The sequence below is a fragment of the Aedes aegypti genome, chromosome 2 (genome assembly GCF_002204515.2).
Source record: "Aedes aegypti strain LVP_AGWG chromosome 2, AaegL5.0 Primary Assembly, whole genome shotgun sequence".
Lineage (NCBI taxonomy): Eukaryota > Metazoa > Arthropoda > Insecta > Diptera > Culicidae > Aedes > Aedes aegypti.
The window spans coordinates 226,471,786-226,615,964 of NC_035108.1; the positions used below are offsets into that span (position 1 = coordinate 226,471,786).

General features: G+C 39.9%; 2 protein-coding genes and 2 long non-coding RNA genes across 5 annotated transcripts; 3 read left to right on the forward strand and 1 right to left on the reverse strand.

Annotated features, from left to right (window-relative positions):
• Nucleotides 1-699: 699 nt before the first annotated feature.
• LOC5574641 (zinc finger Ran-binding domain-containing protein 2) lies at nt 700-37,031 on the forward strand. The gene is made up of 4 exons (XM_001661506.2): nt 700-896; nt 1,001-1,299; nt 20,487-20,856; nt 36,737-37,031. The coding sequence occupies exons 1-4, from the start codon at nt 817-819 to the stop codon at nt 36,840-36,842; spliced, it is 855 nt and encodes a 284-aa protein (XP_001661556.2). The 5' UTR covers nt 700-816; the 3' UTR covers nt 36,843-37,031.
• A 1,717-nt stretch (nt 37,032-38,748) lies between these two features.
• On the reverse strand, nt 38,749-104,803 carry LOC110676410. Of its 2 annotated transcripts, XM_021844203.1 has the most exons (9): nt 104,350-104,803; nt 104,208-104,277; nt 68,911-69,262; nt 53,446-53,516; nt 53,275-53,351; nt 49,737-49,779; nt 46,767-46,992; nt 46,006-46,701; nt 38,749-39,526 (listed from the first exon to the last, which is right to left on the reverse strand). In XM_021844203.1, exons 3-9 carry the CDS (start codon nt 69,135-69,137, stop codon nt 38,788-38,790), a joined length of 2,079 nt encoding a protein of 692 aa, XP_021699895.1. In that variant the 5' UTR covers nt 69,138-69,262; nt 104,208-104,277; nt 104,350-104,803; the 3' UTR covers nt 38,749-38,787. The 2 variants fall into 2 exon arrangements, with proteins under 2 accessions (XP_021699895.1, XP_021699896.1); XM_021844204.1 differs by lacking the exons at nt 53,275-53,351; nt 53,446-53,516; nt 68,911-69,262; nt 104,208-104,277; nt 104,350-104,803 and adding an exon at nt 49,951-51,321 and having other exon boundaries at nt 49,737-49,856.
• Nucleotides 63,638-64,530, forward strand: LOC110676411. Its single transcript, XR_002500355.1, has 2 exons — nt 63,638-63,974; nt 64,042-64,530. It is a non-coding gene; the product is annotated as an uncharacterized LOC110676411 (long non-coding RNA).
• LOC110676412 lies at nt 80,359-81,984 on the forward strand. The gene is made up of 2 exons (XR_002500356.1): nt 80,359-81,599; nt 81,658-81,984. It is a non-coding gene; the product is annotated as an uncharacterized LOC110676412 (long non-coding RNA).
• Nucleotides 104,804-144,179: the final 39,376 nt, after the last annotated feature.

Consider the following 144,179-nt stretch of genomic DNA (forward strand, 5'->3'; position numbering starts at 1 on the left):
TTTAGTAATTCTATGTCTTTTTTTATTTCTGAGTGTAAACCTCATTTTGACTCACATTCGCGTCTACGAAGGTAATTACTACAGTTGACCCTATGCGTGAAGCTCCGATTGTTTTACATGGCAGAGCATAGGAAGTCAATTTTCAAATGCTTCTAAAAAATTCAAAACACTTTTTAATTAAATTCTGTTAAGTGTACGGGGTGAGACTATCAACTATAGAATCAGCAGCATATTGAGAAAAAAACATAAAACTTATAATTATATGGGTCGCTGCACAAAACTTCTTCTCTCTTTCACTCATACATAAAATTTGTAAACAACAAGGCCAGTATACGTCAAAATCCCATACTAAATCAAAACAGTGCAGAGCCCTATAATGTAGCCCATCAAAAGTATATCAACATAAATAATACTGAAAAGATTTTAAATAACTATTGTAGTTAATTTTATATGAGCATTTGAAATTTCGCTTCCTATACCTTGCCGGGTAAAATTTTCAACGCTTCACGCATCGAGCAAACTTTACCAACCCCCCCCCCCCCCCCCGTACCTTCGTACACCGAATTAGGATTAAGTTCAAACTACCCAAAATGATTTTTGATCACAGAAAGAACATTGGTGGGTTTGTATTTTTATACGTGTACTGTTTAGCGAAATGTGTAAAAATAGTTATAAGTGTAATGTGCCTTTTCGGCCTTTTCAGTGCTTGACAGTGACAATAAAAAAATAGCAGTGTTTACATCGTATCATTACGAAAATTATTCGGAAAGTTTTCTACATTATTTCATTACATTTCTAAAAGCAATTTCTCGTTAAATGAGTACTAGCCATAAGGCTGAAGAAAGTCGCCGTCCGGGCGCGAATAAGGATGGCGATTGGATCTGTCCCGATTCTGAGTAAGAGTCAATGGTTTTGGCTTTCGAAAAACTGGCAACTACCTACTGATATGCCTTTTGTATATATTTTTCAACGTCGGAACATTTTACCGGAATCGCTCCAGATGTAAGAATATGAACTTTGCCCGACGCAGTCAATGCAACCGATGTGGCACTGAACGTCCTCCTGTCAGCTCGGAAAAGAGCACCGGCGGAGTCTCCAGCAATGACGCCTCTCATCACAGTTTTTCCCATAAGAAAAAGCTCGGAATTGAAATCGGGAAGGTTGCCGCGGAAAAATCTCGAGGACTCTTTAGCGCCGAAGACTGGCAGTGTAGCAAATGCGCCAATGTAAACTGGGCACGGCGTCACACATGCAACCTTTGCAATGCTCCGAGGTTTTGCGAGGTTGAGGAACGAACTGGTAAGTAAATTACTAACTTTCGAAAAGAGGCAAATGTTTGCTACCAGAAAACATGAAGCTAGGCATTGCTAAGTAAAATGTAGACCACCTTTGGAATCTATTTGGTAAATAGTATTTGCTTCCAAATGGGGTAAAGTGACCAGATGTGTTTTGCTCCAAAGCGAATCATTTTTAATTTAGGCTCATATTTGAACATAGGATTAAAAACTACTTGAGCACTTCCATCATTAACTGTGGTCTGAAACTTCACACCAAGAAGCACTTCATAGTTAAAAAAAAACTGCCAAAATTGTTCTACATTTGAAAATATGCCGTAAAGTGCAAAGTTCTGAGCAAAGTTACAAAACAAAATGATAACAACTTGTTAGAAATTAAAAACAAATCAATAAATCTATAAAATTACGGGTTTTACAGGTCGTAACAACCAAGCTCTAGAATTTATAACAAAATCTAAAAATATTTTGTACTGCCGATAATTTTTCACATGGTTTTTGCTTTTATATCTGTAATCCACAGTACCGTTTTTTTTTTTAAATTAAAAGCTAAAATTACTTTTGTAAAAGTTTTGAAGTTCACATGTACACAACGAAACACTTGTCATAAGGTACCGCGGGGCAAGTGGGTAAATGGGGTAAGTGAAAATAATTGGTATATTTTACTGAATATGTGAATTAACGTTTTAAACTCATGCGTAAACCTTTGAGGCCATTGAGAACATTACGATAGGTAAGAGATTTCTGAGATTTTTCGGCCATTATTGCATAATAGAGCGAAATATTGTTAACCTGTCAACTATCACTCCGTAACAAGTTGGCGGCGTGCAATCTTATTTTGATAATTTCAGTAGAAAAAAGTTGCGGAAAATAATTTTCTGTATCACTTCTAAGTTGTCCCTCCCCTCTGACAGTTTTAAACTGCAATAAAAAAAGTTTTAGAATTAATTTGACATAGACCAAAAATAACTAAATTGAAACATTGTTAATATTCTAATCACGTGGGGCAAGTGAAAAGTTTCTCATTAGAGATTGAATTTGTGTTTTCTCTTTAGGTAGCTATAAGTATAAAAGGTTCGCAATTATCATAGAACAACAGAACGTGCTGATAATTCAAGGAACACTATACTCAAAGCGTTAAAAGGTTGCCGAATATTACGATATTTATATGTTTACTTCAGACAGCCGATTAAAAGGAAGACGTTGATTGAAAAGTTCTAATATAAGAGAACGCACGGAAATCTCGTCGAATGTCTGTAAAGCTAGTTCAAAACATAAAAATGGGGTATAGGTGTATCCACATAAAAAAGTTTCTAAATACTTTATTGAAGGATTCCGTTTGATTTCTCTTGAAGAGTTATCCGACACCATATCCGAATTTCTTAAAAACAAATAATGAGTGGTGGAAATTCTACAGAGCAGAAATGCAATTGCTGTCCCATGATGTAAGAACTAACATTGGAAATGTTTTTTTTTTTTTTTTTTGTATGGTATTCAGTTGGAGCTGCCTGACAGCTTAACTTGTCAAGGCTGAACCCTCGGTCTGGCTTTTGCCAAGTTTCCCCTCTACCAGGACCAATACTCAGACGGACTAGGCAATGGCGCCCACATGAACACTGCTTTTTTTATTAGTATTGTCACGTGGTAGTTTTTGAAAAGTACCCATATTCCCTTGCTTCTGAGAAAAGGAAGCATTGTGAAAATCAGCAGCTCCATCAGAATTTGTTTGAAATAGTAGTGTTGTAGTATCATTACTAATACTGTCTAGTCGAAATGGTTTTGAACAATTTGTCATACAAGTGCTATTCTGATTACTCCTGTCTTTTACGTAAGATTAGAGTCTTAAATGTCAATTGTCGTCAAGTCTTAACAAAATTAGGCTGTTTAGTAAGAGTTCTAGTTAATTTCATTTTTTGTTGTTAAAAGTATTTATTGGTCATTACGTTCATATATCCTTAAAGAAAAAGTCGCTTTCCTTGTCTGTTCAACAATTTTTCGAAACTAGCAAGTGTACCCTAATGATCGATCTCAGCGTCTTACTTTCCATAGTCATTTTTATAGTGAATATTGAAGTGTAAAGTTACCTTAGGCTTCTATTACAGTCTCCTACAAGATTCACTTTTCGGTCACAAATGCAATGCTTCACAACGCCTACTTTCTACTTGTAAATTTTGCGAAAATGAAGCTGGAATTAGATTGTTTATACCGCTGTTACAAAAGAGGTATTTCTTATTATGGCATTGTAAAAACCATATTAAAATAAGATTGTCGCCACTTATTTCTACTCAGTGAATCTACTAGTCATTTTCCTAAGAGTTCCTAAGTATTCCCTACGTCGTATATGATAACGATGTTTCTAGCTAGCTAATAGTAAGAGTGGCTACGGATCATTCTGGTTAGCAAAAGGCAAACTGAACGTCACCAATAGTATTAATGTCCACTTCGAATGGATTAATTATTTGAAATGGGCATCAATTCTATCAATGACGCAGAATGTCCGTTGGATCACATCCGAGATATTATTGCGTCTATGCCATATTAATTATGACGCGGCTTTAAGCAAAAAATGCCAAAATGTGATACAACCACTACAGGTTACGCCTTTGGTTTCCATCATATGGGCTAATGGATTATGCCCTCCCATCGCGGCAAGGTCGCATAACCAAGGGGAGGGAAGAACTAACATTGGAAATGTTGCAGTTATAATGTTGTCGAATCAGTTCAACAAACATAACTGAACAGAAGAAAATTCAAGTAACAAGAATAAAATTTTCTTTGTTTACATGATTCTTATGTTATTGTTCATTGGGACGCCTTAACAAATGTTAAAGGTAATAGAAATCGTGAATGGAATTGTTAGTTTTTGAAATTATTGGTCAAAACGATAAACTTTTCACTTGCCCCACCTGAGGGGTATGTGAAAAGTAAGGAGACGTTTTTCAAAAATATTTTCTGTACTTTTTTCTTCAGTTTTACATAAAAATCAATTTCAGTATACTGCTTATATTTGGTGGGAGTCAAGCTAAAAAATATACACGACCTCATTTGTTTTAATTTAGGGTCACTAGAATTTGAAGAATCCCAACTATGCGAAATCCATTACCCACTTGCCCCACGGTACCTTATATATAAGTTGAAATTTTCGTTTCGTGGCCTTGCGGTTAGCGGCGTCAGTCGTCTAGGCGTATTGTGCCATGGAGTGTGGGTTCGATTCCCGCTCCAGTCGGTGGAAACTTTTCGTCTAACGAAAAAATCATCACTGGGCTACTGGGTGTTTCGTGTTGTCCGTTGCCTAATGTTAGTGATCGTTCAGTCTGTGCAGCCTATATGCTGAAGACGGTTTAAATTGTCTTTTAAATTGAAACTGCGAAAAAAAAACCGGTGGGGATCAAACCCACGACTCTCTATTCGCTAGATGAGCGCTTCAACCTACAAGCTGCGGAGATTTAGACTGCGAAATGATGATACCATGTGCTTTGGGGTAATCGAGTTCAGTTCGCCTCCGATCGTCGGGGTCTCTCAAGGAATTCCGCGGCTCCGAATAGTTTCGATCTCAACCGGAGCACGTTTTTTTTTCGCAGTTTCAATTTTTTTTTGTACATTTGGCACGTGTTTTGTCTGTAAACTTCAAAACTTCACAAAAGCAAAACTCCTCATCCCTTTCTTTCCCACGAGGTTTTTCGTAGTTTAAAAATAGAAAATGTGATATCTGGATAAATCACCAGAACAAAAGATGTAAAGTTTTACTCGAAAATATGAATAGAAATGAAAAAAATATTATTTTGTGGTGGATCACCTGTGATCCATTATCTTCCCAATGCAACTAGGGTAAGAAAGAAGTATCAATATTTTTTCTATTTCATTGTTTTTACTCATACAATTTATTTGAACAGTGTGTTCGGCACACCTCTCGTCAATTCTGGAATAAAATAAAAAGCTGGGAAATAGTTTTTGTCTTTTTTGAGACACAAGCAAACATCACACTTAATGCATTTAAATGAACTGAATGATTATTGATATTTGCACAGAACGGTATTGTTAGTTTTATTCACAACAAAACGCGCCGCCAACTTTCAAACAGACTGAAAAAATCGTCGCCAGCAAACCAATCAAAGGAGGTGCTTTTGTAGGCGGAATTTCTGAAGGGCGCTGACGTTCTGGTGACGTTTCAGAAACGGAAGCAAGACTAGCTGTCATTTGTCAAACAGCGGAAGAGGAAATATTGCCAACCTTTGTATTTCCTTCTGTATTTTAGAATAAAAAATCAATGCGTAAAGCGAGCACGATTTCTTCGCACGGGTCTTTTAAAATCCGAGTTTCGTGAGTTTTTCGCCACTAATCGCCTGAAGTTTCGTTCTATGGCCATTTCCTTCCGATAGGTTATGGGCCCAGGCGCGAATCGGTAAAATTCGGTCGGTGCGGAGTGGAAAATAGGACTTTTTCTCAAATTGCGTCGCGGCGTGAGTTTCGGCCGGTGTTCGGCGTGCGCAGTAGCGGACTCGTTCGACGTTTGCTCTTTGTTGAGGTGGTGGAGCCAATCACCGACAGTGGAATGGCGAATCCCGGAAGATTTTCGATCGTCAAGCTGGGAAACAACAACTATGCAGCGTGGAAATTCCAGATGCAGATGTTCCTTGTTCGTGAGGAACTCTGGAATGTTGTGTCCGAAGCTACACCAGCAGCCCCAATCCCGGACGCATGGCACAAGGCGGACAAGAAGGCCCTGGCAACTATTGCGTTGAGCATTGAACAGAGCCAATATCCCCTCAAAAAAGATTGCAGTACAGCTAAGGATATGTTGGAGGCACTGAAGCAGTACCATGAGAAAACTACTGCTGCGTCACAGCTGTCGCTCCTCATTCGGCTGTGCGATGCAAAGGTAGATGAAGAAGGAGATGTTGAAAAGCACCTACTTGACATGGATGTGCTTTTCGAACAACTGCAGAGTGCAGGGCTAGTGCTGGACGAGAAATAGCAAATTGCAATGGTTCTCCGTAGTATGCCAGAGTCCTATCATTTTCTGGCGTCGACTCTGGAAGCACGTCCGGATCAGGACGTAACTATGGGGCTAGTTCGATCGAAGCTACTCGACGAGTATCGCAAGCGAGCTGAGCGTAAAGGACCGCCGATGGGAGAGGAGCAGGTGCTGAAGGCAGAAGCAAATAAGCAGAAGGTATGCTTCTTCTGCAATAAGCCAGGTCACTACAAGAGGGACTGCCGGAAGTTTCTGGCACTGAAGGAAAAGCGCTACGATGGTGAATCTGCCGGTAGCAAAAATGCTGCAAGGAAGAAGAAACAAGCCAAGCAGGCCAAGGAAACAACTTGTGATGCTGTAAGTTTTTCGGCTCGCGAATTGGGCCGATCAGTTGTTGGCAAAGTGAAGGCTTCATCGTGGACGATTGATAGCGACGCATTCTGCCACATGACCAGCTGTGCAGAATTTTTCGGTAAGCTGGAAAAATCGCCGGTGACTACTGTGGTGATGGCTGATGGTAATCGAGCCAAATCTAGTGGCGTCGGATGTGGAACGATTAGAACCGTTGACGGAAGAGGTAAGCCCACGAATGTCCAGCTCAACAACGTTTTGTTTGTACCCGACTTGGACGGCGGATTGCTATCGGTTAGCAAGATAGTCGAAAACGGTTTTGACGTCAAGTTCAGCCAGAATGGCGTTAAAATTGTGGATTCTACTGGCAAGATTGTTGCACTTGGAAAGATGGACGGTGGATTGTACATTCTGAAGGAGGCTGGTCACAAAGCACTTGCTGCGGGTCAGTGCCATACCGTCAATTGCCAACACACCTGGCATCGTCGGTTGGGGCACCGTGACCCCGCCGTCCTGGACAGAATCCGAAAGGAAGATTTAGTCGCTGGTGTAAAGGTCATCGATTGCGGATCAAGGGCTGTATGTGAATGCTGTCTAGAGGGGAAGATGGCACGTCAGCCGTTTCCCCATCAAGCGGAAATACAGACTACGCGGCCATTGCAGCTGGTTCATACAGACTTGTGTGGACCGATGCAGAATGTCACCCCGGGCGGCAATAAGTACTTCATGGCGATTATCGACGATTTCAGTAGGTACATCGTCTTGTATCTCCTGAAAGATAAATCCGAGGCAACAGCGTGCATCAAGAATTACGTTAGGTTTACTGAGAACCAGTTCGGCAGGAAACCAGCAATCATTCGTTCTGACCGTGGCGGCGAATTCGTGAATAAGGAACTGGAGCAGTTCTACCGTTCAGAGGGAATCCAGTCGCAGCTGACCGCCGGGTATTCTCCTCAGCAGAACGGAGTGGCGGAGCGGCGCAATCGATATTTGAAAGAAATGTCGGTTTGCATGCTACTCGACGCTGGATTGGAGAAGTGCTTCTGGGGCGAAGCAATAGCAGGCAGCCTTCATTTAAAATCGTCTCCCGTCACGATCCGTAAGTAAAACCCCTTATGAATTGTGGACAGGACGTAAACCGGATCTTGGTAACCTTAAGGTTTTCGGCTGTGAGGCTTACGTCCACGTGCCGGACGTAAAGCGCAGTAAGCTCGACAGTAAAGCTAAAAAACTAGTTTTTGTTGGCTATGACTGCAAGGCGAAGGCGTATCGCTCGACACGTCAGGCCAAACGGTGCGCTACAAAGCACGATTTGTAGCCCAAGGCTTTTCCCAGCAATATGAAGTGGATTTCAGCGACGTTTTCGCTCCTGTCGCGATGCAGTCGACGCTTAGGGTACTGTTGGCCATCGCCGGACAACGGAAACTCGAGGTAAGACACGTTGACGTTAAAAGTGCCTACTTAAACGGAAAGCTGGAGGAAGACGTTTATGTACGACAGCCTATTGGATTCGAAGAACCGGGAAAGGAGGAGTATGTTTGCAAGCTCCATAAGAGTCTTTATGGCTTGAAACAAAGCGCGAGAGTGTGGAATACTACAGTGAAAGCTGTGCTGTCGAAGCTGGGTTTCCATCAATCGTTGTCTGACCCATGTCTCTTCATGAAACGATTGGCAAGTGGTGAATGGATTTACTTGCTAATCTATGTTGATGATATGATCCTCGTTTGCAAAGAAGCAGAGCAGATTACGATTGTCGAAAAGGAGTTACAGCGTGAGCTCGACATCTCAATACTCGGCAGCGTCAGCCAATGGATTACCTGCTTTGCTCTTGCCCACAGTTGATCAGCAGAAGTTTTCTCGTTTCATTTTGTATGGGGAAAGGCATCTAACTTCAAATATCTCGTAAATGAAGGCATTAATCGAAAAAATATTTGGTAGGCGTGATAGTCATTATCATTACGTACAACCGGTACCAAATATTTTTTCGAAAAAAGTTCCCAATTTTGAGAAATAAATCGTTAGATGCATTTCGCCATACAAATATTTTTCGCGTTACCTTTTAGCGATTTTTCGTGCATAGACACTAGCGCATGTGCGTTACGGTGTGGCGAGTAGCGAATCAGGGCATGCATGTAACCCATTCCTTGGGATGAGAGTCAGAAGAGCGGCGGATGGCTTCTACTGCTTGAGCCAAAAAGCGTTTATTCGTGAGATAGCAGCTCGTTTCGGCTTGGATGGAGCAAAGAAGTCAAGCATACTGTTGGATGTTGGATATTTCAAGCAGATTGAAAGTGACGTGCTACCAGATAACAAGCAGTTCCACAGTTCGGTTGGCGCGTTGCTGTTCATTGCTTCCAATACGCGACCGGATATCGCAGCCGCTATTTCAATTTTGAGTCGGAGGACCAGTGCTCCAACGCAGCGTGACTGGACAGAGCTCAAGCGAGTAGTTCGGTACTTGATCGGCACAGAGGACTATGAGCTGAAGCTAGGCGTTCAACAAACCGGTGATATGGTCCTTGCCGGCTACAGTGATGCTGATTGGGCCGGTGATCGGTCCGACAGAAAATCAACGAGCGGTTTTGTGTTTTTCTTCGGTGGAGCTCCTGTAGTGTGGGCCAGCAGGAAACAAGGATGCGTTACAACATTTATTTATTTATTTATTTTCCTAATTCATCTGACATAAGTCTCAATGAATGTTACTGTACTAATTTAAACAAATCTAGCTCTCATCGAATCTAAAATTTTTCGTCTGAACACTGTTGACGACATTCCAAAATCAAATAGGTACGCTACATCGTTGAATGCTCTCATTACGGAAGACAATGGTTCGTTGTACCCGAAAAGCGAACGGTGGAACTGTGGAGCAAGCATCCTTTCCAGACTCCTGCGTTGAATCCTGTTTGGAGCGTTCAGAGCTAGCTTTGCTAGGAGATTCGGACAGTCTATCTCTCCGTTCAATACCTTGGCGGCTGTAACAGCTTGTTGGGTGATTCGACGTTGTTCAAGGGTTTCCAACCCAAGCAAGCAACACCGGTCAGCGTATGGTGGAAGATTTGAACGGTCCCTCCACGGAAGCAACCGTAGAGCATAGCGCACGAACCGTTTTTGAATACGTTCAATCCTGTCAATCCAGTTCGCCTGATACGGACACCATACAATGGAAGAGGATTCCAAAATTGAACGAACAAGCGAGGTGTAGAGTGCTTTCAAACAATGGACATTAGTAAAATTTTTGGTCGTCCGCATAACAAACCCCAGCTGTCGATTTGCTCGATCAATGATTTCCGAACGATGATCGTTGAAGGTGAGTCTAGAGTCGAGTAATACACCCAAATCTCTTATGTGGCTAACACGCTGAATTGTTGTATCGCCAATTGTGTAGTCCATACGAAGTGGTACTGCGGAGCGGTGGAAGGTGATCACGGAACACTTATTGATGCTGAGCGTCATGCGATTTAGTTCACACCAACGGACGAAAGTGTTCAGTAACGACTGCAGCCGTTCGCAGTCTGCTAGGCTTTCAACGACGACATATATTTTCAGGTCATCGGCATATATCAACTTACACCCGACACCCAGTAGAGCCGCAACATCGTTGAAGTAGAGTGCGAAGAGAAGCGGTCCAAGATTACTCCCTTGCGGTACGCCAGATAAGTTTTTAAACCAAGCGGAAGTATACGATCCAATCTTGACACAGAGCTTCCTGTCGCAGAGGTACGATTCCAACCACTCTACCATAGCGGTCGACGCACCCATCCTAGCTAATTTGTGCAATAGGATACGATGATCGATTTTGTCAAAGGCGGCCTTCAAATCGGTGTAAACGGCATCTACTTGTTTCCCATCCTCTAGCTGGTTGATGCAACTTGAGGTAAAACGAAGAAGATTTGTTGTTACTGACCTGCCAGGGTAAAAACCATGCTGGTCGCTGGAGATGAACGCTTTTGTTTTGGCAAAAAGGTAATCATTGATGACTGTCTCAAACAGTTTGGAGCCAGCGCATAATGAAGTTATTCCTCGGTAGTTCCGAACATCGCTTTTGTCACCGGTTTTGTAGACTGGGAACATGAAGGATTTTTTCCACTTAGCAGGAAATTGCTTTTGCTGTAGCGAGAGGTTGAAGATGTAACACAACGGAACGGTTAGGACGTCGATGCATTTCTTGAAGACGATAACAGGAATCCCATCGGGCCCAGGAGTGATAGACGATTTCATTTTCTTCGCAGCTTTTCGTAGGACTTGATCAGTAACGAGTGGCAAACCAATGTCGCATACGTTTTCTGGCACTGTGGAGCTAGCACGCATCGCATCATTAACAGTTGCACAATCAGCATTAAAAACACTTGAAAAATGCTTAGCGTAGAGTTCGCATTTTTCCGGTGCAGTCGATGCTACTTCGTCGACAAAAGATACCGAGGCAGGGACACCATCGGTTTGCTTGCGCTTAGAGTTAACGAAATTCCAAAAACGTTTTGGATATCGACGGAGGCCGTCTTGCATTCTATCAACATACTGCGCGTAAAGATGTTCGTTGAGCGATTTGTATGCATCACTTGCATCTTGAAAACGCCGCTTATGAAGTGGCGTCCGCTGCTTGCGGTAGTGGCGTTGACATGAGTTTTTCGCGCGCTTTAGCAAACGGAGTCGAGCATTCCCCCATGGTGGCTTTGCAGGTGTACGCATCTTTGGAACGTTTGACGAAAGCCAATTCATCACAATATCGGAAAAAATTCTTACAGCATCGTTCACATCAGAGCAGGTGAGAATTTCGGTCCAGTCTAGACGCGCTAAAAAGCCGTGTAGCAATGTAAAGTCGATGCGCTTGAAGTCCAATTGAGGAACATCTTCGTGATTGAATAAGGGCTCGCTATCAGTAGAAAAAAGCGCAATTTCTAATGGAGGATGCGGGCGATCAATTTTGACCAGAGCGACAGCGGCTTCAGTTACAACGCATGAGTCGTCGTTGGCGAAAACTAAATCCAGGGTATGATTCCAGGGATTTGATACTCGGCAATACTGCTGCAAGTTTAACATTGCCATGTTGTCAAGTAAACCTGCACTCGCCGGTCCAACACTGCTGGGTTCAACAGTAACATAGAACGGCTCACTTTGTTCCCACACCAGGTTAGCTTGATTAAAATCGCCACAAACAATAATTGAATCATCATCGCATGCGCAGTCAAGGCTGTCCCTGATAGCATCGGAGAAGTATTTTACAAACACAATGTTTGAACGCATTTCTGGAGGAATGTATCCAGCGCAGATGAACAGAGACGATTCTGCTGTTCGGATACGGGCCAGTACGAGCTCAAGATCATCCACGACACACTGAACTGAAGAAGAGTGAAGTTTGCGATGAATAGCGATAAGGACACCTCCTCCGGACTTCTTGTGGCTGCTATTTGTATTGCGATCATTCCTGTAGACAGCATAGTTTTCACCAAACAGTTGGGCAGACGTCACAGTTGCATCGAGATTGGTCTCCACAAGAACAATGACGTCGTAGTCGCATCCATTAACTGCTACAAACAGCTCGTCGATCTTTGTGCGCAAACCTCTGACGTTTTGGAAATACACGTGCATTTGACGAATGTGCTGCGAGGGCTGAAACGGTTGCACAGACGATGACCCATTACCGAAACTATTGATAGACAAGTACTCGCCTCTGACGGAGGTGCTCGCACCTCCGCCGTCCTCCAAATGACGCGTTGTGTGGATATCTCTCCCACCGTCGGCTATTGCATGTGGGCCTCGATCAACGTGGTTGCGTTCGTCAAGTGGCGGATTATTAAAAGCTACCCCGTCACCGTCAGTAAACTGCAACGGGTAGAAATTAGGTGCGGGATCGTCAGAAGTTAAAATAAGATACTCGCCTCTGGTGGGGACCGGTTGGTCCCCACCGTCCTCAAAATAACGTCCTATGGTTGATTCGCATTCATAACGCTGTCGAAAGGGGACTCAACAGGAACCCTTCCAGGACGGCGCTTATTAGATTGATCATCGAATTCCCTGAACAGAAGTCCGTCCGGCCAGGTTGAAGCGCTTAGAGCCAGTTCACGGTGGTCAGGATTCAATCCGATTTTGAATGAGACGAAAGTCAGCTTTGCGATATCTGCATCCTTGGCAACCAGACGAACAACATCGAAGGGGTCGAAAACATTCAAGCAGCGAGCAACAATTTTCTGCACATCTTCTACCTTAATCAACGGTTGGAATCCCGATAGGTAGAGCCAGAATTTCGGGGGTTGCGGAGGGGGCACGATGAATGGAACCGACAAGTCCGACAAGTCAATTGTGCTCGTTCCGCGCTCGACGGTGGCCTGTACTGTCTGGCCATTATTCCCGCGACGTCGTTTAACACCGGTTTTTGGCCAGCTGGGTGTACTAACCGCTATAGCTGCCTGGCGCTCGTTAACGATGTTCTCGACTTGCTTACTCAAAGATTCAACCAGACTAGAGAGCTTCTGCACTTGATTTGAAAGCAAATTTAGATCCATAGGTGACGATGATTGAGGGCCAAGTGACTCTTTGAGAAACGAGCAAACACTACGTCCGTTCAATATATCCCGGCATTTGGGACAGATAAACATTGCCTTCCCATTCGAAAACAGGTCTCTGTTTGCGCGATTGTTGAAACCGCAACATTGCTGGCTTATGTGGAAGTATGTATCACAGAAGCCACATCGTATCGGCTCGAGCTCATTGATTTCCAGGCTGCATTCCCCGCAATGTTTTTTATCCATTCTGCTTTGTACACTTTCAGTTGGTGATAGTATCAAACGAAGTGGTCTATAGGGGTTTGTAGCTGGTGCTGACGGTCGTTGAAAAGCAATGTAGTGAACCGAAGAACTACGATGAAAACCAGGTTCCGGAATCTCTCAGGATTGCAATAATCGGGGTACTCCAAGATCCTAACGTTCTCCAGGATGTAACACTTACAGATCACAAACGCGAACGGAGATTTAACACGAAAAAAACAGTAAAAATCAATAAAAAATATCAGTATAAAAAACACAATCAACAATATACAGCAGTGATGCCAGAACATCAACAATGGAAGCTGAATACTTGGCTCTATCGGATGCAGCACAAGAGGTGATATGGCTACGTCGTTTGCTGGGTGAGCTGGGCGAGCAGCAACGGCGGCCGACTACAATCAACGAAGACAATCGTAGTTGCATAGACTTCGTGGCCTTAGATCGTCTGAATAAACGAAGCAAACATATAGACACCAAGTATCATTATGCCAAGGATTTATGCGCCAAGGGAGTAATACAGCTACGCTACTGTTCGACCAGTGAGATGATCGCCGACATCTTTACGAAGCCTTTGGGGCCGAATAAGATCAAATATTTCACGAAGGCTCTAGGACTTGTCGGACTTAACTGATGCCGGAAATGCAGTTCGTCAGCGAGGAGGAGTGTAGGCGGAATTTCTGAAGGGCGCTGACGTTCTGGTGACGTTTCAGAAACGGAAGCAAGACTAGCTGTCATTTGTCAAACAGCGGAAGAGGAAATATTGCCAACCTTTGTTTTTCCTTCTGTATTTTTAAATAAAAAGTCAATGCGTAATAAGCGAGCACGATTTCTTCGCACGGGTCTTTTAAAATCCGAGTTTCGTGAGTTTTTCGCCACTAATCGCCTGAAGTTTCGTTCTATGGCCATTTCCTTCCGATAGCTTTGCCTTCGTGTTGGCAAGACTGGTGAAACGTCAAATGCCAGAAAATAAATCAAAGAAGGTGATTTGCCATTTTGTTGGTAAGACTGGTGAAACGTCAAATTCACAGCGGTTGCTTGGCTGGCGACGATTTTGGCGACGGTTTCACTGGCGACGATTACAAATCGTCGCGTCCGATAGGGTGCAAAATTTACAATATTCAACGGGCCAATGTTCTACTTCGTCATACCGTGCTTATAGCTACTGCTGAGTATTTTGGTTTGTTGATCGCCCACAGCGTCTTACAATTTTCTGTCCAACTTAAAATCACTTTCCAAGACATGATGATAGTTTTGTTTTCGAAAAAAGAGGTTAGAACAGAATTGACGAAAATGTCGTTTTATTCCCAATGGATCACCAGTGATCCACCTAATTTTCCGCAAAATCAATAGTTTTGTGTAAAGAATATTCTAAAAACTCAACTGAATCTTGGAAAAGTTATTCAATTTAGCTTGTTTTTATTTTTGTTTGGTGAAAATCATGTTTATATTTCTAAATATAGCAGTTTGAAAATCCACTGTATTTAAATTAGAAAAAATGCTGACTTTATTTCGGTTATTATGCTTTAACTAAAAATCCAAGTGATTATTTTTTATGAAACTTTGTACATTATTTCATGAAACATATGTAAAAATGGATATGATCTAACTTGTACAGTTTATATACGACATACGCAAAGTGGTGGATCACCTGTGCTACCATGGGAAGGAAAGGGTCAAGCTAGAATTACCTAGAACGTGTTAATTTGCCACTAAATTTACTGATTCATGAGTTTTGAAATTGTTTTTAATTCCTTTTAAGTAACTTGTGAAGAATAGGTATTTAGCAATCATCAACAGAATATAGGGAATCTAAGGAAATATTCTGGGACATAATTATTACATAATTCAGAGAAGCATTCATACGTAAATCTTAATAAGTATAGGTCAGATTTGTGAGGTGTTTTTTATAAACAAAGTGACGGTATTCAAAGGATTAGATTTTGATGGAATTCTGGGCCTAATCTTACTGGATCCTGAGTAAGATTATCACAAAATCTGGATTACATGAAATTTTACAACTGTAGTGAGAATATAAGTAAACGCATTAGGACTATTGTTCAAAATATCAGTAATAATCAGTAAAGAATTGTGTTCATTGATTGACAACCGTTGATTTTTATGAAAATTTTGGTTTTAGTTAATTTCATTAAATATCATGAACTACCAGAGAAGATAGTGTCTTTTGAGGGTACATAATCTTCATCATTGGTACCATCAGTGCACCATATTCTGCTTATTTAAGACAATTTATGTGTTCATTTGTTTATTAAAAGCTGAGTCGATTCATCGACGGTAGGATGGGGGTGACAATGGGTCTAGGGGGTGAGATTGGGTCAAAACGGAAAAATATGATTTATGAAATATTTCAGCTAATAATGCTGATATTACCAAAATTAATGATTCATATGTTAGGGAACATATTATTACACGTAATTCATCACAATATATTTGTTTTAGAAATAATAGTTTTTGTTTACTATATCAATAACTTGTATGTTGAAACTAGATAAAAATTACAACATTAAATATCTCCTGTGCAAAGTATCACGCATGTACTTTAACATCTATCGTTATATTAATAGAATGTTGATAGTCTTTTCATTACACTTCACACGTATTTTCCGTAATCTATTTGATTTTTCCACAAAAATTTCATTTTTTTCGGCATGGTGTCTAAAACATCAAAAATGGGGGTGAATTGGGTCAAGTAAGAACGATAGTAGAGTAAAGTGGGGCAAAAGTTCGAGTGGGGCAAGAGTTTCTTTTTATGATTTCTAGCTCAGTTCGAAACAAAACATATAAATGTCATGGTGGTTCGAATGCTCTTCAAGTAAGAGACTTTCACTCCAAATATCATAAAAATCGATTGAGATTTGGAAAAGTTATGGCTATTTGTTGTTTTTTGACGTAAATATTGTAATTTTTGGTCAAACTTTCGTAGCATGGAACCAATTGAAGATAAAATCTTTTTCAATATTTTATGTACGGGCGTTTCTAGGCCTATCATAAGGTTGCTTTGAGGTGTATTAGTTTTTGCATAAATGCTTCAAAACAATTTTTGGCCCATAGTGGGGCAAAAGTTCGAATCAGCGGGGCAAAAGTTCGACCCATGTATAAAATCACGGAAATATTTGCAAATTGCCTAAAATCCACATATTATCTTAAATTTAGTTAAATTTGTCTGATCGTGTGAAAACTGTCACCAAAATTTTACATTTCCACTTAGTTTTGCTAAAAACTGCTATTTTTGAGTATATTACAATCAACCCGGTTTTGATCAATTTTTTGATGAAAATTTAGTGTGTATTTTTCAACAAACTTACGTTTACGGCTGGTGTAAAGTATGCCTGTCATAAAAGGATCGATATTTTGTGTTTTAGCCAGCGAACTTTTGCCCCACACTAGATTCGAACTCTTGCCCCACCGATGGGGCAAAAGTTCGAATAAGACAATCAATTTTGAAACTGTTATAACTAAAAATGAATAAATATTTTGACACAAGTTTGTTCAGCAAAATTATAGCCAATATGTTGAAGGTTCACTGTATGGTATTTGTTTTGTTTTAACTGCTATTGTTTTCCTGGAAACTTTGATTATACCACTAAGGTCGAACTTTTGCCCCACCTTACTCTAAGTGAAATTGCAAGTCCACTTTTTTGACATTTTACGGTGTCGGGTGTTCTCTTTTTTCATTAACATGTGTTTATTCTTTCTATATACAGAATCTCTGTAACATCAAACAAATCTACTTGAGTATTCCGTGCATTGAATAACAATGCAACGCAATTTGACAACTTCTCAAACCAGCAACTGTGTTTCGTGCGCAGCAACATCGTAAAATTTTATCAAATGGATTTTTTTAATTTAATTATTTATCAGTGTTTTCATCATGTTTATAGAAACATCTCACGGAAGTACAAATGAGTTGGATCGCTGAAATACCAAGATTATGAGGTCAATAACTGCCTGAAATGTATTGATCGTGGAATGTCGTACCGAAATTTAACTATTTGCAAAGGTTTAAAATAATCACTGTTTCAGTACACCTTTGGGGAAACTGAATAAGCTTTATGTCGATGAATTAAGACTTTGAAGACAATTTTAGGAGAAAAAACGTAAACTTGACGATAAATGCTGAATTTACATATTTATTTATTATAGATCTTCATTTTTTGCTATAATCGTTCTTGGGTTTATCACACTTGTGAAACATCTTAGATGTCTATTTGGCTTGTTTGCACCGTATTTCATTAATATTTTTCAGCTGTGAATGGTTTTGCAATCATATTTTCAAAAACAAGTTATTTCAATAACAGTGACCCAATGTCACCCCCTCTATGGGGTGAGATTGGGTCATTTTTCATTCACTTGTAGTGCCGCAGTGAATAAATATTTTTCTTTAATTTTTTTGAACATTTGTTAATGTACCATCAAAGTACATTCACACCAAATTTGAAGTTTATTGGATCAATAAATAAATCGTACATATCCCTTTTTGACCCATTCTTACCCCCAAAGACGGTATGTTTATGTCCCAAAGTAGCTTACAGTATAAACAATCAGCAGAAAATTAAGGTTAATTTGAAAAACTTTCGAAAACAATATTGAATTGCGTTTGTTACTGCATCGTTGAACAATAACTGGGAGAATAAATATCAACTGTGCACAGAATACAAATCCGTTGAAAAACACAATAACTAGTGACGAATAGCAGTTACTTTAAGAGATTACTAAGCTATATTAACGAAATAAAACACAAAAAATCGGAAAAATAATTCGGGTATAAATTTGTCAACAACTATTGCGATAGTAATTCAAGTGAAAAACAAAATTGCAATGCGAAAAACCAGAAAATCGCTGCGCACGTGGTGGTCGATCATTGTCATATTCTGTTCAAGTGGTGATAAACTGTTGTTGCGGAATAAACTTGTGGCAATAAGAATAGAAGATGACAATGTCTTTGTTGCTGCGGGTTGAGTGACAATTGATTCACTGGAAAAATCTTTTTTTTTTTTGTTGTTTACAGTTCAAATTCGGTGATTTATTTAACAGTATACTTCGATCCGGTTTTTTCTTGATTTTTCCAGCATTTAATGCATTAGGTAATTACTTTTGCAGTTGCAAATAATACCACAATTATTGTAGTTTTTTTTTTTCATTTTTTATTAGTATCATTCCAAACATTACATTCATTTCTTATATCTAGGTGTTCTGTGATAGACAAAACTATCATCCTAATTTGGTATAACAAAATTAAGCTTTTATTAACATTTTAGTAGATTTCACCTGCTTATAAGAGAAAAAAAAACGCTTTCAATTAACTTAACCTTATATAAAACGCATTAATCGTGGTAATAGAAGATTGCAACGATTTTTGTTTAAAATTATTATTTATTTTATTTGACACTAGTGGTCCTGGCAAACTTCGTCTTGCCATCAAGTAGGCTGTTGAAAAACGCCATGGAACGCCCCGTGCAAAATGGAAGTTCCGTTCACTCCTGTTTTTTCAACTTTCCCGTTAAATATCCTTTGCTTTTTATATACACAAACACGTCGGAACACTTCAGGAACATAACTATTGAAGAATTTTCAAAATCCGTTAGCCCGTTCTCAAGCCATTTCGTGACATACAAACACCATTATATTTTTATTTATATAGATTTATTCCAATGTTTCAAAATTGGATATTCTATGTGACTCATTAGTATTATACCAAGGAGGAAGCTTTATAATCATTTTCAAAATTGTATTTTGAATCCTCTGCAGAGCTTTCTTCCTGGTATTACAACATCTAGTCCATATTGGTACAGCATACAACATGGCTGACCTGAAAATTTCAAGATCAAAAGCTTGTTCTTAACCCTTTCTCTCCCACGAGGGTTTTCGTTGTTTAAAAATAGAAAATGTGATATCTAGATAAATCACCAGAACAAAATATGTAAAGTTTTACTCGAAAATATGAATAGAACTGAAAAAAATATTTGAATTGGACCTGTAAGTCCTAAATTAAAATTGTGCGCGCTTTTAAACTGCATAGCATTGTAATAATTTGTTTTCCTCTTTCATTGCCGGTATTGGCTTCTGAGGTTTTTTAAACTTTTAGATAATTTCCGAAAGGGCTTAGAGCCAGGGTACAATTGAAAAATTTATTTTATTTTCATTTTTTTTGTTTCTTAATTAGAAATTTTTTTTTTTGTTTCTGCAGATTATATGGCAGTAATTATCATATCTGGATCGCGACTGCGTTGAAATTGCCTTCTCCTCACGTTTTTAAGACGGATCAAGAGTTTACGATCGTCGCCTATAATCACGGATTCAAATTTTGGTATTGCAATGCCCCTGGCTTCAACAATGGAATTTGTTAAGAGCATTGTCAATATCAAGTTTTGTTTGTTAAGAAATGTTAACATCATAATGACTGTCGATACGTGGTTCATATATATTCCAGTCGGCTCGAAAATAATTGAAAATGGAGCTGATAGCATTGAGAATCGCTTCATGGGATATTTTAAATGTAACAGGGACATGATCTGAATCAAAATCAGCATGAGTGACCAGTTGGCTACAAAGGTGACTAGAGTCAGTTAAGACCAAATCCAGAAGGGTTTCTAGAAGAGGAATTGAGTAATATCCTGAAGAGCACTCATCAAATGAAATTCTGCCGTTGCAAATACTTTGCGAATTATTCCATGACCGATGTTTGGCATTAAAGTCACCAATGACAAAAAATTGGCTTATTGCGAGTCAATTTTTGCAAGTCAGTTTGGAGCAAATTAACTGCATTGAAATGGCATATATGCAGCTATGAAAGTATATCTACCAAGCTGTGTTTCAAACGAAACACCTAAATTTAAAAAAAACTACAGTTTCAAATGACGAAAACAGTCGATGTTTTATACGCTTATGAATGATGATTGCACTCCCCCACATGCCCCATCAAGTCGATTATTACGATAAACAATAAAAGTTAGGATCCAAACTTTTGAGTTTGGATCCAGGTTTTAAACAATTATTGTAGTAACTCCTCCGATCATTCAGGCATTGGGATCCTTATAGTAAATAGTCCTACAGTTGAACAGAAATAAAAAAGTTTCCATCTCTTTGCAGGATACGGCGGAGGCTATAATGATCGCGGTGTTGTGGAGTACAAAGACCGCTCTGATTCAGATGACGAATATGATGAATTCGGTCGTAGAAAAAAGAGAAAATCCAGCTCCTCTTCGCGAGCGCGATCGACTAGAGATAGTCCACCTAGAAGCAAAAAAACACGACATGCCGAAGATGACGATGAAGATGATGAAGACGATGAGGATGATGACAATGGAGATCTCTCGAAATATGATCTATGGGGCTCTGATACAGAAGATGTAAGCAAAAGTGAGAAACCAGCCGAACACAAAGATAGGAAGGAAGATTATTCTTCAAGCTCAAGTTCTGAATCTAGTTCATACTCTCGATCAAGATCAAGAAGCCCACGGTAGGTATATTTACAACTCCTAAAAAACGTTTTATCAGTAGTGTTCTAGGGAGTTAATATTAAACTTCGAATATATTCAAAGTTGATTATGTTGTTTAGAAGGGTGTTGGGTCATTAGGCCAAAGTACGTTAGGCCGAATGAGTTAAAAACAAAGAAAGAAGAATATGAGTTAAAAAAGAAGAAAAAATGTCTGATTTCTGCTAAGTTTTGAAAGTATCGGCCTGATAACCTGTTCCGCGAATCGAACTGCGGCCTAATAACCCATTCGGCCTAACAAACTTCGGTCTAATGATCTATATGTCTTGATAACAATGTTTTACAATTTGAAGAAAGGGGAGGGCTGCGTCTAGCGGACTTTGGGGCAAGCGTGCCATAGGGGCAAGTGTGCCACCCCTGTTTTTTATAAAAACTACAATATATATTTTCTCTTTGAGCTTAACAATATGTTCCCTTATAGTTGGGGCTACCCCGTTTGGCATGAAGTCATTTGGCATAAAGCCATTTGGCATAAAGTCGTTTGGCATAATGGTCATTTCGCATAATGTTTTTTTTTTTTTTTTTTTTTTTTAAATCTTTATTTGAGTGTATTTTAACGCACGAGGGCTAGTTCTACACTTATTTCGCATAATGGTCATTTGGCTTAATGGACGTTTGGCATAAAAGAAAAGAAATTGTAAAATTTTAATAGTGCAAACCACTAGTTTAACAACGTAATGAGAAAGAATAGCCTATGACCAAAAGAAGGGAAAATCATATATGAGAATGTTAGCAATGGTAACGCCAAAAACATAGCATTTCAGTTTTCAATGATTATGCCAAATGTCCAATATGCCAAATGACTATTATGCCAAACGACCGTTATGCCAAATTATGTTATGCCAAATGACTTTATGCCAAATGGCGTTCCCCCCTTATAGTTCACAATACAATGAACGAAATATGATAAAAATTGCTCTATTTTTCACGTATTTACCCCGACTTGTGCAAAGACAACCAAATTTGAGTGGATTTTTATAAGATTTCGTTGTTTCTAAATAGCATGGTGAAAGGTAAATTATTAGCGGATTTTTCTAACGTACTGTACATATTTGTATATTTGTATATTTGTATATTTGCTAATTCATCTGACTATGTGTCTTAATGAACAATTAAAGTAAAAAAAAACAATCAACTATTTAAAACGCATATTGAAGACATATACAACGAATAACTTAATTCTAACACTTTAAAAATACGTCAAACAAATATCAAATATCTTCCCGTTCTTCCTCGCGTAACACTCGTTCAATCCGTTGTCGAAATGTAGAAGTTGTCAAGCCGAAATTTAAGAGGTGATAGTGCTCGTTGAAGCGTGCTGCCATGTATCGAATAGGGTCATGTAATCCGTAATTAACTGTCCGAGCAGGGAGATGTAGGAAACTTCTTGTACGGAGTGGCCGTTCTGGTGCATAAACTGACAGATTGGCAAGAATTTCAGGTGAATCAATTTCGCCTACCAAAACTTTAGCTACAAACACTGATTGAGCTGTAAACCTTCTGCTCTCAAGAGTGTCAATACCCAACAGTTGACACCGATGTTCATATGGTGGCAGACTTGTGGGGTCTCTCCACGGCAGATGCCGAAGGGCATAGCGCACAAATTTTCTTTGTACATCGTGAAACTATTCAAATGTGTAAGTTATTGTGGCATTTTAACGAAAAAAGTATTTAGTTTTACATACGAAATCAAGTTTGGTTGAAATGTATACTTATTGGGGCAAGTGTGCCACCTATTTGGTAAACTAAAATTGTTGGAGTGAAATTTATAAAAATGTAAACATCATCAACAAAATCATAATAATAAACCAAAATGAGGCACCAGTAGCAGTTTCTGAAGCATAGTAGGGGAATAACTGACATTTTTGCCCCTTAAAGTGAATTTTTCTCAAAATATTCAATATTTCTCGATTACTTTTTCAAATCGCCGTAAGTAACTATCATACGGTTTTGAGAAAGTTAAATAAGAAGAATCACAACCTTTCTTCTAAAACTGTTTTAAAATGAATCCCCTTTTTAACATTTTTTTTACCGTGTATATCGCTTAAATTTTGCATGCAATCAGCTCGCATTAAAACACTAGGTAGTTCCCATCATTTCCCACAAAAAATGTATGACAAAATGATAAGCCGTTTCAATCAGTTACTTACGACGTTTTTGTACCAGTGTAAAATCGACTCAAGTAGTGTTTTGTTTTGATTCGTGGTTAAGTCACTTTGTCTCCCATACAACGGAGCGGCGAAAGTAGCGGTTAGGTTGCGAAAGTGGAGAATCTTACTTTCGTCGTTTTGTAAATCCGGAAATTAAACGTTCTAAAAGTGAAAAATCAAGTTGGTTTAAAGCGGAACGTGTAGAATTTAGTCTACGAAACACGTAGGATTGATAAAGCAAGTTGGTACACTTTTCTGACTTGAGTCTGTTTGAATAAGTCTTCGAGATTTAATATGTTTTTCGGCTTATTAAGTACCGTTTTACATATCTACATCAATATTTTACCGTTATTTAGTGCTGATCTAGTTTAATATTATACATATTCGCCGTAATATAAGAATAATACATATATTGTATTGAATGGAGACAAAAATCACTATTTTAGTTATTCGAATTGAGTAATAGGGAGTTACGCATGTTTTGAACCTTGTTATAAAGCATCCCCTTATTACGGTAAACTTAATTTTTGTTTTAAATTATCGATTACCGTCTGCTTTGTAAGTAATATTGATAGCAAACAAAGAAAATTTCATTACAAGTAGAATTACATGCGATGTTCATTCAGTGGCCGTCTTGCCCCATATGGGTGGCACACTTGCCCCATAGTGTCGAAAAATACGTTATTTTGGATGATATTTGAGAAGCTCCAAAACTAATACTTTTTGCAATTATTTTCTTTTTAAAACGAACAGTGGTTATGAAAAGATGTAAAATTAACATAATGAGGCTAAATTGGTTGATTTTATAAGCTTTAGGCAAAGTTAGAGAACAATTTGCTTAAGGTGGCACACTTGCCCCAAATTCCGCTATGTTTGTGAGGTTCGTATTGAATTGAAAAACAAACATTCGATTGCAAACATGGTAAAAAAATCGATTCGAGCGAAGGGCCTTCTTTGCTGCCACAAACCTCTTTTGTGTCCCAGAAAACTACCACACCTTCTTCAACGGTAGGTCACTTGAGCTCGTCCACCTTTTCACTATGGCCGGACCGAGACAAACGGCACAGAAAACAGATATGTAGTAACCGGACACTTAGCAAAAGTCACATGCGATCTATATCACTATCGCACAACATCGAAAACGGCAAAGTCCCTTGGTAACGGGGGACTAGTGATTTTATCCCTTGATCGTAGAATAAAGATTAAAGCGACGCAGGTCGACCGCACGTTATACTCGTTTGACTTATTGTTTAAGGCGAAGTAAGCCGTCATTGAAATTTGTACTGAGCATCGATGATTGTGGCTAATTCATGACACGATTGCGAGTTAAAGAAAATCACTTGGTTTTGCACTGACATAGCTAAAAAAGTATCAGCATACTTTATGCATGTAAGCGCAAGTAGTGATACTTTTCTGAATCAATATTACTTATGTTGACTGAGTTTTATCATTTTGAAATTACGAGCTGCAAAATCAACATGGCTGCCAAAACGAATGTCGAGCTACTTAGCCTTAATACTGATTCACTATGTATATACACGATTGATGGTTTGCTACCTATAGTCCACATACGGTAAACAATGGCGAATGTGAGAATGTTTGCGCTCTCCTCTCACAGTCTCTTATAATACTGCTGAGTGGTATTAGTGTTTTTTAGGGGTATAAAACAATAGCAAAAAAATGAATTCAAATAATTGTATCTAATTCTTCGGGATGAACGTTGTATTCGCCGACTTGACAGCAGTTTCCGACACACCTCCGAAAAGTGGTGCTCGTAGTGGGATGAATTTCCACCGAATCTCGTTAGCGGGGCACCAACTGAAGATCTTGTCTCGATCACTGTTATCCACCTTCAGCATTTGGTAGACACGGTTGAGTGCGTGCGACGCACCTTTGAAGGATATGGCATTGTCCGAAAGCAGCTTGACGATTCTTCCTCTGCGGGCGACGAACCGGCGAAGTGCTGTCAAAAAGGACGCCGTGGTAGGGTCGCTCACAAACTCGATGTATACAGCCTACGTAGCGAAGGCATGATTACGAACGGATGACTTGATGGAGAACGGTCCACAATAGTCGACGCCGCAAATGGAAAACGGGCGAGTTGGTGAGACTCGGGATGCCGGTAGATCTGCTGTGCTTTGCTGGACTAGTGTAGGCTTGCTACGAAAGCAAATGTGGCAATGGTGAAAAACGGATTTTGAGTGAAAATCCAATATTTCTGGCACAGTGTGGATAGCAGGAGTTGAGGGCCTGTGTGCAGTAGCTTTAAAGGAAATAAACTAGCCAGCTGAGTCGAAAGCGGGTGTTTGACAGAAAGCACGATGGGGTGTTTCACGAAGTCGGAGAAAACGTTGTTCCGTAGCTGGCAATCGATACGAATAATGCCGTCTTGATCGATTTTGTGGCAAATCCTCTGTTTGCCAAATCTGAAAGCTCTTCTGCGAACGAATGCCATTGCTCCTGACGACACAGCTCTATCTCGGGGCATTGCAATTCTCTGGTGTTGGGTGGAGTAATTGACTGATTGCGGAAGGTAAGTTGGCTATACTTGTCCGGATCCGTACGGCGTAACATGGCACGATCTTCCAAGGTTTGGAAATAACGCATTCAGAACGCAGTAACACGACGAAGCTTGGAAAAGCAGGAGTAGTGAGCGAACAAATTGTCGTGGAAATTGTTCTGTATCGCGCCCATGGAAATTGACAGCGCCATGTACGGTCACTACCGAAACTCGACGAACCTGTGGAACACTGAGACACACCGTTGGTAAACATTCTTGTGTACAAGTTGGACCAATCCACTTTGCGAGCCTGGGAGAAGAAAACCAGTATGAACGATGATGTGGAGTACGACGAACTGGTAGAGTTCCTCTCCAGCGTGTAGGAGTGCTAAATTCTGTCGGCAACGAGCACCGGCAACCAGCACCTTCGCCTAAGGTGCAGGGAAACATTCCAAAATCAACGAAGTTCAATTTCGCAGCCAATGCCTCCTCCAGTTTATTGGCGGAACGTGGAAGTCAATCGGACTGGACTTGAAAAGATAAACTTGACTACAATTAAAATACGTCTTTATTAGTTGGTAGTATAATTCAAACTAAGAATTCAAATTGAAAATTCAAATTTCAAGGGTTGCTTCGATTGTCGATGGCATGCTGCGTTGCATACACTCGACACTCCTCCTCAACGCTGCTGCTGTAGACCGCACTGCTGCCGAAGTACCTCCAAACGCAACCTTGATAAAGGTTTCGTGAGAAGATCCGCTGTCATCCTTTCAGTAGGACAGTATTCGTACTGAACAAGTCCTTTCGTCTTCAAGTCCTTGGCATAATGGAATTTGGTTGAAATGTGCTTCGTACGGTTACTGAACTTTTCGGAGTCCAGCATCTTCAAACAACTTTGGTTGTCTTCAAATAACAATACTTTCGTTCTCTCACCTAGGTCCTCCAAGAGTTTCTGCAGCCAAACCGCTTCTTGAGACGCTTCGGAAAGAGCCACGAATTCTGCCTCTGCTGTGGACAAAGACACGCAAGATTGCTTCCGGCATGCCCACGAAATTGTGCCTCCACAGTAATGGAACACATATCCGCTGTTTGATTTCCGATCGGTCCGACATTCTGCCCAATCGGCATCGGCGTATCCAACCAGACCAGAAGAATCACCTGTGCTGCTTAGCCGAAGTCGCAGATTTGCTGTCCCCTTCAGGTAGCGAACCATTCGTTTCAGTTCGTTCCAGTCGCGTTGGGTTGGACAACTTACCTTACGACTCAAGATCGAAATTGCCGCTGCAATATCCGGTCTGCTGTTGACCGCTATGTACAGCAACTGCCCAACTACCTTTTGGTACTCCAGATTGGTTGGGAGCAGCTCGTCTTCATCATCCGTCTTACCGTACCCAGGATCGATTGGCACAGTTGACACTTTTGCGTCTTGTAAACCAACGGAACGCACAATGTTTTCAATGTAGTTCCGCTGATTGATGAAGAAATCTCCATTATGGTCCCGATCGACTTCGATTCCCAAGTAAATCTTGACGTCACCGAGACTGGTAATCCGGAAATTTTTCGAGAGTTTCGTCTTCAAGGCACCGATGATGCGCTCATCTTCACTCGCCACGATGAGATCGTCAACGTAGACGAGAACATAGCACCACTTGCTACCGGCTTGCTTCTTGTACAGGCAGGGATCTGCCTCGGAGCGCTCGAATCCATCTGCTATCAACACCTCGTGTAGTCGCTGATTCCAAGCACGAGCTGCTTGCTTGAGCCCGTACAAGGATTTCTTCAAACGGCATACCTTGCTTTCCATTCCGCTGACGACAAACCCGGGAGGCTGCTTCATGAAGATCTCCTCCTCAAGGTTGCCGTTTAGAAACGCCGTTTTGACGTCAAATTGCTTGACGGACATCTTCTTCCTCGCTGCGACGGACATTAACGTCCGAAACGTTGCATGGCGAACAACAGGTGCAAAAACTTCTCCATAGTCGATTCCTAATCGCTGGTTGAATCCCTGAGCCACCAACCTGGCTTTGTATCGAGCTATTTTACCGCTTTCGTCCCGCTTTTGCGTAAACACCCATTTGCATCCAATGGCGCGGCGGCCGGCCGGCAGGTCGACCAAATCCCAGGCATCGTTCGCTTGCATTGATGAAATCTCTTCCGCCATCGCTTGGCGCCATTCGGTGTTGTTTGGACTGGCTAACGCTTGCTTCAAAGATTTCGGCTCCTCCTGAACTAAATTTTGCGCACTACACGCATACCGCTTTGGAATTGTACCCAGGTTGCATCTCGTTGACCTTCGAGGTGTACCAGCATCAACACAAGGTACGTTCTCCAGTCCAGCTTCGCCGCTACTTAAATCATTCAATCCATCGTTTGGAACATCCCAGACATCCTCATCATCAGACTCGATCGGCTCATTTGGTGGTTCCGGTGGTTGAAAGCTGATAGATGGAACAACCAGACTTTCTTCCACTCGGCTTGAATCGGATCCACATGTGCTCAGGAACCTAACATCACGGCTAATAGTTACCTTTCCGTTTCTTTCATCAATTAGGCGGTATGCCTTCGACGCCTCACTATATCCAACGAATCTCAACTTAATAGCTTTTCTATCTAGCTTACCTCGCTTTGCATTTGGCAGGAGACAATATGCATCCACACCAAACCGCTGGACGTGACCAAGATCGGGTTTCTTTCCGTACCATCGTTCATGTGGTGTGCCACTGATGGACCGCGACGGCAGCCTATTCTGCATGTAGTTGGCCGTCATAACCGCTTCTCCCCAGAAACAGTTGTCCAGATTTCCGTCGATAAGCATGCACCTGGCCATTTCGACGAGGTACCTGTTCTTCCGTTCAGCTACCCCATTCTGCTGTGGGGTGTACGGTGCCGTCAACTGTCCGACGATACCATTTTTCTTCAGGAACGCTTTGAACTTCTTGCCGGTGTATTCACCACCTCGATCGGATCGCAAAATTTTGGGCTTCCTTCCAAACTGCGTCTTAGCCATTTCGACGTACTCAGCTAGTTTCTCGAGCGCTTCGGATTTCTCACGCATCAAATAGACCACCGTGTACTTACTGTAGTCATCGATGAACGTGATAAAGTACCGTCTTCCGCCCAGAGTAGTTGATCGCATTTGTCCACATACGTCGGTATGAACCAAATCCATCACCGCAGATGATACACTTTCTGATGCCTTCGGAAATGGTGCTCTGTGCATCTTGCCTTCAATGCACACGTTGCAAGCACCGCTGCAGTTGCAATTCTTCACTTTCACTCCGTTAGCCACGGTTTGTAGCTTCAGCACCGCTTCACAATCTCTGTGCCCCAAACGTCGATGCCACGTGCCACGGTGGGCTGACGCAGTACGTACAAATTTCCAACGGATTCCGCCATAGCGCACATTTTCTCACCTCTCATGATCCTAGCTCCACTCGTATCGAATGTGACGACGAATCCCCGTTGCACCAGTCGCTTCACGGACAGCAAATTCGATTTCATCTCTGGAACATACAGCGCGCATTCTATTGGCACTTCACGCCGTTGACCAGCACCATCTATCACGGTAATCCGTCCTGAACCACGGCCTTTCGAGCAAGATTTCGTTCCGTTTGCGACCCAAACGTCCTCAATAGCTGCATCGTCCAGATTCTCGAAGAAGTTCCGGTAATTTGCTATGTGGCAAGTCGCACCAGAATCCAAAATCCACTGCTTTTCCGTCCCGTTTGCGCATCCAGTGAGAAACGCGTAGTGATCGTCGTCATCGTCGTCGTTGCGTTGTGACACGTGGTTAGCTTTTGATGTGTAGTAACCCGCGACTTATGTTAGCTACGCAATCAGATCCTTAGCAACGCCATTAACCTTAGAAACCTAAGTTTGTTATTTGAAATACATATTCATTAGTCTTCCAACCTTCAAACCAGAAGCACCTATTTTATTCAAGCTCTGCTAGAGGTTATTGGCCCAGCCGGTAACCGGAAGAAGATTACAAAAACTCAAGATGGAACCACCAACAGGAGCAAGTTCCGGATCTCAAGCTGGCGGCGGAAACGGCAGTCGACCCGAAGCAGGAAGCGTTCGAGTTACGACGGGGTCCGTGGCGATGCCGGCCATAGAGAAGTTGAAAGGACGTGAAAATTACTCCACCTGGGCATTCGCGATGCGGATGATATTGATTCGAGAGGGAAGCTGGTGTGCCATCGAACCGGCGGAAGATGAAGTTGTAGCTGCTGATGTCAAGATGCGTGCGCTGGCGACAATCTGTCTCAGTCTGGAGAGCTATAATTATAGCCTTGTCCAGGACGCGGCGGATGCAGCGGAAGCATGGAGGAAACTCGGTACAGCATTTCAAGACACCGGGTTGACACGGAAAATCGGCCTACTCCGGAAGTTGACGTCCATCCGGTTGGTGAGTAGCTCAAGCGTGGAGGAATACGTCAACGAGCTGATGAGCACCACCCACAAGCTTGCTTCGATTGGGTTCAAGGTGGACGACTCGTGGCTGGTGGCGTTGCTGCTGATGGGGCTACCAGAACATTACGAGCCCATGATTATGGGACTGGAGGCCTCCGGAGTAAATCTGACCTCGGATGCGGTGAAAGCGAAAATTCTTCAAGATGTGAAGTTCGAGAGGGGACCAACGAACAGCAACGATGAAGGTGCACTGTACACGCGAGGCATGAATTCGACCAAATTCAAGGGGCAAGCCAAGAAGAAACCCGAGAAGACGTGCTTCAACTGTGGCAAGTCAGGCCATTTTGCGTCGAAATGTCCGGACAAGTTGGTCAGCAAGACGAAATCGAAGTCGAGCGGGCTCTGCAGTATTTTTGCGATCGGCGATGTTCAAGCAGACGCCTGGTACTTTGATTCAGGAGCGACGTGTCACATGGCCAGACCGAACCAGGTTTTCATGGACGAAACAGCACTGCAGCACGCGGTGGGGACCGCGAACAATGGCAGCATGGAGGCCATGTCTAGAGGAACGGTTGCGTTGCAGATTCCGGATGGCACGATCGATGTTCACGGAGTGCTGAAAATTCCCAATTTGGCAACTAACCTGTTGTCGGTAAGTTCGATCTGCAAGAGAGGCCATACCATTAAATTCACTGCGGACAAATGTGAGGTGCTGAATGAGGACGGTGAACTGGTCGTTTCCGGCAAGGAAGAAGGCGGCCTGTACCGTTTGAATCAGTCGGAGCGAACGTTTCTGGCGAATGGAATTCAGTTGTGGCATCGTAGGATGGGCCACCTGAACGATTCAAGTCTGAAGCAGCTCAAGAATGTGTCCGATGGCGTGGATTTTCAAGGCGAGAAGGTGAAGGATTGCACGGTGTGTCTGGAAGGGAAACAATCACGAAGACCATTTCCCAAGAGCGAAACCAGCGCATCAGAACTGCTAGAGCTGGTGCATTCCGATCTCTGCGGACCAGTGGAGATTCCTTCCATGGGTGGCAGTCGATATTTTGTGACGTTTCTCGATGACGCAAGCAAGAGAGTGGCCGTTTACTTCCTGAAGGCAAAAAGTGAAGCCCTGGCGGCGTTCAAGTTGTTTCGAGCGAAGGCGGAGCGGCAAACAGGTAAAAAGCTGAAAATCCTCAGGACAGACAATGGGCGTGAGTACATGAACAACGAATTCCGGGAGACACTGGAGAAAGATGGCATCCGTCATCAGAGGTCGTGTCCATACACTCCGGAACAGAACGGCACGGCAGAGAGGATGAATAGAACCCTTGTGGAGAAGGCTAGATGTCTGCTGAACGATGCGCGCATGCAGAAAGAATTCTGGGCGGAGGCAATTTCGACAGCAGCATACCTGGTGAACCGATCACCGGCCAGGTCCATTGGGAACAAGACACCGGAAGAACTGTGGACTGGCAAGAGGCCCAATTTGCGGCACCTGAAGGTTTTCGGTACGAGTGTGATGGTCCATGTTCCCAAGGTAAAGCGTAGGAAGTTCGATCCGAAGGCGGTGAAGAGCGTTTTCGTAGGCTATTGCGAGGACACGAAGGGATTCCGGGTTTACCTCCCGGAGAGCCACAAGTTCGAGATCAGTCGTGACGTGGAAGCGGTTAACGAGGACGGGCAGGTTTCCCGAACCGAGAGTCCTCAAGAGGTTCGACCGGTGCAATTCATGGAGCTGTATACTGAAGAGACCATTGTGCCCGTTGAATGTCCAGATGTGAACGCCAACAATTCCGATGATGAGGAGGAAGGTGCAGCAATCAACAACACGCTGGAGACGTCTGGCGATGATTTTGAAGACGCCTGCAGCGACCACGCGCTCCCACCGCAACAATTAAGACCAGTTGAAGAAAGTCAACAAGGGTTGAGGCGCAGCGGTCGGGAGCGCATTTGTCCAGGCAAGTATGATGATTTTGTAACTTACGGTACGTTTTCTGGCGAAGTTATTCCCCCCCAGCCATCTGCTCCATCGTTGCTTGTGGAGGACGTTCCACAGAGCTACGACGAGGTCATGCGGCGACCTGATCGTGATTGCTGGATCGCGGCGATGAAGCAAGAGATGGCGTCATTGAGCGAAAACCAGACCTGGACGTTATCGAATCTACCAGAGGGACGCAAAGCCATCCGAAACAAATGGGTTTTTGCTATCAAGCGAGGACCTGATGGAAGCCTGGAGCGATATAAAGCGCGGCTTGTCGTGAAGGGGTGTTCCCAGAAGCCTGTAGTGGACTACGAGGAAGTCTACGCCCCCGTAGTACGCTATTCGACCATTCGGTACCTGATGGCGGTGGCAACGAAGTTCGACTTGGATGTGGACCAGATGGACGTGGTTACCGCATTCCTGCAAGGCAAGCTGGGTGACGAGCAGATTTTTATGGTCCAGCCCGAAGGATTCGCGGTTCCAAATGGCAAGGTCTGCAAGCTGAACAAGGCTTTATACGGTCTGAAGCAATCGAGCCGAGTATGGAATGCGAAGCTGGACGAGGTGCTGCGAGAATTCGGCCTGCAAAGATCGCGGGTAGACACCTGCCTGTACTGGATGCTGGATGGAGAGAAAATGCTTTTCGTGACGATATACGTAGACGACCTGTTGATATTCACAAACGACCGACGATTGAAGAAGAGGCTGAAGGATTTTTTAATGCTGCGATTTAAAATGAAGGACCTGGGTGAGGCCACACACTGCCTTGGCATTCGGATCCAGCGGGATCGACGTGAAGGCAAGCTTTCGTTGGACCAACAGGCGTATATTGAGGAGATCGTTCGTCGTTTTGGAATGACGAATGCGAATCCGGTAGCAGCTCCGGCGGATCCGAGCGGTAGACTGGAAAAGTCGATGGCCCCGAAGATTGAAACAGAGAAAATGGAGATGAGAGATGTGCCGTACAAAGAAGCAGTAGGATGTTTGTCGTTCGTGGCCCAGACAACTCGACCCGACATTGCGTTTGCTGTGAATGCGGTAAGCCAATTTTCATCGAACCCTGGCAGGCAGCATTGGGAAGCTGTTAAGCGTATCATCCGATACCTGAAGGGCACGGCTACGAAGAAATTACAGTACAAGAGGGACGAGAATGGACAACTGGTCGGATATAGCGATGCCGATTGGGGAGGAGATCCAGATAGCCGCAGATCGACAACCGGCTACGTCTTTACGATGCAGGGTGCTGCCATAGCCTGGAATGTGAAGAAACAGCCGACTGTAGCACTTTCGTCATGCGAGGCGGAGTATATGGCGCTCTCCCGGAGCATTCAAGAAGCCATGTGGTGGAGCAATCTTCGGTCGGAATTCACCAACGTTGGACCGGTTCCGATGTTCTGCGACAACCAGTCAGCAATCAGCATCGCAGGCAACGGATCCTATAATCCCAGGACGAAGCATGTTAGCATCCGCTATCATTTCGTGCACGAGAGTTTGGAGAACGGCGTGGTCAAACTTGGCTACACGCCCACTTCGAGCCAACCGGCAGATGGATTCACCAAACCGCTGGCTACACCAAACCAGCAGAAGTTTTGCCATTTTATAGGCGTCGCAGATTAGGGAGGAGTGATGTGTAGTAACCCGCGACTTATGTTAGCTACGCAATCAGATCCTTAGCAACGCCATTAACCTTAGAAACCTAAGTTTGTTATTTGAAATACATATTCATTAGTCTTCCAACCTTCAAACCAGAAGCACCTATTTTATTCAAGCTCTGCTAGAGCTTTATGTTGCTTGGTTACCACCTTCGGTTGCTTGGATACCGCACCGTTCGCTTTCGCTGCCTTCCATGCTCGAAATTTTTCACAGCTTGCCTTCTGGTGCCCCAACTTCTTGCAGAAAAAACACCGATCTTTCTCGGTTCTCGAATCCGCATACAGAACGGTCTCGGACCCGTCATCATCACCGTTGCGCTGCTTCTTTTTCTGCCACTCGTCTATGAGCTTGCCTTTCACCATGTCCAGGGTCAAATCTTGTTCCGGTCGGGCTTCGAGAGCGGTCACCAACGTCTCATATTCCTCCGGCAGACTGCTGAACAGAATGGCAACCAGCCACTGGTCGTCCAGGATTTTTTCAGGCTGCAAATTGTTGAGCTTCTCGAACAACTCCGCCAGCTTCGACACGTGCGCTTCCATATCTCCATGCTTCTCCAGGCGTAAACTGCAAATTTTCCGCATCACCGAAACCTTCGTCGTCAACGTTTTCTTCACGTGGAAATTTTCCAGAGCATTCCACGCATCCGCAGCCGATTTAGCCTTCCTTATGTGGATTAATTGGTTGTCCTCCACGGCCAATCCGATCGTTGCCAGCGCTTGCTCGTCCTTGGTTCTCCAGGCATCCGTAACAGGTTCCGGTTTCACATCCGCAACAACCGACCAGTTCCCTTCCTTGGTCAGCAACAGCTTCATCCTGAAACTCCAATTATCGTAGTTGGAGCCATTCAGCTTCGGAAACGACACCAGTCTGTCCCCCATCTCGGTGGACGAAAAAACTTTTTCTTCACCAGATCCGATTCCGGTCCCAAAGGCCCATAACCTATTGGCGGAACGTGGAAGTCAATCGGACTGGACTTGAAAAGATAAACTTGACTACAATTAAAATACGTCTTTATTAGTTGGTAGTATAATTCAAACTAAGAATTCAAATTGAAAATTCAAATTTCAAGAGTTGCTTCGATTGTCGATGGCATGCTGCGTTGCATACACTCGACACAGTTCTCCTTCGGCATGTCCATTGTCGTGCTCTGACAATCACGTTCTACGCAACTGATCCGTATTCCTTAAGCAGTATGTACGCCTTCTCCGAGAATTCGTAATGCAGAAACGGTTGTACTGGAATTGTTTGGGCAGTGGACATCAGGCGAAGATATGTTCGTCGAAGTTCACGTGTCGCACGTGTCACGAGAAGCATCATTCGTTGCTTCACGATCCTGCTTTATCCAGGACGTTGTCGAGTTCCGTCGTGGCATTATATCCTTCTGTTCAACAACCGTCTCCGTCCAGAAGTGGAGATACTCCGAGCTCCGCTCCTCCCAAGGTCACACAGTGGCCGCATTCCATACAAATGCTGGCCAAAAGTACAATTCTCACTAAAAACGTTCAAAATTGCTAATTATTTGACAAAACATGATTTTTAGAGGTAATTTGATAGAAATAGTCGCTGAAATAGAAAATCGATATTTCCGGTACATTTGACAGAATTAGATTAAAAAAGTACATTTTTTTAATTCAATAAATGAAATCCGTATCCTGATCAAAATTAAATGATGCGTCATTATTTCGATGCCCATTTGAAGTTCAATATCGTGGGCAAGCTCGAGCTGGTTTTTAAATCTATTGGGGAGCATATAATGGTAAAAAAATGCGATATTTATAACAAGTACGATGGTCTAATGGGCTAATTCGTAGTGTAACTAAAAAATATTTTTTCTTATTTTGGCGCAAAAAAGCGCAATTGAAGCTATTGTACATCGAGTACTATGGAATATTTGTCACACATTGAGGGGTAAATGATCATTTTAGAGCGTTTCCCAGATATCTTGAACTACCATTGAAAAAATTACTTTTTTTTGAAGAAGTCTATGTTATACACTTCTTGACATTCTCGTATGGTAAACATGTCAAATATGGTTCAAAATATCTTCAAAACAAAACCTAAGGTATATTCTTTAGAATGAGACCGGTTGAGAAAGATTTGGTCATGATTTAGTACAGAAACTGTAATTTCTATAGAACAAACTTCACGAAATTTGAAAAATTCAAAAGGGTCAATTTCAGCTGACATCTCTCCAGGTCACATGCTGTGAAAAATCTAAATATACACCAATCGATCTGAAACTTTGGAGAGTTGTTACTCAATAGTGAAGAAATCAAGAAAAAATATTCGAGAAGGAATTTGCAAACTTCATTTTTTTGACTTTTGGCCAGCCTTGGGCCACTGTGGGTCAGCATGGCAGTCCAATAGTAGCTTATCTGATCTTCCCTAAATTATGCTTGTATACCGACCGGTGTCGTGGAGAGGTAGTGATTGTTAGTTGCTAAGGCTAACTCAAAGGAGTCTTCTTGATTTCTCCAGGTACGCCATGCTCAACTTTTATCAACTCGTGCTTCTATCCACGTGCTCGAATAAACTAAACAAATTACGTCACTGTAAATTTCAACTTTTTCTATCTTTTGATATGCCGCTTGCTCCTACGAAGGCGGGCAACGGGATCAGGATCAAACTTGTCGCGCGTCGTTCGCGAAGTGAAGTGATAAAGTGCCCCATATTGAATCAGTTTGGTAGTCTTTGATCTCTTGATCGCATCGATTGCTCCTGCAAACTCCCAGTGTTTTCTTGTGGAAGTGCAGAGGACTTAACGGCTTCTTTAAAGCAAATAACACGTCAACATTTCTTTCCCATTCCCAAATTGACCTGCATTCGTACGCAGCCGGCGCCGTTATTGTTTGTTATAATCATAAGAGCACCAGTAATTATACATTGATTATGCCACTGATCCCGAGTTATGTTGGTTCCCTGTGTAAGTACAGCTGTGCTTTCAATAACGGAATTTGACTGTATCACCTTTAGGGATATGATTTGTCCAGGGGTGTTTCCTGTTATATTTTAGCGCTTAATAAAAACAATCTTCGGATAGTTGTTCAAATACTCCATTCTTTTGTACCATTAAAATTTTTATTACAGAAACAGTGTCAATAATCTTGCACTTTGTAAACAATAATGCAAATTATAATAAATCTTGTATTTCATTGCAGTGGCCGCAATCGTGACCGTCAGTCAAATCATCGCTCCAAACGTTCCCGATCCAGATCCAATTCGCCACGCTATAAGCGCCACAGTGCATCATCTTATCGTCGCTAACTTTCTTAATGCCATGAAACAAAACTACGTCTGCTAATTATGCTCACCAAATCAGCCCAATATTATTACAGAATAAATATTGTGTACAATTCGTCAACAATGAATGAAATTAATTTAGTTTTTTTTTTTATATTCCAGCATACCTACTATTTGTTATGTGTGTGAATGAAGCAAAATAACCTACGCTAATGTATCGTCTAGTAACTACATTAGTGAAGTATCACATTCACGTCTACTCATACTTGCACTTGTTTCAATTCGAAATAGGGGAAAGTGTGACAGTTTGGTCACCTTAAGGAAAAGTCGATTAAAGTGCGGAAAATATTATGGAATCTTCGGATATTTGCATGATTTCCTTAAACTTTTAGATCAATGGACCTATGCACGTGTTCACTCGTTGACGCCCATAACTGCATGTTTGCAACATTCCACAAAAGTAGGCATTATGTAAATAGAACGCCAAGTGTGCATTTTATGGTAGTATGGAAAAAAAGTAAAATTTCTAAAAATTACCATGACCTCAAAAGTGCTTATTCGAGACTGAAATTTTGTACCGACAATATTGCATATTGGGTGATCATCATTGCTACTACACTGCCGTGAATCGTAAGTCAGTCCCATATGCATTTTCGACAAAATTGAGTTGTGTTCAGTTTTCAATACATCTCCCAAAAAAAATGTATCGATAATTTTAATTTTGTCGAATATTAGATCTCCCGAAGAATGAAATAGGCCGAATAGGCCGAATAGTGATCGAATAAATAATAACTAAATAAACTAAATTGTAATAAAACATTATTTTTCTCACGACGAAAAATTTGAAACAATTATTTTAATCAATTGATGGTACATTGAATTTTCCTCTTAATGGACTGATGGAGTTTAATGCCAAATGTTAAAAAATGTGAGAATTTCTCTGTTCTAAGGAGTTTTGCAGGGGCTATAAGTACGGCTTGGAAATTAATACTCTTTTAAACTCCATCAATTGTTTGTATTCTGTTTACTTTAATTATTATTAACCTAGTTTTACTAAAATTCGTATTAACCTAGTTTCTTTAAAAAAAAAAACAGTTTGAGAACAGATTGGCCAATTTTTTGGGCGTTTTTGTAGTTTTTTTTTTAGTGCTTTTGTGAAATTTTAATATGGATTATATTGAATTTTTAAGTCAAAAACTTCAAATCAATATTTCTCGAGATTCCTCCGAAAGATTTTTTTTTTAATTTGCTCAGAGGTGCAGAATGACCTCAGGAATCGAGCGCTGTGCTCGGAGTTGATGGACATTTTTTTCATAATAACGGTCTATCGGGGCACCGTGCATTTAATTACTTTCAGAGCAACACTGTTTTTTTGCATTAGTAGCCTGGATTAATTTTATCTATTCTTCCCAGCATGAGCTGTGTTGCCTGCCGAACAGTTGATGAAGCATGTAAAATGCTAACCCATAAAATAAAGTTTTATAGCTTCTGCGCAGAATAAGTATATGAAGAAAAAAATAAGTTGCACTTTATCAATTATGGTTGCTCGATAAATAAACTAGTGCCTACGTACTAAAAATCTGAAATAATTTATTTTTAATTTGCTTTAAATAACTTACCTAAGTGATGAGATACTCCCTTAGCAAGGCAAGTCAATTTTGACGGTTTTCGATATTTTCGAAGTTATTTTTTTTATTAGTATTGAACGTAAATTTGTTAAGAAAATTCTTCGAATACTTTTTGTAGCAAGATATGAAAAATAATTTTTGAACGGAAATTCAAGTATTTTGCCAGATTTTGATGAAAGTGCACAGAATTAGAAGCTGCGCAAAGTAAGGGACGGTCACGGTATAACAAAAACGCAGTTAACATAACAACGATTGACGGGACAGGTTGTTCTTTCCTTCAAGTAATTATATTTCAATGCGAATTTTACTAAGAACATGGCAGTGTTATGTTTAATAATAATTCAATATAATTTTGAATCATATATTGTAGTTGGTCCCAACCAATGCTTATTTTTCTGCTTCACCGGCGCGTTAAGTACCACAAAAGATTTCGATACCACATTTTGCTCATCGTATGCACGGTTTTTTGCTTTACCCATTTGATAATGTCGATATTGATCACTTGCATTTTTTGCGTATTTTACATTAGATTCAATAACGTTAGTTCGATTTCTCCTATTGAAACTTTTACTATCTTTAAAAAACGGTTTGTTATAAAGCTCTACTGGACCATTTTCCCTTTGAATAGCTAATATCGGCGATTTTGAACGTTTTTCTTGGTGAAGTTTCAATTTGCGATTGTCGTCGATATTTTCCACCATAAATTTGAAACTCGGTGTCTTTTTCATGATTTTCTCCTCATCATCACTTGGCGTAATTTTGGATGACACACTTTGTCCATCTTGTCGCAAACCCACTTTGTTTTTTTCGTTATGGATTTGTTGCGCCAGCGTGCTTTTATTAGACGATAACGGTCGTGGTTTTATCATAAGCTCTCTTTTAGCCTTCCGGTATTCTGGCAATGCTTCGAATTTTGCTAGTTCTTCATCTGTGAAAGCGTGTTGTTGACTGCGCACCGGTATCCTACTACGATGTTTCCGGAATCCTAGTTGATTTGGTTCGACAGATGTTTCAAGTTTTATGTTGCATTCTGGTTTGTTGATGACAGGCCGATTTCTAGGAAAATCAATGTATGAACATCTGAAAATATGTATGTTTATTACAGTTCGGATCCTTATAACATGCTTTTACAATAATGCCAAAAAATGCTTTTCAAACCATGAGCTCTCGTAAATTTTCTGCTTCATACAACTTTAGATTCCCGATTTTGTTTGTAGCTCGGATCTAAATTCGAAAAAACTGATCAATCCAATTGATATGGGTGGCTGCATAGTTTGAGTTCTACAGCCATTTGCAAAAAAATCAACAAGGGCACATTTTATTTTGAGCACTTTTGATGAAGTGCAATAATTTTAAACAGCTACACTTAATTAAATATCGCTTATAATTAACGTAGTACTCAAGAAAGAGAAAAAAGTAGTTAAGTTCGTTGTGAATAATGGATTAACAAAAAATAGCCAGGATAGGGAAGATGACAAAAAGTTAAAAATTATACGAATTATAAATTATAAATAACCAAATTTATCATGAAATAAAGATGCGCATGTGCAAACAAGTTCTCCTGGATTATTTAAAACAAATAGTAAAATATCTAACTGGATAAATGTAATATAAAAGCAAAAAGTTTCAGTTATAATAAAAAATGAAAATTTTATTTATTACACATTTTGAAACACTGGTTTTAAAAAAAAATCAGCTTATCAAATTTGTGGATGCTGTGGAGAATATGCAATTTGAAAACTTAATTTAAATTGAGGTTCTGATAGAATCCGGGGTAAGTGGGACTTCCGTCATAGCTCATTTTGGAAAAGTTTTTCAAGGGAGTTCTGCCGTGAATCGCAAGTCAGTCCCATATGTAAAAAGTAGGCATTGAGAAAATGGGCTGTGAAGTTTCTGAACTCGTTGTCCATACGAATATTCAAAAATTTCTAGAAAATTGGAACATGTTCAAATCTTAATGAAACTTTCACAATTTACTTATTACAGGTCGGACTCGATTATCCGGAGTGTCGATTTTTTTTTCACTCCGGATAATCGAATTCTCCGGATAATCGAATCACATAGAAAAAAAAAATAAATTTTTGACAAAAGAATTTAAATATTATCTTTTTTTGTTATTTTATTTATATGATGCGGTGACGTAGCCAGACATTTTTTCTAGGAATAGTAGGGGTTTTTACAAGAAAAAAAAATGTTAACCGGCATACACAAAAATACACTTTTTCAAACCCCTTCTTTTCTTAAATACGTTCTAAACTGCAAAACCATTCATATTGTATATTGCAATACCAAATTATCTCAGATTTATGCATAAAAATTGGAAAACAAGAACATCAAAAAACAAATTCCGGATAATCGAGTCTAAAATTCCGGATAATCGAATCCCGGATAATCGAGTCCCCGGATAATCGAGTCTCCGGATAATCGAGTCCGACCTGTACTACGATATATTTGCGAGAAAAATGAAAAGATGATCAAAAGACGGTTCATTTCTGGGTCACACGTTGCGAAAATCTGTGGTGGGACTGATATGCGATTACTTTTCATTATGGGACAATTTGACTTGGTGTTTTTTCGTAAATTTTCCGAACAAATCATATTATATCATTAGTGTAGCTGAAAGAGCATTGGAAGATATGTTGAAAACTGGACTCAACTCAATTTTGACGAAAATGCAGATTGGACTGACTTGCGATTCACGGCAGTGCTCTTCTCGAAAGTTGAAAATACAATAATACGGAATTTATTTTAGTACAAAAAATAATGGTATTTTTATTACTATGTGCAGATGTCGCCGAATCACAGAAGGCCGAAATTTTAAAATAAATTTTAGGGAAAGCCGCATGGATTTCCGTGTTGCCAAATTCAAACCGAGTCAAAATTGAACAGGCACTGTACGATGAAAAGTATTCTTAGTAAACCTAGTATTCTTATGATCACAGGTGATTATAAAACGAAGCCAAACTTTGAATTTTCAAGTGCACAAGACTGGAGAATCTGACAAGAGTTCGCGTTGAAAATCAATCAAATTGCTTGCTTGCTGATAGTGACAAATAGGATAAAATTCGCGGAGCGCTATTTGGTTCTCAAGTCTTGTACTCTTAAAAATTTGAGGTGTGGCTTCGTTCTAAAATCACCTTAAACACTAGTTATACCCTATCTCAGCAATCATTTTCCTGCTTGTTGCGTAAAAGACTATGTTGGCATTATACCGGGCAAACGCTTGCTGTCCGAACTCGCTGTCGCTCGTTGGACCTAAAAATGGAAAAAAAAACATCCTCTGCTTGCATTATACCGGGCAAACGCCTGGATTTTCTATTTGCATGACACCGAATAGATGCTATACGCAATGCATCAAAGCATGGACTTGTTCTTTTCATATCCAAGCTTTATTCTTTAGGTTTGTAACTCTAATTCGGCCTTCTGTGATTCGGCTTTTTGTGATTCGACCTTTAGTGATTCGGCCTTTTGTGATTCGGCCTTTAGTGATTCGGCCTTTTGTGATTCGGCCTTCTGTGATTCGGCCTTTTGTAATTCGGCCTTCTGTGCATTCGACGTTTTGTGATTCGGGCTTTTGTGATTCGGCTTTCTATGCATTCGGCCTTTTGTTATTCGGCCTTTTGTGATTCGGGCTTTTGTGATTCAGCTTTCTGTGCATTCGGCCTCTTGTGATAGGCTAGAATGTATTCGGCCTTCTGTGATTCGGCCTTTTGTTATAATCCCCGTTTCACGGCTTGCAGTAAAATAATTGTTATGAATCAAATTACCGTCAGTAAGCTACACTTTCAAGTATTATTACTAGTTGGATATCTCTACTCCCATCCGTTGGGACTGAATTGCTCTCTTCAGCAACTGCCTTCTTTAATATTTGAAGAATAAGTTATCAATTTGAGACCATAATACTTTTATTTACAAATTGCAGTAATAACGTGTTTGGAACATTTTTCAAAATTATTTCATGGAAATTTTTATATAAGAGTACATTGTCTTTGGGTCACCTCAAAATCTCTATCGAAATTTCCAGAAATTCCACGAAACACTATTTGTATCTTTCTTACAAGATATGGGAGATTGCACATCGAAACTTTTTTTTTGTAATTTGAACCGCTTAATCATTATGTTGTGAAATTAAAACGGAAATTTATGACTTTGAAATACAGTGGGGGACCGAAATCCGTACAATTCATACAAATAGTAGGCGTACACTTCATAAAAATGGACGGATTTAGATTTATTTCTTAGGTGTACGGATTTCGATCCCGCACGGTATAGTTAGCATCACATGCTCTATTATTTTCAAATGGGCATAAGGCATGTGCATGGTTAGTATGACCTTGATAATTTCAGTACAGAATTAATTGCTTCAGGGTTTTCAGGTGGTGGGTCGCGAAGAATACGCCGCACGGCTAGGTGAGTCGTGCACTTGAAAAGTTTGGGAACCTATGCGCACGCGGAGAGCCGAGGCACGATTTTCGCAAGGTCCAGTTTATTTGTTTGGTTTGCTGATGACATGGATATAACCGGAAGAGGAAATGCTGGCAGAAATGTACATCCGCCTGAAACGTGAAGCAACAAGAGTCGGACTTGTGGTGAATGCGTCGAAAACAAAGTACCGTATAGTACCCATATTTCGCGCGCGCTCCTAATTTCGCTCACTTTTAAACATATTTTATGAAAGAAATTTTTGTTGTCTATTATTTTGAATAATTCTACTTCAGCCATGATTGCATATCATGCAATTAAGTAGTGCAATATGTGTCAACAAATATGGACAAAATGGCAGTGAGTGAAATTAGGAGCGTGCGCGAAACATGGTAACATCACGGTAGATGCTGGAGGGCGGAGTCGAACGCGACAGGGCTCGTCTAGGAGCCAACGTTACGATTGACGGGGATACCTTCGAGGTGGTAGATGAATTCATATGATGAAGAAAGTATAATTTTATACATAACGGTTTCTGAGATATAAGCGTTCAAACATTCAAAAAATAGCAGTTTTTGGACCTTTTCCACCATAACGTTCAACGCTCCGTAAGTCTGATTTGATCATAATGACTGTAATGTTGTTGTATTAGTGTGTCAGAAAAATGAACGGTTTAGATGTGTATGTGAAAGGAAAGTATCTGAAAAAAATGCTTTACTTTTCGTAAATCGTGGTGTTGTGGAGAGTATTGAAATTTTATACAATACAATATGGGTTAGATTTTTAGTTCTGTTTTTTGAGTGAACTGAAGAGCACTTAGAATGGGCGAAGTTATATTTAAAATTGAGGGCGCGATTGCATTCATGAACACTTTGTATACAGAATAATAGTAATGAATGCCGATTGGTATACAAAATGGTCTTCTTCGGCATGCTGTAAGTTTCTTTCCTCATGTAATATTTTCTTATGAAATTTCGACAGAGAACTACATGAAATCACGTGAAACACGTGGGCCTGTAAGGCAGCGTCCATTTATTACGTAACGCTAAAATTGGAAATTGTTGACCCCCTCTCCCCCCTCTGTAACGCTTTTTGTATGAAAAATTTCAAATTTTTGTATGAGCCGTAACGCTTGAGTCTACTCCTCCCCATCCCCCTAGAGCGTTACGTAAGTTGTGGATGCCACCTAATTGCGGTAAGTAAATGCATTTTTTAGCATTTTTAACTGAAGAATTGCATGAAGATCTTCTCTAGCATTTTTTAAATACAACACATTAAGGCGCCGTCCCTAAATAATGTAACGCTGTAGGAAGAGGGGGAGTAGGCTCAGGCGTAACGGCTCATAATATTTTTTGAAATTTTCCATACAAAAAGCGTTACGAAGGGGTTAAAACTTTTAAATTTACCGGGGAAGGGGGTGGTCGGTGGTAAAAACTTTTAAATTTTTGCGTTACGTAATAATAGGATGCTGCCTTATTCAGAATGTTGTTCTATCAGTCGAACCACTAGTTGTTTCTCTCGTGTTATATTGTTATATAAAAACCAAGTTTGATTGCTTTAATTTTTGAAATTAATATTTCGTTAGATCTGTCTATGTAAAACTTGAGTAGTCCTCAGGTGCGGGTTCCAGAATACAAAAATAAGCGATTACGGAAAACATAATTTTTTCTCGCGATCTGTTACAACAGAAGAAACACAATGAAAACATAGTTCAACCTTCTTTCAGAATCTTCTGAAATCCATCTGCGGTAATTTTTCATTACGTTATCACCGGAGATCTGTTACCTACATAACTAACCTTGAATAATTCTCACACACACAAGCTAATCGATTCGATTCTTCAAGATTTATAGCAGATCTTCGGGATTTTCACTTCTGGAGCATTTTTATTCCTTTCCAGTGGCAACAAGAAAGAGTCATGCTAAGTCTTGTGATTAGTTTGTTTACAGAACGATGGGAGGAAATTGGGAGGTACCAGGATAACAGCTGATGAGCAATGCTGCCAGATGGTACGATGATGATCACTTTCAGTTTAAATACCTGTCTGTACAACGTAACAAAAGAAAGATTTTCCACTATCGGCATAGTGAAAAGATCATAAAATTAATGAAAAAGGTTTCCATACGTAATTGCACAACATTTTCACTGTTTTTTTCGGAAATTGTGTGTTAACATCTTGCATTTAGCGGAAGAGATAGGTAAATAATTCTGGCAGCCATGCTTTGATGATGCCTCCCCGAATCGTGTTTTCCATGGTGTGTGTTCGAACTGAAGTGAGAGTATATTGTTGTACAAGTCGAAAATGAAATGCGATTGTTTTTATTAGTACATTTTGCTTGATGCGCAACTTGTTTAGTAAGTTGCGATGTATAACGCATGGACAACATCAACATCAAGTTTGTCCCATTGTTTCATGTTTTGAAAAGCAAATTTCTGAGATGTTTTGGCTGAAAAGTGGAATATTTAAGTTCAATTTGAAAGTAATGTGTGTTCTCCGGGAGCTGAAGTGATTTTCGAGACATGAAAGGCTAAAAAATAGTGGGAAATATGTTTGAAATTCTCGACTACTGGTGTCTTGTGCATGTGTTGTTATTGAAAACATCTGTAGATTGTATTAGTGAGAAATGTGACTGTCTCCCCGAGCAACATATCACCAGATTATAGAAATTTAAATAAGTTTTGTGCATAAAAATGTACTCCCCATGACATTATTCTTTTCGAGGTATCCGGTGAACATTGGCAAATGCAGGTATGTTGTGAAATAAAACAGTGTCAGCCTGAAATTGCAATGAAAATCGATGTTCACTAACACTAAACCAAATGATCATCGATACCACAAGGATTCATGACTGATCCTGCCCCCATAAACCTTCCCCACGATGAATCAGTTCTCTTTTAAATGTTCTTATATTTTTTATATTCCAAAACTGCACAAAAATAGAAAATCCGTTTGAATTTTGCAAAACTATAGCGATTTGAATTTGGGATTGGATATGCAAAATAATAACATTTGAAAATTACTTATATTGAACAGTTTGTTTGAATTAGCTCCCACTTTGCCCCGTGGTACCTTATTGACGAAGAACCTTCGGCAGGTCAATGTATTTTTGGGCACTATTTCATTTGTTGTGACTTACCTATAAATTGGCTCGTAGCTCATGCCTCCTTCGAGATGTAATATGGTATCCTTAGGTTTTGCCTTTTCAGGTTTATGAATTATGTTGGGATTCCGATAACTACTGCAATATTCCGGCATACGGTTCACGAAATCTCCATCTAAATGCAGATTATCTTCTCGTTTTAAGTATGAGGGTCGATCGCATCTGCTCAACAATGGGTTCTGGAATCGGTCTTTATACTCTGGAGTAAGGTCCAGCAGACCACTTAAACTTAGATTATCCAATTTCTTGATCGGAGCACTTTTGGTAAAATGATCATAGCTTTTGTAGCATTCTTTGTACTCGGAAGGCATTCCACTAAAATTTCCCGTGAAGTTTATATTATTTAACTGAGGGGTAGATTGGGACTTTTCAATCGAAAATGGAATATATTTTGTTTTGTATTCTGGATCCAACATTGTCTCGCCCGTCAGTCTCAAATTGCTTTTCTCAGCTTTCTTTTTATTGTGCAATGTTGAATCTGAACAGCTTAGTTCACCAAGCTTAATTGCTTCTTTTTTAATACTCATTTTAGATATCTTTTTGGGTTCATATAAAAAATCAGTCAGTTTGTATGGAAGAAACGATGAACGGTATTCGGAGTACTCAGGAGTTCTTTTAGACCCATTAAACGTTTTAAGGGTCTCACTATGTTTAATCAATGGTGGGCGAGATCTGAAATTAATTATATTGTTGAAACAATTGAACATCTATTTTCATCAGTTCGAAAGATAACATACTTCGCAATAGATTCTGTAGTGTACGGTACATAATTTGCGTGATGTTCGGACTTTTTATCCATGGTTCCTGATTCTATTCGAAGTGTTGTGTGTCTTCTAATGAATGGTATTCTTTTTTTATACTCATACTCTTGAAAATGTTCTTTATATTCCGATTTACTCGTGGCATATGGTATAGAAGGCTCAGATTGATTATGAAGTGAAAAATGACTTTTAAGATGTTCATCTGAAAATATGAAAAACAGTAATAACTCTTATTCCACACACTTAATGAGCGAAAAATATATCAGGAAAAAACTTAGGTAATCGTTTAGGAAAGATTAAAGAGAGTGGCCCTAAAAATCAGTCTTTGTTTTCAGGTATACATGTTTATGATTCTTGTTATTCTAAAGTGATAAGCAAGGAAACTATGAAATCTTACAATACCAGCATGTCATAGAATCGGTTCAAAGCATTTTTTTTAACACGACATTTGAGAGAAATTTTACTGTAAAAATGGCGAGAGCTTTTCTCAATGGTAAGTATTTTAAAAACATCTATGAAAAAACGTTGCCTGCAGCTTACAAGAAAATGGAATTACAGTTAACTCTCCCTTACTCGATATTCCGTATCTCGATATCGAGTTAGAGAACCATAGTAAAATTTGGTTTTCATGGCTAACTCGATGGTCCCTTGGATTGCAGATGTACTGGTTTTGTGTTCTGTAAGTCGATACCTCCCTAACTCGATGGTCCCTTCAATATCGAGTAAGGGAGAGATGACTGTATTTATATGCTGTATTTAGCAAATTTGTAGGTTTTAACTAATTCTACAACTTTTTTACACACAACTTAAAAATAAATGAAACTGAACAGAGCAAGCACTTCTCTATATGTTATGTTTAATTAATTATGATTCGTGGTTTACGGCTAACCAACCGAGTGGAAGTTTAACAACTACCGAAAAACTAAACATTACAAATATTTTGCAATTGGATTAAATTGACAAATTGATTGAAGTTTGCGAAAAAGTTACACGTCTTCTCGGTGAGAATCGAACTCACGACTCCCTGTTCTCTAGATAGGGCGCGTTACCCCTACACCACGAGAGGACTCATGGACGCAGAAGTTAACCTGAATTCGATTTCAGCTCAATCATCACTAAACAGCTGCGTATAATTAAACTGTAATATGACGATATATTACATATTAACAAAATGTGATTGCAAATTTAGAGATAACTTTCCGTTCGACGGTTGAACAGAAAGCAAACACAGCTGTCCATTACTGATTTCGATCGGCTGCGATGATACCTTGGAAACCATGCTGATGATCGTTGTTTTTCAGGTAACACGGGAGACCGTGTTGTTTTCCCTATATTTTGTCTCATTCTAACAATTATCATCAAAACTTTGCATAAGCAAATTTCGAGTTTTGGGGATCCGATGAAGCTGAAAATTTAGTGGGTTATGCACTACATATATACACGGAGAAAAAAATATGGTAAACACAACCAAGTTTTAGTTATTTTCAAACTAAAATTTAGGTTGAATATTGCACAAACAAAATTTTAGTTTGCTTCAGCCTACTGCATTGGCTGAAACAAACCATTTTTTTTGGTTGTTTTTTCCTCGTCTTACCAATTAAATTTAACAAATGTTTCTTTGAAACAAACTAAAGCCTTGTGACATTTGTAAAAACAACCAAGGCTTTAGTTTGTTTCAAACTGGAAAAAACAGTTTGAGTTTGCCAATCTTAAGATTGTTTCATTCCATTGTTTGTTTTATTGTTTGTAGGTTTTCTGCAATTGTTTGTTTATTATTTTCACTTTTAAATAATAAAATGAGCGCTATATCTAAAATATTTGTATTTTTTTTAAATGATCTTATTAAAACTAGTTCATTCATAATATTGTATGAAAAAAATAATCTGATGCTGCTGTTTGTCCATATTGCACCATCTGTTGGACAAGTTCCGCTTTATGCCTCATACCGCTGATTATTCGTAATGTTGATCTAAAAACAATCTTAATATGAATATCTGTTCTAAAATAAGGTAGTGAACAATGCACTTCCTAATTACCTTGGTTTGTCCTGAATAATTTGCCGGAATCTAACAGTGTTTGACGAAAAATTCGATTGCCACAAAACCAATTACTTTCCGGGGAATCGTCGTGTCGTATTCTCAAATAGGTAATGCCGAATCGAATTCGATCATGCATCTACTATTCCTGATAATAAATTTCAGTAGTAATGTCGTAGTGATATGACGCGGCAATAATAATATTGAATTCAACGTACCTTATAAATCAGAGCATATTTGTTTCACTAAAATGTTGGTGTTTAACATTTGAAGTATTGAGCAAAACCTACCAATGGTAATTTGTGAACAACCTAATTATTGGTAAAATCAAAATAAACTTAGGTTAAAGAAAACGCAAATCTTGGTTTGAGACAAACAAATTTTTTGTTGATTTTATTTTAAAAAATCTACCTTGCAACAACCAATTCGGCTTATTTGTTTCAAACAAAGATGTTTATTGAAAACAACAAATTATAGTTTGAAATCAATTATATTTTTGGGTTGAGAATCAACAAACTTGACTGATTTTTCTCCGTGTAGAATTATAGTCATACTTTTTCCACACATTAGTTCATATGGTTTCGAAAAAGTATCACTAGATGCGCTTACATGCCGAATGTATGGTAATACTGTGCATAACCAACTGATTTTCTTTAATTTGAATCCGTGGTATAAATTTTCAGCAATCATCAACGACGCGTGTAAATTTCAATGACGGCCTACTTCGCCTTCAATGGTTTGGACTGTTTGAACTTTTACTAGCATACTTTGATTAGATGGTTTCGTGGTGGTTTTCGAACCGCAATACTACTAGACTAATGTAGTTTTTTTTCAAATTTGGATTCATGTTTTCGCTCAAAACAGAAATATATGAGATGAATGTAATGTTCGAGATGATACATTCACTTACCTGCATAACAATCCGATGGTTTTCTCCTACGATAGTAATTTAAATCATCCACAGTAATGTACTCATGAGGATACAATGGATCAAACCTATCTCGGTATGGCCGATAATCGTACACAGCAACTGAAATTTACAAAAATGAAACAAGTTTCGTATGCAATATTGATCAACATAAAATGTGAAATCCAGATACGTCAAAGACGAAAGAATATCTTACCTACATCTAATCCATGGCACAAATTTGGTTGTGACAAAGAAGTTTCATCCAGGAAGAAATCATCATTCCAACTGCAAATAAATACGCTGTTGATACAGCATTCTTTTTGTTGTTGTTGGGATTTGATAAAGATATGTATTTCAGGAAATTCGGTAATGTATGTTAATACCATAATAGAGGTGACAATGGGCATAACACTAAATCAAGTATCAAATTTTTCTAGGACTAGTTTTCGTTTGAAAGACATACTCAGCTATGTTTTGTGTCCTTGTATGACGAAGATGAATAATATTGATTTTGATGACGTAAAACAAGACCAAATTGGTAGACTGATGGATGTCACTTCTGTTTTAGAATCAGAAGATCATCGGTTCAATCCCGAGCCTGTCCCTTTCATTATGCATTATAGTTCTATGTTCTATCTATCACTTACTTCTTTCTCTCAATAAACATCTCATATAGTGCATAGCTATCGTAGAACCAGAAACGGAAACCGTTTCCTTCGCTTTTTATCTATCATTTCATTATTCATCATGATTTACCATAAATTGCCTTACCCTCAATTACTTTCCCGCATGAACTCGCATAGATGCAGGGTTATGAAAGGTATGCAATTGACAGGTTAAATTCATCATTAATTACTCTCCTAATTATAAGATCACCACTGTTTGTACACTAAAGATGCCTGATGCTGATATCGCAATATTGGAGTAGCAACCAAGGGTGGCCAATCCAGCTCAAGCATTGAATGAGTTAAAATATCAAAATTTTATTCAGAAAGGCCTAAGAGAATTGCTCCGAGGAAACATTTGGGGATTTCTAGACAAATTTTTGCAACGCTTTTAATGAAAAAATAAGCAATCCCGAGAAAAGTATACCTACTAGAAGAAGAAGCACTTCAGAAGTTCTCCTTGAATTTTTTTCCTCTAGGTAAGGATACCTGTAGGCATTCTCCCAACAATTCTTCTGGATTTTTTCTGGTACTGCCAGTAATTCTTCAAAATATTTACTCAAAGATAGAATATTTCTAGAAATCAAAAGAGTAATTTAAAAGTTTAACACCATATATAATAAAATATCTATTAAGCAGTTATTAGTTTACACCATATATGACGTTTCTGTCTTCATAGATTATGAAATTAGAGACATGTGGGGCCGGACACCTATATGGAAATTTTAACATGATTTTGGACCCCAGAAAAAAAACTTTGATTTTGTCGATAAAAGTGCTTAAAACATTAAACAATTGATATGAAGCATAGAAATACATGTTATATCTTTATTTCTCGGAATTGGCTTGAATCCCCATCAACTAATCTACATATACGAGCTTAGTTTATTTCGACAGAGTGTCGTGTTTATTCATTTATTTATTTGGTGGTGCATTCATTTGACAATATTGTGTGTCTTTATGAATCTATAGTTAGAGTATAAACGTCAAAATTATATAAAATCTACATACATTTGATTAATCATTCGTTCATCATTGATCGAACAGGCTCGTTCGAATCGTCGTCGTAATAAGCGAAAGAAATTATTGGAGCGGAGCGTGTATACTGACACGTTTATTTCTAACGATTTCAGTAAGTTAGGTACACCAGTTCCCCAGTGAGGACTTTCGAGATAAACATAGCCTTGGCATTTTCTCATCGTAGTAGGATGGTTCGATTTGCAGAAGCTGGCATTTAGCTTCGTACGGACGCAGGTTCACAGGATCATTCCAAGGGAGCAACCGTAAGGCGAATCTTATGATTTTGCGTTGTACAGCTTCAACTCTATCAATCATTGTTGCATGGTAGGGATCCCAAACAATAGAAGATGATGATTTTTCTAAAACTTTCTCAAGAGTCCAAGAGTTATTTCAGAGATCCTTGTTCATTAACGGAGACTCAGAAACTTACACAAGTTTTCTCAGAAGTTACTCTAGATTTTTTTTAGAAACACCTTCCGGAAAAAAAAATCCTTGAAATCTCTCTGGAGACATATAATGAAAGAATTCATGAAAAAAAAACTTTCAAGACTTACTTGAGAAAATCTCAAATAATTACTGGAGGAATTTCTGGAGAAACTGTAAAAATAATCTCTGGAGCAATTGCTGAAGTTATCTTTTGAGAATTCCTTGGTTTTCTTGTATAAACCCTTAAAGACAATTTAACAGGGAAGCCCTAGACATTTCTGGAGAAGTTATTGATTGAATTTTAGAAGATGATTTGAAGAAGATGTGGATGTCCCATGGAAATCGATGGATGAATCATTGGTTAAAATCCTGGAGGCATTAGGACGTTCTTCTCACAAAATTTTTAGATGATTACAGATGATTCCTGAAATAATCTTTGGAGAAATTCATTTCTATGGGTCACCTTGGAAAAATCCTGGGTGAATTCTTAAGGTATTCTAAACAAAAATCTGGGAGAAAATTCGTGGTGAAATTCCTTTGGAAATAATCACTAAATGAAAATGAGGAGGTTTGAAGCAAAGGGGTCTCAGTGACAAAACCTTATTTTGATAAAATCTACTTTAAAATTATTTCAGGAATTTTTCATTCTATACAAATTGTATTGCAGAAAAAACAAGTCAATCTTGTAGCATTTTTTTTTCTGTTGAGTGGAAAAATTGACTGATAATTTTGTAAGAACGTTTGGAAACAGTAGATTTTTTTTTAACTCAACATATATCCAAACCGACCAAAATGTCTCTTTGCGTTTGAGCCCCTCAAATATAGTAACTTTTAATTTCCAGTCCATGGTTAAACATATGTTTTACCTCACTGTCCTCAAAATATTCGAACGTTGACGCGCCTCTGGTAGTAAGCGAAAGAAATTATTGGAGCGGAGCGTGTATACTGGCACGTTTATTTTTAACGATTTCAGTAAGTTAGGTACACCAGTTCCCCAGTGAGGACCTTCAAGATAAACATAGCCTTGGCATTTTCTCTTCGTAGCCGGATGGTTCGATTTGCAGAAGCTGGCATTTAGCTTCGTACGGACGCAGGTTCACAGGATCATTCCAAGGGAGCAATCGTAAGGCGAATCTTATGATTTTGCGTTGTACAGCTTAAACTCTATCAATCATTGTTGCATGGTAGGGATCCCAAACAATAGAAGATGATACAATGATTTGAGAGTGTATGGGTCGCCGAATTCCCTTGTAATTTTGGGCATAACTCCTAGTCGACGACGAGTTATTTTCACGATTTCCAAGATATTCCTGATTTGGCCACTCCCATAAGAAATAAATGTGATTGGTCAATTTAGGAGCCGAATCTAAATCTCTGAGCGAAACTGGTTCTTGTAGCCTATATTTTCTCCTACGATAGTAATTTAAATCATCCACAGTAATGTACTCATGAGGATACAATGGATCAAACCTATCTCGGTATGGCCGATAATCGTACACAGCAACTGAAATTTACAAAAATGAAACAAGTTTCGTATGCAATATTGATCAACATAAAATGTGAAATCCAGATACGTCAAAGACGAAAGAATATCTTACCTACATCTAATCCATGGCACAAATTTGGTTGTGACAAAGAAGTTTCATCCAGGAAGAAATCATCATTCCAACTGCAAATAAATACGCTGTTGATACAGCATTCTTTTTGTTGTTGTTGGGATTTGATAAAGATATGTATTTCAGGAAATTCGGTAATGTATGTTAATACCATAATAGAGGTGACAATGGGCATAACACTAAATCAAGTATCAAATTTTTCTAGGACTAGTTTTCGTTTGAAAGACATACTCAGCTATGTTTTGTGTCCTTGTATGACGAAGATGAATAATATTGATTTTGATGACGTAAAACAAGACCAAATTGGTAGACTGATGGATGTCACTTCTGTTTTAGAATCAGAAGATCATCGGTTCAATCCCGAGCCTGTCCCTTTCATTATGCATTATAGTTCTATGTTCTATCTATCACTTACTTCTTTCTCTCAATAAACATCTCATATAGTGCATAGCTATCGTAGAACCAGAAACGGAAACCGTTTCCTTCGCTTTTTATCTATCATTTCATTATTCATCATGATTTACCATAAATTGCCTTACCCTCAATTACTTTCCCGCATGAACTCGCATAGATGCAGGGTTATGAAAGGTATGCAATTGACAGGTTAAATTCATCATTAATTACTCTCCTAATTATAAGATCACCACTGTTTGTACACTAAAGATGCCTGATGCTGATATCGCAATATTGGAGTAGCAACCAAGGGTGGCCAATCCAGCTCAAGCATTGAATGAGTTAAAATATCAAAATTTTATTCAGAAAGGCCTAAGAGAATTGCTCCGAGGAAGCATTTGGGGATTTCTAGACAAATTTTTGCAACGCTTTTAATGAAAAAATAAGCAATCCCGAGAAAAGTATACCTACTAGAAGAAGAAGCACTACAGAAGTTCTCCTTGAAGTTTTTCCCTCTAGGTAAGGATACCTGTAGGCATTCTCCCAACAATTCTTCTGGATTTTTTCTGGTACTGCCAGTAATTCTTCAAAATATTTACTCAAAGATAGAATATTTCTAGAAATCAAAAGAGTAATTTAAAAATTTAACACCATATATAATAAAATATCTATTAAGCAGTTATTAGTTTACACCATATATGACGTTTCTGTCTTCATAGATTATGAAATTAGAGACATGTGGGGCCGGACACCTATATGGAAATTTTAACATGATTTTGGACCCCAGAAAAAAAAACTTTGATTTTGTCGATAAAAGTGCTTAAAACATTAAACAATTGATATGAAGCATAGAAATACATGTTATATCTTTATTTCTCGGAATTGGCTTGAATCCCCATCAACTAATCTACATATACGAGCTTAGTTAATTTCGACAGAGTGTCGTGTTTATTCATTTATTTATTTGGTGGTGCATTCATTTGACAATATTGTGTGTCTTTATGAATCTATAGTTAGAGTATAAACGTCAAAATTATATAAAATCTACATACATTTGATTAATCATTCGTTCATCATTGATCGATCAGGCTCGTTCGAATCGTCGTCGTAATAAGCGAAAGAAATTATTGGAGCGGAGCGTGTATACTGGCACGTTTATTTCTAACGATTTCAGTAAGTTAGGTACACCAGTTCCCCAGTGAGGACCTTCAAGATAAACATAGCCTTGGCATTTTCTCTTCGTAGTAGGATGGTTCGATTTGCAGAAGCTGGCATTTAGCTTCGTACGGACGCAGGTTCACAGGATCATTCCAAGGGAGCAACCGTAAGGCGAATCTTATGATTTTGCGTTGTACAGCTTCAACTCTATCGATCATTGTTGCATGGTAGGGATCCCAAACAATAGAAGATGATGATTTTTCTAAAACTTTCTCAAGAGTCCAAGAGTTATTTCAGAGATCCTTGTTCATTAACGGAGACCCAGAAACTTACACAAGTTTTCTCAGAAGTTACTCTAGATTTTTTTTAGAAACACCTTCCGGAAAAAAATCCTTGAAATCTCTCTGGAGACATATAATGAAAGAATTCATGAAAAAAAAACTTTCAAGACTTACTTGAGAAAATCTCAAATAATTACTGGAGGAATTTCTGGAGAAACTGTAAAAATAATCTCTGGAGCAATTGCTGAAGTTATCTTTTGAGAATTCCTTGGTTTTCTTGTATAAACCCTTAAAGACAATTTAACAGGGAAGCCCTAGACATTTCTGGAGAAGTTATTGATTGAATTTTAGAAGATGATTTGAAGAAGATGTGGATGTCCCATGGAAATCGATGGATGAATCATTGGTTAAAATCCTGGAGGCATTAGGACGTTCTTCTCACAAAATTTTTAGATGATCACAGATGATTCCTGAAATAATCTTTGGAGAAATTCATTTCTATGGGTCACCTTGGAAAAATCCTGGGTGAATTCTTAAGGTATTCTAAACAAAAATCTGGGAGAAAATTCGTGGTGAAATTCCTTTGGAAATAATCACTAAATGAAAATGAGGAGGTTTGAAGCAAAGGGGTCTCAGTGACAAAACCTTATTTTGATAAAATCTACTCAGGAATTTTTCATTCTATACAAATTGTATTGCGGAAAAAACAAGTCAATCTTGTAGCATTTTTTTTTTCTGTTGAGTGGAAAAATTGACTGATAATTTTGTAAGAACGTTTGGAAACAGTAGATTTTTTTTTAACTCAACAAATATCCAAACCGACCAAAATGTCTCTTTGCGTTTGAGCCCCTCAAATATAGTAACTTTTAATTTCCAGTCCATGGTTAAACATATGTTTTACCTCACTGTCCTCAAAATATTCGAACGTTGACGCGCCTCTGGTAGTAAGCGAAAGAAATTATTGGAGCGGAGCGTGTATACTGGCACGTTTATTTTTAACGATTTCAGTAAGTTAGGTACACCAGTTCCCCAGTGAGGACCTTCAAGATAAACATAGCCTTGGCATTTTCTCTTCGTAGCCGGATGGTTCGATTTGCAGAAGCTGGCATTTAGCTTCGTACGGACGCAGGTTCACAGGATCATTCCAAGGGAGCAATCGTAAGGCGAATCTTATGATTTTGCGTTGTACAGCTTAAACTCTATCAATCATTGTTGCATGGTAGGGATCCCAAACAATAGAAGATGATACAATGATTTGAGAGTGTATGGGTCGCCGAATTCCCTTGTAATTTTGGACATAACTCCTAGTCGACGACGAGTTATTTTCACGATTTCCAAGATATTCCTGATTTGGCCACTCCCATAAGAAATAAATGTGATTGGTCAATTTAGGAGCCGAATCTAAATCTCTGAGCGAAACTGGTTCTTGTAGCCTATATTGACCGACCAACGAGATTTTCAAAGCGGAAAATGATTTCAGCTCAGTCCGGTCGTTATCATATAAAATATGGTTTGAAAGTTTGCATTCGACATATTTTCAGTATAAATAAGACTTCCCATATAATTGTAAAAGATATTTTTTCTTAGGCTGGCCAAACCCTATATTCACCCTATATTTTTTCGCTTGGTTTGTTTGACCTTCAATTAGTAACAAAATTCATGCCAAGAATAACGTGCTTTTTGAATTATTAGCTTGAAACAAAAAGTTTCCGGTCCATACAGGACTTCCCCCAAACTAGTTGATCTTCTAGGATTCTGTTATGAATTTTAACAAAAAAATCATAGAGGACTTTTTGCTCTAAGTATTCATAAGAAAATTCATTCAGAAATTCCTTTACACGAAGAAACTAAAGTACTCAAAAGTGAGTTCAGTTAGTTGAGTAATATTGTTTAGAAGGGAGAGAAAATGTCTATTAGTTCTATTCGTTTTTTTATTTTGAAATACGAATTCAAAATTGAACAAAGACAGAGATGAAATTTGATGAAATCATAGAACGGTTACTTTTCTATTTTTATTGAATTTTTTTTGTTATTTCTACCAAATTTAGTAGTTGCGAAAACAACTCCATCCCATTAGGTTTTTTTTTTGTCATGCATAACAATCACTAGTTATGATTATCATCATCATCATCATAACTAGGGACAATGAAAATTCGCGAATTTTGGCCTTCGCCGCGAAATTGAGGAAACCCCGCGAAATTGTTTTATCTTCTAAGAATTCATATGAAAATCACAGTGAATTCCATTTTTTTTGCTTATTATATTTTGGGTTATTCAGCTTGAAGTCGAGGATCCATAAAAAAAAATAAAGATTTAGTTTTAAATTGGACGTTTTTTTAGCTTGCTACTTTTGTTATAAATTACAACTCTGATATTAAATTTATCATCTTATTTTATAAAATAAAAACCATATTTAATGAAATTCAGCAAAATTTACATATAAAAGGTTTTTATTACTGAAAATATGTATTTTTGTATAAAATATGGCCAAAAGTATGGGACCGCGATAAAGCTGCGAAATTTTGAATTCATCGCTAGGTCACACGCGAAGTTTCAAGAATTTTGCCACAAACTTCCGTTGTCCCTAACTAAAGATATTTACAATTTAGTCAAATTCTGTTATTACATACCATTATCATCCTAAAGCATTGCGTATTTTCTGGTTGATCCCTTACGTACATCAAATATAAATTCAACATTTAAAATCTATGATTTAATAATCCTATTATTGCAATGGTTGACTTACAGATGTGTATTAACGCATGAAACTGGATGGTCCCACTTACCCTGTTTAGCGAGGTACCTACTTGCGTGTCATTGTGCAATTTTCTTTTGAGGTTTTCACAATTTCGAAGTTATCCAATCAAACTCCTGCACACACCAGCAAATATGTTACCAAAATGTGTCCGTGTTGTGAAATTTGCAATTATATTGAACAATTTGTTTGAACTATCGTTTTTAGGTCCCACTTGCCCACATGTGTACTATGTGTTAGAATGTATCTAGGTATTGTAAATTATCTCACGTTCAATCCACTAAACAAATATAAATATAGGTACATCACTCGTCATTCCTAATATATTCAATCTAAGCGCAAAATCAACAACTCGAAACTGTTGTTGTTAGTAACAGCATAAAAAAAAAACAAAATCTGAAGCTATTTTTCCTGATGCATTCATTATTACATTTCCAAATGTTTTTTTTTTCATATATCATACATAATTAGTATGATTGATCCTACATTTTGTGACTGGTCATGATGAACTATATTCAAATTAATGTTCATTTAGTTATTTAGGCAGATAAGATTTCTGAATAACAGGATTTGTTTCCACAAAGATATTAAATATTCCCATTTGAGCTTACATACGTACCAACCAAGAGGTGAACAAGCGTTCTGTTCAAAATCTCTCAAAGAACGATCAAAAATATTTATAACGCACTAAGTTTGAAAAACATATTTAATAAGCCCAGAACATGCACGGAAGCAAGCAGTTCTTGTACGTATCGATTCACAATCAAAACCAAACTAAATCTTTCTCATAGCAGCATTATTTTCCACAAAGAAAGCCTTAGCAACTGATGATGTTATTGACATCAAGTAAATAAAATAATAAAATAGCATAACAGTGCATTTGTGGTTGGAATTGGTGTACGTACATGTACATTCCACAGGTATGAAGCTGGTAGACACTTTATACAAGAGAAAATCTTGATATATTTATCTATAACTTGTAACAAGTATAAAATAGAACATGAGACTGGGTATAATTTATTCCAGTACACCCCAACCTCTTTTTACGACCGTTATCGGGGGGTCGTAATAAAATCGGTCGTAAAAAAATCAGGGTTATAATTATGTTTTTGAAAAATGCAACGTCTAGATGCGGAAATACTGATTCGAGATATTCGGCAAAGTTGAAGCATGGATTGAGAACTTTCCAAAATGGCCATTCAAGTTTTCATATTTTGGTAATAGATGGCAACACTGCTCGATTGTTATCAAAAGAGCCAATTTTATGGGGGTGTGATATGAAAATACCAAAAATATTTAAAGATAACGATACCGAATGTTCACCAAAGTTGAAGGAAGTGTTGCGTGCCATACAGTCGGCCGAATCACAAATCTTCATGTGGCTGACAACACTGTTTAAAAAGAATAAAGTAAAGATCAAAACCATAAAACTTGAACGGAACAGAAAAATATAATGCTTAGCAACATAGCAATACTCTTCAACTGTAATCCAGTTTTTCATGCAGGGTTCAAATTTTTTTCGTAGCTGGCAACACTGTTTAAGTGAAAATGCACCACCAGGCAGTACAAGTGTGCATGCAACTATTTTTTGCGGATATCTCAGGATCCTGACCACTTAGAAAGATGGCGTTTTGGGCAAAGTTGTTCAGTAGCTCAAGGACTATCTTTATAAAAGTTATGAGATTCGAAATTTTGCCACCATGCGGCGGTAGTGAGCATGCACTTTTGTTTTGCGGATATCTCAGGATCCTGGCCACTTTGAAAGGTGGCGCCTTCGGCAAAGTTGTTCAGTAGCTCAAGCGATATCATTATAAATGTTATGAGATTCGAAATTTTGCCACCAGGCGGCGCTAGTGAGCATAGAATTTTTGTTTTCCGGATAGCTCAGGATCCTGACCACTTAGAAAGATGGCGTCTTCGGCAAAGTTGTTCAGTAGCTCAAGGACTATCATTATTCTAGCCAAGAGATTCGAGATTTGGCCACCAGGCGGCGCTAGTGAGTATAGACTATTTGTTTGCCTGATAGCTCAGGATCCTGACCACTTAGAAAGATGGTGTCTTCGACAAAGTTGTTCAGTAGCTCAAGGACTATCATTATAAAAGCTATGAGATTCAAATTTTTGCCACCAGGAGGCGCTAGTTAGCATGAAACTTTTGTTTTGCGGATATCTCAGGATCCTGACCACTTAGAAAGATGGCCTCTTCGGCAAAGTTGTTCAGTAGCTCATGGACTATCATTATAAAAGCTATGATATTCAAAATTTTGCATAGAAGCATAGAACTTTTGTTTTGCGGATAGCTCAGGATCCTGACGACTTAGAGAGATGGCGTCTTCGACAAAGTTGTTCAGTAGCTCAAGGACTATCATTATAAACGCTATGAGGTTCAAAATTTTGGCACCAGGCGGCGCTAGTGAGCATGAAACTTTTGTTTTGCGGATATCTCAGGATTCTGGCCATTTAGAAAGATGGCGCCTTCGGCAAAGTTGTTCAGTTGATCAAGCGCTATCATTATAAAAGTTATGAGATTCGAAATTTTGCCACCAGGCGGCGCTAGTGAGCATAGAATTTTTGTTTTCCGGATAGCTCAGGATCCTGGCCACTTAGAAAGATGGCGTCATCGGCAAAGTTGTTCAATAGCTCAAGGACTATCATTATTTTAGCCAAGAGATTCGAGATTTGGCCATCAGGTGGCGCTAGTAAGCAAGAAACATTTGTTTTGCGGATATCTTAGGATCCTAGCCACTTAGAAAGATGGCGCCTTCGGCAAAGTTGTTCAGTAGCTCAAGCGCTACACTGAAAATAATCCACACGTTCGATCCTAATTATTTTCAACGTGGATCTGTCGTTTTGAATTGCAAGGTGAAATGACGTGTAAAACTTGTGATTCTGTGAAGGATTGACTTTGGTTCGATAGCAAAGTCTTTTACACATTTACAATGGCGATATCCATCACTAGTAGAACTAGTTTTCCTATCATGACAAGGACTCACATTTGCCGTTCACGCGTGACAAGACATATTATATTTTGGTGAAACCGGGTGCCCGTAATGGGTGCCTGGAATCAGAAAATCAAGCAATTGCTAATAAATCCTACTGCAAAGTTTACGATAAATTGTAAATTTACGTGTTTTAAATTTGAATTTTGAGTCTCTAGCGACTGGTTTTACACCATCGTTTGATGAGTTTCACAATTAGTGACAATTCACGTGTGAAACACATTGATCCAGCTTGTAGAATGTTCTCAGTGTATCATTATAAAAGTTATGAGATTTATAATTTTGCCACCAGGCGGAGCTAGTGAGCATGTTTTTTTTTGCGAATATCTCAGGATCCTGACCACTCAGAAAGATGGCGTCTTCGGCAAAGTTGTCCACAAGTTCAAGCGCTATCATTATAAAAGCCATGAGATTGAAAATGTTGCCACCAAGTGGCGCTAGTGAGTATGAAGCCAGGGATCCTGATATATCCGCAAAACAAAAGTTTCATGCTCACTAGCGCCGCCTGGTGGCAAAATTTTGAATCTTATAGCTTTTATAATGATAGTCCTTGAGCTGATGAACAACTTTGCCGTAGACGCCACCTTTTTGAATAGTCGTAATCCAGAGCTATCCGCAAAACAAAAATTCTATGCTCACTAGCGAGGTCTGGTGGCGGAATTTTGAATATCATAGCTTTTATAATGATAGGGCTTGAGCTACTGAACAACTTTGCCGAGGACGCCACCTTTCTGAATAGTCATAATCCAGAGCTGTCCGCAAAACAAAAATTATGTGTTTACTAGCGCCGCCTGGTGGCGGAATTTCAAATCTCATAGCTTTTATAATGATAGCTACTGAACAACTCTGCCGAAGGCGCCATCTCTCTAAGTGGCCAGGATCCTGAGATATCCGCAAAACAAAAGTTTCATGCTCACTAGCGCCGCCTGGTGGCAAAATTTTGAACCTCATAACGTTTATAATGATAGTCCTTGAGCTACTGAACAACTTTGCCGAAGAGGCCATCTTTCTAAGTGGCCAGGATCCTGAGCTATCCGCAAAACAAAAATTATATGCTCACTAGCGCCGCCTGGTGGTGGAATTTTGAATCTCATAGCTCTTATAATGATAGCGCTTGAGCTACTGAACGAATTTGCCGAAGGCGCCCTCTCTCTAAGTGGCCAGGATCCTGAGATAACCGCAAAACAAAAGTTTCATGCTCACTAGCGCCGCCTGGTGCCAAAATTTTGAATCTCATAGCTTTTGTAATGAACGCGCTTGAGCTACTGAACAACTCTGTCGAAGGCGCCATCTCTCTAAGTGGCCAGGATCCTGAGCTATCCGCAAAACAAAAAATTCTATGCTCACTAGCACCGCCTGGTGGCAAAATTTCGAATATCATAACTTTCATAATGATAGTCCTTGAGCTGATGAACAACTTTGCCGAAGAGGCCATCTTTCTAAGTGGTCAGGATCCTGAGCTATCCCGCAAACAAATAATCTATGCTCACTAGCGCCGCCTGGTGGCCAAATCTCGAATCTCTTGGCCAGAATAATGATAGTCCTTGAGCTACTGAACAACTTTGCCGAAGACGCCATCTTTCCAAGTGGTTAGGATCCTGAGCTATCCGCAAAACAAAAGTTTCGTGCTCACTAGTGCCGCCTGGTGGCGGAATTTCAAATCTCATAGCTTTTATAATGATAGTCCTTGAGCTACTGAACAACTCTGCCGAAGGCGCCATCTCTCTAAGTGGCCAGGATCCTGAGATATCCGTAAAACAAAAGTTTCATGCTCACTAGCGCCGCCTGGTGGCAAAATTTTGAACCTCATAACGTTTATAATGATAGTCCTTGAGCTACTGAACAACTTTGCCGAAGAGGCCATCTTTCTAAGTGGCCAGGATGCTGAGCTATCCGGAAAACAAAAATTATATGCTCACTAGCGCCGCCTGGTGGTGAAATTTTGAATCTCATAGCTCTTATAATGATAGCGCTTGAGCTACTGAACGAATTTGCCGAAGGCGCCATCTCTCTAAGTGGCCAGGATCTTGAGATAACCGCAAAACAAAAGTTTCATGCTCACTAGCGCCGCCTGGTGCCAAAATTTTGAATCTCATAGCTTTTGTAATGATAGCGCTTGAGCTACTGAACAACTCTGTCGAAGGCGCCATCTCTCTAAGTGGCCAGGATCCTGAGCTATCCGCAAAACAAAAATTCTATGCTCACTAGCGCCGCCTGGTGGCAAAATTTCGAATATCATAACTTTCATAATGATAGTCCTTGAGCTACTGAACAACTTTGCCGAAAAGGCCATCTTTCTAAGTGGTCAGGATCCTGAGCTATCCCGCAAACAAATAATCTATGCTCACTAGCGCCGCCTGGTGGCCAAATCTCGAATCTCTTGGCCAGAATAATGATAGTCCTTGAGCTACTGAACAACTTTGCCGAAGACGCCATCTTTCCAAGTGGTTAGGATCCTGAGCTATCCGCAAAACAAAAGTTGTAACGTTTTGATGTATTTTTTAAAATAAATTTGAGATATCATCTTTCGCCGAAGACGCCATCTTTCCAAGTGGTTAGGATCCTGAGCTATCCGCAAAACAAAAGTTGTAACGTTTTGATGTATTTTTTAAAATAAATTTGAGATATCATTTTTAGGGCTGTTAAAAGATTTAGAATCGTCCATCTTTCACTTTCATCTAAACTCGGCTCTGAAGCAGAAGTTAGTTCCCGTGTTCTAGTGATTTTTTTCTTTTCCAATTAAGGTGTGTAGATTAGTTAGTTAGTTGATTTAACTACTTTTTGTTAAGGAAACTTTATAACGGAATAGTGGTAAAGTGAAATGGCATTTATTAATCTTATTTTATTAGTTACGTTGTCACGATCCAGATTTATCCACGAGGAGCGAAAACTCTGCTTCGTGCGTGTTCGCCCCACTTATAAAAAGGTAATCTACAATATGAATTCATTTATATTTAATTTAAAACTAATGAAAGATTTGTGTCGGTCCTCAGCGTCCGATAGACGCTTTTTCGTGGGAGCTAGAAGCTCTGATTCAGAAACCCCCCATTGTTCTGCACGCTGTGCACCGTTGGTCCGTGCCGGTCGCCATTGCGGTAGTAAAACGGGAGTAGAGGTTTTTCCGACCTGCTGAGATTTCGAAAGGAGGAGACAGTAGAGTTTCGGACCACGAGCCGACGCCCTATCCTGCAACTTTAGTCCGACCCTCGACGCACGTAGACCCGGCCTCGCTACGCTACTGCTGAGCCAACCCGAACTCCCCTCATCTGGTGACTCCGCCGGCCGTTGAACATCGCATGCATCCGGCGTATCCCTCGGCGACAAGTAACGTAACGCCTCGAGCTCCAGTAGCATAAACCCTGCGCAGGTATGTCGACATACATGGCCATGTTACACACCACAACACACACACTGTACATATCACCCACCCGCATGAATCTTTCCGAAAATAGAAAATGAATACATAGATGAATTCAAGTTAAGTTTACGTTTACGTTTCTTTATTCACGTACGAGCCCTGTGGTATTTTGTAGTCCGCCCAGGCGTTTTAGATACATCTCACGTTGCCACTATTGATGCGGTTTCATTCACTCGCTGCTTCGGTGCGTTCACCTCAGCCTTTATTCACTTTGTTTCGCTGGCTATCTACAAAATTCTACGCTAGAAACCGTTCGATCATAACCCTGTAAATTGCGCTCATGCTTCAGAAAGCTTAGTCGGGCAATTCAATAAACACGACCAGTGGTCTCTCAATAGCGAGAGTGGCGCAAAAGCCACTGCGTTTGCTGCGATTTATTAGAAGATACGACGGACGGTTACAAAGTTTCGTGCTCACTAGTGCCGCCTGGTGGCAAAATTTTGAATCTCATAGCTTTTATAATGATAGTCCTTGAGCTACTGAACAACTTTGCCGAAGACGATATCTTTCTTAGTGGCCAGAATCTTGGGCTACCCGCAAAACAAAAATTCTATGCTCACTAGCGCCGCATGGTGGCAAAATTTTGAATCTCATAACTTTTATAATGATAGTGCTTGAGCTACTGAACAACTTTGCCGAAGACGCCATCTTTCTAAGTGGCCAGGATCCTAAGATAATCGCAAAACAAAAGTGTCATGCTCACTAGCGCCGCCTGGTGGCAAAATTTTGAACCTCATAGCGTTTATAATGATGGTCCTTGAGCTACTGAACAACTTTGTCGAAGACGCCATCTTTCTAAGTGGTCAGGATCCTGAGATATCCGCAAAACAAAATTTCTATGCCCACTAACGCCACCTACTGGCAGAATTCCGCAATTCAATGACCACCATATGGTAGCCCTTGAACTACTGAACAATTTTGCTGAACATCATGATCCTCTAATTTGAATACTTTTTAAGATAATGATCATTTATAAAAACGGTCGTTAATCTGAATTTCGGTCGTAAAAAAGTGGTCGGAAAAAGAACCGTCAGTAAAAAAACGGTCGTAAAAAGAGGTTGGAGTTCGATTCTAAGTAATTCCGAACCATGCATTACGTTTGCGAAAGATGATATAGAGTCATAATTACACCAGTTTGTGCAACAAATAGTTCCATACAGAAACGCGAGGAGTGAGTGGGGCATGTCCTAAATTTTTACACTCAGGAAGGACTGCCACAGGCTGGTCATATGATATGATATGATCAGAGGACAAAGACCGATGAAATTACACTTAAATTATAGTATACTGCGCTGTTTATGTACAAGCATAATAAACTCACCAGTATCGGTGACTTCTAAGCTTTTTTTTCTTGTAAAAATTGTCAATTTTGGTTAACAAATTTTAAAAATCTCATTTTAAGGTGAAGACGAATCGAAGCCAAACCTCAAATTTTCAAGCGCACAAATCTGGAAAACAAAAAATCCGTTTAAGCTGAAAACTTAATCGATTGATAACCACTAACTAGTGACCAATCTATTAAGTTTTCAGCTTAACCGGATGATTGGTTCTCCAAATTTGTGCTCTTGAAAATTTGAGGTTTGGCTGAAATTCATCTTCACCTTAACATCGTTGTAGTCATAAATAGCTACCGAGAATAGAGTAACACGCCACACCGGACACCTTCAAAAAAAAATTGAAAAATAAAGGTCCAATCAAGATAGTGTATTAGATGACACAACAGCTTTTATGGAGAGCAACGTTTGCGCAAAATAACACATCCTTGAAATATGCTCGCCAGAAATGTTTGAAAACTGATAAAACGTGCATGTATTGCATTAAATTTGAACTTTATTGATAATGATTTTGAATATGGAAAAATAATTTGTATCACGCAAGCATAATGGAAAACCATCATGATTTGAAACTATAGAAGTATTTTGTACAACATTTGTACAAGGATTTGGTACACATAAAATTTTGGTCCAGTCCCCAAGTTTTAGACTGCTTGATTTGTTATACGATATCTTAGTATTTTTTTACACCAGATTGAAGACTCTGGTTCAACACACATTCAATTTTCATAGATTTTATTGATCATGGTATCAAAGATTCAATACAAATAAAAAGAATGAAAATTCAGAACAACATAGTAAAATGTGTTATTTTTCATCATATATGAAAGAGGTTTTTTGATGGACGACTTGCAGTTTAAGTAAAACTCAAATTACTCTTAAGAATGTTGCAAATCCTTTGAATTGGCTATCAAACACTATTCTTTGGGTAAAAACATTCGATGATGCTCAAATTGGCAGATTTCGGGGTATTTCCAGAACGTACCCGGTATTGGGGCCACCTTTTAAGATTGGTCAATTTAGTAGTAAAATTGAAATGCAATGTCAAAATTCATATTAATATTTACAAATTTATTTTGTACTACAATGATAATATTTATCATAAATGGGCATCAAGACATAAAACCAATAGTATGTGAATTATGAATTTAGCGGCTTAGGTGTCCGGTGTGCATGTTCTTAAATTATCGGTCAGGTTTGGACCAGAGGTTTTCCGATTTGAATGAAAGTTTTACCAGAGATAGAATTCGTGAATGTATGGCCAAAAGTTAAATTCAAATAAATATGCCGCCATACTATTTTCCCGGAAAACAGTAGATGAATTTTTACGATTTTTCTATATACCTCTAACTTTAAACAATTATATCTCGTAGGCAGATAGACAATATTCATTCACAATACAGTGGGATTCCGTTTTTGGCATGCTCCGTTTTTGGCATGCTCCGATTTTGGCACCCCCCGATTTTGGCAACAAAATGGATCCGTTTTTGGCAACATTTTTCAATTCCATTAAAATTTGTAAATTTTTTTAAATATTATCGTGTCTGTTGCTTTAGTCACTTGAATAGCATGTCAACTCCACACCGATTACATTTCAGATCTCCTTTTTCGTCGATGTTTCCCCAAATCTCACCAACTACTAAGGAGTCGTGTACGCGATTATTTACTTCAGAATGGTCATTGGTCATACATAGGCAACGTTTCATGACACCAATAATCTCCACCAGTATCTCAACTTAAGACCAATCTCTTTTCATAGGCATTCATATTGAGTGACCAGCCCACTCGAGTCTGCCAGTAGGTGATACAATAAAAAAAAACACTGATCTTCAAATTTCGAACAGCTTGTTCGAACAAAGCACCAGCACCGACATAACTGTATAACTGGTTATGCAGTATTATGTATAACTGGTTATGGAGTATAATGTCCAAAAGCTGGTGATTCCTAATAAACTCTAGGGTTCCTGTAAATTTTAAGCGGGATAATGTGAATTTCTAGTAGTATTTTTAATATTTCCGGCGAAAGCTTGAGGATTTTGAAAAGATTCCCAGCGGAATTTGAGGTGTGCTAGGGTAGCCTAATAATAATAAACTTTTAATTTTTTTCATTGGAGACTTGAGAATTTGCGGCAACATCGCAGCGGAATTCCAAGATGTTAACTCATAGCAAAATCCTTAGCAAGATCCAGAGAACTCTATGCGAGATCCTACGGATGCTTGGCAAGATGCTTCAGAGCTCAAGCGTTTTTTCTGTAGATTTCTTATGAGAACCTGAAGATTCCTATAAGGTTCTTGAGGTTTCATAACAGGATCCTGTAAATTTCAGTTGATTTCATAAGGCAGGTGTAAAACATTGATATATGCTGAATTAAAAATTATTTCCAGTAAAAATTAAATTCTACACAATTACAAGACATTTATGTATCTTCTCATGCTCATGTTTGCCCTTTTGATACAGTTAACCAATCATTATAAAATGCTTTACTTTATCAGAAACATAAATTGAAGGAGCAATTCCAAACTTATCGAATTTTTCAAATTTTACGCTAAAGTTGTTTTCTCTCATAGTTTTAAGAAAATGTCCAGTTCTTCAATAAAAGTCACTTATGCGATTATTGGTTTTACAAGGCCCTTTTATATAAAAATTATGCATAAAACTTCTAAAAAAAATTGTTGACGTTGAGGCGTAAAAACGCGACCAGAAAATCGTTTGCCAGATTTAATATTACGGAGCTATAGATTCATAGCATAGTATAACCCTTCGGGAAAATGCTTCGAAGTGAACCTTTTCGAAGTCTCAACGCCTTATGATTCCATAAAAATGATGTATTAACATTGTAATGATGCTTTCGAAACCAATAGTTGAAAAATAAAATTTGAAATATGGGTTCCGATTTTGGCACGGTCCCGTTTTTGGCAACTGAAAATATCAACTTTGTTGCCAAAAACGGAATCCCACTGTATTTCGTGTTTCTGGGTATACTATAGTAATTTTACAATGTATTCATCTCCGTGAGCAATCCATTATTTTTTTAAATATTATTGTCTCCCCAAAGACAAAGGCATGCCTGTAAAAAAGCAACAAATCATTTTTTGAATTCATACTTTACCTTTTAGTTGAAAACGTGTTGAAGTTCCTGAATTTGCCCATTATATCCTGCAGGGTTAATGGTCGTTGGCCGCAACAGATCCACGCGACGCTGGCAATCAAAAGCAATAAAACACGCTGCCGATCGTTATCTTTGGTCCGGGCTGTCACGACCGCGACCTTTGTCACGCAAAGCGCCACGCCGCTGGTACACCGAAGGCCTCTTGTTTTCACTATTCGCATCTGCATGCCAAAAGTCTTTTCACCTGGTCATTCTAAATTCTTTTAGTAGCAGCTATTAGGATAAAGTGTATGTGTTCATGCCGCTTGGTTGGCCACTCTGATTTGCGTTTTGTCTATGAATAACTTCCAAACTATATGATTACCGCAAAAGAATTGATCGAAATAGTACCGTCATAAATTTGCAATATATTAAGTTTTTCGCACACATGCCCACCCTAAATAATTAGAGTGAGACAGGGCAAGATGGCTAATTAGGACATAATAAGCACCATTCAAAATAATGTCATACATTGTTGAACTGAGGTTCATCCAACTACTAGAAATAATAATAACACAGCGTAACAAAAATGACATTTTTGCATGTCTCAAGAATCAAATTATGTGTCTCTAATAGATTTAGGGTTGCTGAATTTGATGCCATTCTCAGAAATTTTCCAGCACGTCACAATTTTTTGCTACAGGTCGCCAAAGTTGTATAAAACATCGGTTTTATTGATGTTTACATGAAATTTTAAGTATAATTTATCAAACTTTTTTGTGATTTTATCCACCAAACATGCATATTAGGACTTAACCTTTCATTTGAGATATAATTTGGTAGGAATTGCACGATCAAATTTAGAATAAATCGGTTTTTCCAACATGCTTGCTGTCTCCATACAAAATTGTCCGTTTCTCTTATATGGGAAAATACAAAACTTTTTTAAACCATCGAAAAATAACTTTTCCGCATCGAAAGTATTATAAGCTTTGGTGTACACTTATACACATAAAGTTTGAATTCTGTATTCTTATACACATAAAGTTTGAATTCTGTGGCAAATTGAGCACATAAATTGCCGTACAAGCTGGCAAACGTGCATGCAAGTTGGCTATAATAGTCAATTTTTGCATTTTCAACAGCCAATATCTCATAAACTAGACGTGTTATGATATTTCTGAAAACGGCAATAGATTCAGCAACCCTTATATGAGTGAATAGTGGTATTTTGATGCTGGAGACAAAAACGTGTTCCGCAGTGTAATTTAAAAATATGGGTAAATTATCATAACTCATCATAACATAAAATTGGATTTGCTTATAAAAATTGACCAGACCAAAATAAGATTTTTTTTTCTGGGCAACATGAGCACACTTATGAAAATAATAAAATTATTTGGAAATAATTCAAATACGCTTAGCATTGCTCGCACTAGTTGCTTTAGCTTTATTACATCTGTTGGTTAGCGTGTTTTCATAAAATTGGACCGTTATGTAGTTGTTTCTCATCCTTTGGATTCATTTCTAGTAAAATATAATAGGCAATGCATTTATATCCGCGAATTGAGAATGGATCCAAGGATTTTCTGCTTAAACAAAATTTGAAATGTTAAGCTTGAGGAAGTGCCATTGTTGCCCCGCAGGAGTGCTCAAATTGCCCAGCAACTTTTGTAAGCCAACTGAAAAATATATTTTTTGTTTAGTCATTTATTTCAATGAAATTGTATTTTTGTCATTTGAAATAAAAAAATAATGGCAACAGCTAAAGTCGGTTTATTCTTAAGGTGCTCATCTTACCCGTCCTACCTTAAAAGTTCCAAAAAACATAATCGCATAGGCGGTAAAGGAAGACCGGATAGTATGCGCCCCCAATAAAAAAAAACAATTTTAGTTGTGAAACTCATTGAAATATTTATTTTATTTGGGTTTACAGTGAAGTCATATAAATAAACTCGTAATTATATAAAACAGTAATTGGATAGATTGCCTCAATATATATATATATATATATATATATATATATATATAGGCAATCTATCCAATTATATATATATATATATATATATATATATATATATATATATATATATATATATATATATATATATATATATATATATATATATATATATATATATATATATATATATATATATATATATATATATATATATATATATATTAATTGATATTGATATTGAAATTGATTCACCTAGTATACTTAGTGACTTCCATTTCTCAGCTCCAGCTCGTATACTTCGCTCGTCATCCTTCTTTGCTCTTCCATTCCGACGTACAAACTATGGTAAGAGTGACCCTATGACACATTCCACGCACATCTACGCCAGGATATCAAAAATTCAAACTCTGAAATATTTCCAAAGCTATGCAGACAATATGTTGAATTGTATAAAAAACATAAATTTGATTGAAAATACAGTGAAAAACATACCTGAAAAGTTATATAAAGTTTATATAATTTATTGGTGAGAAATTGAGACATTAAACAACTTTTTCATAATAGCCCTGTATCATAGTTTATCAAGTGTAATATGATTGTCTTATCCGTTAACTAGAAGGGTATTAGCTGACATTGTTATGTGCGGGTTTAATTTTTTCAAACGAATTATTGGTTCTTTGAAAACGTATTTTTTCAAATAGTCACATTATTATGGTGTCGCGTTACGAAAATAGCCTTATTTTTGACATTGTAAAATAAATACTTCTCATAGAACTCTTATATTTTGGATTCTCTTCCTACTCGTCAAGATACGTGTTTCCATAAAAAAAAGATTTAAAATCGGACCATTCTTCGAAAAGTTACACTAGGTGCAAAGTTTTGGTGTCGCGTTACGTTAATTTTCTCCGTAAATTTTCAGGATGAAACTAAAAAATTCAAAATACTCGATCTCAGCAATGCTACAACCGATTTTCGAAATTTTTGATTTTTAGTAGATGGAAATAGGTATACTAGCTTTCAGCGTTGGTGCCACCCCACTAAAACCCTCCCTGTTTTTGTAAAATGTGGGTATGTCTGTTTTCTCTTGTTTTTTACTCAAATCTGATCAAGAAGCTCTGGTTTTTAATGGCTAGTGACCCAAATTTTATCAGACAGGTGCCGTTTAGTACAGGAATAGTCTCTTACATGTTGTGGAATACTTGGCTTTGATGGTAAACAACGTGGTTCTCCAGCGGATAATCCGGAATATCCGTAAAAATGGTCATTCATGAAAATAATCCAAGACAGATTTTTCTTTTTGCAAACTCACCAGAACTCCTTAACGCAATAGATTATTTGAATTGTTCATGGACCTAGGTGGTCACAATAATGACCTCCGGAAGATCCGGAACATCCGTAAACATGGTCATTTCGTGAAAATCATTCTGGTTCACTGCGCTTTTTTTCAAAACATATCAGAAATCAATTACTACTCTTGAGAGGATCTGCAGCAACCGTAAAGAATGGTCATCTCGTAAAAATGAACTTAGACACGTAGTTTTTTTTTTTTTTTTTCAAATCTTCTGGATGTCTTGTCATGACATTTATCTATGTTGACATTCATCCTTTACGTTGTATGATAATTAATTTGATTTATTTTGCAATAAACTTCGGTGATCAAGGTGGTGTTTAATTTCAATACAAATTATACTTCTTCTTCTTCCTGGCGTTACGTCCTAACTGGGACAGAGCCTGCTTCTCAGTTTAATGTTCTTATGATACTTCCACAGTTGTTAACTGAGAGCTTTCTTTGCTAAAGTTGCAATTTTCACATTCGTATATCGTGTGGCAGGTACGATTATACTCTATGCACAGGGAAGTCAAGGAAATTTCCTTTACGAAAAGATCCTGGACCGACCGGGAATCGAACACAGACATGGCTTTGCTTTGTAGCCGCGGACTCTAACCACTCGGCTAAGAAATGCCCCCAATTATACGTGTATTACAATTTTTATTTGTTCTATAATTATGATTTTTTACGTGTTAAAAAAACGCGTAGTGGTCTAGGATGATTTTTACTACCAGTTTTGTGGATTTTACAAAAGGAGTTGTAGTGGCCCGTGGCAGCCCTGATTGGATGATTTTATAAATTGATATTTTGTATGAATATTAACCAACCATTCTTAAAACCAGAGCTTTGTGAAAAAAAAAACATAGGGGAAGTGTACCAGTTATGGCTATAGTAGTTCCCTTTTTGGCCATATGTAAAATTTTAATAACTATCACATTTTAAATCTTTTTGAATGTTTTTACATCAAGATATATATTAAATCTAACTACTTCAACACACAAACATTTTCAAAATTTGAAGACATTAAAGTAATCACGTATGGCGAAATAGGGACTCGCTATGTCCATAACTGGTACACCTACCCTATTTACCTCTCACTAAAACGTGGAAGGTTTCAGAAGAATTGCGCCAACGCTTAAATCTGGTACAACTATTTCCTTTCAATGAAAGCTCAAACAATCGGTTGAATAATTGAGGAACTGAATTTTATGAGTTAAAATGTATTCACAGTTTCGCCTAATAATCTGATTCAATAACTCTTCTGTGCGGTAGAATTCCATGATATTCAGATCACTATTTTGAGACCATAAACGTCCTTAACAGTTTTGCTAAAACATGATCCTCAAAATACTACATGGCTACGTTGAAATTTTATTGGCCCAATATCTGGTTCAATTACACCCCTGTGCAACAAAATTCTGTATCCTTCAGACAACCATTAGTAAATCATAAACACTTGCATACGCTATGTCTGAACCAGCAGATTATAAAAATCGAATGTACATCGGATATTCTCATCATCTTCAAAAACAGATCAAAGGAACGGTTAAAAAATTTAACCCAAAAAAAAGTGCAATTACCCCACTGTACAACAGCTCTACATATTTTTCGTCCCATCATTGGGAATCTTTTATGGTCGTCTACAAATTTCTGAAACAATATTCTCTAAATAATTCATTGAATCTTTTTAATAATTTTACCCATTTATCAGATCCATTAACTCCACTGTGTTATTGAATTTCGGATAGTTCCGACAACCATAAATGTCTGCTTGTCGACTTTGCCGAAAGCATAGTTTTAAAAGTACATCGTTGAAAGGTTTACATAATTTTATTTTACAATCAAATTCAAACATTCTAACATGTATCAAAGCTCAAGATTATTCGCGCCGCCATCCAAAAGCGCTTTACCGGAAACATTCTTAAAAATCACAGAAATATCTTAACATTGTTGCAAAGAATTAAGTCAAATTTATATGGTGACCACAAGCGCCATCTACGTTTTTACAAAGCACGACATTCTCAAAAGGTTTCACAGAAACATTAAATTAATTTTAACCAGTGTCAGATCAAATTACCCCACTGTGAGGCAAAATATCGAATGTATTAAACAAATAACAATACTAAATATACATTTTTTCTGAAACCCGAAAGCAACATTACCGATTTTATCAATAAAAATAAAAAATACTTTTTGCGTAACGCGACACCATTTGCAGAACCCTGTTGGAAGAGAAACGTAACGCGGCGCTCATAAAATGAAATCAATGATTTCTGCAATTATTCAATATTTCCATCCAGTTTGAAGTCACACTCTGATTCTTATCAATACATAGAAGGATTGCCTAGAACAAACCCGGATTGTAAAAATTATAGCAGAGCAGATATAGGCGATTATAGAGTGATGTTTAAAAAAGTGCATTTCAGCGATGGTGTCGCGTTACGAAATACAACTGCTTTTGATTACCATATATGCAGTGTTATGTTTCAAAATGAATGTCACAACATCAAGTACATTTAATATGCATGATATAAAACCTGTTTTATCACATGGTTACAAGGCATATTTCCGAGAACATGCCTAATTTGATAATGAAAGTCGGTTCCTCGTGGTGTCGCGTTACGCTGGAATGTGTCCTATACGTAAAACGTGTGTCTCATTCAATAGATTCTCCGATTGTTTCGACTTTACTTGTAATAGCTCCATGTTTAAGAGTAGGATGGATAGGATTAGGGTTTAGAATAATTAGATTAAGGATAATTGTTCAATTAGGCATAAGATTGTCCGTTGAATGTAGGTATATTGTTGTGATGTTGTTTAAAAAGATACAGGTTTTTTAATCAGCTTTGGTTTTTCCTGTCACAAAAGAAAACGAATACAACAAATAAATAAAAAAAAAAATATGTGTATATATATATATATATATATATATATATATATATATATATATATATATATATATATATATATATATATATATATATATATATATATATATATATAATATATATATATATATATATATATATATATATATATATATATATATATATATATATATATATATATATATATATATATATATATATATATATATATATATATATATATATATATATATATATATATATATATATATATATATATATATATATATATATATATATATATATATGAAACTTGATTCAAAAAATGAAACTATTGTCAACGATTTTCAAAACAGCGAGGTATAACGCGCTACCCAAGATCCGAACGGATTTTTGTGGCAAAACCTAGCAATTTGCCAAATTCTTATGTATGCAGTAGATACCATGCAGTTCTATGTCTGGTTTGAGCTTGGGTTTTTGTTGCATAATTTGAATTTCACCGATGGTTTCTTAACAATCACGTCTTTTATTCCCAGGTTGCCAAAATCGTTTTTGATTATTTTTTTTAATGTGGAAATTGGGAAATGATTGTCCGTGAGAGGCGTAAAAATTGATAGAGGTATCGTTTGAAATGGTGAATGCGTCGAAAACAAAGTACATGCTGGTTGGCGGAACTGAGCGCGACAGGGCCCGCCTATGAAGCAGTGTTACGATAGACGGGGATACCTTCGAGGTGGTGGACGAGTTCGTCTACCTCGGATCCTTGTTGACGGCTGACAACAATGTTAGTCGGGAAATACGAAGGCGCATCATCAGCGGAAGTCGTGCCTACTATGGGCTCCAGAAGAAACTGCGGTCAAGAAAGATTCACCCCCGCACCAAATGCACGATGTACAAAACGCTCATAAGACCGGTAGTCCTCTATGGGCATGAGGCGTGGACTATGCTCGAGGAGGACTTGCAAGCTCTTGGGGTTTTCGAACGCCGAGTGCTAAGGACGATCTTCGGCGGCGTGCAGGAGAACGGCGTGTGGCGGCGAAGGATGAACCACGAGCTCGCTCAACTCTACGGCGAACCCAGTATCGTGAAGGTAGCTAAAGCTGGAAGGATACGCTGGGCAGGGCATGTTGCAAGAATGCCGGACAACAACCCTGTAAAGATGGTGTTCGCCACGAATCCGGTCGGAACAAGAAGGCGTGGGGCGCAGCGAGCTAGGTGGATTGACCAGGTACACCAGGACCTGGAGAGCGTGGGTCACAGTCGAGGATGGAGAGAAGCGGCCATGAACCGAGGGAATTGGCGTAATATTGTTGGCGAGGCTTTATCAAGATAATTGATGTAAAGCCAAATAAGTAAGTAAGTATCGTTTGAAATGGACGAATTTTACTAAAAAAAAACATTTATCTTGGAGATATTGTGGTGGCGCGTTTCACCCCGACAGCGCATTTTACACATAGTTCCTCACTCAATTTCATTTGCCGAATTTCGGCATTTTAAAACCCTTTTTACCAAGAGGTTTGATTGCTGAGATTCGTCATTTAGCTGAATTTTTTTGCCAGTTCAGTTTGAGAATTTGTCAAGCGCCGACCTCACCTTTGTGTTAATTAAAAAAAAACAAAACATTTTTATTTAGACACTATGCTATTGATTCATGAAGAGCATTTTCATAACAATTCAAAATGAACATAAAATATCAAAATTGTGAATTGAATCCACAAAACTTTCTGTGAAACCTACGAATGCAAGAGGATGTACATGTCAATGATTAGTATTAGCATTAGCATTAAGCATTTCGCACAAATTCGTAGGTGGTACACTCCTAGATCATTGTATGAGGGTTGCCTCCTTCCCGTCCGTTACCAAAGTCAGAGATTTGGGATTAACCTCTAACTCTTAGACAAGATTGACGCATCCTCCAATAATCGAGAGCTGTCCTGGCCACGTCCTTGCGAAAGCTGGGGAATAGGAAAGGATGATTGATTGAACACCTACTTATGAAAGATGCAGAGAACTCTACGACCTCTCATAGGTGTTACGGGATGTTGTGGAATGTTGATGGTAAGGGTAGTGCCATAGGATATGTTCGGTAGACGTTCTGGCTGACAAATGGTTAGTATTTACGCATTGTGATTATGCGCTGCTGATCAGAACAAACTCTCCAAATTCCTTTTTCGAAAATCCGCTGCAATCTGTCGCTCCTCTGATAATGAACAATAGCATGAGCCGTAACTTAGCACTGCCCATTAAAATGCACGCACTGCAGTTCTTAATCCATCCCGAATCGAGCATCCACGAACCACATTCAATTTTTGAATCAACACGCACGGGAGATAAAAAAAAAACAAGTCACGCAAAACGAATTCAATTGATGGTGCCATTACAGAGCACTCTCGAGCAAAACGCAAGCAAATCGAATAAAAGTAAAAAACAAAACTTCACATAACATCTTCAGATATAATCTCCGATAAAAAAAACACATCTATCACTTCGAAAAACATGTTTCCACAGAACATTTGCACGTGGCGTAGCACCACCGAATCTAATTTTCACCTGCGGAATTAAAAAATAACAGAACGCGGACGAGGTAAACGTGACACAAAATTCAAAACGCAGCCGCTCGCGCGCATGGCTTGCTGCGATCCCTACACAGCACTCATCTTTCAGGATGTACATGTCAATGCACAGTGGGACGGATTGGGGTTTTAGGAGGAAAGATGGAACTCACGCCTTCAATTGTGATTTTACGTAAAAATGATGTTCTACAAAGTTGTTCCTATTATAAAAACAATTTTTTTGGTCGGAGCGAAAATTAGGGTGGCCTTTTGTAAAAAAAGATAATCATAATTTTTTTTTTATTTTAAGGAATATTGGTACAGTTTGTTCTACAAAGATGAAGAACAGAAAATTTTAAACTGATTTGACCAAAAAAAAATTTTTCTAGCTCAAAAACTGACCGTTTTAGAGCATTTTTCGCTATTGATGTAGGGTGGCCCTTTAAAAATAGGTTTTTGTGTTTTATTTTTATTATTTCGTGTTTAGTCAGAAAGTAACCTTCCCATCACGTTTAGAGCTAATTGAAACGCAAACATACAAGATATAGCAAATTGAAACGAATAGATACAAGAATCTTTTCTTGATGAAAATTTAATTTACCTTCATAGACATAATGTATCATCGACAAGGGGGTGGTCACTCTACGCACTTCAGTCGGCATAGCTGCGCCTTTAAAGCGCCAACGTGTGCCAAGTGCGCCAAACATGCTATAATAGGGATGGTACACAAATTATGTCACGCTAAATATCGACTTTTTCGACCCCCTCCCCCCTTTGTCACGTTTTTTGTATGAGCCCTTTAAAAATTTTGTAAGGCTTGTCACACTTGGCTTAACCACCTCCCCCCCCCCCTTGGAGCGTGACGTAATTTGTGCATGACCCCATACTACATGCCATAAAATTCAATGAACTGAAATTATGGAAAAACGTTCTCAGCAAGCATTGACATTTTATTTAATTTTTAATAATTTTCTTCTTGCTTGTCTCTTACTCATTCGTCAAGAAGTGCTTCTAATGGGGCGGTGGTATTCGATGATTCGTTTTACATTATTGCAGAGGAACACGGGAATGACAAGTAATGTATATGTAACATTTCAATGGGAAGATTTAGAAAATGACCCACACTAATTGCCCACGGGAATTGCGATACGGAGTGTCTATGATTATGTACGGGGGCGCGGTGGAAGCGAATTTGAGCTTGAAGTGAGACAAGAAAGGACATCCCAAGAAGATGTGAGTTATATTTGAGCATTCGCCGTTGTATGAGTTTTTGTACACCATACAGGAGTATAATTTTGAGAATTTTCTGAACAAAAGAATAACCTATGAAGAGGAGATACGGACATTCCGCTGTCGGTGCTTCGGGGCCTTCAATCTAACATGAGGAGCTGCAGCAATTAACGTTTTTGTTTAGAACATACATTGAAGTTTTTTGCCCAAACGATTTTTCGTTCAACGGCTCGAGTAACGAGAGAATTGAACCTTTTTTCCCATATTTCCCAACATTTTTCACTCATTTTCCCGCCTTTAGAATTGGCTATGAGTGGATGACACTGACGCTTTTTTTGTATTTAACCTTTTCTTTTAACTTTTTATTCAAGTTCACTATTTCACTATTTAATTGAAGACATCACCAAAGCCAATTACATCGGCTTCAGTTCGGCTCGGGGGGCTTTGCGCTCTTCGTTCTGAAATAAAAAGATCATTTATAAATGTAAAATCAATATATTAAATATTGCTAGGAGGTCCTTCTGAAGCCGAAACCAATGTGAATTTCTTTCGATTTGATAGATGGTAAACAACTCAGAAAACTCAATGTTTGCTGAGACGGGAATTTCAGTTCACTGTGATTTTTATAGCAACCCATTTTGGAAAACTGTGCCAAACAGTGCGCCAAATGTGCCATAGCTGCGCAAGGCACACTGCGTAGAGTGACCACCCCCTTGATCATCGATACTAATACATATGATATACGAAAGCAAAATCACAATTATGACAAAGAAAGCTCTCAGTTAATATCTGTGGAAGTGCTCTTAAAAACAGTAACCTGAGAATCAGAGAATTTTCCTGATGAAGAGTTATAGACTTTTTTATAACAAAAAAATAATACTTTATGGGTTTATAGAGTAGGGGAAATAAATAAAAATCGTTGGTATAATTATAGCGTTTCTCAGCTTAAAATATGATTAAAAATTGTATTGTTCTTCGGCTGATTGGATCATAAGTACATATCTGCTAAAAACAGTTTTTGAGCATCTTCCAAAACATGTCTACGTATCAAATAATGCATATAGTTATTTTCCTTAATCTGCACTGTAAAGTTAGCATCGTAATTATAAATCATACTCTAATAATCAACCGTTTCAGGTACGCTTTATCTCCTACAACGCACAAATTACTTGTAAACAGATTTCCGCTAATTAAAAATTCGTTACTTTCAATCATAATGTTGATGAGGCTGGTGAATCCCATAACAAAAGTGTTCGAAAGTTTAGGAGGATAACATAACATGAAATTCAACCGTGCACAGAAAGAAAAATCCATTTAAATTTCAGTGTAAAATCATGCACATGGAGGGAATGCCAGATATGTCACAAACATCACATAGCGTAAAATTACAATAACATCATGTAAGTTTCCGCTATACACCGTGTAATATAGCATGGGCTCTAACCGGTTACACGAAAATTCGCATAAATTGACATGATGTTGATGTAATTTTACACGATGTATCATGTAAAGTTGCGACAAATCTGGCATTCCCTTTATGTGCATGATTTTACGCTGAAATTTACATGGATTTTCCTTTCTGTGTAAGCCAAATTTGAAAGATGTTTAGAAGACTATTTTCCTTATCTTTATTGCTGACCTCCTTTGAATATATTCACAAGTACTTTAATATGAATATGAAACAAAATACTTTGTTATTCATATTTAAAGCCGAAAGGAAATTATTATCATGCAAAAAAATCTTTTAGTTTGCCTCAAATACATCTACTAGTGGAAAAATGTTTGTTTTTCATGAAAAATGTTTATAACTCTTCATCGGAAAAATTGTGCAGGCCCCAAAATATGCGTTTCAATCAACTCTACAGGTGATGAGAAGGCAACTTTGATGAAAAACTCTAAATAAAAAAAATAAAACACAAAAACTTGTTTTTGAAGGGCCACCCTACATCAATAGCGAAAAATGCTCTAAAACGGTCAATTTTTGAGCTAGAAAAAAAAACTTTTTTGGTCAAATCAGCCTGATCATTCCTAGTCGTGCACTCGCCGAGTAAACCCGCTTTAGTTTTTGCTCCGTAACGCGATTTGAAGCATTTTTTCCCACACCGTTGTGGTTTTTTTTTTTTTGGAAGAAAAGTGTCGTTACCTAACGTGCACCGCAGGAAGAAGCCATCCTCAGCATAGTTCTGTGGATGGACTTTTCATCAAGTGCGAGTTGGAACCAAATTTGCCAAATTACCAAAATTGGCAATCAATTTGGTACACGGAGAAGAACGAAAATACTAGTTAGTGTACGATTTAATATTTGTTCACTATAATGCTCTTTTATGTTCATAGAATCTTAAAAATTATTCACCTAGTTATTATATTTTATACCTCATCATGCTTATTCGCGAATTATTTTTCACCATGCTTATGTGATGAATCACGCTACTCTTGGGACTTATTCAAAATAAAGTACCATTTTGTTTAGATCAGAATCAACATCACAACGTGTTCTTAAGCATTTTTCGCAATTATAGTAAAATTACTGGACTCTAACACCAAGTGTCATGCCAATCTGAGTTTATTGAGCTGTGACTCAAGTGAAAATCGTAAGAAAGAAAAATAGAAATGTGTTAATGTGTATAAAAAGTGTCAGGAGTAGATCATCCTTCGCCGTCACAATGCCGGTCTTTCCGTGATTTTCCCGGTTCAGATTGCATCAGAAACAGCACCCTTAAAGGAGATTTTTCCACAAAAAAAGCTGCCGCAGGAAGCGGTGAATGGAGGTAAGTTCGTTTATCATATTTATTTCGGAATTTTGTTATCATTTTGTCACTATTCCAGTTCATTATCCGGGAGACCTCATCCATTCCGGCCATCGTGAGCAAGACGGATTTGCGGCAAATATGCTGGAAATGGTGGATTCTGACCAAATCAGAACAGGAACAGATTGGCAGCAGCAATGGGTAGCACATCAGATAGAACTTTAAATAAATGCGTTACATGGTAAAATCACATTCTCACATTTTTCTGTTCTTTGTTTACTTTAATTAAAGAAAAATGGTTTATTTTATTCATAGCACAGAATTTTAGGATTATAAGCCTTTAATGCATAATTTCTGAATAATCATTTATCAATATAAAACCCGTTTATGCTAGCCAAGATTAAAACGCTAAAATGCATATCACTGAGTAAATAGACCGAATATGGTTTTAGAATGGTATCTAAGCCATCTAGTATAATATTTTCTTAGCGTGTACACACGGGCCGCTGTTACCTTCAGTCATCGCAGTTCAACGAGACATCGGTACACAAGCGAGATCGAAGGTCATCACCGTCATCGTCATCATCATCACCATTGTGGCTCGTCGTTTTGTGCGCTGATTCTGCCGGGCCATACTACAGAGCAGCAGCAGCACCACACAAAGAAGTTGCCTACAGAGATCAGGTCGTATTGATTCGTTGTGGTAAATATTACAGTTCGATTCTTCCGCCGCCCTTTATCTATCTTCCCATCGCTTGGTTCAGTATAGTGTTTCCCAATCATTGGTGGTTCTTAACTATTTTTTTCCCACCCTGGTTTATTAAAAATTTGCACCTTTTTTTTTGAATTACGTTATTAAACCTCACGTATAGTTGAGAGTTTCTTGTAAATACATATTTTTTTTTTTTTTTGTAAATATATATATTTTTTTATTGTTTAAGATTTATTCATACTTCAGTAGAAGTATATAACAAAGGTTTCTTCTCGATTTTTTTTCATATTCTTATGTTATATTGTTATAAGTAATTCAATTCAAATATCCCTTTCGTCATTAGCTCCTGTGACGAATTGAATAAGGTTCGAAATGGAACCGAATGATACCGGTGGGGGCTCGCCGGAATACTTGATTTCATCTGATGATGAATCATTATCAAGTCAGATTGATAATCCAATGGCACAAAACAAACACATGGAGATCATGGAAACTAACGAAAATGATAATGCTCCCCACGTGCTAGCTCCAGTGGTTCCCCATGTGAACTCAGAAACAACTCCTCTCGAAAACACCATGGTTAATCCCTCTGCAATACATTCTCCACAAAAACAATTGAATACTAATTTCAGTTTTTCTGGCAGTTCAAACCAACCACATGTGTTTCCCTCTTCTTCCTCTGATTCCTCCCCGAAACCGGCGACCCCCCGCCCGAAAGCTTACCCACCCGGATCTAAAGGTCCCTTTCTGGTTTTCTTTCGGCCCAAAGCTAATGGAAAACCGCTTAACAAACTACAAATCGAGAAAGACCTGGCCAAATCGTTTCAGGGCATCCTGGAGATAGACTCACCCAGCCGAGACAAATTGCGAGTCACTGTGAGTGATCGCGAACAGGCGAACAAGATTGTTTCCTTTGAGCTCTTTACGTTAGAATACCGTACCTATATTCCCAGTCATGAGGTAGAGTGCTATGGAGTAGTCACCGAATACAACCTAACTCGTGCTGACATCATGTCCGGAACCGGGGGATTCAAAAATCGTGCCGTTCCTCTAGTTCCAGTACTTGACGTTAGCCAAATGAATAAAATCTTTCCCGATGGCTCGAAACAGCCGTCAAACTCTTTTAGGGTGTCTTTTTCTGGCTCAGCTCTGCCTAGTGTACTGGTGATAGGTCGTCTTCGTTTACCTGTCCGTCTCTATGTACCGACGGTTATGCACTGCGAAAAGTGCCAGCAGTTGGGCCACACTGCACGTTACTGCAGCAACAAACCACGTTGTAGTAAGTGCGGTGAACAACACGCTGAGGGTTCCTGCAACAATGAGCCAAAATGTACAACTTGTGGTCAAGCTCCCCACGAGCTGATCGCATGCCCGAAATACATAGAGCGGGAGAAACATTCACTAAACTCTTTGAAGCAACGGTCTAGGCGATCTTATGCAGAAATGCTGAAAAAGGTTGCCCCGGCTGTTGTTCCATCGGCCCAATCTACCAACAACAATAATATCTTCACGTCCCTGCCGGATAACGATCAAGGCGCTGGCTCTGAGGGGGAACAAGAGTATACCGTCATTGAGACAGGAACGAAGAGGAAGCGAGCTCTTGCTAAACGGCACTCGCAACAGCATGCTACGCATAATGTCCCTGTTCTTCAACCAACTCTTCAAACTCCTCTGGTAAAATCAAGAAGTGGCGGAAACACTAAAAAGGCTTCACCTCCAGCTTTTAAATATACAGCTGGAGACTTTCCGTCCCTTCCGGGAACATCTAAAACCCCAGTTGTTCCAGTTTTCCGCCCAGAATCTCAACAAACTGGTCAGCAGGAGCATATTGATGCTTCCGGAAAACTGACTCTTTCTGGGTTAGTGGATTTCATCGTCGAAATGTTTGAAATCTCACCCACAATAAGAAATCTCATCAACATGATGCTTTCTTTGGTGAAACCTTTTCTTAAGCAGTTGTCTTTAAAGTGGCCGATTCTTGATTCTTTCATATCTTTCGATGGATAATTCAACCAAAGAGGTCGGAGATATGTTCGAAGTGCTACAGTGGAATTGTAGAAGTATTTTAAAAAATATGGACGCGTTTAAATTTTTAGTTCATAGCACATGCTGTGATGTATTTGCCCTTTGTGAAACATAGCTTACTTCAAATAAAGATTTCAATTTCCACGATTAAAATATTATTCGTTTGGATCGAGGGGATGGTTATGGAGGGGTGCTCTTGGGGATCAACAAGCTCCACTCCTTTTATAGAATCGACTTCCCCGCGATGACAGGCATCGAAGTAGTTGCATGTCATATTACAGCCCGAGGTAAAAGCCTCAGCGTAGCCAGCATATACATACCGCCGAATGCAAGAGTGTCTCGCAGAGACCTAGCGGCTATATGTGAAGCTATGCCTGCGCCATGGTTAATCCTAGGAGATTTTAATTCTCACGGTACAGCCTGGGGGTCACCGAAGGATGACAACCGCGCAACCTTAATATATGACCTCTGTGACTATTTCAATTTGACTATTTTAAACACTGGGGAAGCAACACGAATAAAACCTCCAGACCCGCCGAGCATGTTAGACCTCTCAATCTGTTCGAATTCTCTATCATTGGATTGCACGTGGAAAGTAATTCAAGATCCCCATGGTAGTGATCACCTGCCTATCAAAATCTCAGTTACCAATAACCCGCGTCAGACACGTCAAATTAACGTCACGTACGATCTCACGAAGCATATCGACTGGGAAAAATACGCTGAAGCTATCTCCTTAGGTGTGCACTCGGCTGATATACTTCCTCCGTTGGAAGATTATCAGTTTTTATCCGCGTTAATTATTAACAGTGCTCTTCAAGCTCAGCGTAAATGGGTTCCAGGAGCCTCAGTACGACGACGTCCGCCCACCCCGTGGTGGGATGACGAATGCACCAGAGTCTATCGCGAAAGATCGAACGCGTTTAAACAATATCGGAAACGTGGCACGCGCGATAATTACGACCGATATTGCTCTCTTGACCGCAAGTTCAAGAGCCTCGTGAAAGCGAAGAAGCGTGGTTACTGGAGAAATTTCGTCAACGGACTATCACGGGAAACGTCGATGCGTACTCTTTGGACGGTCGGAAGAAGAATGCGCAATGCGGTATCGGTAAATGAGGATCGAGAAAGCTCCCCTCGATGGATATTCGATTTCGCGAAGAAAGTTTGCCCGGATTCCGTCCAAATGCATACGATAATTCGTGACTGGCCACTCGATCGGAACGAAATGGACCTACCCTTTTCGATGGTAGAGCTCTCACTTGCTCTCTTTTCATGTAATAATTCTGCCCCAGGAATGGACAGGATAAAGTTTAACTTGATTAAAAACCTCCCAGACGTCGCGAAGAGGCGCTTGTTGAACTTATTCAATATATTCTTGGAGAGCAACATTGTTCCGGATGATTGGAGACAAGTGAGAGTTATTGCCATCCAAAAGCCAGGAAAACCTGCGTCGGACCACAACTCGTACCGTCCTATTGCGATGTTGTCGTGTCTTCGAAAGTTGTTAGAGAAGATGATTCTCTTTCGACTGGATAAATGGGTTGAATCGAATGGCCTTCTTTCAGATACGCAATTTGGTTTCCGCAGAGGTAAGGGAACGAGCGACTGTCTTGCGTTGCTTTCTACAGAAATACAACTGGCTTATGCTCAAAAGGAGCAAATGGGTTCAGTTTTCTTGGATATTAAGGGGGCTTTTGATGCAGTTTGCGTAGATGTCCTTTCAGACAAACTCCACGAATGTGGACTTTCCACAATATTGAATAACTACTTGTATAATTTGTTGTCTGAGAAGCACATGTTTTTTACTCATGGAACCTCAACAACTTCACGAATTAGTTACATGGGTCTCCCCCAGGGCTCATGTTTAAGCCCTCTTCTTTACAACTTTTACGTAAGAGATATTGATGATTGTCTCATGGGAAATTGCTCGCTAAGACAGCTTGCGGATGACGCCGTTGTTTCTGTTACAGGACCAGAGGCGCACGATCTGCAAGGACCATTGCAAGATACTCTGGACAATTTGTCCGCTTGGGCTGTGAAGCTGGGTATCGAATTCTCTCCGGAGAAAACTGAGTTGGTTGTCTTTTCTAGGAAGCGTGATCCAGTAGAGATTAAGCTCCAATTTCTGGGTAAGGAACTCACTCAAGGTTTATCGCATATGTATCTAGGGGTCTGGTTCGACTCCAAATGCACCTGGGGAAAGCACATCAAGTATCTGTATCAGAAGTGCCAGCAACGAATCAACTTCATGCGTACACTCACAGGAACGTGGTGGGGAGCCCATCCGGAAGATCTGATAAAGCTATATCGAACAACAATTCTGTCGGTTCTCGAATACGGTAGCTTTTGTTTTCAAGCCGCCGCAAAAACACATATCCTGAAGCTCCAGCGTATCCAATACCGCTGTCTTCGGATAGCACTAGGCTGCATGAACTCGACTCATACCATGAGTTTAGAGGTATTAGCAGGAGTAATGCCATTATCAGATCGTTTCGTTGAATTGTCGTTAAGGTTCCTCATTCGTTGTGAAGTGTCTAATCCATTGGTAATTGAGAACTTTGAAAAGCTAATCGAACGTAATCCTCAAACAAGATTTATGACTCTGTACTATTCATACATGACTCTGGAGGTTAACCCTTCTTCGAATGTTCCCAATCGTAGTTGTTTCCCAGACTTCTCAAGTTCAACTGTAGTTTTTGATCTGTCCATAAAGCAAGAAATCCGTGGAATTCCAGATCTGCTTCGTTCGGAGCATATACCAATAATTTTTGCAAACAAGTTTGGCCACATCAGCTGCGACAGAAGGTTTTACACCGATGGGTCAAAAACAAATGATTCCACTGGATTTGGTGTTTATAATGAATTTCATAGCGCCGCTTACAAGCTTCAGAATCCTTGTTCCGTATATGTCGCAGAATTAGCGGCTATACATTACGCATTAGAGCGAATTGCCTCTCTTCCCTCTGGCCAATACTTCATTTTCACGGATAGCCTTAGCTCCATAGAGGCTATTCGTTCAATGAGGCTGGTAAAGCACTCTCCGTACTTCCTTAGCGAAATACGATCTACTCTGAGTGCTCTATCGAATCAATCATATACCATCACCTTGGTGTGGGTCCCTTCTCATTGCTCGATCCCGGGCAATGAAAAAGCGGACTCGCTCGCCAAGGTGGGCGTTATGGAAGGTGACACTTATGACAGACAAATCGCCTTCAACGAATTTTTTACAATTGCTCGTCAGCACGCTTTGATCAGTTGGCAACAAAAATGGGATGCCGGAGACATGGGCAGGTGGTTACATTCCATTCTCCCGCAGGTATCGAAGAAACCGTGGTTCAAGAGCTTGGACATAAGTCGAGACTTTATCAAGGTAATGTGTCGTCTTATGTCCAATCACTATTCACTAGGCTCGCATTTCTATCGAATAGGGCTCACAGACAGCAATCGCTGCAGCTGTGGTGCAGGCTATCAAGACGCCAACCATGTGGTGTGGGACTGCCCTGAATACGATATTGCCAGTTCCGAATTATATGCATCCCTTAGGGCCCAAAGGAAACCAGAAAAGGAAGACGTTAGAGATGTGTTGGGCAAGCTCGATCTTGGTTATATGAAACTTGTCTTCGATTTTCTGAAGCAAGCTGAAATATCTATTTGATTCCATCGTCTCAGGTCTGTTTATCTTTTCAGTTCGTCAACTGTCCACCCCGCCCATTTCAGTATCTCGCTCGCAGGAATATTGTGTAATTCCTTCGTCCATAGGTCTGTTTGTCTTCCCCATTGGTCGATTGTCCACCTCGTCTCTGCTCGAAAACTCGTTTTGTTGTATCGTTACAGTTGCTCATCATGTTCATCATTCGTTGCTAGCAGCTTCATCCGCAACAACAGAATGCGGCCGAATGGTTTTACATTAGTGGAAGATACCTTTAAACCTATCCCCTCCTCTTTTTTTTTTTTTTTTTAATGTAGTCCTTAACCTCGGCCAAACCGCGAGTACTTCGGTTCCCCAAACTAACATAGATTGATAAGCGAAAATGATATCATTGTAAACAAATACAAAAAAGAAACCGGCTCCGTAATGCCTAATGGCGCATGAGCCTTAAATAAAGAGTTAAGTAAAAAAAAACAGCCTGAAATTTTCTGATCTTCAACTTTGTAGAACAAACTGTACCAATATTCGTTGAAATAAAAAAGTTTTTATGATTATCATTTTTTACAAAAGGCCACCCTAATTTTCGCTCCGACCAAAAAAATTGTTTTTATAATAGGAAAAACTTTGTAGAACATCGATTCTACGTAAAATCACAATTTAAGGCGTGAGTTCCATCTTTCCTCCTAAAACCCCAATCCGTCCCACTGTGCAATGATATGGGTAGTATCCACTTCGTAAGTACTGTGCAAAAGGATAGGACAAGTAATGGCCAAGAAATACTTCAGCTGTCCAAATTACTTGAGCTGTATCCAGTTGACAAGTAGAGCTGATTTCGTAAAATTGGTAACGCCTGCCGTACAAATCAAATGGAGCTGTCACTATTCCGTAAGGAAAAAGGTGCCGCTCAATTATTCCGCAAGTAAAAGTGACACTTCGCTCATTCTGGATCAGATGTCAAAACTACTTTGGTAATTAGCAACTAATTGTACTTGACCGCTCTACTTAGGATGTGGATACCAGGCTCAGAGCCGTAGCGTTGCCTCATAGCGCCCTTGGCGAACCTCTATTTGTGCGCCCCTAGTCAAAGTAAAAATTCAACTTTTTTTTTCTTATGAAACAAGTTTACGTTGCACTTACCATACAAATTTCGAAAGTTTTATTTTTTAAATTTTTAGCAACTTCTGTATGAACTAATCTTCAAAAACACAGAAGAAATGTCATGTTAAGGTGATTATAGAACGAAGCCACACATCAAAATTTCAAGCGCACAAGACTTGAGAACCAAACATCGCACCGTGTTGTAAATTTATCCCATTGTTCACCACCAGCAGGCAAGCAGTTTGATTGATTTTCAACGCAGACTGTTGTCAGATTCTCCAGTCTTGTGCATTTGATAATTCAAAGTTTGGCTTCGTTTTATAATCACCTTAAAGCTTAAGTGTTCACTTATATTTAAAATACATGAAATGTTGATTGATCTTAAATGAAACTCTAAAATTTGTTTCAAGATAAACTGTCTGAGAATTGTATTTTAATACATTTGTTGATGAAATTCCTTGATATTGGCATGTAAGAAATCGGCAGAAAAATTATAAGCTTTTAATATTTAAGCATACCGTAAATTCGGGTGAAATTGATCAGTACGGTGAAATTGATAACCGTATACGATTTAATTTCTTCCTAATGGAGCACTAATATCATTGTAACCTGCATTGAATGAACTTTGTTTGTCGTACTTGTAGTCCAATTGTGTGTTTTGAAGATTTTTGCGTTAAAAAATGGTAATTTCTATGAAAATAATGTAAAATTTCAGAATCATATACGGTGTAGTTTTGACGAACATCCATAAACTTCTAGTTATATCAGGCTATGGACATGTCCTATATCAACTGCAGCGATTCGCAGTAGACAGGATGTCCCGGGCTCGATCCATCTGACAAGCCAATCGAGCCCTCTGTCACCATATAAGATGGTGTCTCCATCATGTCAATAGCCTGAGTTATATACAAGGATTTGAACATGGTATCAACCTGAAAGTTTGTGAGACTCAACATATATCCTCAAACCATATTTTGTCATCCAAAATTGTACAAATTGAAATAATTGAACTTCTTGTAGACATAAGTGAATTCCTTTGGTGAATGCCTACATTTAGGAGTTTTCCGCATAGTTGTTGAAAGTTAACTATTCTATATTTCCATAAATATTGTATTGTTAAGAATAGGGTCCTAAAATGTTTAATGAAATCTTGTTTTCATTTCATAACACAAAAGAGCATGTTACTGCAACTACTTTAGCAATTTTTCCCGCTCAAATAACGGATACATCATATTAAAACTTTAATTTAAAGATTGGATCCATAAATGAACCTTGACACTTGAGATCATGTTTGACGTTCGCTTAGTCGACAAAAATACCACAGGGCTTTTAGTTTTAACACTGGGGTTGTTCCTATCTGACATTTCGGAAGGGACACAGAAAACAAAATACACCCAAAATTTGAGTTTAAACCAAGGGGTGTGACAAAATCTATAAAAACATAAAAAAATGTTTTTTTGTACTAAAACAAATGAAAAACATTAAAAAATGGAGTAAACACATGGGGTGGATCACTTCTGATGCATTCGTTATTTCCAAATGCATTTAAATGTACATTTTCTGAAAATTTGCAAATCATGGCTTGCTCCAACGTTTAGCTGTTGTTGTTGTCGAATTGTCAAACTCGTCTTTTCACAAACTCGAGGAGAGTCGCAAGTTGCGTCTCGCAACCTTACCCAAAAACTGTGAAACCAGATCCTGCAGAGAAATGTAGGATATTTATATTGCTTTGGACATATTTGAATATCGGATACCAACGACAGAGTGTTGAACTAGGAAACGAAACTCTCCTGGATTGTAAGCCCGGTTAGAAATGAAAAAAAAAACACATTTTGGATATGACAAAAATCCAGTGGTAATCCATAACCTTTATGCAAACTTCCACATTCAGCTGCTCCACTTCGTTTGCTGTATCCTTCCGTGACTATGCTCATGTCTTAAATCCTGACAAGAAGAATTCTTACCACGGGGGATGCGTGAAATAGGTCAGGTGTTGTATGTTTATTGGTGTGTGGAAACAAAGCTATTCAAATTAGAGGAAATTAGTTACTCAAATGTTGGAAAACTAGAAGCACAAATTTTATGTGTCCATATTCCAAACCCAAACCAAACCAATATTGACGCTAATAAAACGAATTTTAGATATTGTTCGGAGTTTTTTCTTGTTCTTTCTCATACTTTAAAATACGTCAATTTCATGCAAATCCACTCAACCACGTAAGGATGTTTTCAGCTCAGTGGGGCTAATGTATTTTTTAGGAAATCCTAAAGGCTGTGGGTTTCCCGCAAGAGTTTCGGTCTTCATGCTTTTGACTAGTTCCGTTCATATTGGGAAGCAAGCTCAGTATTCCTCAACAGTCAACACAATGTTTTTTTCCTAGTCTAAAAAATAACTGTTTCTAAACCTGTTCTTAAGAGGAAAATAACCATCATCGTTTTACAAATTTTCAAAACCAGTTTTTTTGCTCAAAATTGAAGCAATGTTGAAGAAAATCTATCATCGCATTGAACTTACTATATGTATTGCAATGATAGATTTTCATGGGATTTTTTTTAAGTTTGAACAAAAATACTGCTTTTTCATTATTGATGATTGCTGATGATTGAATGATGGAGTCTTGAGCCTTAACCTGAAAAAAAAACAATTAGTAATGGATTATAAAAGAAACAATCTTAATGGACCGATGCACGAGTTCACTAATTTGACGTTTGAGCGGTGCCGAATTCACTCGTTGCCATGGGCTCGTAAATAACAAGGCACCGCTCAAAAGTCAAATAGTGAACTCGTGCATTAGTCCATTGAAAACTACGATATTGGAAAGAGTGCGACAATTCCGAATTTTCACAACAAACAATTACGCGTTGCTATAGATTGATATGTTGGCAAACGCCATGGCTAAGTTGATGTGAATGTCGAAAAATGCATTTGATGCAAACGAATGCACATTTGATGTGCATTGAAGAAGTGATCCACCCCTTGAGTAAACATTTGTTTTTGGCCTAAACTTAAGCGTTTGGCACTAAAATTGGGACAGGGCTTTAGGACCCTATTGTGAAAGCAGATTTGGATTCAGGGAACTCATATTTATTTTGCAAAGTTGTTTCAAAAACTAACAATAATCGCTTTGACAAGTGATCAATTTCACCCGAAAAAGGGGTCCCTCGATTTTTTATTTTAGAGATGATTTTTAACACTGAAATTGAATTTTTCAGAAAACTCACCGCAATACTTTTTTCCTGCATTCAGTTTGTCAACATGATACACGGTAAAAAATAAGCACCATGCTATCAATAGTTCTGCACTTGGATTTGCACTACTGTTGAATCTTGACAAAATCAAGGTAACAGCACTTGAATTCAACGTTGCATGTTTTGATTTGAAATAAAAAAAAGTTAAAAAAAACATTTCCGCCTGACCTAGATTTGAACCACCAACCTTCGGAGTGCAGGTCTAGTGTCTTACCTCGACACCAACTCGCATCTGTTGAAAGGGATCGAATTGATCTCAATTACTTTCTACAACGAGCTGTCAATGATTGCTCTCATACAAAAGACATGATGTTCAAAATCAACGACTTTTCACTTCAGAGTCTAGTTCTAGAGACAGTAGAGCAAATCCAAAGTTGAAACTCTTTAAATCATGGTGATTAGTGTTTTGAATTGAGTCAAGTGATCAATCTATTCAATCGAACGTGCTGATTTTTTACCGTGTAGAAAACAGACAATACCATGAAGTTTAATTTTTTGAATAGTGTTTGATAAGTTCGTCCGAATAAGTCATTTTTATTCCATATTTTTTTAAATGAAAATTGGTGTAAACAAGGATTCTGAAGATAAACTTGTCAGGTCCCTATAAAGGTTTTATCTACGATACTGTCTGGTAATTCTTTAAAAATTGTACCCAAGACAGTATGATCATTGCAGTGATGAATTTCATAGAATTATACTCAGAATGCAATCAAAATTATACTGACTAGTGTTCAAGCAAAATGACATCAACTATTATGTTAAAATCCAGAGATATGTTCACGATTTGCTGTGATAACAGATATGATATATTCAACAGCTTTATTATTGTTGTAATGAAGCTCTAAATTTCGTATAATATTTCTTCTCACAAAAATATATCATGCAGCTAAATCTCAGAATGTTTGACAACCAAAAACATTTCATTACAAATAGTAAAAACTGCAGAAAATACACTGGTTCTTCTAAGACCCCAATTATGTGTGAATCCTGTCTGTGTTCTGTTCTGTGGAATCCGCTATTTAAGATTGTATAACAACGGTACCCTATTCACAAAGAAATATTTTCTCAGAGTGTTCTTCCTGGATTTTGTTAGTTGTGTTTGATGAACTTCGCTGAAGAGCAACAGTTTTTCTACAGGTTTATTAGAAATACAGTTTTGCTTTCAAACAACTTAAAAAGCATGGGAGAGAAAGCGTATCTTGTGATGCTTATAGTTTTCCTAATTTATAAAGTACTTTGAATCTGGCTGCTAAACATACTCGTATACTACTTTAAAAAAATAGAAAATTAGAAATAAATTTCAAACAACAACTAGCAAGTTTCAAAATAAATTTATGCACTTTATAATTTTAAAAACTCTTGTCAGGAATCTTCAAGTTATGAATATTGAAATCTACTGAGATACTTTCAACAATTATAAAAAATGTCTTGAATTTTCCACCTTGAAAATGAAATTTATAGAGTATGTCTCTTCCAAAAGTTTGCCAAGTGCGTCACGCATTTTGGCGCCCCCTGAGAGCTGGCGCCCTTGGCGAGTGCCAACCTGGCCAACGGCACGCTACGGCACTGACCAGGCTATAAGCATAAAATGCAACAGTAGCGCTGTAAATTCATAAGAAATTTTAATGCTGAAACGCGATGAATTATGTCTAAAATTAAAGCCTGTGATGTTTCGTCCTAAGGTGCACTACACAGTCAAAGATTTCAAACTAATAAATTAAAAATATGTATTATAATTCTCAATACTTGCAACATTCATAATTCCCTCAGTGAACAAACCCAGTCTTCACCGTTTAATTCTCGCTCAACCAGGAAGCCAAAACAGCAAAGCAAACAAAACAAACTGCAAATGCAAACAAGACAAACTGCCATGCGTCTCCATTTCTGGACCAACAGTGGCGTTGTATAGGTGAAATCCGTAAAATCTGGCGCACTCCACTTTGTGCACCCGAGAGAGAAGTTGCCCATGGAGCGGTTTGCGAGAATCGAGAAAGCGCGCGCAACTGGCGTCACGACGTCTGCTGTTGGGAGAGAAAGCGACAACGCCATACATGACTACATATAAATATGTTGCATGAAGCTTACAGGTGTCGCGAGATATTAGGCGCGATTTTGATTGGAACTAAATCTAACATTAGCAAAATTGATTATGTTTTGTCTCATTATATAAACTAAATTTTTGTGGGGTTCTAATTTATTTACAAACTATGTGTTGTGAATAAAGCTTGTCTTATTCGACGGATGAGTCCTTCGTTTGTATTTGTATGAGTCCTTCGAAAATTTTGTAAGGCTTGTCACGCTTGGCTTGACCCCCTCCCCCCCTTGGAGCGTGACGTAATTTGTGCATGACCCCTAATAGCCCTGGTGTCTCAACAATAGTGTACAGAGATATGTCCCAGTGCTGGACATCGTTCAGAAACTAAGATATCGTTATACAATTACCAAGCTGTCAATAACAAGAATTATAATTTAGAACATCTTTGAAGACAATGAAAATTCGCTATTTCGTGGAATCCTAGAAATTCACGAAATTTGGCCTCCATCGCAAATCGAGTCGAGATTTTATCAAAAATGTTCTAATCGTTTAGTTTCAAGTTAGACGACCTTGCTTAAAACTGACAACGAGTGATTAAAACGAAGAAAATAAAAATAAAAACGATAGTTAGCAACAAATACAATAACTTCGCGACACTTGAAGATTGCGTCCGGTATTGGAAATTACTGCTTAAAGGTGGATCATTTTTATACTGAAATACATTTTAATACTCAATTGCAAATTCGTATTAATAATTATATTTAACGATTTGTGCAAATCAGTGCACAATTACTATGGAATTACGATGGAAGAAGCAAGCAATTGATTCATAATGTTTGCCCATGTGCTCTTGAGAGTTTAAGCTATGCTGAACGTTTTAAATACATTTTTAGCTACAATTTTACCGAAGACTGTATTCAAATCGGACAACTCAGTAATTTGTTATTGATTTATATCAAAATGGAAATTCTTCAACGGTGCTGAACAAGCAACATTGCTGCATCTAGCGGGAAAGATAGCACTAGGGTGACCATTTTCTGGAGATTCAATATCAGGACATTTGGAAATTTTCAAAATTTTCCTTTGCAAATTTTAACCAGACAGCAACAAAGATACGTTTGTTTGTTTTTACTTTGGATTTTGCTATGTATCTAACAAGTATTTTTTTTCCAAGGTTATTGTTTGAGGTCTGTCAAAAACCACAGTAGGAATCCTCTTTGCAATACTTACAAACAAGAATCCTTTACAAATCTACCGAGGATCTCTAAATATGAATTCATCAATTTACTCCAAGACATCCTGCAACAATCTTGCCAGCAATTTATCGATGTTAAATAACTACTCAATCAGGGTGTCTACTCGTTTACCGAAATGAAATTCCCTGATATTTCCAGGTTTTTCCAGATTTCACAAAAAAATCCAGGTTCAAGAAATACTCTAATTTTATATGTCTAAGGGCCGATTTCTTTACCGCCCACTTAGATTTCAAATCTAGTTTAATCATATGGGTAAATAATGTTATGTTATGAAGATGCTAACAATAGCAAAGCTTATGTTTTATTTAAATGAATTGTATTTGCCATTGATGATGTCTTCCATTTCGTTTGTAAGAGCTCTGTGAACTGAACGGAACTCTCAAGTACGTCAGTATGCTTCTTATTGAAAGTATTTTTAGTACAGATTATGTACCATTCATTTCCATCGGTCGTTTTGATAACTAAGATAGCTTATTGGGAGCAAAAGCAAAACTTTGTTTGGATATGTGGCAATATTTTACAATAAATACTAAGTTTATCGATGTAATCATACAGTTCTAACCTACATAAAAGCCAAATTCTTCAAAATATCTCAAATTGAATCAATCGTGTTCATGAGCATCTGCTACATATTGAATAAGATACATACCAACTTAAATTAATACAAATAATCCCTAAAACTTATGGATCCAGATCCTTTTTTTTTGGGATAATAGAAACACGGATTATCAAGCTCCTGGGTAATCGCGATCGACTGTATAATATTTAACTGTGGTAATTTAAATAAATGATGAATTTTTGCATTTCCTTCGAAAAAGTTCTAAATTAATCATGATCGTTACAAAATTTTGAATTTATAGTTGTTCAAATTCAAGAATACTTTTCGAGAATCGTTTGTTCTGAAATCAAATATTTCTCAATAATTTTAAAAATTGTGCATGATGCAATATAAATAGGAAATTTAGAAACCTCTTTCCAGAAAAAAAAAGACTAAAAGGTCATCAAAACTAGACGAAACAGTAATCAAAAAACAAAACGAAACCTAACAGGAACCAAGATAAAATAGTTTGGTCAGACCAGACATATCTCTGAGAATATTTTTAACTTTTTTTCGAGCATTCTTCCAGGAGTTTTCTCCAAGAAAATTTGAATGAAATTTTACACTAAGCTGACAAATTGTTCAGAAAAATTCGTGACTTATGCCTAAAGTAAATTTTAGGGTACCTACTGTTACAGTTACTTATGTAATTTCTTAAGCCACCCTTGATGGAAGAGGATTTTCAGCAAGACTCACTCTTGAAGAGCTTTCCAGGATTATTGCTAAGATAATTAAAAAATGTGGAAGAAAACAATCATATCTCGCAGGATAATGTGAAGGAACTCCTGGAAAAACAGTACGAAATTCATAAAAAAATGTGTAAAATAATTATTACTACAATTGTAGGATCTCATAAAAAATGTGTGGAACCTTATTGAACTTTTCAATATTCTATGTATTTTTTTTTTTTTTTTTTTGAGAAATTGATTGAAAACCGTTTGGATGAACTCCAAAATTCCTTGGACAAAATGCTGGAGAAATTCCTAGAAAAAATCTATAGAAACTTAATAATGAAACACAGGACAAATTCTAGTCGTTTTTTTTTTTTTGAAAGAAATTCTGTGGGAAACTTAGGAAATCTCTTAGATTAACTTCAGTAGAACTCTGTTGAAAAGTTAGTGAAAAAATATTTGTAGTGAATCCTAGGTTAGACTTTGTTTAAAGTACTCCCTGAGAAAATTACTAGAGGTAGTAACATTGAAATGCTCAAGGATTTCCTGAAGCAAATTCTGGAGGAATTCCGGTAACTATCCTATGAAAAATTCTAATAATCTGCAAGCAAGATGAGGGAAAAAACGACTTTAGAGACTATTTCGATTAAAATAGACTTCAGACACCTTCCATCAAAAATAGAGGCCTTTCAGAGACTTGCATAAAAATGAAGAAACCTGCTACCAGCCCTAGATATGTTAATCCTTTTATAAATAAATATAGAGACATTGAAAACATCAATCATGTTTTGGTAAGCCGATAAAATTTGATATTTGAAAGGATCCTTACTGAACAGCTCATATAGTGTTTTGAGAGCGGCACAGACGAATTTTTTTCGAATGAAGAGTTTTCTGGCAAATAAAGGTAGCTCTGGGTTATGACGGAAAAATCCGTTGTCGTGAACATATTCTATCATGAACTACTGCCTCAAAATAATTTCCCTGATTATTATCAAAATTCCCTGAGAATTCCAGGATTTTTCCAGGTTGAATAAAATTCCCTGATAATTCCAGGTTTTTCCAGGTAGTAGACACCCTGTCAATGTATGATCAACATCTCGCTAGGAAATTACTAAGAATGTAAAAAAAAAGTATTATCGGAGATTTATTAAAGATCATGCAAGGAAATGCCGCTTGGATTCTTTGAATCATGATTTTACAAAGAATATGCTAAGAATCTTTTAAGAAGTTTCACAAAGAAGCTTCCGTTAAATTTCCATTCCCGCTGGATCTCGCTGGAAACTCACCGAAAAATCATACAAAAAACACAACCAAAGTTGTTAGAAGAATCTGGCTAAAATCGTCCCTGGAACCCGACAGGTTTTTCAACACGATTCTGAGAGACATACGGTAAAAATCTTACCACATTCATGGATTGCGAGATTCTCGGCTCGCGCTCCCCTGGTTGATTTTTTTGTTTCCGCCTAGGTTTTATAAATATTAACTCCACTGAGAGATCGAAAAAAAACACAAAAAACAAAAACTCAACTAGAATTGCAAATTGTGCTTTTTGAGAACATCTTCAATGATGGCACCAATCGTACACACTTTCTCATTTGATATTGCTTTCCGTTCCAAAATATGGCAAAATAATTAGAGAATGCCTCATTGAAATGCATCAAAATATTGCACAAAGATAGGAAACGGTTTAATATTCCCGTAATTGCTACCATCTGCGCTGCAACTAATAATTGGAGTTTTCGGAGAGCTCTTTCATTCTGTGAAAATATACCAAACATGATAGCTTGTGTTCTAATACGAGTCCAAATTATTCTATTAACATCACCAGAATCGTCAAACATCGACTTAACAACCTGAAGGTGTTGTGATACGGTAGGAAACGCATTCCAAACTTTCTATGTGACTGAAATCGATTTCTAAACAACAAAACTCATAATGGATTTCTGGATAGAGGCCATTTGAATATTTTTGCTGTTTTATTTTGGCACTTATTAGGATAGCTTTTCCTTATTCGAAATATCTTTGACATTCCAAGGTATTCGCCAAGCAAGAAAAAGCAGGACAAAAATTGAAAAATGAAAAATAAATCAGGACGCCTCAATGAATCTCAAAATCAGGACATGTCCTGCTAAATCAGGACGGATGGTAACCCTAGATAGCACACACAAATCATGGCTACTATGTTTCACTGCATAAATCCAGTAGTGATGCCTGCAGAGCTGAGTGAGAGTCGCGCGAAGGAGAAAAATATCAACGGCATATGCAGCCCAGATTCCACTGTCACAAACATCAAATGCAGCCCGTCGTTTTTATGGCTGAAAAATAGAAAAGTATTGTATTCAAAATAAACTGTTTTTAAAAACCAGGGTTCTGAATTTTCGTATCAATGATGCGAAATCTACGATTTTTCGCACGTAAGGAGAATGCTTTATTCGCTTCCTCACGTGAACATCTTTTATCGCTCACACTAATTTTCCCTGGAGCTACGATGGTGGATAACCGAAAATCACTCCACTCCGGGGATAATATATTTTTCACTCCATCATATTTTTGCTCAACAACTGCTCCCGAGAATTATCACTATGTGGATAAACAAAAACTAGTGCCGGCGACGAGATTCGAACCTAGAACATTGCTAAAAACAACCGCGATGCGTGCACGCTAACCATACTACCACACCAACTTGACGAAAGGAGTGGTTAATTTGGTGCATAAAAGCAACTGCTGCTTGTGACGATGCATACAGGATAAGTTCTCCATGGATCGGAGAAAGAGAAAACAAACATCTCACAGCTGCGGAAATGTGCAATTATCTATTTTCGCTTTGTTTTGTGGACGGATAAAATCGCAAGGCAGCTAATCGCTGAAAATTGCTGTGAGGGATAAATCCACTATCGTGAGAGTGAGTGAGAATTCGGAAGCCTGTTAAAAACCTTTGTCAGCGGAGCAGTTTTTCCGAAGATGCTGATATATATAAGCACAAGGCTAGTTATTTCTAATGTACGCCACGTTTGCTGGCATAAAATTTCACTCAAAATGCTGTTTATGCTTCGCTGTGATGCAAACGCAATATTATTTTGCTGAGATGTTCATCTGACGGTTTGAACGACTTGCGCATGATCGATGAAAATACAGAGTGGAATAAGAAAAACCTCAGCAATCACAGAAAAAGAAGACCGTCTTCGCGTGGCTCATCTCAGCTGCAGAGCAGCTCTTTGCCGAAATTGCCATTTTCGCATTCGTATATCGTGTGGCAGGTACGATGATACTCTATGCCCAGGGAAGTCAAGGAAATTTCCATTACGAAAAGATCCTGGACCGATCGGGAATCGAACCCAGACACCTTCAGCATGGCTTTGCTTTGTAGTCGTGGACGCTAACCACTCGGCTAAGGAAAGTCCTTTTTTAAACTCATACCAAAATCAATAACTAACTACTGAGTCGTCAGATTTGAGTACGGTCTTCGGCAAAGTTGTAGCTGACGAATGATTCTAACAGTATCAACGTACCTCTAACCCTTAAGAGCACATGGACAAATTCTATTACCGATTGAATGAATAGCTTACTTTTTCCATAGTAATTCCCATACATACTGTGCAGTCTCAGTTTTCATCCAAATGAGCTCAAATTTTGGTAGGACACTCAGAATTTGATCTAGAAGAATCGAATGAGCGATGTTTTTGAACCATTCTAATCGGTATGCAGCGCGCATAAATCAGATAACGACCAAAATAGATGGTAGATTTTGTGCAGTTGATATAAGGCAGCGTCCATTTATTACGTAACGCTAAAACTGGAAATATTTTATCAACTACCCCTCTTCGTAACGCTTTTTGTGTGAAAAAATTAATTTTTTTGTAAGATCCGTAACGCTTGAGCCTACTTCCACCCTCCCCCTAGAGCGTTACGTAATTTGTGGATGCCGCCTTAATTTCTTTCTGGCGTAACACACGAGAATGTCACATGGATGCATACTTACAGGAGTATTTTGTACCGTGCTGCATCAATACCCGGACGCTTAAGCTGTGACACATATTCAAACCCCGTTTTAAACCATTTTTCATCGAATAAGATGTGAGTTCATTTTTACTACACATAGTTTTATACTAGAACATGGTAAGAAAAGTAAATTTCATGTCGAAAGTTTTGATAATAACATGAAAATCATTAAAACAATCAGACTTGTCTTGTCCTTAAATCCGGACACTTGTGAATCAAAATCCGGACAGCACTTTTGCAGTATGGAATATTGCAACAATATCCATATAAAGTTTATCTGCATTTAATCGTATGTCACATTTATAAACAATACACGCAGGCCTTCGATCTATGATGTTTATGATAATGAAATGATTATAAATTTGTGGTTCAATCACTCCAACTATATTCAAACATATACGGCTGGGCGCTTGATGTTAGAACCGCAGGAATATTTTAATTGGTCTGGTTTTCTGTGTGTAAAACGGCATTCTAATCACTGATAACACATAACTGATAATGTTTGCGAGTTTTCTTTTAGATTTGCCCTTCAAATATGCACTATTATAAGTAAAACACTGTGCTCTTGAATTATGTCCGGATTCAAAATCATCTGTCGAAAATCCCGGACAGCCTCTTTTACGCCGTCATATTCCTACTTATACGAAATTCACGATTGTAGAGTTTCCGAATGCATATATTAACGTTTATTTCACTGTTAAATTCAAAATACTTCGTGAGTAATGCAATTTAAACACAAAAACACCACTGAATGTTAAGGCACGTTCGTCGCCACTTTTACCGAAAATGATGCACACTGCAGTAAAACCCCTTGCAACAGGAGCGACATTTTTTGTTTTGGTTATTATTAATGTTTAGGCAATGGTAACTAGATTACGAATGATTATAAAATGATCAGCAAATTTGAAAGTGAATATTGGGTAAGAAATTTACCACACATATATTTAATTTAATATTTTATTAATATATTCTATCAGAGTGTCCGGATATTGCTACCGTCCGGATTTTGATTCACCACGGTAATCTGGTGATACTTTTGCTTTTTCTAAGCAAAATGATTTATTTTCATCAAAATATGTACACATCCATTAAACCGCATAGGCCTTAATGGATGTCAATTATTTTTCTCTGTATACTCGTACACATATCTAGTTTCTAAAAGTGGACAGAGAAACTCGGCAATGTTCTTGTGGCGAGAATTATTCCGGTGAGCCACTGGGTCAGGCCGGGTGACAACAGCGCTGTGCTTTTGTGCCCCTGGATTTGCAAATTTAAAGACACAAATAGTTTCTGAAATCGGTTATAATGTGACCACTATATCTAAGAATTTTAGGAAAACCCATCAGTGTAAACCTTTTGAGAAAGATTAAATTCGATAACGATAAACATGCATGTTTCTTGCATTTGATTGATCCTACAAATAACCATTTTTAATCCCCGGGACGCCTCAAATTTACTGTAAAGTGGTCAATTTGTATCTAAACATCTGTGCCAAACTTATAGAAATGCATTTTTGTGAAGTATTATATTTGATCTCTAATTTTCGAGAATTGAAGCGGTTTTTTATCCATAAAATCTATCTAAAATATCAGATCTTAATGATTTATGCAAATTGAAATGATTGGCATTGCAAAGAAATAATTAAAACAAAATAGCTGTTCTGGCTCTGGCCACTTTTAGAAATAAGATATATGATATATGTACCAAGAATAAGATATAAGATATATGTACCAGTATTCAGCCAAAAAATATTTGAATCCATTAAGTATCCCCTGAGCGATGAGGGTTTTAGTATTTTTGCTTTCACTCATGCCAATACGGGTTAAGCGAAAAATGCTGATTTTAAGAATCAATTTTATGGATAATTAGATATCACTCATGTCCAAATTATATTCGCTTGAGGGTGTCCAAATGTGTATTTGCTGTCATACAATTTGGATAGACAGGCATTTGAAAAACTTGAGTTTAAAAGCCAAAGCTGCACTTTATAAACCTTTTACCCCCAGAAGCTCAAACTACAGTAAAAAAAGCATATTAGTAACATTACATCATACAATTTAGTATCATATCGTCGCTTCAAGATCGAGCCTTAGCCTGTCCAGAATACATGATTAACTCTAGTTATAAAATACGTTTTAAGATGACTATCCTCATTGCAATGCATAAATCTTCGTTTAGAATTTCAAAAAAGAATCCAAAAGCATTATTACTACGCATACTAATTACGTTCCCGTTTGTTCTTGTCAATTTATGAAACGTAGACTATACCCAATTGGGATCAACTGAACATTGTTCAGTGGTTGTCATGGTTCATATGCAATAGATGGAAACAATACTTTAAATTCGTCGGTCCATTATAAACATCCATTAAATTCATTGAATTGCTCGAACATATTTTTTTTTTACTTGCTCCACACGTGGTATCGGCATACTAACTAAATAAAGCTGTACTCCATCACTCACTTAACATTAGACACGCTTCTTTTTCTTCTTCTACTTCTTCATGGCATTACGTCCTCTCTGGAAAAAGAGCCTGCTTCTCAGCTTAGTGTTCTTATGTGCACTTCCACAGTTATTAACTGAGAGCTTTCTTTGCCAAAGTTGCCATTTTCGCATTCGTATATCGTGTGGCAGATACGATGATTCTCTATGCCCAGGGAAGTCAAGGAAATTTCCATTACGAAAAGATCCTGGACCGACCGGGAATAGAACTCAGACACCTTCAGCATGGCTTTGCTTTATAGCCGTTGACTCTAACCACTCGGGCAAAGTCCAACATCAAAAAGACATAGTCTGTTTTGGGCATCAATTTGATATCATAATTTGATATAAATTTTAAATTAAAATATACAATATACAATAAATTTTTTGTTTTCGTTCTGCTATCATTTTAAATTTTTGGTAATGTTATCATTTTAGATAATTATAAATTTAATCGTGCTACATGTATAAACACTATGAGAATATAAAAATGAAGCATTAATTTTGTCGCAGACTCGTTTCAATATCAATTTAAAATATGTACTTCTCAATTTACCCTGCATGATAGCAGAAACAGTTTTCAATTTGCTGTAACTAATAGCAAATGTAGTTTTCAATTTAATTTCATGGGAACCTTTTTCTGCTCTGAGCTTTGATATTTTAACCATTAAAACGACCAAAATGACAGCAAACTGAGTTATAAAAATTCGCGACATCACAACATCCAAATTAGTTTTCCATATGATCTCAAGATCTGCTCGGGAAAGGACCCCTTAACATAAGACACGCACTTTAAGCTTAATGAATTGATTAGCAATGATGTATAACGCTATAACACTAGAAATGAAACTACCTGTGAAATGGCATTTGGTGATAATTTTCTTGATTTCAACAGGTGCCCTACGTATCGATACTTGGGATGTCTATAACACAAAAGAAAATAAAAATCACAATCACAAACTTTCTATATGTAGGTAACTATATTGCCGCAATACATCCTTGTGCTTATAAATTATGCGCACTCCGACTCAATGGCCAGTGGAATTATAAAAGTTGAAGGTCAGCTTGCGAGCTTTCTTGATGGATATCCTATTTTCGCCGATAGGACCGTTTTCAAGATCATAATATGGCCTGTTGGTTCAAGGTCAGCTATTATTCTTGAGTATGTGCAAGGCGTGGAATGTTCTTCTAAGCCAAAATAATTTCACGATGCTTTTAATAACTTAAAACACCATCACCACATGTTCGCCATCCCGGCTGAATAAACTGGACACTCGTGTAATCAGACCGAACCACAAACTACAACTGATTGCTCCTAGTTTAAAGAGAAGTAGAGTGGGCTCTGACCAACCTTTCTCATACACACCAAATACTCCACTCCCACTAACTACGGCACGCGTCCCAACGCGAAACACGCTGCAGCCTTTAATAGTAAGCAAGCACCACTATGACCGCTTTCTTCGCGCCCGATGGCTCCAGTAGTTTTTCGAGCGCTAAACAAGCATAGGAAAACCGGACCTTGAATGTGCTCAATTGGCTCTACCTAGTCATATGTATCTCATATGGGGAGCGTCAAGGATTTCACATATATCTATGCATGAAGCCATTATAAGGATAAGGTTACATCAAAGTCCTTCCCACTTTAAAATCTCCTTACTTTATTCGATTTTATCAATCCATATGGAAACTTCTAATTTTACGAGAGTACAACCTTACAGTTGTTTTCCAAAACTCCAAAGACAACTATGAAGTTCTGCAGCCACATATAGGGTAACGTATATATCTTGGACATGCATATAATTTGGACAGGCTAGTCGTTCTGTGCTCATTTGCAATGAGATGGTGAGGAATATATGCACGGGAAATTATTTATTGCATTACTAATACACTATGCTACTTATTAATGATGAACATTTTCATAACAATTACAAATTGGTTTCAAGAATATTAAAATTGTAAATTGCATCAACAGAACATTTGTGAAACCTACGAATGCAAGAGGATGTGCATTTCAAGAACGCCCCGTTGAGTTTTACAACTTTTTTGTTTAAGGGCCAGTCTACTCTGGAGGTTAACCCTTCTTTGAATCTTCCCAATCACGGTTGCTTCCCTGACTTCTCAAGTTCCGCTGTAGTTTTTGATCTGACCATGAAGCAAGATATCCGTGGAATACCAGATCTGCTTCGTTCGGAGCAAATACCAAAAATTTTTGCAAGCAAGTTCGGTCACGCCAGCTGCGATAAAAGGTTTTTCACAGACGGGTCAAAAACAAATGATTCCACTGGATTTGGTGTATATAACGAGTTTCATAGCGCCGCATATAAACTTCAGAACCCTTGCTCCGTGTATGTCGCAGAATTAACGGCTATACATTACGCATTAGAGCGAATTGCCTCTCTTCCCTCTGATCAATATTTCATTTTTACGGATAGCCTTAGCTCCATAGAGGCTATTCGTTCAATGAGGCCGGTAAAGCACTCTCCGTATTTCCTCGGTGAAATACGATCTACATTGAGTGCTCTATCGAATGAATCATATACTATCACCTTGGCCTGGGTCCCTTCGCATTGCTCGATTCCGGGCAATGAGAAAGCGGACTCGCTTGCCAAGGTGGGCGCTATGGAAGGCGATATTTATGATCGACAAATCACCTTCAATGAATTTTTTTCAATGGCTCGTCAACATGCATTGGTCAGCTGGCAACAAAAGTGGGATGCCGGAGAGTTGGGCAGGTGGTTACATTCCATTCTCCCGCGGGTATCGAAGAAGCCGTGGTTCAAGGGGTTGGACTTAAGCCGAGACTTTATTAAGGTAATGTGTCGTCTTATGTCCAATCACTACTCTCTAGGCTCTCACTTCTATCGAATAGGGCTCACAGATAGCAATCACTGCAGCTGCGGTGCAGGTTACCAGGATATCAACCACGTAGTTTGGGAATGCCCCGAATACGGTTTTGCCAGATCTGATTTTTGTGCATCCCTCAGGGCCCAAGGGAAACCAGAAAAGGAAGACATTAGGGATGTGTTGGGTAAACTTGATTTTGTGTACATGAAGCTTAAATACAATTTTTTGAAACAAGCTAACATCATTGTTTAACTCCCCTTTCTTGTCGGTCCACTTGTCCACCTTGTGTCCCCTCGAAACCCGTCTTTTTGTATCGTTACAGGTTGTCATTGTCCACTCAACGTTCGACCAGCAGCAAAGCAAACACGTCACAACTTAAAGCTGCTAAATGTCAACGGAACGATCCCATTGTCCTTTCCCTTCCTTGAAATTATTGTTACCCCTAACCTCGACCAAACCGCGAGTTTTTCGGTTCCCCAAAACTAACATAGAAAATTAAGAAACCACCATGAATTTGTAAATAAAATCAAAAGAACTCGGCTCCGTAATGCCTAATGGCGCATGAGCCTAATAAATAAATGATTAAGTAAAAAAAAAAACGTACATTAAATACAATAATATCGCTTAGAATTGGCATTCATAAAAAGTTTAAAAGTGGCAATATGATAAAATATGACTAAAATTTAAGCTAAGTTCATCTAAAATCTTAACATGAGTATATAGAGCATCAATCAGGTGATGTCCAAAATAGATTATGGTTTTTGTTCAGTTGATATAATTTGGCCATCTGATGAAATACACTGGAATGTCACATGCATGCGTACTTGCAGGCGTTTTTCGTTATTCTGATGATATTTGCTTGCATTAAATGAAATTATTGATTATCACTAATATACACATCCAATAAGCGAAAACATGCGTAAGTCACATGTAAACTCTTAAAATGTTATGATATGATCGTCTTTTTGAGAAACTATTGTATGGATATTGAGATAACGCCCCTGTCCAAATTATATTCACATGAGGGTGTCCAAAATGTATATTTGGTGTCCGAAATGTATAATAGACAGGCTGCAAAGAAACGCTGTTTTGGAAGCTAATACTACAGTTTATAAACTTTTCTCCCCATAAACTCAAAGTACAATGCATATAAGTGGCATTACGTAATAATATATTTATTTATTTTATTTTTCTGTATTTATTTATTTTTTTTATTGCTACGTCTTGGATCAATGCATGCAAGACTTAATCCATCAGACTGTTAATTTAAATACTCAAATGTATGTTTAAAAGTACATTTGAACACGTTAAAATCAAAATAACATCCTACATCATTGAATGCCCGCAAACAACTAGACATTGGGCCGTATGAATAAAATGTAGTAAAGTTGAGTTTACTACATTCTCGGTAGTAAACGCTATATGTGGAACACGAGTGGAACATGTTTGTGTCATTTTCCTTTCTACACCTTTCGAACATACTACAAACAACGCATTGCTATGAATAAAGGTAGCATTTACTACAAAGCTACTGGTAGTTAGCTTCAGAGGTTGCTACACATGCTTTGAGATTGCGGAATTGAATGGAATAATTTACTTTTGAGTAAAAATTATGGGAAAACGATATGAGTTTTGATATTGCGGAAGGTATTTTGAGTTTTGCTTAGGAATTCTGAGGTTACGAAAACATTCGCCCCGCCAATGCTGAGATTCCGGTAAGATTATTGAAGAAGAAAACCAATCTTCGTAATTATTGTAAAAACCTTTAAGATTCCGTTGATCTCCAGTTCCGTTGGAATTTCAAAGCAACGGTTTAATATAAACGATTTGAATGTCGGTAAATATTTTATAGATTTCAATGGGATTTTTTGGGAAATCGACAAGAATTTTGATAATTTCAAAGGGAACCCTGGTGTTTTAGGGGAGATCCTCATTGAATTCTAACGACTACCAATGGAATCACTACAATTCCCATAAAAATCTCGACATTCTAAGTTCTAGACATTCCAAGGATACTATCAGAAACTCCACCAAAATAGCGAGAATATCGCGGAAACACTTAGAACTTCCGGAATTCAACATGCTGTTAAGAAAACACACGGGGAGCATCAAAATTCAACCGCAATTTCACCAGAATCTCAGTGCTAGAAAATATGTGGTTCCAAATTTAATAGCTGTAATCTCAAGATCTCTTCATAGATGTTAAGCTAGTATTTAAAAAATCATCAATCACTGGCGTTGGCGAAGGCCGAAAACCACCCAGAAAATTCTTTGATGTACCATCATCATAAAATCATAGACATAAAGAGAATACCAGACTAATCGCAAAATTACACTACAAATTTTGTCAAATAACAGCACCTTCATGATTTGTGCAAATTGTCGCGTAATCGATTAGATTCCATGCATTTTCTTCATATGCATGATTGTATTAATTTTAGGCGTCACTCTGAATAGATTGTTCTTTACGTGCAGAATCACTCTGCACTCTGAATGGAAATTTCTTAACGTGCAGCTTCAGTCACTGCTCATGTTCGAAAGTAGTAAGTACTACATGTAAGCTAACTACCAGTAGCTTTGTAGTAAATGCTACCTTTATTCATAGCAATGCGTTGTTTGTAGTATGTTCGAAAGGTGTAGAAAGGAAAATGACACAAACATGTTCCACTCGTGTTCCACATATAGCGTTTACTACCGAGAATGTAGTAAACTCAACTTTACTACATTTTATTCATACGGCCCATTGGGTAGTTCTGTCCATATGCCGTTCTATGCGGTCGTATAACTAGCAACTGCCTCTCGCGGAGCTGCCTTGTCGGTGCATAAAACCTCAGTTCGTTGGTCAGTTCTGAGCAGTCGATGTTATTGTACAACAAGTCATACAGGTTTCCAAATTTATCAACGCCTTGCATAGTCGGGAAGATTTGTCGGATCGTTCCACGGTAACTGCCTCAAACAATAGTGGATGAAACAGCGCTGTACCTTCTCAATTCTGAGCATATGCGTAGCATATGTGGAGACCACACGCACACTGCATATTCCATGACGCTCCTGACCGGCGAGCAATACAGAGCCTTCAGCGTGTACACATCGCGAAATGATTGCGAGTTTCTTCTGTTGAATCCTAGTACAGCAAATCCTTTCGCCGTCACGGTGCTTATGTGTTCAGTGAACTTCAACTTACTATCTAATAGATACGCCAAGATCACGAATGGAAAACACGCGCTCGATGATGTTGTTACCGATTGCGTAGTCGTGAGTCACGCACGATTGGCGCCGCGTGTACTGCTTGAGCTTGCTGATTACAAGTTCGTGAGGAACTTTATCGAAGGCTTTCGCAAAGTCGAAATAAATTTGCTTCCACTTGACGCCGCTTCTCGACGCTATTTGGCAGAACATTTGTGAAACGCATCAAATTCGAAACTGTCGATCTTCTCTTTAGGAAATCATGCTGAACATCGGAGATTATTGGACGCTGTAGAGACTCCTGTGTATAATCTCTTCGAACACCTTTGCGATACAGCTCTGTATTGAGATGCCTCGATAATTTTCGATAGAGTGAACACTACCGGACTTGTAAAGCGGAGTGATTGAAGCCACTTTCCAAATCTCTGGAAATACTTGATTCCCGTACGCTGTTCTCTGCTGCCGTTTGTCCACCTGCGCGTGATCGGGTGGTGGCCGATCAATGAACGAATGTGCAAGTTAAGAATCAAAGGCCGATTCTTTAACTTCAGCATAATCAACGTGCATAGCCCACACTCCGGAAGCACTGATGATGACAAGGACGCATTTTACGCGCAGCTCGAACGCGAGTACGACCGCTGCCCAAGCCACGACGTCAAGATCATCATAGGAGATTTGAACGCTCAGGTTGGCCAGGAGGAGGAGTTCAGACCGACGATTGGAAAGTTCAGCGCCCACCGGCTGACGAACGAGAACGGCCTACGACTGATAGATTTTGCCGCCTCCAAGAATATGGCCATTCGTAGCACCTATTTCCAGCACAGCCTCCCGTATCGGTACACCTGGAGATCACCTCAGCAGACAGAATCGCAAATCGACCACGTTTTGATCGATGGACGGCACTTCTCCGACATAACCGACGTCAGAACCTATCGTGGCGCCAACATTGACTCCGACCACTACCTGGTGATGGTGAAACTGCGCCCAAAACTATCCGTCATCAACAATGTACGGTACCGACGCCCGCCCCGGTACAATCTCGAGCGGCTGAAACAACCGGATGTCGCCAATGCGTACGCGCAGCATCTTGAGGCAGCGTTGCCGGATGAGGGCGAGCTCGATAGGGCCCCTCTTGAGGACTGCTGGAGGACAGTCAAAGCAGCCATTAACGACGCTGCCGAAAGCGTTGTCGGATATGTGGAACGGAGCTCAAGAAACGATTGGTTCGACCAGGAGTGCCAGGAGGTTTTAGAGGAGAAGAATGCAGCGCGGGCTGCAATGCTGCAGCATGGTACGCGGCAAAACGTGGAACGATACAGACTGAAGCGGAAACAGCAAATCCGCCTATTCCGGGACAAAAAGCGCCGCCTGGAAGAGGTGGAATGCCAAGAGATGGAGTTGCTGTACCGTTCTCAAGAAACGCGGAAGTTCTATCAGAAGCTCAACACATCCCGCAAAGGCTTCGTGCCGCGAGCTGAGATGTGCCGGGATAAGGATGGGAGCATCTTGACGGACGGACGCGAGGTGATCGAAAGGTGGAAGCAGCACTACGATGAACACCTGAATGGCGCAGAGAACACAGGCACAGAAGGTCAGGACAGCGAAGGCGATGGCTACGTCAGCACAGCGGACAGCGGAAATCAACCAGCTCCCACGATGGGGGAAGTTAAGGATGCCATTCAACAGCTCAAGAACAACAAAGCCGCTGGCAAGGATGGTATCGGAGCCGAACTCATCAAGATGGGCCCGGACAGGTTGGCCGCTTGTCTGCATCGGCTGATAGTCAGAATCTGGGAAACGGAACAGCTACCGGAGGAGTGGAAGCAAGGCGTTATATGCCCTATCTACAAAAAGGGCGACAAACTGGAGTGTGAAAATTATCGTGCAATCACCATCCTAAACGCCGCCTATAAAGTGCTATCCCAGATTCTCTTCCGTCGTCTATCACCTATAGCAAACGAGTTCGTGGGAAGTTATCAAGCAGGTTTCATCGACGGCCGCTCGACAACGGACCAGATCTTTTCCGTGCGGCAAATCCTCCAGAAATGCCGTGAGTACCAGGTCCCTACGCACCATTTGTTCATCGATTTCAAGGCGGCATACGATAGTATCGACCGCATAGAGCTATGGAAAATCATGGACGAGAACAGCTTTCCCGGGAAGCTCACAAGATTGATCAGAGCAACGATGGACGGTGTGCAAAACTGCGTGAAGATCTCGGGCGAACACTCCAGTTCGTTCGAGTCTCGGCGGGGACTACGACAGGGTGACGGACTTTCGTGCCTGCTGTTCAATATTGCGCTTGAAGGTGTCATGCGGAGAGCCGGACTTAACAGTCGAGGCACGATTTTCACGAGATCCGGACAATTTGTTTGCTTCGCGGACGACATGGATATTATTGGGAGAAAATTTGAAACGGTGGCAGATTTGTTCACCCGCCTGAAACGCGAAGCAACAAGAGTCGGGCTAATGGTGAATGCGTCGAAAACAAAGTACATGCTGGTTGGCGGAACTGAGCGCGACAGGGCCCGCCTAGGAAGCAGTGTTACGATAGACGGGGATACCTTCGAGGTGGTGGACGAGTTCGTCTACCTCGGATCCTTGTTGACGGCTGACAACAATGTTAGTCGGGAAATACGAAGGCGCATCATCAGCGGAAGTCGTGCCTACTATGGGCTCCAGAAGAAACTGCGGTCAAGAAAGATTCACCCCCGCACCAAATGCACGATGTACAAAACGCTCATAAGACCGGTAGTCCTCTATGGGCATGAGGCGTGGACTATGCTCGAGGAGGACTTGCAAGCTCTTGGGGTTTTCGAACGCCGAGTGCTAAGGACGATCTTCGGCGGCGTGCAGGAGAACGGCGTGTGGCGGCGAAGGATGAACCACGAGCTCGCTCAACTCTACGGCGAACCCAGTATCGTGAAGGTAGCTAAAGCTGGAAGGATACGCTGGGCAGGGCATGTTGCAAGAATGCCGGACAACAACCCTGTAAAGATGGTGTTCGCCACGAATCCGGTCGGAACAAGAAGACGTGGGGCGCAGCGAGCTAGGTGGATTGACCAGGTACACCAGGACCTGGAGAGCGTGGGTCACAGTCGAGGATGGAGAGAAGCGGCCATGAACCGAGGGAATTGGCGAAATATTGTTGGCGAGGCTTTATCAAGATAATTGATGTAAAGCCAAATAAGTAAGTAAGTAAGTAACAGACGGCTTAACAGTCGTTAAACTTATTTCTTGTGAAAAGAATACAAACAATCTCACGTTTGTATCCTTCAAGATAGGAATGAAGCTTGATCTTAGGGCAAAAGCAATGACTTAATCAACCTGGCTAGTTGGAGCCGAGAACCACAGTTCCTCAAGGGTGGGGTTCTGGAATCCCTCGGAGAACCAACCCGAACCACAGATCGTAACTGTATTGAACTAGTATCCCCATCATGTCCCATCGATCTTCATTCTCCTCGGTATGAGACTGTTTTAAGCCATTTGACAACCTACCACCAAAACGTGCGAGGTATGCGAACGAAAACTAACGAATTTCGTATGAAAATGAAAACTTGTGATTGTGACATTATTGTTCTTACTGAAACCTGGCTGCGCCCTGATGTGGTTAACGCAGAGCTAGCATCGAACTACTGCATCTTTCGCTGTGACCGCAATGAAAATACCAGCACGTTATAGCAAGGCGGAGGCGTTTTAATCGCTGTGAAATCGACTCTTCGTTGCAGTGCTGTTGAGTTAACGGACTACATTCACCTCGAACAGATTGTGGTTGCGGTTAGACTGCCTGATACAAGGCTTTACGTATGTGGCATTTACATTCGGCCTAGTTATCATTTCGATGTATATGATTCTCACGCACCTGCAGTACAGGAGATTTGCAACTTATCATCAATTCGTGACTCCATTATTGTCGTCGCTGACGATTACAATTTACCACATCTGACATGGCATTTCGATGATGATTGCAACAGTTACTTGCCGCGAAATGCTTCTTCAGAATCATAAATAATGTTCACCTAATCCATGATCGCTTCTAGATTACATCAAAGGGATCGTTCAAATATTACGTAACGCAACAGGGGGAGGGAGGGGGTCTTACATAGTGTTACGGTCCATACAAAAATTTAAAATTGTCCATACAAAAGCTGTTACGTGGGGGAGGGAGGGGGTCTAAAACTGACATATTTTGCGTTACGTAATACTTGAATGAACCCAAATCACCTCACTTCGTAATAGGAATGGACGTATTTTTGACGTAGCATTCGTGAGTGAATCTAGCTTTGTGGAGCTCACCGATCCTTCTCTGTTGAAAGTTAACTCTCATCACAAGCTGTTTGTTCTCCGAATCGAAATTGAAACCAGAACTCGCCACCCTGTTGAAGAGGCTGATGTAGACGACTTCGATTTTAAGCGTTGTGATTTCGCAGCACTGGATGACATGTAGTGGCAGTTGACTGGAATGAAACGTTTGGCGATGCACCTCTCGACCGAATCACTGTTTTATGACAAGGTTTTCGACATCATTTATCATCACGTACCACGGAGATGAAGGTGCTCTGCCGTGCATTCGAAACTTCCATGGTGGACACCAGAGTTTCGATACCTCCGGAACATCGTTCGCAAAGCACGAAAGCGTTACTTTCGTAATAAATTCACGACATCAATTCCCTCGAAATGCGATACAATGTATGCCAAGAAAACGATTTTCAGAGCTATACAAACCGTATTGACTCCAACTTGAAGCGGGACCCGAAATCTTTTTGGACGTACATCAAGAAGCTGAAACACATCAACCGAATTCCTGAAGAAATGTCTTACAACGGAACGACAGCCGAAACTCCAGAAGCTTCTGCCAATCTATTTGCAGACTTCTTCAGCAGCGTGCATAACATCCACTCTCCTGCGTTCTTATCATCGGCGAGGCAGAATATTCAATATTTTAACGTCTACCGATGATAACGATCTCTCAACACCAAGTCTCATCTCATCGTTGAAAAAGCTTGACGTCACTAAAGGTGCAGGCACAGACTGCTTACCTCCGACATTCCTCAAAGAGTGTGCAGACTCATTGAAGGCACCAATTAGTATAATTTTCAATCGCTCTCTACGTGAACAAGTATTTCCAGAGATTTGGAAAGTGGCTTCAATCACTCCGCTTTACAAGTCCGGTAGTGTTCACTCTATCGAAAATTATCGAGGCATCTCAATACAGAGCTGTATCGCAAAGGTGTTCGAAGAGATTATACACAGGAGTCTCTACAGCGTCCAATAATCTCCGATGTTCAGCATGATTTCCTAAAGAGAAGATCGACAGTTTCGAATTTGATGCGTTTCACAAATGTTCTGCCAAATAGCGTCGAGAAGCGGCGTCAAGTGGAAGCAAATTTATTTCGACTTTGCGAAAGCCTTCGATAAAGTTCCTCACGAACTTGTAATCAGCAAGCTCAAGCAGTACACGCGGCGCCAATCGTGCGTGACTCACGACTACGCAATCGGTAACAACATCATCGAGCGCGTGTTTTCCATTCGTGATCTTGGCGTATCTATTAGATAGTAAGTTGAAGTTCACTGAACACATAAGCACCGTGACGGCGAAAGGATTTGCTGTACTAGGATTCAACAGAAGAAACTCGCAATCATTTCGCGATGTGTACACGCTGAAGGCTCTGTATTGCTCGCCGGTCAGGAGCGTCATGGAATATGCAGTGTGCGTGTGGTCTCCACATATGCTACGCATATGCTCAGAATTGAGAAGGTACAGCGCTGTTTCATCCACTATTGTTTGAGGCAGTTACCGTGGAACGATCCGACAAATCTTCCCGACTATGCAAGGCGTTGATAAATTTGGAAACCTGTATGACTTGTTGTACAATAACATCGACTGCTCAGAACTGACCAACGAACTGAGGTTTTATGCACCGACAAGGCAGCTCCGCGAGAGGCAGTTGCTAGTTATACGACCGCATAGAACGGCATATGGACAGAACTACCCAATGGGCCGTATGAATAAAATGTAGTAAAGTTGAGTTTACTACATTCTCGGTAGTAAACGCTATATGTGGAACACGAGTGGAACATGTTTGTGTCATTTTCCTTTCTACACCTTTCGAACATACTACAAACAACGCATTGCTATGAATAAAGGTAGCATTTACTACAAAGCTACTGGTAGTTAGCTTCAGAGGTTGCTACACATGCTTTGAGATTGCGGAATTGAATGGAATAATTTACTTTTGAGTAAAAATTATGGGAAAACGATATGAGTTTTGATATTGCGGAAGGTATTTTGAGTTTTGCTTAGGAATTCTGAGGTTACGAAAACATTCGCCCCGCCAATGCTGAGATTCCGGTAAGATTACCGGCAGTAGCAATTTGTAATATCCGTGTGAATTCTGGCATTACGATAATTATGTTATTTTCTAGGAATTTTAGGATGTCGGTAGGAATTCAGATATTTATAATGTAATTTGAAATTTTACTTGTAAACTCTGACATCTCAGATTTCCTTTTGAATTCCGGAATGTCTGTAGAAACTTTGGGATTCCGATAGGGATGTCGGATTTTTTGTGATAATTCTGGAAGTTTAAATACCATTCTAGGAATATTGCGGAAATATTAGGAATCTGTTAAAAACTCTAGAATTGGGGTGGGAATGGGATTCCGAATATTAATCTCTTGGAATTCTGTGGGTATCTTTGAGACGGTATTTTTGTAAGAATCTATGAGATTGCGGTGGGATTCCTGCGAATTATTGTGTGAATATTTGTAATTCTGAAAACCAATCTTCGTAATTATTGTAAAAACCTTTAAGATTCCGTTGATCTCCAGTTCCGTTGGAATTTCAAAGCAAAGCTTTAATATAAACGATTTGAATGTCGGTAAATATTTTATAGATTTCAATGAGATTTTTTGTGAAATCGACAAGAATTTTGATAATTTCAAAGGGAACCATGGTGTTTTAGGGGAGATCCTCATTGAATTTTAACGACTACTAATGGAATCACTACAATTCCCATAAAAATCTCGACATTCTAAGTTCTAGACATTCCAAGGATACTATCAGAAACTCCACCAAAATAGCGAGAATATCGCGGAAACACTTAGAACTTCCGGAATTCAACATGCTGTTAAGAAAACACACGGGGAGCATCAAAATTCAACCGCAATTTCACCAGAATCTCAGTGCTAGAAAATATGTGGTTCCAAATTTAATAGCTGTAATCTCAAGATCTCTTCATAGATGTTAAGCTAGTATTTAAAAAATCATCAATCACTGGCGTTGGCGAAGGCCGAAAACCACCCAGAAAATTCTTTGATGTACCATCATCATAAAATCATAGACATAAAGAGAATACCAGACTAATCGCAAAATTACACTACAATTTTTGTCAAATAACAGCACCTTCATGATTTGTGCAAATTGTCGCGTAATCGATTAGATTCCATGCATTTTATTCATATGCATGATTGTATTAATTTTAGGCGTCACTCTGAATAGATTGTTCTTTACGTGCAGAATCACTCTGCACTCTGAATGGAAATTTCTTAACGTGCAGCTTCAGTCACTGCTCATGTTCGAAAGTAGTAAGTACTACATGTTCGAAAAGTTTTTTATTCATACCAAAAGTGTAGTAAACTTTGTGGATTTTGTTTTTGAGTAGATGCTACATGTAGTAAAGTTCAAAGTTTTTTATTCATACCACCCATTGCGATTAGTCTGGTATTCTCTTTATGTCTATGATTTTATGATGATGGTACATCAAAGAATTTTCTGGGTGGTTTTCGGCCTTCGCCAACGCCAGTGATTGATGATTTTTTAAATACTAGCTTAACATCTATGAAGAGATCTTGAGATTACAGCTATTAAATTTGGAACCACATATTTTCTAGCACTGAGATTCTGGTGAAATTGCGGTTGAATTTTGATGCTCCCCGTGTGTTTTCTTAACAGCATGTTGAATTCCGGAAGTTCTAAGTGTTTCCGCGATATTCTCGCTATTTTGGTGGAGTTTCTGATAGTATCCTTGGAATGTCTAGAACTTAGAATGTCGAGATTTTTATGGGAATTGTAGTGATTCCATTAGTAGTCGTTAAAATTCAATGAGGATCTCCCCTAAAACACCATGGTTCCCTTTGAAATTATCAAAATTCTTGTCGATTTCACAAAAAATCTCATTGAAATCTATAAAATATTTACCGACATTCAAATCGTTTATATTAAAGCTTTGCTTTGAAATTCCAACGGAACTGGAGATCAACGGAATCTTAAAGGTTTTTACAATAATTACGAAGATTGGTTTTCAGAATTACAAATATTCACACAATAATTCGCAGGAATCCCACCGCAATCTCATAGATTCTTACAAAAATACCGTCTCAAAGATACCCACAGAATTCCAAGAGATTAATATTCGGAATCCCATTCCCACCCCAATTCTAGAGTTTTTAACAGATTCCTAATATTTCCGCAATATTCCTAGAATGGTATTTAAACTTCCAGAATTATCACAAAAAATCCGACATCCCTATCGGAATCCCAAAGTTTCTACAGACTTTCCGGAATTCAAAAGGAAATCTGAGATGTCAGAGTTTACAAGTAAAATTTCAAATTACATTATAAATATCTGAATTCCTACCGACATCCTAAAATTCCTAGAAAATAACATAATTATCGTAATGCCAGAATTCACACGGATATTACAAATTGCTACTGCCGGTAATCTTACCGGAATCTCAGCATTGGCGGGGCGAATGTTTTCGTAACCTCAGAATTCCTAAGCAAAACTCAAAATACCTTCCGCAATATCAAAACTCATATCGTTTTCCCATAATTTTTACTCAAAAGTAAATTATTCCATTCAATTCCGCAATCTCAAAGCATGTGTAGCAACCTCTGAAGCTAACTACCAGTAGCTTTGTAGTAAATGCTACCTTTATTCATAGCAATGCGTTGTTTGTAGTATGTTCGAAAGGTGTAGAAAGGAAAATGACACAAACATGTTCCACTCGTGTTCCACATATAGCGTTTACTACCGAGAATGTAGTAAACTCAACTTTACTACATTTTATTCATACGGCCCATTGGGTAGTTCTGTCCATATGCCGTTCTATGCGGTCGTATAACTAGCAACTGCCTCTCGCGGAGCTGCCTTGTCGGTGCATAAAACCTCAGTTCGTTGGTCAGTTCTGAGCAGTCGATGTTATTGTACAACAAGTCATACAGGTTTCCAAATTTATCAACGCCTTGCATAGTCGGGAAGATTTGTCGGATCGTTCCACGGTAACTGCCTCAAACAATAGTGGATGAAACAGCGCTGTACCTTCTCAATTCTGAGCATATGCGTAGCATATGTGGAGACCACACGCACACTGCATATTCCATGACGCTCCTGACCGGCGAGCAATACAGAGCCTTCAGCGTGTACACATCGCGAAATGATTGCGAGTTTCTTCTGTTGAATCCTAGTACAGCAAATCCTTTCGCCGTCACGGTGCTTATGTGTTCAGTGAACTTCAACTTACTATCTAATAGATACGCCAAGATCACGAATGGAAAACACGCGCTCGATGATGTTGTTACCGATTGCGTAGTCGTGAGTCACGCACGATTGGCGCCGCGTGTACTGCTTGAGCTTGCTGATTACAAGTTCGTGAGGAACTTTATCGAAGGCTTTCGCAAAGTCGAAATAAATTTGCTTCCACTTGACGCCGCTTCTCGACGCTATTTGGCAGAACATTTGTGAAACGCATCAAATTCGAAACTGTCGATCTTCTCTTTAGGAAATCATGCTGAACATCGGAGATTATTGGACGCTGTAGAGACTCCTGTGTATAATCTCTTCGAACACCTTTGCGATACAGCTCTGTATTGAGATGCCTCGATAATTTTCGATAGAGTGAACACTACCGGACTTGTAAAGCGGAGTGATTGAAGCCACTTTCCAAATCTCTGGAAATACTTGTTCACGTAGAGAGCGATTGAAAATTATACTAATTGGTGCCTTCAATGAGTCTGCACACTCTTTGAGGAATGTCGGAGGTAAGCAGTCTGTGCCTGCACCTTTAGTGACGTCAAGCTTTTTCAACGATGAGATGAGACTTGGTGTTGAGAGATCGTTATCATTGGTAGACGTTAAAATATTGAATATTCTGCCTCGCCGATGATAAGAACGCAGGAGAGTGGATGTTATGCACGCTGCTGAAGAAGTCTGCAAATAGATTGGCAGAAGCTTCTGGAGTTTCGGCTGTCGTTCCGTTGTAAGACATTTCTTCAGGAATTCGGTTGATGTGTTTCAGCTTCTTGATGTACGTCCAAAAAGATTTCGGGTCCCGCTTCAAGTTGGAGTCAATACGGTTTGTATAGCTCTGAAAATCGTTTTCTTGGCATACATTGTATCGCATTTCGAGGGAATTGATGTCGTGAATTTATTACGAAAGTAACGCTTTCGTGCTTTGCGAACGATGTTCCGGAGGTATCGAAACTCTGGTGTCCACCATGGAAGTTTCGAATGCACGGCAGAGCACCTTCATCTCCGTGGTACGTGATGATAAATGATGTCGAAAACCTTGTCATAAAACAGTGATTCGGTCGAGAGGTGCATCGCCAAACGTTTCATTCCAGTCAACTGCCACTACATGTCATCCAGTGCTGCGAAATCACAACGCTTAAAATCGAAGTCGTCTACATCAGCCTCTTCAACAGGGTGGCGAGTTCTGGTTTCAATTTCGATTCGGAGAACAAACAGCTTGTGATGAGAGTTAACTTTCAACAGAGAAGGATCGGTGAGCTCCACAAAGCTAGATTCACTCACGAATGCTACGTCAAAAATACGTCCATTCCTATTACGAAGTGAGGTGATTTGGGTTCATTCAAGTATTACGTAACGCAAAATATGTCAGTTTTAGACCCCCTCCCTCCCCCACGTAACAGCTTTTGTATGGACAATTTTAAATTTTTGTATGGACCGTAACACTATGTAAGACCCCCTCCCTCCCCCTGTTGCGTTACGTAATATTTGAACGATCCCTTTGATGTAATCTAGAAGCGATCATGGATTAGGTGAACATTATTTATGATTCTGAAGAAGCATTTCGCGGCAAGTAACTGTTGCAATCATCATCGAAATGCCATGTCAGATGTGGTAAATTGTAATCGTCAGCGACGACAATAATGGAGTCACGAATTGATGATAAGTTGCAAATCTCCTGTACTGCAGGTGCGTGAGAATCATATACATCGAAATGATAACTAGGCCGAATGTAAATGCCACATACGTAAAGCCTTGTATCAGGCAGTCTAACCGCAACCACAATCTGTTCGAGGTGAATGTAGTCCGTTAACTCAACAGCACTGCAACGAAGAGTCGATTTCACAGCGATTAAAACGCCTCCGCCTTGCTATAACGTGCTGGTATTTTCATTGCGGTCACAGCGAAAGATGCAGTAGTTCGATGCTAGCTCTGCGTTAACCACATCAGGGCGCAGCCAGGTTTCAGTAAGAACAATAATGTCACAATCACAAGTTTTCATTTTCATACGAAATTCGTTAGTTTTCGTTCGCATACCTCGCACGTTTTGGTGGTAGGTTGTCAAATGGCTTAAAACAGTCTCATACCGAGGAGAATGAAGATCGATGGGACATGATGGGGATACTAGTTCAATACAGTTACGATCTGTGGTTCGGGTTGGTTCTCCGAGGGATTCCAGAACCCCACCCTTGAGGAACTGTGGTTCTCGGCTCCAACTAGCCAGGTTGATTAAGTCATTGCTTTTGCCCTAAGATCAAGCTTCATTCCTATCTTGAAGGATACAAACGTGAGATTGTTTGTATTCTTTTCACAAGAAATAAGTTTAACGACTGTTAAGCCGTCTGTTACTTACTTACTTACTTATTTGGCTTTACATCAATTATCTTGATAAAGCCTCGCCAACAATATTTCGCCAATTCCCTCGGTTCATGGCCGCTTCTCTCCATCCTCGACTGTGACCCACGCTCTCCAGGTCCTGGTGTACCTGGTCAATCCACCTAGCTCGCTGCGCCCCACGTCTTCTTGTTCCGACCGGATTCGTGGCGAACACCATCTTTACAGGGTTGTTGTCCGGCATTCTTGCAACATGCCCTGCCCAGCGTATCCTTCCAGCTTTAGCTACCTTCACGATACTGGGTTCGCCGTAGAGTTGAGCGAGCTCGTGGTTCATCCTTCGCCGCCACACGCCGTTCTCCTGCACGCCGCCGAAGATCGTCCTTAGCACTCGGCGTTCGAAAACCCCAAGAGCTTGCAAGTCCTCCTCGAGCATAGTCCACGCCTCATGCCCATAGAGGACTACCGGTCTTATGAGCGTTTTGTACATCGTGCATTTGGTGCGGGGGTGAATCTTTCTTGACCGCAGTTTCTTCTGGAGCCCACAGTAGGCACGACTTCCGCTGATGATGCGCCTTCGTATTTCCCGACTAACATTGTTGTCAGCCGTCAACAAGGATCCGAGGTAGACGAACTCGTCCACCACCTCGAAGGTATCCCCGTCTATCGTAACACTGCTTCCTAGGCGGGCCCTGTCGCGCTCAGTTCCGCCAACCAGCATGTACTTTGTTTTCGACGCATTCACCATTAGCCCGACTCTTGTTGCTTCGCGTTTCAGGCGGGTGAACAAATCTGCCACCGTTTCAAATTTTCTCCCAATAATATCCATGTCGTCCGCGAAGCAAACAAATTGTCCGGATCTCGTGAAAATCGTGCCTCGACTGTTAAGTCCGGCTCTCCGCATGACACCTTCAAGCGCAATATTGAACAGCAGGCACGAAAGTCCGTCACCCTGTCGTAGTCCCCGCCGAGACTCGAACGAACTGGAGTGTTCGCCCGAGATCTTCACGCAGTTTTGCACACCGTCCATCGTTGCTCTGATCAATCTTGTGAGCTTCCCGGGAAAGCTGTTCTCGTCCATGATTTTCCATAGCTCTATGCGGTCGATACTATCGTATGCCGCCTTGAAATCGATGAACAAATGGTGCGTAGGGACCTGGTACTCACGGCATTTCTGGAGGATTTGCCGCACGGAAAAGATCTGGTCCGTTGTCGAGCGGCCGTCGATGAAACCTGCTTGATAACTTCCCACGAACTCGTTTGCTATAGGTGATAGACGACGGAAGAGAATCTGGGATAGCACTTTATAGGCGGCGTTTAGGATGGTGATTGCACGATAATTTTCACACTCCAGTTTGTCGCCCTTTTTGTAGATAGGGCATATAACGCCTTGCTTCCACTCCTCCGGTAGCTGTTCCGTTTCCCAGATTCTGACTATCAGCCGATGCAGACAAGCGGCCAACCTGTCCGGGCCCATCTTGATGAGTTCGGCTCCGATACCATCCTTGCCAGCGGCTTTGTTGTTCTTGAGCTGTTGAATGGCATCCTTAACTTCCCCCATCGTGGGAGCTGGTTGATTTCCGCTGTCCGCTGTGCTGACGTAGCCATCGCCTTCGCTGTCCTGACCTTCTGTGCCTGTGTTCTCTGCGCCATTCAGGTGTTCATCGTAGTGCTGCTTCCACCTTTCGATCACCTCGCGTCCGTCCGTCAAGATGCTCCCATCCTTATCCCGGCACATCTCAGCTCGCGGCACGAAGCCTTTGCGGGATGTGTTGAGCTTCTGATAGAACTTCCGCGTTTCTTGAGAACGGTACAGCAACTCCATCTCTTGGCATTCCACCTCTTCCAGGCGGCGCTTTTTGTCCCGGAATAGGCGGATTTGCTGTTTCCGCTTCAGTCTGTATCGTTCCACGTTTTGCCGCGTACCATGCTGCAGCATTGCAGCCCGCGCTGCATTCTTCTCCTCTAAAACCTCCTGGCACTCCTGGTCGAACCAATCGTTTCTTGAGCTCCGTTCCACATATCCGACAACGCTTTCGGCAGCGTCGTTAATGGCTGCTTTGACTGTCCTCCAGCAGTCCTCAAGAGGGGCCCTATCGAGCTCGCCCTCATCCGGCAACGCTGCCTCAAGATGCTGCGCGTACGCATTGGCGACATCCGGTTGTTTCAGCCGCTCGAGATTGTACCGGGGCGGGCGTCGGTACCGTACATTGTTGATGACGGATAGTTTTGGGCGCAGTTTCACCATCACCAGGTAGTGGTCGGAGTCAATGTTGGCGCCACGATAGGTTCTGACGTCGGTTATGTCGGAGAAGTGCCGTCCATCGATCAAAACGTGGTCGATTTGCGATTCTGTCTGCTGAGGTGATCTCCAGGTGTACCGATACGGGAGGCTGTGCTGGAAATAGGTGCTACGAATGGCCATATTCTTGGAGGCGGCAAAATCTATCAGTCGTAGGCCGTTCTCGTTCGTCAGCCGGTGGGCGCTGAACTTTCCAATCGTCGGTCTGAACTCCTCCTCCTGGCCAACCTGAGCGTTCAAATCTCCTATGATGATCTTGACGTCGTGGCTTGGGCAGCGGTCGTACTCGCGTTCGAGCTGCGCGTAAAATGCGTCCTTGTCATCATCAGTGCTTCCGGAGTGTGGGCTATGCACGTTGATTATGCTGAAGTTAAAGAATCGGCCTTTGATTCTTAACTTGCACATTCGTTCATTGATCGGCCACCACCCGATCACGCGCAGGTGGACAAACGGCAGCAGAGAACAGCGTACGGGAATCGGGCTAGGAAGCACGAAAAGATAAACTCGCGAGAAATACTTTTGAACAACTTTTATTTAATAGCGAAATGAAAACACGTTTGGACGCGTCGATGAGAAAAATAGTAATGGAAAATAACCGCCAACATTTGCTGCTGTTGCCGGTGTAGCAGAGATGGATTCTGCAGTCGCATGGAGTTGCACTCTGTAGTTGGGCACACCGAGGGGCGTGCGAATGTGTAGCAGTGAAACAGTGCACCTCCAATACTCCTCCTCAATGTGGAACTGCTTCACTGGTTACCTACCAATCCCAACAGCTCACAACACCTCTTATGTTTCAGCGGACCCAACGGCTTTGTGAAGACGTCCGCTAGCATTTCTTCAGTCGGGCAGTATTGAAGATCTATCTCCTTCGTAACGCACAGCTCGTAAACGAACCGCTGCTTCGTGTCGATGTGCTTGGATCGACGACTCTGCCTCTCAGTCTTCACGAAGGTTAGACAGGACTGGTTGTCCTCCATTATCGTTGTAGGCTTCGCTTGTCCTTCGCCGAACTCTCGAAGCAGCTGCCTCAGCCAGATTGCTTCTTGGCAGGCCTCGCTGAGCGCCACGTATTCGGCCTCCATGGTCGAAAGTGTAACGCTGGATTGTCGTCGACTGGCCCAAGAAATGACGCCGCCGGCGAACAGGAATACGAACCCCGAAGTCGATCTTCTCGTACCGGTATCTCCTGCCCAATCGGAGTCGGAGTAACCGATCAAGTCCTGCTGCTGATCTCCTCCTAGTTGTACCACGAAGTTTCGGGTACCCTTCAGGTAGCGCAGCATCCGCTTTGCTGCACTCCAGTCAGTCTCAGTGGGCGAACTGAATTTTCGCCCCAAAATCGCTGTGCTTGCAACGATATCCGGTCTAGCCACAACGCCTAAGTAGAGAAGCGCTCCTACTAGGCTCCGGTATTTCGTCACGTCGTCCATGGGTTGGCTTGTATCTTCGGCCTTCAGGTAGCCAACGTCCATTGGGGATCTAGCTGGCTTCGCATCCACCATGCCAAACTTCTTGATCAGGTTGTCGATGTAGGTTCCCAAACGTAGCTTGTATCGATCACCGTCGCGACTCACTTCCAGGCCAAGGAAATGGTGCACTTCACCCAAGCTTGTCATCTGGAACTCCTTCTGCAAACTCTGGAAAAGCTTCGCAATCTCAGCCTCTTCCGACGATCCGATGAGCAGGTCATCAACATAGACCAACAGGTAAACCATAGTCGTTGCTGTTTGCTTGATGTAGAGGCATGGATCAGAATCAGCTGGTTTGAATCCGTACTTCATCAGGATCTCGTTCAATTTTCGGTGCCAGCACCTTGCCGACTGGCGAAGGCCGTATATACTACGTTTAAGCCGACACACCATCTCCTCCTTTCCCTTAGCTTCGTATCCAACAGGCTGTTTCATAAACACCTCCTCTTCTAGCGATCCGTAGAGGTAAGCGGTTTTAACGTCGAAATGCTGAACGGTCAAACCTCTCTTGGCCGCTACAGTCAAAAACGTACGCAGGGTAGCATGACACGTAACCGGTGCAAACGTTTGCTCGAAGTCAACGCCAGAGCGTTGGGAGAACCCCTGTGCTACTATTCGTGCCTTATGCTTCACCACTTCACCGTGCTCGTTCCGCTTCAGACGAAAAACCCACTTCGAACCTACTGGCTTTCGTGCAGGCGGCAAAGGCACGAGCTCCCAGGTACCACATTGCTTATGCGACTCCATTTCGTCATTCATTGCCCGACGCCATTGCGGGCTCTCGACGGCTTCTTGGAAAGTTGATGGCTCTTCCATGGCGCAAGCAGCTATTCCAACGTCGTAGTCCAGTACGAAGTCATCAAAACGTCGCGGAGCCTTTCCGCGCGTTTCCCGATGGGATCGTCGAACGTCCTCCGCAGGCTCGACCTCTTGATTTGCAGACTCGAATGAATCGTTAACACCTGATGTTTCACTCGCCGGAAGCTCTTCATCCTCCTCCTTAAAGGGTATCAGCTTTATCTCGCTGTCCACTGCCGGCTGCTTACCAGGATCTGACGCAGCTATCGGAATTTCGACGGAAGACGAGCGAATATCCGACGAAAACTAGCTTCGTTGCTTTTCCGTCCATCTTACTACGCTTGACATCGGGAACATGCACGTAGGCGTGCGAACCGAAGACCCGCAGATGACTCAAGTCCGGTTTGCGGCCCCACCAAAGCTCGTGCGGAGTCTTAGGAACAGATCGGGAGGGCAGACGGTTCTGCAGGTACGTCGCTGTCAACACCGCTTCGCCCCAATAACGCTTGTCGAGTCCGGCGTCCAGCAACATACACGTAGCCATTTCAGTGATAGAACGGTTCTTCCGTTCGGCCACTCCATTCTGCTGCGGCGTGTACGGTGTGGTGAATTGCGGTTTGATGCCTTCTTCTTTGTAGAATCGACGAAGCTCTCCGTTGTCGAATTCACCGCCACCATCCGAACGGATCACCTTCGGTTTGCGGCCAAAAATGTTCGCGGTCCAGCGAACATAATCCTTCAGGTTCTGTGCAGCTTCGCTCTTGTTTCGTAGCAGATATGTAACGGTAAATCTGCTGTAGTCGTCCACGATATGCATCACGTACCGATTACCGCTCGGCGTCGTGTGCTTCATCGGGCCACACAAGTCTGTGTGCACGATATCCAAGACAGCAGAAGATTTCCGGTCTGTCACCGGAGGAAAGGGACCACGGGCAGATTTGCCCTCCAAGCAGCACTCGCATACTAATTTTAGATTGCAATCACTCACCTTTACGCCACTCGCTAGTTGCTCTTTGTTGATTCGCTCGATGGCCGCCCAATCGCGGTGGCCCAACCGGCGATGCCACTGGTGTTGGCAGTTCACCAGATGCTGATGACCGTCGCTGGCCTTCAACGAAGATTCGCCGCACCGTAGGTAGTACAGGTTGCTACAACGACCACCCATAGCAACAACGTCGCCAGCAGAATCGACCACTCGGCAACTCGTATCGTCGAAACACACCGTCAGCTGCTTTTGCGCCAGCATGCCGACGGAAATCAGGCTAGTAGATAGCCCAGGCACGTACTTGACATTCGCCATGGTAATACGCACCGTTTTGTTGTTGTCATCAACGCCGATCAGCAATCCGCTTCCTTCTCCTTGGATTTGCACCTTCTTGCCATCGGCCACTGTAATCCAGCCGCCAGGAAATTCCCGCAGCTCCTCGAAAAACGACTTATCGCTGGTCATGTGGGCACTTGCCCCACTGTCGATTACCCACGACGAACACTTTTCACCGGCAGTGAATGCCACACTGCGGCTGTCACTGTGGGCGGCTTTGGCCCCTTCGTTCTTCGGTTCACTTTTAGAACTATTTTCGCCTCCCGACTTGGAGGCAAGCAGCTTCCTACAGTTCCGGCGGAGATGGCCGGGCTTCTTGCAGTGGTGGCACACTCGAGACTCCTTACCGCTGTTCCATTTATTTTCCGTCGATCGCATTGCCTTCTCAGCTTTCACCTTAACATCCCCACGCTCAAGGCGACGATGGTATTCGTCCATTAGCTTCGCCTTAACCACGTCCAGGGAAATGTCGTCATCCGCTCGTGAATCGAGCGCCGTAACGATACTGTCGTACGAGGGAGGCAGGCTGCGGAGCAGCATACATATTTGCGTGTCCTTGTCCAGGTCCGTTCCAGCAGCGGTGAGACGATCGAGAGTTTCGTCAATCGTCATCAAATGCTGCTCAAGGTCACCATTCTCCGGGAGATTGGTCGAACAAAGCTTCTTCAGCAAACTCACACGGACCGAGCGGGATGTTTTCTGGTGGTAGTTGCGGAGTGCGGTAAAAACTTCCTTGGCATTCGTTTTGCCTTTCACCAGCGGCAGCTGGTTATCCTCCAACAACAGCACCAGCGTAGCTCGCGCTTTCCGATCGGCAACTTTCCACTCGGCGAATTTATCGGCACCCACTTCTTCTTCAATCGGAGGGTTTTCCTCGATGACTCGCCACAGGTCCTCACGGCAAAGCAGCATTTCCACCTGCACACACCACGTTTGCCAGTTCGTCCCATTCAATTTTGGGATCTGGAACTTGGCATCACTCATTGTTTATTATTTTAGCGTCCACTTTTCACACAAAATTTATTCGCTCTTTCGCGGTTAACTTGTCTTCGCTCCAACAGCAAAATGTTCACATGGAGCGGAAATCACTGGCTAACGCAACTCTTGGCTCTCTTGGCCGGAAACACTTTTCGCACTTTCTACTCCGTTCCACAGCCGGGACCATAACCTGATGACGCAGGTGGACAAACGGCAGCAGAGAACAGCGTACGGGAATCGGGATAGGAAGCACGAAAAGATAAACTCGCGAGAAATACTTTTGAACAACTTTTATTTAATAGCGAAATGAAAACACGTTTGGACGCGTCGATGAGAAAAATAGTAATGGAAAATAACCGCCAACATTTTTCTGCTGTTGCCGGTGTAGCAGAGATGGATTCTGCAGTCGCATGGAGTTGCACTCTGTAGTTGGGCACACCGAGGGGCGTGCGAATGTGTAGCAGTGAAACAGTGCACCTCCAATACATATCACCCATCACTATGAAAGCTGTTCCCAGCTCGCGTGTGTTGCCGCAGCTCTGGTAGATGGTATGATTACCTCTAAACGTTCGCACCAACGCTCCTGTCCAGCACACCTCCTGCAGCGCTACGATGTCGAAACCGCGGGTCTTCAGTACATCGGAGAGTATGCGAGTACTTCCAATGAAGTTGAGAGATTTGCAGTTCCACGTACCGAGTTTCCAATCGCTAGTCCATTTTCGTCGCTGTGGTCTTTGCCGATTGCTCCGGTCCGTATTCTCTCGTTGACGTTCCTGTGCTGATGTGTTTTTACGGTTGGCTTGCAGGGCCTGACACCAACCCCCTAGATTTCCGGAGGACCATTCCCCCTATATGTTCGGAGGGCCATAGTGCGCAGTTTAGCTTAGAGTCCTTCTCTGGCACTCGGACGATGATCAGCCGCCCCTGACATGGGGAACAGACGCTGTTGTGAGCCGCTCCTAACGTGGAGTACAGACGCTCCAGGCTTGCAAAAGCAAACCCCCCCTTCCCTGTCAGCATACGACCAAAGTTCCCACCGGGGGTTGGTTACCCGATCTTCCCCAAGGTTACTCGTACCCCGGCCAGTACCACGAGGAGGTAGGGATAGGAGTTGCTGGGCAAGAGGCTAAGGACCGCACAAAGGGGTCTATTTTATTCCTGTAGGTACGCGAGGTACCAATGGTACGCCATGCCCAGCCATTTACCGCGCCGTTTTTGCGAGCCTATTATTGACCATTGCGATAACCTTCTCATCAGGCGCTTTCAAGGACACTTCTGATAAGTAAAGCCAAAACGTGTTTTCATCCGTCCGTTCAGGAACTAGGTTTTTAGGCGGGTCGAAAGGCACACCATCATTTGCACGAAGACGTTTTGCAGGATTACGGACAGCCGAGTCAAATGTGCGACGTTGAATATTTCGAATCGGTGTGTTTGCAACAATCTCCGAAAATCGTTTCAGGTTGTTCTGCAATTCCGAGCGGATTTCGGACAAAATGTTGTCTCGAATTTCGGTTTTCATTCTTAATTAGTATCATTCGAAGCATATGCGGAGAATATGCTGTTCCACTATTTTTATCCTTGTACTGTTGGTATTCTGCCAAAAAAGTATTTGGATCATTTCATGCTACTTTCCACTTGTATATTTGAACTACTTGATCTACATTTAACTCAGAAAACTATTGACAAAAACAATTGAAGGATTTTGTTCGCAAATTTCAAGTTTTGTATGGAGAAGAGAATATGTGCTTCAATGTTCACGTGCTGACTCACCTAGCTGATAGTGCAAGGGATTTTGGAGCATTGTGGAACTCTTCGCTGTACCCATATGAAAATGGGAACGGAATGATTTTGGGATTCAGGACCGGTAATAATCATCCAGTTATTCAAATAACTAACAAATTTATATTGAATCTTATTTGCCACAATGTTTCCTTTTCGGAAAATGAACTGATAAAAACGTGGCTCTCTCAACTGTGGAGCTCTAAGCCAATATACCATTTGAAGTTTGATTATTAATCATTATATGAGCTACCTGACAGTGTTGATAGACTCACACTCAAAATCTCAATCAATACGCTCTCCCGTGAGAGCAAACTCATTAGAGATCTGCTTCGCAAATCTCACGCTTGAGATTTTGATGCAAAATCAACTCAATCAACTCAAACCGTAAAAAATGATTCAATCGCAAAACCCGGCAAAAGTTCGTGAAACCCGAATGTTGTTGTTTACGTTAGAAAGGATTAACATAATTTTACCAGACTAACAAGAAATTATTGCCGTGTGTGAGTAAACTGTGGAAATATGAGACATTGAGTTAAACAGGTGAGCCAACTCATCCATGATTTTTTGACTGCTGAGTTACATGATTCACAACTCACACATGAAAAATCTCAAGCGTGAGTTGTGAGAAATTGAGTTTTTCACAACACTGCTACCTGATACGTTGAAAATTGACGATAAAGTGTCGGAACGAGAATTCAGTCACCATGTAAAATTCACTTATGAAGGCGTTCACTATTGTACTCGGGAGAGTTGTGATAAGTTAGGCTACGACGATTCTTTTGTAAAAATTGGTTCAGATTTTTTCCAAGTTGAAAATGTGCAAGTCGATCGAAACGATCAAATCTACATCATTGGCAAGAAATTAAATGTTATCGAAATCTATAACAACATGTACTCGTATAAAAATAGTGCTGAGTATCATCTGAAGCCAATCAAAAACAATATTCGTCCTTGTGTTAGTGTTTCGATACTCAAAGGAAATATCGTTGTAAATTACATTTCGACTTGCAAGCCCAACACACAAATAAATTAGGAAAGTATGTTGTAAAAATATCGATGAAAAAATAAATAAATCCATAGACGACGAAATGTGTTTTTTTTCTTTGATAACATTTGATAACAAAATCAATTTTCATTTTACACATTCAGTTGATAACACAAAAAAACAAAGGGATTACTAGATAACGCAAATAGTTATTATGATGTTATCCTGTTGTTATTCTACTTTGCTCGGGATTACATTCATCTAGGTCTTATGTGCTAGAAAACTCTATCATCCAAATTTGTTAAAACTAAATTAAGCATTCATTAACATTTAATTTGCCGTAGCAGTTCAGAACTTTTACAGGTGAGTTGATTCCACCTGCCTATAAGAGAAAAAAACGCTTTCAATTAACCACAAACAAACAGACGTCACACTCTCATCATAGTTCATCGACCACATTTTTAACGATTGTTTCAAATATATGGTAGGGTGTCAATCGATCACAGCGCTTGCATCTGCCAAACACACGAATTGGGGGTACATGTAATCCTGACTATGTTTTTGATCGTAATTTGTTCTTAGTGTTACGTCTGTTTATCTGTGATCTAATGTTAAGCATTAATAAGATATGCTGTTATAAGGTTTAGACGTTTTGAAGTTTACATGTACACGACGAAACACGTGTCAAATGCACAAATTGAAATTGAAACTGCGAAAAGAAACCACGTGCTCCGGTGGGGATCGAACCCACGACTCCCTATTGGAGGCTTCAACCTACAAGCTGTGGAGCCCCTTGAGAGACCCCGACGCTCGTAGGCGAACTGAACTCGATAACCTCAAAGCACACGGGATCATCATTTCGCAGTCTAAACTTCGTTCGGATAAATGAGATGTACATTTGACACATACATCGTCGTGTACATGTAAACTTCAAAACTTTTAAAATTGGTTGTTGCGAACACCATGAGAATTTAGTTTTTGCGATGAAATCCAATATGGCGGTTAAATTCGATATGTCTGCTCAATATTTTTATTTTTGCAAATGAAGCTACTATTTTCTCTATGTTAACCATGTTTTTGTGAAGGGGTTGATGAACAAATTTCTGAGTTATGGCAGTTTGAGTAAGCCAAGAATTGTCTAAAATTGAGGGGTCCTCAAAATATGTTTTACTTATAACTACCGTGGGGTCCATCAATTTGACCAACTGAATGCTGTTTCTTTACTGGACAGACTGGTGATTTCCAACAAGCATCTGTGACTATCATTGATTGTTTCACTGTTTTGTTTTATATTTGTACGCGATTTTATATTTCATTTATTTACACCAATACTGAAATAACAATGGATTGCTTGGTTGCTTTGCTCTTGTCCAAAGTTGATCAGCAAAAGTTTTCGCATTTCATTTTGTATGGGAAAAGGCATCTAACTTAAAATATCCTATGAATGGAAGCTTTAATCCAGTGGTTTTCAACCTTTTCAGTGTTGCGACCCCCTTTGAAGCTTTACAAACGTCTCGCGGACCCCTAAAGATGAATGTTCTGGAAATCAATCAAATGCAATGATTCTGCTATGATCCTTTGGAGGAGTCCACTAATAATTAAGCCAGGAATGTAGATATTTCTGGCTACTAGTATTTTATCAAGAGTATGACAAGGGAAATTCATAAACAATTTTGACAAAATCCAACAAAAAATAATGCAGGGCAAGTAGGACAAACCATTCGGGCGCCTGGAATGGAACTTTGCAGTAAATCGCAGTTATGTCCGGTTTTAGAATTGAGTAGAGAACAATTATAGACAACCAAAATTCACTCAGATGGAGAAGTTTTCTCGACCGAAACTGTGCAATTAAAGTGCTTCTCAAAACTGTTACGTTTATCTACCTATCTCAAGCGGTATTCTGTATTCTATACTATGATTTTGGTACCTTTTAATTGTTTCTAAGGTCTTTTCTGTACTATAAATACAGGACGTCGAAGGCACAGAAGACAAACTTCCCGAGCTGTGGACTGTTTAACGTGAAGATGAATCGAAGTCAAACTTCAAATTTTCAAGAGCAAGGATCAGGAGAACCAAACATCCGTTTGAGCTGAAAACCTAATCGATTGGTCACCACCAGCTAGTGATCAATCGATTAAGTTTTCAGCTTAAATGGATGTTTGGTTCTCCACATCCGTGCTCTTGAAAATTTGAAGTTTGGCTTCGATTCATCTTCACCTTAACGTATTATTTTATTCTTTATTTGAAAAATATAAAAAACAACGCATTTTTACCCAAATATGAGCTCAATATCTTTCAAAATATCCTGCCGACGTGAAACAAAAGTACAAAGAATAAGATACATTCCTGAACATTCCAAATTCCGCTTATCGACAAATATATTCCCAGAAATCAATTGAAGATATCATCAGAATCAGAAATCATCAGCACTGGATGCCCTGCATTGAATATTTTAAGAGACTTTCTTATGGGCTTCTATGAAGCCAATTCTCTGCTGTGGGGAAAAATTGTCAAAAATTTCGCCAGGAAATCGTCGAAAGCTTTGTCAGATATCCGTTAGGAATCTTTGCAGAAATCTGCCGAAGATTACTGCGACAAATATCGATGGAAAATTTTACTTCAAAACTTAATGGTAGATTCACAAGGCTTCCGCGAATGGTTTTTGTAAAAACGGTGAAAATCTTGCTGCTGCGGTGAAAAATCCTTCTAATAACCACAAAAGTTCTGAGAAATTTGCCGCCTAAAAATATTTAAAATACGCAAAATTTACAGCTTGTTAATAATATATTCGGAACAGCTTCCTCACATTTATTCATTAATCAAGAGAAACGACACTTATTCTCAATGGCTCCGCGGACCCCCTGAGAGCTCGTCACGGCCCCCTAGGGGTCCGCGGACCACCGGTTGAGAAACCCTGCTTTAATCGTTTTAAAAATATTTGGCAAGCGTGATAGCCATCATCATTACGCACAACCGGTATCAAATATTTGTTTCGAAAATAGTTCCCAATGTTGATAAATAATTCATTACATGCGTTTCGCCAAACAAATATTTTTGGCGTTACCTTTTAGCGTCACTAGCGCATTGTAACGCATGTGGTGAGTAGCGAATCAGGCCATGCATGTAACCTATTCTAGAGTACCAATGAGTATATATTCTCATTGCTAGAGTACCGTACCGTCGGTCGCTTTTTTGTTACGGACAACTTAAGGGTCAAACACAATGCAACGGCATTACGGCAAGAACGGCAAAACGGCAACACCGACTTGAATGACATATAAATGTTTTGATCTATGTCGACTCTATCAGATTCAACATGGATTTGACAAGCAGAGTGTAGATCAAGATGGGCTTACTGTTTTGCCGTTGTACCGTGCTGCCGTTCACATTGTGTTTGGGGCTTTAAGCTAGTCGTGTTTTACTCATGGGGCAGGACACTTAATAATATTGGTATTAATATCTGGTAATATCAATTAATATATATTAATCCATTAATATTTTCGAAAAACATCGAGGTGGCTGTGACTTTTTTTAAGAAACAAAGACATCTGACGTTTCAAGATATCAACCTAAATGATGGACTCAAACACGGTGAGCTTTTATCCTTAATTTGAATGCAATACATATGTTATTTATAATGTTGTATGATCATTCACTTTTCAGGGAGCGAATCCAAGCAGCGGTCGGTCTGTTGCCGAAACATATTATGAACATCCTTGATCTTCAAGGATATTCTTCATGCGGTGCTCTTGGGGGAATCCAAGAAACTGATGTTTCCCAAATCGAAAACGATCTGAAGCTGCTTGCCCCTATGAAAAAGGCATCGCTTGATGTGGAGCAACTGCATCATTTATACGGGCATTTTCGCCTGAAAATTTTATAATCCTGAACGGTGGAAGAAAAGCCAACCGGTCAAATAAAACAAGTGGGTGGATACTCTGCTCCTTACGCATGTTTAAGTGTCCCTTGTTTCCATTCATGAAAGAACTAAGGTTTTTTAGGACATTTTTGGACATTGCATTTTATTTAATCCACATCCACGTTTTTTCAGGAATGATGAAACACGCTATGTACAAAGCTACTCCCTTAATTGATCTTTCAAGATTTAAGTGTGAAATCAGCTAAGAAGTGTTGTACTTCATAAGTCGTACAACCACGACTCATATACTAGATCAAATTACAGATCTGAACTAGCTCCACATAAGATTCAAATTGCTTATTTTTGTCAATCTACCCATATGTTTCGAAAACCTAATCGAGAGGAAACTCCCAGCACACTAGATAATATCTTTAGTATCAATAATAATATTATTAATATATATTAATATTTTAATACCAGATCAAGTGTCCTGCCCCATGGTTTTACTCGTTTTTTTTTTTCTGAGGGGATCGGTTTTTGGTATTCTTTGGCTTTGTTGGTGTTTAGTTCAAACGCGCTATCCTTATTTAAACTCTGCTAGAGATCCGCACCGTCGGCCGTTAGTATTTTTTATGGACATGAATTAATCGAGTTTTACGCGTGGTTTTGCTTCGAAAAGGCAAAATTTATTTTCGTACAATCGACAGGCATTACGCGAATAATATTCATTGTTGAGTGTAATATTTTAAAGAAACCAGACTACATCAATTTGGATTACCCATGTTTTATTTTTTATTTTGCTTTTCCGTTTCCGCTATATGCGACTGTAGAAGCTTTGTCTTGTCAATAAATGAAAGTCGAACAGAACACAACTGTTCTTTCTGTGCGCGAGAAATTATTCCGAATTTGAGATAAGAAAAATACAGTCCACTGATCGATATGACCTACATTTGGTCCTTCATCACCGGATGAAGCAGTGAAACGAACAATTTTAAGAAAAGCCGTGAATTTGATGAAAATAGTGAACATTTGGTCGTACCGACGGCCGAATGTAGCGAGGCAGGCAGCCATTGTTCTAGTCTCTCGCTCGATCTTTCGTCGAACACAATGCCTTCAACAAGAACACCGAAAGGAGCGAAGAAATCAGCAGGAAGCGAATACACACCGATAAATCAACAAATCGCCGAACAAAACAAGAAAAAAGAAGAAAGAAGAATCCATATTGAAGAAGAATATGAAGTGCTAGTGCGTCAGAGAGGGGCAGTGAAGTCAAAACTTTTACGAGAGCAGAGATCCTTATTGGACACTGCCGACTATCCGAACCCTAACCTCAAAAACATTCACTTCTTGCAACTTCATTTGAAGAATGTCGAATGTTGCTCTTGCGAGTTCAACGAGTTACAAAAAGTGTTGTATGCACTGCCTCTTTCTGACGAAACCCGAGATGAACAAGAAGAAGAAATCGTGGTTTTCGAAACGGCCTATAATGATCTCGTCATAAGGCTGAATTCATTAATCGAATCCATCGTCAAGGAGGAATCTCGTTCTGCTGTACCCACCGCTTCTTCGCAGCCTACCGTTGCCTCTCACGGCCACTTGCCGCCGTTGAAAGTTCCATTGCCGCAATTCGATGGCTCTTATGAGAATTGGCTATCGTTTAAATGCATGTTCCAATCAATAATGGGGCGATACACCGACGAATCACCGGCAATAAAGCTATACCACCTTCGGAATTCTTTGACGGGAAAGGCGGCAGGCATCATAGACCAAGACATCATTAATAACAATGATTATGATGCTGCTTGGGAGATGCTAACCGAACGTTTTGAAGATCTACGTCTCATCATTGATCGGCACATCGAAGCACTGAACAAAATGCCGAAGATTACGAAAGAAAGTGCTGTTGAGTTGCGAAAACTGGTAGACAACTGTTCGAAGAATGTGGATGCGTTGAAGAATTTGGACCTCCCTGTCGAAGGGCTGGGCGAAGCGATGCTGGTCAATTTGATTTCATCGAAGATGGACAACGAAACACGGAAAGTTTGGGAAACCAATCAAGTGCCTGGTGAACTTCCCGAGTACGGAGCAATCATGAGCTTCTTGAAGGAGCGCTGTAAGATTCTAGAGAAGATCAACATGAACACGAAAACCAGTGTGGACATTGCGAAATCACCCCGTTCGGTGGGAAGGAGCAATACGCTCGCTACAACCGTTGGACTGAAGTGCTCAGTGTGCCAAAGTGAACATGAACTGTGGAGATGTGATGACTTTAAAAAGAACAGTGTAAGTGAAAAGTATGACATTCTGCGAAAAAGTGGTTCGTGCTAAAATTGTCTTCAACTGCCCATCGTCCAGTTCCTGCAAAAAGTGTGGCAAACGACACCATACTTTCTTGCATCATGAGGATCGAAAAACGGTGACAGCAAAGACGTCGGAGGGTGAAGCAAAGACCGGAAGCGGGGTCGACGAAACACAGATGCAATCCACTCCATCTGTTGTTCATCCAATCGAAACTAATCGTGTGGAGTCATCTTCGACGCTGTGTACCCGCGATGAAGTTGCGAAAAACCATTGCTTACTATCGACTGCCGTTGTTACCGCTCACGGAAGTACAGGGTTGCCGTTCCCATGCAGGGTTCTCCTGGATTGTGCATCACAGTCCAATTTCGTCACGGAACAGTTTTCCGATTGTTTGGCTCTGCGGAAGGAACCTGTTGATTACCTCGTCAGTGGCCTCGATGGGAAGAGTACGAAAATAAGGTTCAAAATCCAGTTGAAGATTGCGTCTCGAATCAACAACTACAGCACTGTACTCGACTGTCTCGTTACTCCAAAAATCATCAGTGACCTCCCGATGCGAAAATTGGACGTGCGCAATTGGCCGCTTCCCACTGAAATTGATCTGGCCGACCCATCCTTTTTCAAGAAAAATCGTATTGACGTTTTGATTGGTGCAGACATTTTCTGGGATTTGTTGAAGCCGAATCGCATGAAGCTGGCGCCGGAGCTACCGACAGTGACAGAAACTGAACTTGGATGGATTGTTGGCGGGAACGCTACAACCGCAACGAAGCAACATCAACCCACATTATGCACGATAGTCGAGAATGGAAATCTGTGTGATTTGCTCAACAGGTTCTGGGAAATAGAAGGACTTGCCGATAATCAAAGAAGCACCACGATGACGGATGAAGATTGCCTCAATCATTTCCGCAGTACATTCCAGCGAGACGAGGCGGGTCGCTTCTATGTTCGGCTCCCGTTCAATGAGCGTGAGGCTGACTTAGGCGAATCGAAGACGATGGCAATCAAACGTTTTTTGAACTTGGAACGCAAGTTGGATAAAGACCCGCTATTGAAGAAGCAATATGCGGATTTTATCATCGAATATCAGCGGTTGGGCCATATGCTGGAAATCGATACAACGACTGATGAAGACGGTGCCTTTTATCTACCCCACCACTGCGTCATCAAGCCGTCGAGTACCACCACCAAGTTAAGAGTTGTGTTTGACGGGTCGGCCAAGTCATCTAGTGGCATCTCCATCAACGATGCTTTGATTCCAGGACCCATTGTGCAGAATGATCTGGTGGCGATACTGCTGAACTTTCGCTGCTTCCGCTATGTCGTTACCTTGGATGTGCCGAAAATGTTTCGTCAGATCGGTGTACAGTCGGCAGACAGAAAGTACCAACGAATTGTTTGGCGAGATTCTTCCGATCAGCCATTGAAGAATTTTGAACTGCAAACTGTAACATATGGACTAGCATCGTCACCGTTCTTGGCTACAATGGCGCTAAAACAGCTAGCCATCGACCATTCTGAAGAGTATCCACTCGCAGCTGCAGCAATTGAAAAGTGCTTCTATATGGACGACGCCCTCACTGGAGCGCAGACATTGGAGGAGGCTTGTAAGCTTCAACAAGAGCTGGTGCAACTATTGCGACGTGGGTGCTTCGATGCCCACAAATGGAGTTCAAATTCGGATGTTATCCTCGAGGATGTTCCAGATGAACTGAAAGGAGATGGTGTGAATGTTTCCGACATCGATTCGAAAGCGATAGTGAAGACGCTAGGAGTTGCTTGGAGTCCGAAAGAAGATTGGTTTTCGTTTTGCGTGCCTTCGAATAATTCGAATCCAGAACATCCATTGACACGTCGTAAGGTTTTGAGTGAAGTTGCACGAATCTTTGACCCATTGGGATTAATCGGTCCTGTATTGACGACTGCCAAGCTGTTTCTTCGAGAGATTGCAGACACCACGACAGATTGGGATGCCCCATTACCACAGGCATTTGTAAATCGTTGGAAATTGTTTCGTGAAGGACTAGTGACGATGAACCGTTTGAAAATTCCACGATGGATCCTATCAGCAACCGCCATTAGTACTGAACTTCACGGCTTCGCGGATTCTTCAAAACAAGCATACGGAGCCTGCTTGTATACTCGAATACTGCAATCGGATGGTACGTTCCGATCACGACGCCACGATCAGAATTATTGGCTGCGGTGCTACTCGCTCGCTTGGCAGACAAATTTTTATCCTCAACTGAAACAAAATTTGCTGCTGTGTATTTGTGGAGTGACTCACAAATAGTATTGAGTTGGCTTCGAAAATCACCCGGGGAGTTACAGCTCTTCGTGTCCAACCGCGTGAAAGAAATACAGAATTTGACGAAGGACTACCAATGGAATCACGTCGATACGCACTCGAATCCAGCCGATATTATCTCGAGAGGTGAGCAGCCTGAAGCTTTGTTTCGGAAACAACTCTGGTGGAACGGTCCCAGCACAATGCCCAACGTGTCCAATCTTGGAACTGTCCCAACGCTCCCGGATGAAATGCTGAAGAATCCAGTGACACTTGCTATCACCACCAATGCGCGGATGAAGATATTTGATGACGTTAGTGATTTCGGTAAGCTACAGCGGCACATGGCCTACTTGATACGGTTTGCGTTTTATGTTGCTTCGAAAAAGAAAACAGTGATAAAAGGACCTCTCCAAGCCGGGGAGCTGACTCGAGCGTTGAAGGTAATTGTTCGGCTGGTGCAAGCCGAAGCTTTTGCGAACGAAATTGCAGCTGTAAAACGAGGTGAGAACGAGAAGCACCGATTGAAAACTTTGTATCCATTCCTTGACGACGAGGACGCAATCCTTCGAGTAGGTGGGCGTATCAAGCATGCGTTCATTCCGTTCGATAGCCGTCATCAGATGTTACTGCCCGCCAAGCATCCAGTCACCGAAAGGTTGGTTCGACATCTGCACATCGAAAATTTGCATTTAGGTCAACGGGCACTTCTGGCGGTAGTCAGACAACGTTTCTGGCCACTAAATGTAAAGTCAACTATCAGGAAGGTAATTCATTCTTGCACTACATGCTTCCGTGCGGACCCAAACAAAACGACTCAGTTGATGGGTAATTTACCGTCATATCGTGTGCAACCAGCGCCAGCTTTCACTCGAACTGGGATTGATTTTGCTGGTCCATTTTCAATCAAATCAACAACAGAAGCAAGACGACCGATGATAACGAAAGGATATGTTTGCCTCTTTGTGTGCATGAGCACAAGGGCTATACATGTTGAGTTGGTGTCCAACCTTTCTTCGGAGGCGTTTTTAGCAGCGTTGAGACGATTTGTAAGCCGACGAGGATTGACTTCTACGATTTTTTCGGACAATGCAACAAATTTTGTGGGTGCGGATGGCGAATTAGAAGAGTTACGACGACTTTTCGAATGCGAGCAACACCAAAAGCAACTGAATCAGTTCTGCAGCAGTAAGGGCATCGAATGGCGTTTCATTCCCCCTCGGAGTCCACATTTTGGTGTTTTATATCCAGAATCTTCGGAGAGGTTTAAATAAAACGTCCAACTCGCTTGAAAGTCACGATACAAGAGATCGAACCGTTGGGTTTATTCATTCTTTATACCTTAAGCTATAATTTCGAGGTCACTCACGTGATTACTATAATAAAGTTCATTTGATATAATTTGAGGGTTTTGATCTTAAAGTCGAACATAACAGTTCTTTCCCCTTTAGTGAGCAAATATCGAACGATTTAACAATCTTGATTTTTTTTAATTAATGGATACTTAAATTAGATCAAACATATTTTTCATGTTTAGCTTACTTCTATGATTCAATATCTATTGTTGATTCGAACGCTATACAAGCAACTACTAAATAGCGGTAACACATAAGCAAATTGTTTTCTCTTTCTTTTTCTTTTTAAATACATTCGAAAAGGTCGTGATCCATCACCTCCATCAGAATCTTTGAAGCTCCGCATCCTCGTTTGATCTTGTATGACTGCGTGTACGGATGGGACTACGTCTCGCTATTTTGAAACGTCTACCATCATTTCCATTGTTTTCGGGAACCATGGGAACATCCGGAAAACCATGGAATTCTTCCTCATCAGAAATGCTACTCGTTCTTCGCCTCTTGGAACTTTGAACTGGTATTTGTACCCTCGAATAAGTTGCTGGCGATTTCAACAGTTTGAGCTGATTCCGATGCGCGTTGATAGTGTGGCTGTCAAAAGAGATACGAAAAACATTCGGTGAGATCCTTTTGACATAACGGGCGAAAATCCATTTTTCTAATGAGCGTGTATGATTATTCTTATATAAGATTTTGTCACCCAAAACCAAATTAAGAAAAGGATCCCGAGTGGGCGTACAGCAAGTATCTAGATAAACATTTTCCTTTCCAGGAAAAGGTTCTAGATAATTTTTATATTGTTTTCTTGGATTGATTAGATCAATCAAGGTTTTCGGTTTAAAACTTAGCATTTTCTCTGATGGGAATTTGTCATCTGAATTGCAAGTGTTTCTATAATTCATTAAAAAATATGTTATACGATCTTCCACATCTAGCGATCTTATCTCCGGGTCTAACATAAACTTCTTGAACACATCCTTTGCCACCCTAACCATTCGCTCGGCCTGTCCATTGCTGCTGGGATTTTATGGAGGACTTTTCATTACTCTTGTTCCCTGTTTTTCCATGAAAGTTATGAAAAGATTAGAATTGAACGGAGGTCCTCCATCAGTGACCAACACATCTGGAAGTCCGAATCTGGCGAAAATAGCTGTAAATTTTTTTATGACTTTACCTAAGATAAGATCGGACACCTGGCTTCTTTTAGTTGTTCTTCTTTTCATCCATGAGCCCAGTTGTGAATTTTCCACCCTTGCGTGTTACGTAAAAACAGTGTTGCCATTTGTATGAAAGACGGTACACTATTTCACAAAAAAATATTCCCAATTATTATTTATTTCTTAATTGTATTGATTAGGTGAATTATAGTGTATTCTTCTTCTTGGCATTACGTCCTCACTGGGACAGAGCCTGCTTCTCAGCTTAGTGTTCAATGAGCAGTTCCACAGTTATTAACTGAGAGCTTTTATTGCGATAATACTTTATGCCCAGGGAAAGGAAATTTTCATTGCGAAAAGATCTTGGACCGACCGGGAATCGAACCCAGACACCTTCAACATGGCTTTGCTGTGTAGCCGCGGACACTAAAATTTGTTTTTTTTCAATTTGTTTTTCACTTCGAATAATTTCAATCGATTCAATTTTTCATATATTTACTTTAGAAATATTTATAGGGCCTTCCTTAGCCAAGTGGTTAGAGTCCACAGCTACAAAACAAAGCCATGCTGAAGGGTTCTGGTTTCGATTCCCGGTCGGTTCAGGATCTTTTCGTAATCGAAATTTACTTGACTTCCCTGAGCATAGAGTATCATCTTATCTGCCACACGATATACGAATGCGAAAATGGCAACTTTGGCATAGAAAGCTCATAATTAATAACTGTGGAAGTGTTCGGTGAACACTAAGCTGAGAAGTAGGCTCTGTCCTAGTGAGGACGTAATGCCAAAAAGAAGAAGAAAAAGGCATATCTATCAAAGCCAAAAGTTCTGTCACTTCGCCTTGTGCCGTCTTCTCCTGGAAATGTTACTATTACTTGTAGTTTTGCAACATACAGTTTCAATTTTTTTATTCATTCCGATCTGATTTCGTTTCACTTCTTTGTTAGGTTTACATCAGTCGGCTACGAACTTTTATGCATAACCGCAAAAAAATAACGGCCCAATATATTAATCCGGCAACACGGGCAAAACCAAAACAAACGCATCCGATGGTAACTTTCCACACGCAGCTAATAGAGGTAATAAACTATAGAGGAAGAATGTCGCTGGCGTCGCTGCAGGAACATCTTTTGCTGGCGGAGATAGGCGGGGCTATAAATGTCAACGCGAAAATGTATGCAGTTTGACACTTATATACCCGACATGTTTCTGAGCGAGAACAAAGGGAACAGCAGCGACATTCGTCCTCTATAGTTTTCTATCTCTATTACGCAGCTACACACTCGCAGACATCAAATTCAACCAATCAGCGACTGGATCACAAACTGGATTCAATTTTATTCCCAGTTGTCCTATCTTTATCTTAGGACGTTACTAGCCTCTGTCCCATATTTCATTAATTCAATTTCTAGCCATTTTGTGTAACTGTCTATTACTAGCAAATATGTTTTGGAATCAAAATAGAAAAAATCAGCGTGAATACGGCTAAACGGGCGCGTAGTAGGTATCCAAGAAGTGTTACATTCCGGTTTGGGAACCACTGCTGTTTTAAGGCATGCTTGACAACATTTCACAAAATTCTCAATATCTGTGTTCAACCCAAACCAAAACAGACTACTGCGAGCTAGTTGCTTCATTTTTACTACTCCACTGTGGTTTGCATGCAGAAGCTTTAACATGGGGTTTCTTAATGACAAAGGTATTAAAACTCGATCTTTATATAAAATGCAACCGTCCACAATTTCAAACTCATGCCTCACGGAATAAACCGGCTGCCAACCTTTATCCACTCTTTGTGGCCAACCTTTAGAAATATACTCCGCTACTTTTGAAAGAAACTGGTCCTGCATACTTTCTTTAGCGATTTGAGAAAAATCCAAAGGAAAATTGTTGAACAAATTTATGTTATTGATAAGCCCGCTGTCAATACTCTTTGGAACCGGTTGCTCCAAAGGAAACCTAGAACAAAAATCAGCGTTGCCCATTTGAGATGAAGGCCTATAGAAAATGTCGAATTAATAAATTGACATTTCCATAACATAACGCTGCAATCTAGTTACGTATAATTGATGTTTCCCTTCTTTACCGAAAATCCCCAAAAGAGGTTTGTGGTCCGTGTATATTGTAAACTTTTGACCAAACAAAAATTTATGAAATTTCTTTACGGTACAGATCAACGCTAATGCTTCTAAGTGCAGAATCGGGTATGACTTCTGTGCAGCATTTAGAGAAAAAGACACAAAACTTATTGGTTTTTCTTTACCATCTACCAAATGAGCGAGAACATCTCCCAAACCGTAATTGCAAGCGTCGGAAACTACTATGATGGGTTTA

Excerpts from the sequence above, each read along its gene's own strand:
- LOC5574641 (XM_001661506.2), top strand. The coding sequence starts at position 817 with ATGAGTACTAGCCATAAGGCTGAAGAAAGTCGCCGTCCGGGCGCGAAT. Across the intron at positions 1,300-20,486 it reads CGAGGTTGAGGAACGAACTG|GATACGGCGGAGGCTATAAT; the intron begins GTAAGTAAATTA and ends ATCTCTTTGCAG. Across the intron at positions 20,857-36,736 it reads TCAAGATCAAGAAGCCCACG|TGGCCGCAATCGTGACCGTC; the intron begins GTAGGTATATTT and ends ATTTCATTGCAG.
- LOC110676410 (XM_021844203.1), bottom strand. The coding sequence starts at position 69,137 with ATGCAGATGCGAATAGTGAAAACAAGAGGCCTTCGGTGTACCAGCGGC. Across the intron at positions 53,517-68,910 it reads AACACGTTTTCAACTAAAAG|TTGGAATGATGATTTCTTCC; the intron begins GTAAAGTATGAA and ends ATTTATTTGCAG. Across the intron at positions 46,993-49,736 it reads ACCATCGGATTGTTATGCAG|ATGAACATCTTAAAAGTCAT; the intron begins GTAAGTGAATGT and ends TCATATTTTCAG.